We start from the raw sequence: 118,249 nt of genomic DNA, 5'->3' as shown, positions 1-118,249 counted from the left end.
ATTCACCAGCGAGGCCACAGCCTCCTGGGTAACTCGGTAGCTCTAACCTGAGTGGTTGCTGCCCTTTGCATCCAGCTTTGTACCCAGAGATTCCCCATTGCAGCCTTGAAAGAGCAAATCTGTGCCTGGACTGAGGAGGGCAGCCCTGCCTCTGGTGTTCCAGCACGTCCAGGCACTTATGCTCTCCTGTAGCATGTGCAGGACCACGTGCCTTAGGGTTAAGGCTGGTGGAGGCACTACTGGCAGTCATCGAGGGAACAGGACCATCTCCACACCCATGTCACTCTGTGCTGGGACACCAGCAGAGCCAGGGCTCCAAGCCCTGCAAGAGAAGGAGATGCTCAGGGCAGAGACAGAGCTGTGGTGCAGGTCTCCATAACCCCTGACACCTCTTCATCCATCTGTCCCCAGCTGTACATCCCTTCCTGAGGAGGAGGAGACAGGATGGGACATGGTGCCCTCACCCAGACCCAGTGCTCTTCCCGCTCATCAGTGTCTGCAGAAGGACCAGGACGAGCTGTGTATGTCCCTGAGCAGTAACAACACTGCACAGAGGTCCAGGATCTTCCCAGAAAAGCACTGATCGTTGTCAGTAGGGGGACAGGACTCCTGGGGGACTTCCTCCACCCAAATAGCCTTAAAGTATGCTCCATCCATGTCTTGACCAGGCAACAGCCCTGAATCCAAGGAGCTTTAAAACCTGAGGTTTAAGAAGTCAGATTCATACTGCCTCCCCCCCTATCCTGAGCCCTCCATTCTGGCTCCACAGCAGAGCCCCAGAGGTCCCAGGACAGAAGGGGGGTGCTGGCCCCATGCAGGTGGGACATCCCCCTCTGCACTTCTGGTGGCTGTAGCATCCCCCAGTAACGTTTACATTTGCTGCCTCAGCCTGAGCCGTCAGCAGGAATTCTCAGGGAGCTCCAGTGTGCCCCATGTTAGGACGCCAGTGGACAGCCCTTTAAACTGGCATCTGCTGCACAAACATGCTGACAAGTTCTCTACGTGCATGTAACAATTCACCTGAAGCAATCTGGGTGCTAAATCACTGTAATTCCTTGTGCTGTGTCAGGGCTGGGACAGATTGCTCAGCTGCAAGGCTGAGGATCACAGGGACCATGTCTCACCTCCTCCCTGCCTCCTGGGCAGACTCAGGCTTTTTTCCCTTTCCAGTGCCTTGGGGTTGTACTTTTCCTAATGTGCCAAGATCCTTTTGCAGCCAGGTGCCTTCCCTGCTTGCCCAGTCCTCCCTGGGGTTCACGGGTATTCCCATCATTGCCTGGCCTCCTACCCGGGGGAGCAGCCATTCAGCCAGGACCTTTCATGAGATCCACGGCTGAAGATCGCCTCCAGTCCTTCAGCACAGCCAGGTGGAGGGTGCTGCTCCCTCCTCATTATCACAAGCAGGTGCCCAAGTTGTTCCATTAATGCCAGCAGAGAGGGCCAGCCCTTGGCATCACTCGTGATGAGGTACGACTGTGGGAACCACTGGCCAGCTGAGCAATCAGCACACAATTAATTCAGGTCAAGGCTGGGGAGGCTGGGCATGCCTCTCCTTGTCATTATCAGAAATACTGTGCATTAATATCCTTTATATTAAAAAAAATAATCTCATCATAATTTTTTCCTCATTGAAAGAGACAGTTTGGAACTGGAATTGAGACAAACACAAGCCAGGAGAACCAGCTGCAGAAGGGGAGAGTTTAAGAAAGGTCTTTTGGTAATATCCATCGTTCCCTTATCAGTGAGGATATTAAATGTATTGAAATGCTAAGCAGCTCTTTAAGGGCTGTCTCTGATTTTCATTAAACAAGCAGAGGATGAGCAGGAGGGAAGGTGATGCAGCACTGTTCTCTCTCTAAGAAATTCTGATTGCTGGATATTAACAGCATTAGTCCTTTTATCCAAGAGCACCAGGGTTGCACTTGCCTTCTTGCCTATTCTGTGTCTGGCTGAAGTGGAGCTAAGTCTCTGCTGTCTAACATGGGCACACAGTGGCTTTGGAGCTGTTAGGGACTGGGGCTGTACAGAGATGCACAGCAAGAGTCTCCCAGGGATCATGCGTTGGGTCCCTGCTTATCCCAGTCCCACCATGTTCCTATTGCCCAAAAGGAGATGTTAGGTCATGCCTTGGCAGGGCAGTCTGGTCCTGAGAGGAGATGGGGATGAGCAGTCAGAAGTTTAAACCAAGTGAAATCGCCCCAACAGCCCCAGGCCCAAGGTGGAAGCATCGCCTGAGGGATGGTGAGGGAATGGGCTGCACCCTTGAAATGTATCTGGCATTGAGTCCTGGTGATCCCCAGACATTCCAAGCATGGAGAAAAATGCTTCTGTGTCGTGCCTGAAGGGAGGCCTGGGGAGCACCTCTGCCCCACTCTGGGGACACACAGTGCTGTAATGACCCCAGAGACCATCCCTCAGCTTCCCAAATGGGGACATTGCCATGGGAATGTTGGAGGGAGCCACGGCAGCACGCAGCGCTACAGCCCGGGTCAGCAGCAGGGCTGGGGCACACAGGGCCACAGCAGAGGGGCTGGGGTGCTCTGCAGAGGGTCTCAAGCCTGTCTGCAATGCTGGCATGGCCAGCTGAGCACTTGCAGGAGCTCCAGCCAAAGCTGCAGCTCTGACACCCAGGCAGGGCTGCGACAGCCTCTGGATTTCTCTGCCAACAGCCCAATGATGCTTTGCTGGCTGAAGGAGCAGAGGGGGAACACAATCAAGTCCAACCACTTCAAAGACACATCACAAAACAAAGGCCATGAATTAGGTGCTAAAATGGCACAAGTGCCACAAGTACACCTCAGCACTCTTAATATCTTTTCTTTGCCTCCAGTTTCTAACCTTGGCATGCCCCTGGCTCTGCTCTGAATGGTCATAGAGGCCAAAGGCTCTGCTGCTATAACCACAGGCCTCCAGGAGCTGGGGCTTGACAGCATCTGAAAATAACAAGGCTGCCCATGGCATTTGTGAGAGACAGCAGCTGTGGAAGAAGGCAGGCAACCCCCATCCAGTGTACATGCATTTGGAAAAGAAAGGGACACAGGGACAGCCCCAGAGCTCTCTAGAGAAGGGCTGGTACAAACAAACAGAAATTAGCTGGAGCTAATAAAACAGGGGCTGCCACAAGCCCAGGCATGTGTTTAACCCCAGTCTCCAGAGCCCAGCAGCTCCGACATTGCCAAAGGGAATGGCTTTGTGGGCTAAGCAGGTGGTTTGAAATGCTCAGGCTTTGGGAAAACACAGGGTCCCTGCAGGACAGCTGGAATCTGCAACCCAGCTCACTACCCCTCCCACACAGGACCCTGGCATCACCCTGCTCTGGGCCATCCCTCTTGCATCTTTGGACCCAGCTTGTGTGTCTTTTCTCCCAATTTACTCCACACTTATCTTCACTCCCTTCTGTCCTTGCTCTTTCTTTTCATGTGCATGGTTTGTTCTGTCCTGTCTCTGAGGCTTTATCCCACATGGACAGATGAACAGCTTTGTGCCTGCCAGATGGCTGTGGCACCTCCGTCCCCATCCCCTGCCACCCATCGCCGCCCCCTCTGTTCACAGAGCCGGCCACTGCTTCCAGAGAATCCCAGAGCAGTTTGGGTTGGGAGGGACCTTAAAGCTCATCTTGTTCCAATCCCCTGCCATGGGCAGGGACACCTTCCCCTAGACTGAGTTGCTCAGAGGTTGCTTTGCTCCCAGCTCAAGCTCACCCTGCCTGCACCATCAGGCTCCTCCAGCAGCAATGAGACAAATGTTCTCCAGGGCACCCAAAACTCCTGATATTTGTGCCATGGGATACAAATCCTCCACAGGATCAAACGGGGCACTCCCAAAGTTGCTTCTTCTTCTGGTTTCTTGACCAAAATTCTTCAGACACTGTCATGAGATGGAAAAGAAAGCAGGACAACAGCACCAGCCACCTCTAGAGTCCTGCAGCCCTGCGTTGGAAGTACAATACAGACAGAGTCACCCTCTGGCATTCCCAGTCTCTGCAATCCCAAGCTAAAGAACTCTGGACCCAAATCACTGGTGCTGAGGGGCAAAGACACAAGACAGGCAGAAAATACCTCCAACCCCATCTCGGGCGACCCTTGCATAGCCAAGAGAATGCTCTGATGCTGTTGAAACTGTCAGCTTCACTTCAAGCACATTGTTTCTGCTGGAAGTGGAAATTTCAAAGAGACTTAATTACAGAGCTGGGTAGACCCAGACATAATCCTTTTGAAAGCTGACAATGAGATGCTGTCCAAAAATAATTTGGATGCTACAAAAATAACCAAACAAAGCTGCATTTAAAATGGGATGAGTAATGGGGAAACAATAGCAAAACATATGGGAACACCCACAGCCACTTCAGAGCCCAGGCAGGGTTTCCCTGTGCAGAGGGAGGTACTGGTCAGGCAGGAGCTGCTCCTACAGAGTGGTACCCAGGTCCTGCTTACCTGGGCTGTGCTTTCCCAGGGCTCTGTCTGTGCTGTCTCCCACTTCAGAGGATTTGGGAAGAGGCCACCAGCATGCAAAGGTGGGGCTGGCAATGGTAAAGGACAGTCCAAAACCACAATTTTCCCCTCTGGTTTTGGTTACACATCCTGGGATCCCCAGCTGCAGCCTTAGGTTTAATATTTGCTCTGTCCAATGACAAAGTTCAGGTGTAGCAGGGACCATGGCACCACCTGGGCCTGTTTATTACCCAGCATAGGTCTCTGTGTATGCAGTGTGAAGCCAGCCTCCTGCCCAGTAGCATTTCCTCTTGTGGGATGTTGGATGCAGGAATACTTAGGAAGAACTGGAGCTATGCACCCAGCCCTGGCTATTGCAGTTATAAATAACCAGGTTACCTTGGGTAACCTTTCAGAATTGCAGCCTAATTTCTTCAAACATCCACCCCTCCACCTCATGTCACTGAGATTTAACTCCCTGTGGGGAGTGAGGGGTCAGTGAAAAGCCCTTCATCAGTTCAAGAAGAAGATGAAAAAACAAATTGAACTTTCAGAAAGAAAGTGTATTCAACTAATACTGTCTCAGGAAATAATTAACAGACTCACTTGGAAATTGACCAGAATATAACCTGTGTTTTAACAGAAGGTGGAAAAGGGTAAGGGAGGACACCTGTATTTCACACTGTGAGGACTCAGGTGTGGGACTCAGATGTGGACAAAGCCCAGCCTTCAGCCTGGAGCTGAGCCCCTGCTGCCCCCCAGAAGCACCGAGTGTGACCAGGGCAGGGCAGAGGCCACAGTCTCCTCTGGACCTCGCTGCTCAGGCCAGCAGGAGGCTGCTTGCTGCTCCCAAGGGTCAGTGCAAGCAGCCCCAGCTGCACAGGGGAGCCAGGAGCAGCTGAGCAGCCACAGGAACCAAGGCTGGCAGCATCTGGCACCACCAGCTGCACCCCACGGCCTCCTCAACCCCAAACCTGCCACCCCACGGCCTCCTCACCCCCAAACCTGCCACCCCACAGCCTCCTGAGCACCAAACCTGCCACCCCACAGCCCCCTCAGCACCAAACCTGCCACCCCACGGCCTCCTCACCCCCAAACCTGCCACCCCACTGCCTCCTCACCCCCAAACCTGCTACCCCACGGCCTCCTCACCCCCAAACCTGCCACCCCACGGCCTCCTGAGCACCAAACCTGCCATCCCACGGCCTCCTGAGCACCAAACCTGACACCCCACGGCCTCCTCACCCCCAAACCTGCCACCACTGCTGGGTCACACCACAGCTCCAGCATCAGAGACCAGCTCTGCCCCTGGACACACTTCAAGGGCTCCACCGAACTGTGTTATATTGCTGCCTGCTCAGCTGAAGGCGTTTGGAGCAGCAGCCAAGTCAGAAGCAAGGGGTCACAATGCCAGATTCTGGCAGCTCTTTTCCCCATGCCATGTTTTCAAACATTGTGAGATTTTCCTAGCCTGCAGCATGGGGGAAGTTTATTTCTCCCCTGGTTTGGGGAATTTGGGCTAAATGGAAGTCAAGTGACTTCAGATGAGAATGTCATCAAACTCCAGATATTGCAAGGCCTGAGATGAAATGCCCAGGAATAAGAAGGACAGACACTCCCCAGTCATCTTCCTCTTGCTCTGACTGACAGCAAGCTGTCTCTAACTTTTAAATATATACATTTTTTCCCATTCTATCTTTGGAAACAGTCGCTCCATAAGGCAAAATGAACAGAGCTCCAGAGTTGATTTAGTCACTCCAGCTTTCCACATGGCTGTTCTCCTCTCCAGTACCCCATCCCAAGCACACTGCAGCAAACCTCCTCACTCACTGCCAGCAACCCTGGCACAGGCCCTGTTGTGCTGTGTGAGGTCCCATGGGGCACCAGGCACTGGCCAGAGCCATCCCAGGCTTTGGTCTGCCCACAAGGCAAGACTGTCTCCTGCTTAGGCACTCAGTGCACCAAGGCAGCACCCCTAGGCCCATGCCTTCTTTCTAAGCTCTCATTGAAAGTGTTTCTCAAGAGCATAGTAATTCTCCTTCCCACCGTGTCCGGGGGTCTTGAGGTGCTCTAATTTAGCAATAGGCTCCCTTTGAAGGCAGCTCTGCTGTCAGTTGCACTTCTGACCGTGTCGTGCCCTGAGGGTCTCTCATCCCAATCCAGCCACTGAGAGCTTTGCAGTAGACTCCATGCCCCGTGTTTCCATCATCTGGCTATGCAGGAGGACAGTCCCTAACACATTCAATTCCTTTGGTCCTCCAGTTACAGCACGCAGATGCTGATGTTAGCAGAAATAGGTTCTTATCTGGTCAGTGGCACACTCAGGTGATGTTCACACACAGCAGAGACGAGTCTCTTCACCACTCTCAGAGTGGCTCCTTTTGTAGAGATACTTTCTGTTTTGCTCTCAAATATCTGTATTCAAAGTAAAGCCAGTTGCCTTGACCTGGATATTTAGAGTCCGTTTGCCTTCTGCAGCAGCTCTTTCCCTCACTGCTTTGAAGAACTCATCTGAGCTAATAGCATGGGCAATTTCATCTTTATCCTCCCCGTGCATCTGCTGGTGCTCACAGGCTCTTGCATTTGCTGCCTCTCCCAGGTGCGGGTGCTTTGCTTTGGGTGCTTATCAGAGCCCATGCAGCCTTCAGGGGCTGTGCTGGCTTCATCCCTGCTCTCAGATCTGCTCTCATCTCCGCCACGGGTCACTCTGGTGGTGTCAAGTGTTTTCAGCGGTTTATGAAGGTTCCACACTGCTCACCCTTCAAAGGTGTCACTCTGGACAGGGTGACTTCTGCCTGGAAAATTCTAATTGCTGTGCCCCAGCTTTAGCTCTGCAACCACACCTTGCTCACTGCCTCTGCCTCCCTCTCAGTTGCCAGTTCTCCAGCCACACATCAGTCACCGGCTCTTCTGAGATTTCCCTCTCTTTCAGTCCTCTTTGATTAAAGCATGTCTTTTATATGTTTCATTTTTTCCCATGGTGTTCCCACATGCCTCGGGTTTCTGTGCCACACTCCTGTAATTAGCTTCCTCAGCCTCAGTCAGGTGAATGCTACCAGAGAAATCAAATGCTTCAGAACCAGCCAGTGTCAAAAATAAGGCCTTGACACCTTTGTTTTCACCACAACCTTCTACTTCCAGTAGCTGTGAGAAAGCTGCTTGAAGCTCTCTTCCCATGCCAGGGAACTGCAGCATCCTCCCACGGAGCCCAGGACACAGCAGCAGGTCAGGAGAACAAACACTGCAGGCATAGTGACCAGCAAACTCACCCGTGCTGGGGGACACAAGAGTCACACCTCCCTCTGCCCAAGAGGATTCAACCCCCACCCTCAGCATCTCCAGACTGTGCTCCAGCCCTTCACAGATGGTGTATGGCTGGACCCCTTGGGCAGATGTGAGCCTTGAACACAGAGCCTCGTGCAGCAGCTCATCCTTCTGCAGGGCTTGGAGAGATAGATTTTGTCCCAACAAGGTCCCTGGAGGGTCAGATGTGGAAATCAAACACAGAAGACCACTCTGGAGTTAGGATCACACCTTAGAAAGAGTAGAATTTGTGGCTTCTCTGCTTTTCCCAAGTTCCAGAAGACACTGGCCCATCTTGGCAGTATTGCAGGTGCCTTGAACTGGGAAGGTGGATTGCACCAATCAAGCTGGGTTTGTGGGGCCAAAATCCCATTCAAAATGTTGCTTCCAGAGCTGAGGCACATGAGAGTGAACTGTACCACACTCTTACCAGCCAAGTAAAAACCTTATCTCCCTGCTTGACTGGGAAGCTCAGTCTTGCACAGCAGACCATCCATAACATGATCAATGTTGAAGATTTCCAGACCATATTTTTCCTCTACCCACAAGAAAAGGCTGTTGTTCCAGAAGTTATTAAATAAAATGACTGAAGAGGAGAGAAGGGTACAGAGAGGACAGAACTGCCTTTGCACAGCAGATAGAGACCTGGGTCCTGTTCTCTCCTTTGCTTGCAGGTTTACTCCCCAAGTCTTGCCTTGCCTTGTCTTAAAGCCCAGCAGATGTCCTGTCTCAAGATTTTCCACATACACATTACATGGAATGCCCTTGTCCTGCCCCATAGGGTTGGAAAATTATTTTATCCGCTCCCAAGACACTGTGAGTACTTCCCATGCAGCAGAAATGAGGAGATGAGGAAAACCTACATCCACGAGTGGCATATATGTCCTAAAGGATGGGCTCCAGCCTGGCACCAGGGTCTCCCACAGAGGGAACAATTTCTTCAGTGGACTTCTGTGAGGAGACAAACCTAAACTTAATCTAGAACACTTCTCCTGCCTAAATAGTTTGGTGAATGTGGATAAGACATACACACCACCAAGGAAAAGTTTCCAAAATCAATGGGTGAAGTTAAGGACCGGGCCAGGTACTCTCTACATGACTCTGCTGGATCCACTAACCACATCTCCTTCCCTGCAGGAGAGCTGATATCCCAGTTATCATCCCAGGGCAGTGTGAGGGCACTGCAGTAGGTACTACTGTTCATGGGAACAGCAACACAGATCAAACAGCTTTAAACTGGAGTCAGAATTGTGATCGGAAATCAAAATTAATATCCCTGTAGCTGTTTTATCTTCAGCCTGTCCCACTCTGGCACAAAGCCGTTGAACTTCCCTCAAGGCATTGCCTGCTCCAGCAGGTGCTGGGCAGCCAGGACAGGCTGCTGGGGCTCTTTGCAGACAACTGCCAGATTCTCCAAGCCTGGGGAGGCCGAGCAGCACCCCCGCAGCTCAGAGCAGCGTTTCCAGAGGGCAGAGGAGGCGATGCTGGGGGAGCTGATGCTGGGGAGCTGATGCTGGGGAGCCCATGCTGGGGGAGCCCATGCTGGGGGAGCTGATGCTGGGGGAGCTGATGCTGGGGGAGCTGATGCTGGGGAGGCGATGCTGGGGGAGCCCACGCTGGGGGAGCCCATGCTGGGGGAGCTGATGCTGGGGGAGCCCATGCTGGGGGAGCTGGTGCTGGGGAGCTGATGCTGGGGGAGCTGATGCTGGGGAGCTGGTGCTGGGGAGCTGGTGCTGGGGAGCTGATGCTGGGGGAGCTGGTGCTGGGGAGCTGGTGCTGGGGGAGCTGGTGCTGGGGGAGCCCATGCTGGGGGAGCCCATGCTGGGGGAGCCCATACTGGGGGAGCCCATGCTGGGGAGCCCATACTGGGGAGCCCATACTGGGGGAGCCCATGCTGGGGGAGCCCATGCTGGGGGAGCCCATGCTGGGGGAGCCCATGCTGGGCGGTCGCCGCCGCTGGGTGTGCTCGGGCTCTCGGGGTGCTGGAGCTCAGCTCTCAGCAGGGCACACACTCAGCCAGGTGGGGCATCTGGCAGGGGTTCCAAGCACCGCAGGGAGACGGCCCCTTGCCCTGGAATGGCTGTCAGACCTTCCCTGGCAGACCTGTCAAAGGCAGAGCCCGAGGGTGGGCTGGCGGACAGACGGACAGAGCCCGCAGTGAGGGCAGCGCTGTCAGCAGCACATCAGGCTGCAGCACGGGCTGGCTGATGCTGGCAGACACGTCCGGATATTCCTGCACTCAGTGAAGTTCCATCTGGCCCTGCAGAGGGATGAGGTGCCTGCCCAAAGGTGCCAGCCCGAACCGAGCCGTGCTGCGATGCCGCCTGCACCCGCTCGCCCTCGTCCTGTCCTTTGCCTCCTCACATGCAGATGCTGAAGTCCAGCTCAGCACTCACCACTGACAGGTTTGCTCTGGGGAACTGCTGTCTGCCCACCCTTGGGGTGGCCCAGGGGCTGGGAGCCTTGGTGGAGTGCTCCCTGCACTATGACAGGTCTCCGGCTTGGCTTAGGGGATGTTCCTTGTGCTCTTTGCTGCTCCACCCAGCAATGAAGAAGTTCAACTTGGTTAAACTAAAGGAGAGGGAAGGGTTATATTAGATAATGGGAAGAAATCATTCCATGTGAGGGTAGTGAGGCCCTGGCACAGGGTGACCAGAGCAGCTGTGGCTGCCCCTGGATCCCTGGAAATGTCCAAGGCCAGGTTGGATGGGGCTTGGAGCAGCCTGGGACAGTGGAAATTGTCCCCACACATGGCAAGGGATGGAACTGGATGGGCTTTTAGGTCCCTTCCATTTCCAACCCAAACCATTCTGGAGTTCTATGATAATTAGAAGTGATAATTTATTGATTGCTGCTTTACCTGTTTACTCTATCTAAGCCTGTTCCCCCTGAGCTAGAAGACAGGGCCAGGGAGCAGAATGACACCCACCATTATAAAAGGGTTAATGGTCAGCAAACCACACCAGAGAGATTCACAGACATGTCTATGGAGTCAGATGGGATGTGAGGGATCTGGTGGAAGTGCTTATCAAGCCACTTTCCATCATTTGTCAGCAGATGGGAGATCCCAGCTGTCCCAAAGTGGTGTTCCCCAGGGCTCAGTAGTGGGTCCAGTCCTGTCTAACATCTTTACCAATGATTTGGATGAGAAGATTGAGTGTACCCTCTATAAGTTTACTCACAACACCAAGGGGAGTGGGATTTGCGGGAGGGCAGGAAGGCTCTGCAGAGGTATCAGGACAGGCTGCAGTGATGGGCCGAGGCCAACTGCACAAGGCCAAGTGCCAGGTCCTGAACTCGGGTCACACCAAACCCAGGCAGCGCTCCAGGCATGCAGGAAAGTCTGGAAAGCTGCTGGGCAGAAAAGGACCTGGGGGTGCCCAACATGAGCCAGTGTGTGCCCAGGTGGGCAAGGGGCCAAGGCAAAGCAGGACCAGGGCAGTGATTGTCCCCTGTGCTGGGCACTGATGAGGCCCCACCTCAAATCCTGGGTCAGTTCTGGGCTCCTCATGACAGGAAAGACCCTGAGGGGCTGGAGTGTGTCCAGAGAAGGGAATGGAGCTGGGGAAGGGCCTGGGATACCAGGAGCAGCTGAGGGAGCTCCTGGAGCAAAGGAGGCTCAGGGGGCCCTTGTGGCTCTGCACAGCTCCTGACAGGAGGGGACAGCCAGGGGGGTCAGGCTGTGCTCCCAGGGAACAGGGACAGAACAGGATGAAGTGGCTCAAGCTGTGCAAGGGGAGGTTTAGATTGGATATTAGGAAAAGTTTCTTCACTGAGAGGGTGTTCAGATATTGGAACAGGCTGCCATGGCAAAGGTGGAGTCACCATCCATGGAATTGTTAAATAACGTATTGATGGGGCATTTGAGGATATGGTTTAATGGTAAACCTGGTGGTGCGGGTTGGACTCAATGACCTTAAAGGTCTTTTCCAACCTAAATGATTCTATGATTCTAAATAGAAAACAGGGAACCAGCTGCCTGCCCTGGGAGGTCTCTCTTTTCCATCAGCAATGCCCACTGCTAAGCAGGGATGGAGCTGCAGGGGCCCTTCCCTCCCAGCCCAGTGGGGCAGGAATGAGGGCCTGGGAAGGAGCGAGGGAGTCTGGCTGGCTCAGGGCAGCCCTCAGCAGGACTGTGCATCACAGAGAGGCATGGGAGGCACCTCATCCATTGGGGAGGGATCAGAGAATCCCAGAATGGTTTGGGTTGGAAAGGACCTTAAATCTCATCTCATTCCACCCCCTGCCATGGGCAGGGACACCTTGCACTATCCCAGGTTGCTCCAAGCCCTGTCCAGCCTGGCCTTGGGCACTGCCAGGAGTGTGGTTACACCCTCTCTGGGCAACCCGTGCCAGGGCCTCACCACCCTCACAGGGAGGAATTTCCTCCTAACACCCAATCAAAACCAGTCCTCAATTAGTTTAAAACTGTGTACACACACACACACACACACACACACACACACACACACACACATGTTCTGTCACTGACTGCCTGTGCAAAAATTCTCATTTCCTCCTTTTTATATGCTCAGCTTATCAAAGCTGCAGCTGCCTTGGATTAGCAAAGAGGAGAGGCTGAGACCCCCCTGATCAGCAGCATGGTCAGTGGCTGGCACAAGGGAGGCCCTGGGCCCCTGGGCCAGAGCAGGAAAGCCAGTATTGATGTAGCTGGCTGTAGCAACCAGAGCCCATCTAGAATGGAAATGAACAGAATAGAAATAGAAATAAAAATAGGAATGGAATGGAATGGAATGGAATGGAATAGAATAGAATAGAATAGAATAGAATAGAATAGAATAGAATAGAATAGAATAGAATAGAATAGAATAGAATAGAATAGAATAGAATAGAATATCCTGAAGTGGGAGGAGTCCACAAGGATCATGGAAATCTCCTGGCCCTGCACAGACAGCCCTACCTCCCTCTCCATAAACAAGGAGCTGTTCCAAAGCAGTGATGCCTGGCATCAATGCCAGAGTCTCTCCTCCTCCTCACGTCCTGTTCTCTCAGCTGCAGGATGGCCCTGCAGGGAGAGGAAGAGGAGGGATGTGTGGTTGCAGCAGAGCATCAGGAGCAGGCTCAGCGCAGCTGCCTGTGCCTGCAGCTCCCTGCCAGGCCACTGCAGTGCAGCCTGGCCTGCAGCAAGCTGCACACAGCTGCCTGCACTGCCAGGCCTCCTGCTGGGCACCAATCTTCATCTCTTTGAAATCCACATTAAAATACATGAGCCACACTCTCTGGCCGGGGCTCCCAGCTCTGGATAATTGCCTTTTAAGTGCTTTCTAAATGCAAACTGCATGTCATTCTTACCACCATTGCCACCTCCCCTGCACCAAGTCTTTGATCTGCTACATGTCATGACAATATTGCAATTACCCTGTCAGCGTGGGGAAGCGCAGGCACTCCCAGATGGAAAGTGCAGGGATGTGCTGGACACTGCCCTCCCAGCTGACCCTGCAGAACAGGGTCTGGCAGGAGTCCTGCACACTGGCTGGGCTTGGTGGATCCAGAGGAGCACGCGGGGGTCACCAGTGAGGAGCACCAGCACAGATCCCCTCGGGTAACCTGCTGTGGGCTGGGGCTGGAAAGGCAGCCCATCCCTGATTGTGCAATGGATCCCTGGTGATGAGATGGATCCCCTTGTGAGCTGTGTGCCACTTCCTGGCTGTGTCCTGCCTCTGCAAGGCATCTGCAAAGTCCATGACTTTTAAAACTCAATCAGATCCCTGCCTATGTTTCCTTTCTCCTCAGGCATATGAGCCCAAGATCTGCTGCATGCTGAAACAGCAAAAATCTCTCAATTCACCCCAAAACCAACTTACAGTCACAGAATAATAGAATCACTGGGGTTGGGAAAGCTCTCTAAGATCATCAAGTCCAGCTGTTAACCCAGCACTGCCAGATCCATCACTAACCCATGTCCCTAAGCACCACATCCACACCTTTTTTAACCCTTACAGATGCTTTTACTGTCTTTCTGCTTTGTGGGAAATGCTGAAGGAGAGAAAGAGGAAAAAAAAAAAAAGAGAGAAAGAAGTCAGTATCATTCTGGACTGGTTCCAGGTGTTGATAAAGGTGCTATTCCCAGACTTGGCAGCAGAGCTGAACTCTGACCCAGCCACCACATCCTGGGAGGACACAGCTCTGAGGGCAGCAGCAGCAGCAGGCTTCTCCACAGCTCACTCCAGACCCTGTGCCAGCATCATTCCCAGCTGCTGGAGGGCTGCTGGTGGGAACCTGCCCCTGCCACCACCTGCAGCTGCCCAGCCTGTCATCCCCACACAGCCAGACCGTGGGGCAGGGCAGATCCTTGGCACAGAGGTGAGACAGGGCAGTGCTGATTGCTGGAGTGTGGCTCTGAAGACCTTCGGGGTGCCATGTGGATGCAGTGAGGAGCCCTGGGGTCTTTTCCTCCTCACCTGCTCCATCTGGCCCAAACAGGGATGGTGAGGCTGGGACACAGGTGGTCTCCAGCAGAGAACACCGACTGGGATGGAAACAGTGTGGAAAGAACCTTGTGGTGGCAGCAGAGCCTTTTGGACTGTCACGTCAGCAGACCCAGGAAAAACACCCCAAATGATCCTAACACAGCTCTGTGGGAGCAACACGCACCATGTCACTGTCCCCAGCATCCCCCTTCTGCTGTCACTGTCAGCTGGCAGGGTCAGGAGCACAGGGCTGTCACTGGCTCCTCCACCAGCTCACAGTGTGCCCAGTGTGCCTGGCAGAGCAGTGCCCAGGGACAGGGCACAGGGAGCAGCAGCTCCCATCTCCACAGGAAAAGGACAGAGCAACTCTTCATCCATGGGAAGCCCCAGAAGGCACATTGCTGTCTGACCCTGGAGAAAGGGGACAAAAGCAACATAGAAAAGACAGTATTAATGCTGCTTTCCTTCCCCATTCATTCTGGCTGGATAACTCCCTTCTGACTGTTCCTAAATACTACAGGGATCCTCTGAATACCAATTTCCACATCACACGCACCTCTGAGACTCTGTGCAATGCAGCTCCCCCACAGCCATCTCCCCCTCTGCCCCCACCTTTACTCTGGAGTGCCCAGCTACATCTCAGGCAGCATTTCCCAGTTTCCAGAGCTCCTTGCCCAGTCATACATGCACTGAGTGGCCAGGACTCAGCAGGGAACTGTCTTGGAGCTTGCCTCAACTTGTATTCCCTGCCTTGGGGTACAGCACCTGGCAATGCTGCATCTGGGACACGGGCACTCCAATCCCCATGGGTGTGCCCACTGTGTCTGCAGTACACAGTCATTTCATAACTCATTTGGTGCCCAGCATGGATTTCATGCCTGGCTGACTCATTTGCAGTGTGCCAGGGCCCTGTGGTCACCGCCACATTCTTTGTGCCTATGAGTGGCCACAGCCACAATCTGCTTGCTGTGACACTAGAGGGAAACACCACACTAGGAGCTGCTGGGCATCTCTGCCATTTGGGGAAGGAGACAGAGCAGAACAGAGATCCTGCCTTGCTCAGTGCTGGTGAGAAGGTAGAAAGACATGGAGACACTGCAGGCAGAAATGAGCTGGTACTTTGTCCTCTGCTTCCTGCTGCCTTGGATCCCACAGGTCACTTGAACCCTGCAGCCCCAGATTGCACAGACAGATCGCTTGAACCTGCAGAAAGCTCCTTCCTGCATCCATTTGCAAGAAGGGCCCTTTCAGCTCCCCAGGCACCTCTTGCCTTGTTGAGAGTGGCTGGTGGATGCATCTCCCCTGTCCCATTCATTATTCTATCCATCTCACCCTTTCATTCGTCCCTTCTCAAACTAAATAGCTCCTTTCTCCTCTCTTCTCATGTGGAAATCGCTCTCCACCCATTATCATTTTCATGATTTCACTTTCTGCTGTATCCACTGTGATGAGACACGAAGACGCCGCAGTTCTCTGTGCATTTCTGAGTGTGTGGAACATCTGCCCTCACGATGGTGTGTCTTGTCTTAATGCATGTGGAAAAACTCATTTCTTCCCTTTTAGTGGCGATACAGTCCCCTGGTGAGAGCTCATTGCTCTCTGTTCCCAGGCCCTGTCTCAGTGCAGGGGCATTGGAAACACATCTGAGGGTCCTGTTCCCAGCTTCAGATGATCTTCCTCTCAGCTGTTGCACTGCTGTCTTTAACTTCCTTCTTTTCATCCTCTCATGGTGTTTTAGGAAGATGCCCCATGTACCTCCCCATGATTCCTCACCAGTTTGCTCCTGGATATCAGGAGCGTGGCACTATGGCCATCCTTCAGAGGGATGCAGTGGCTTGGAGGCATTTCCAGCTGTGGGTCATGTGTGCTGTGGTCCTGTCCCAGCCATCAGAGAGCTGCCAGCCCCGTGCAAACAACAGGCCAGGCTCTCACTGCATGGCTCAGCCTCTCCCTCATAGCCAAGAGAGCAGTGCAGGGACCCAGTGCAGGCAGGGCCTCTGCCAGCTGGGACCCAGCATCCAGCCCATCCAGCCCCTGCAGCCCCTGCCCACTCCCAGAGCCAGCTGCTCAGAGAGCTGAACAACACTTGGGCTGGTACACTCCTGATAAGGCTCTTTTTTATTCTGCAAAACAATGTCACACTTCTTATCTGACACAAATCCTGGTGTTGCCCCAGTAGCTCTCCAAAGCAGCAATTTAACCCCAGACACGTTGGTGTCAACTTGGGTAATTACAGCTGGGGCTGCCCCCAGCTCTGGGAGGGCCATGGGTGTTACAGGTGCTCTGTCTCAGCAAGGTGAGCTGGATTAGAGACATCATCCTCCCAGGAGAGGGGAGCTCAGTCCTGGAATAGAAATCAGCCTCTTCTCCAGGCTGATACATCATTTTCCTGGCCCCTAGGGTGTCATGAAATGCTTTACACCAGTTCCTCTGTGACTAACCAAGGCATTAGCAATGGCAGCTGGGCTTTGCAATCTGCCCATTCGTGGCCAAGTGGTTTTTATGTGTGGTTTCCAGATGATGACCAGGTGTCACACCGAGCCTGACCAGCACCACCAGCAGAGCCTGGAATGGTGTGGCTCAGGGTGGCTTCTCCTTCCACTCCCCTACTCTCAGCAAAATTCAAGACTGAAAGCACAGGTGAAGCCTTTCCACCCAGCCCATTTCCTGTAGAGCCAGGCCAGGCAAGGAAAGGCCACCACCAACTGTCCAACACACAGAGGAACTGCCAGCCTTGAGGACAGCCCAGGGAGGGGCCTCCCTGGCCGAGGGCTTGCTGGGATGAGGGAGCCTTTCCGAAGGGCAGACCTTACAGTGGGCAGCGTCCTGGCACTTCACAGGTGATCAGAGAGCCTGGTGCTCCTCCACAAGGTGGGAACAGCCTTTGTGCTGTTTGTCCCCAGCTGTCCTCGATGTCTGAGGCTGCAATCATCATGGGCAAGTTATCTGGGCTGGGCACAGTGGGGAAGGGGAACAGATTCTCACCATGGCCCTTGGGGTGAGCCTAAGGGACAGTGACATCTGCAGAGGCATCTGCAGCAGCACTGTCCCACTTGGGTACCAGCTTGAGACCCCGGGCAACTGGAGTGGGGCCACACTGGCTCTGCCCAGACCCCCAAGGCCTCCTAGGCACTGGCTGCTGGTGGGGACAGCCGGGGACACGGCCAGGATGGCGGACAGGACAGAATGACCAAGATGCTGCATTTCCAGTGACATTTGCAGCCTGATCCCAGGAACGTTCTCACATCCTGACACATCCCAGAGCCACCGTCTGGTGGCAGACCTTGCTGCTTGAGAGAAAACCCACTCATCCTCCAGGCTGTGGGAGAGAAATTGGGATTTCCAAGGGTCGAGGACAAAAGGATGTGTAAGGCTGGAGCATCAGCATTGTGCATAGGTCTGGGACAAATTTCAGGTCTGATCTCTGCATGTCTAATGGAAGAGAAGCCTCCCCACACAGGCTGTTCCACTGCAGCAGGGACAGGCTCAGATGCACGCCAAGGGAGGCACGCAGATGCCAGCATAATTAGCCACAAAATAGACTTTTCAGCATCACACAATGACAAAGGAAAAAAAAAAGCTCTGCGTGCTGATAATTCCTCAGTGCGCCTCAGTGACAAGGAACTGGGACAGACCTGAGCTTCCACTGAGCCAGAGGAAAAGGTATTTTTAAAAAGCAGATTATCTGGTTAAACAGAGGGCAGGGGGCTGAGCCGGGAGATAATGGGGGTGTCTGTGACAGCTTTATTAGGAAGTGCCTAACGTCGGAGTGATTTCACAGAGGCTTTCAGAGCAGAGGCTAACTCTGAGAGCTGGGTCCCCACCAGGGAGCCTTGGCAGCACTGTCACACGGGCTCAGATGGCAACTGGCCCCAGCTCTGTGCAGCAGGGCACAGTGGGAGCAGCAGGGATGTGCTGTAGGGGTCCCCACCTGCGTGTCCTCCTGGGGTACTGCCGCGGGCGGCAATGGGTGAGCGCTGCATCCATGAGCTATCGTCAGCAGGAGTAGCTCTACTATGCCAAAAGAGGGAATGCTCAGAAACACAGGGGAATGCCATTGCCTCTATCATTGGGACTGGCAGTCCTGGTCCAAACACTCCCAGGTTTGGCAGGGGCAGGATACAGCCCTTTATTGGCCTTGCAGGTGCCATTCAGGACACGCTCACCTCCTTTTTGCAGGGTTTCCTTGTTGCTTCTGTCTCATTCCTTGCTGTGTCATGTTCCCACACGATGCAAAGACCCCTCGAAGTTGGCATGGCACTCGTGCAGCTGACCCTAGTCAAGGGTGGTTGGGCACTGCCCAGGCTCCCCAGGGAATGGTCATGGCCCCAGGGCTGCCAGAGCTCCAGGAGCATTTGGACAATGCTCTCAGGCAAGGGTGGGATTGTTGGGGTTTTCATACAGGACCAGGATTTGGACTCAGTGATCTTTCTGGGTCCGTTCCACCTCAGAATATTCCATGATTCTATGATTCTCATCACATCTCCAGCGCCTTTTGCAACCAGGGTCTGCAGAGAGTTACTATCTCCAGCTTTCAGGGTCCTCCTGCCCACCCTGGCAGCAAACCATGTCTCACACAGACATCTCCCAGCACTGACCCCTGTGGTGCTGGGCTCCCAGAGGTGTGGGAATGCACTGCTCCAGAGTGCATGGGCAATACACTGATGGGATGGGTGCATGGGGATCCTTTCCTTCTCCAGGCTCTTCTGTAGGGCAGGGACCCAGCCTGGCTTCAGGGTGTCACCAGTGACCACTGAGAAACCCAGGCTGTGATCATCCCATTCCCAGGGACCAGCCAACAATGCAGGGCACCAGAGAAAAACAAGGCTTTGCTAGCGTGACTCCTGGCCTAGGTCTCTGGGAGCAGCTGTAACTGGGAACAGGGGCACTTGCAGAGGTCTCTAATCCCAGATTTTACATGAGCTGAGCAGGTCCTGCCGCTTGCCTGGGGCTTACAGTGGGATTGACAGCCACTCCCATGCTGCCCGCATGCCCTGGGCAGCCAGAGCTGCCCCAGGTGGCTCCTGTCATCCAGGCCAGGGCTTCCCTGTGAGAGAAGGGCAAGCTCAAACGCTGGGAGTGGCCCTGAACATGCCCGGCCGCGGCTCTGTGCACAGGCATCACAAGGGGGATGCAAATGCGGGTCCCAGGGAACAAAAGGCTGCGGTGCCTCTGCCCCCAGAGCTGCCAGCTCAGCGTGAGAGGACTCCCCAGGGCCCAGGGCAGCCAGCAATGAAGCTGTCTCTGACAAGGGAAGCTAAAGATGTAAAAGGCAGCATGAAATCACAGGTGACAACCATAACAGGCAGCTCCAGACATGCGAGGGGGAGCGGGAGCTGTGCTGCATCCACCCGGGAGGCACAGCCATGATTTTAGCTGGTGGTGCATGGTGCTGGGGTGCAGGACTGACACAGGAGGAGATGGAGACAGGCCCTGCACAGCCCCCCTTGCCTGGTGATGCTCTGTCCTGTCTCACAGCACAGGGACTGGGTGACACGTTGTCCCAGTCCCGGCCATGATTCCAGCTGCTGTCCAATGCTGCAACCCTGAATGAAATGTATTTAACACAAAAGGGATTGCAGCACCCAGGGTGCTTCACCTTGACTGGGCTGCCAGCCCGAGTGCCCAGCTAGGAGAGAAAACACTTGCTAATTTCCTTGTGAAAGTATTCCTGTTCCATTATCAGTTTTACCCAGAATGCCTGAGCCAGTGCACCCTCTTGTCAAACCCTGGAGCTGCAGACTGCCTGTGCAAGCAGGGTGCTGCCTGCGCTGGGGTGTTACCTGGGCTGGGGTCCTGTCTGTGGTGTCAGTGATGCTGCCCAGCTGCTCCCATCACTTCTCAGCACCAGTTCCACATCTCCCCTTTGTATGCCTCTGCATAAGAGCACCAGAATTTAGCCACCCTCTCTTTCAACTTTTCCCCTCTCTCCTTTCCCCCACTCTGTAACAAATCAGTGAAAAGAGGGAAGAGAAGAGGCTCCAATGACAGATGGAGCTGGCACTATCATCTCTCTTAACTGTCACAGAGAAAATCACATGGCAGCCACTGAAATTCAAATTAGAGTTTTGCTGAAGCTGCTAAAACTCATCAAAAGATATCTTTGAAGTCCACTGTCAGGCTGGTCATTTCTTTTAAATTAGTCCCTGTTGAAAATGAAATTGCAGGGAGTTGGTGTATTAGCATATTGGAGTGAGAGAGCAGCATAATGCTGCCTTTCCAGGGAGCAGAGGCAGTTTGCTCCCACACAAAGCCCGCACTCAGACGGGGCTCTTACTGCATTAGTGCAAATGAGCCAGTCTTTCACAGCTGCCATTCAGGGGCCAGGCTGGTGCTCACAGAAGGCAGGTCAGCTCTGTCCCCGTGTCTGTGCCCTCCCAGCCGCACAGCACAGCACCACGCCAGTGAGAGCTGCCTCGTTAGAGGAGCCAGACTGACACCCAGGGCACAGGGCTCCTCTCCAGCCCCAGGGCAGGGCCTGGCGTTGGCCAGAGCTGATGTGGCGCTCAGGACCTGCAGCTCATCACAGGGGGATGCAGGGCCACGATCAGTCCCACAAAGCAGGGACAGTTCCCTCCCCAGGCTTCTTCTACACTGTGCTTTATTCCAGCACCTTCCAGACAGACTGGAGCCAGCATCCTGCTGTCCCAGAGGTAGCTGAACCCCAAGGAAGGGCTCTGGAGAGGCCATGCTTGGGAAGCTGCAGCAGCACCAGCAGGAGCACCAGGCAGACCTCCTCAGATAACCTGGCCCTGAAAAAGAGGATCCGTCCCAGCAGTGGCTGCTCCTCACCTGAACCCCAGGTGCCTTGCACCCCAAAGGTGCCTGTTGGAGGTGAGTGCAGGCATTCATGGCCCTTGTGAGCCACAGATTGTGGTGGGACTCCCCTGAGACATGGGAAACCAGTGAACTGGATACAGTGAGATGGTGGGCAGTGGCTCCAAGAACAGCTGCCATTAGCAGATTTTTTCCAACACAGACAAAATTGGTCTGTCAACCTGCTCCAACCCAGTCCAAAAAGGATTTGCCCAGAAATACTGATTTTTAGGATGAGTACCAGCCCCCTTCTCATTTCCCGGGCCCTGCACCACACCGCTCTCCCCTCCCACAGCATTCTTTCTCTTCAGGAGGCAGCCAGCCACTGCTCCTTCTTTCCCCAGCTCCACCAGCCCAGAACATATCGTTTCCTTTGCCTGCCCTGAATCTCTGAGCAGAGGTTTCCCCATCACTCTGAATCCTTAGGCAGACAGTTGCTGTTGGATAGAGCAGCTTCTTTCATTCCCAGGCTGATGTGATGGGATTTAGAGTGGCACTAGTCACACTCTGGTGTCTTGACACAGAATGTCTTCGAGCCAAGAGCTATTGGCTGCAGATTTCACAGGGCTCTGAGATGGGTTGGGAGCAGGTCAGAGGTGGAGAGTGTGGCCAATTCCCCCCTGAACTGCCGGAGACAGAACAGAACTTGCCCCAGAGCATGTAACCTGTGACATTTTCCTGAGCCAATGCAAATTGCACCAACCCCCAGGCGGAGGAGCTCCTGCTGTCACCAGCTCACTTGGCACAGGCTGAGCAGGGGCTTTTGCTGAGGGTTTTGTCAGAAAGGTCACACAGTCCATGGCTAAGCCTGTCCTCCAAATTGTTAGCTCCTTACTGTGATTTTCCCTGGATTTCTGACAAAGAGGCACAAGGAGGCACAGATCCAATCTAGCAAATACACCATTAGGGTGCAGAGTGAGAAGGTTTTTCTCCAACCCCTTGGCTAGTTTATGGCATTTAACCGCATTTCCCAGCCTTGACTGGGCTGAGCACTGAAGTGTTGGGTGGGATGGGGACTCTGAAGGTCGTGCAGCCTGTGCTGTGATATAGCCCAGCATTCCAGCATCCCAGGCAAGCAGGGAAGCCAGTGCCAGGGTTCTGAGCGTGTGTTTCTGACATGCAACCCCAAATCCCCTGCATGGCGGGAGGCTTGGAGCAGCAACTGCAGTTTGGCCAAGGTCACCAACCTCCAACTTGGAAGGAACAGCAGTGCCCAGGGATCACTGGGAACATCCACCATGGCTGCTTCTCATAGTGTCATAGAATTATGGAATCATAGAATATCCTGAGCTGGAAGGGACCCACCAGCACCATCAAAGTCAAACCCCTGGCCCTCCACAGACTCCCCAACAAACCCACCCTGTCCCTGAGAGCATTGTCCAATGTTTCTGGAGCTCTGGCAGCCTTGGGGCTGTGACCATTCCTTGGGGAGCCTGGGCAGCGCCTGACCACCATCTGGGGGAAGAGCCTTTTCCTGATATCCAGCCTAAGCCTCCCTAGCTTTGATAAGCAGGTGGCCAGTTGGTCTGCAACTGGTGGGATCACATCCCTGTCACCTCCTGCAGGGTACTGCCTGAGCTGGAAATTCAAACCTCCAATCCTGGTTTTCAGGATCTCATCTCAACCCCTTGCATTTCCCCAGAAATCCTGCCACTCAGCTATCAGGAAGAGTAGTAGGATGGCCAGAAAGCCATGACAGAAACAAAACTTCTTCAGCTCTGGACTGTTAATTGCCCTCTCTAAAATGCCAGAATCTGGATTACTGTAGGCTCCAACTGCTTTGCTTTCACCCCAGCAGCTCTTCATCCCTCCACAGGCACCAGCAAGTCAACCAAGAGTGTGCCTGGGGAAAGGACAGCAGCCTCCTGCCCACCTGGGCCGATACCTCCATTGCTCACCGCAGCACCAAACCCCATCAGGACCTGCTGAGCTCCTCTCTGCTACCCCTGCAGCGCTTGGCTCGGAGCGTGGCTGCAGCGGGAGGGGAGAAGGGAGCACAGGGGATCTGCCCCAGCCACGGGAGGACCGGGGGGATCGGGAGGATGGGGAGGATGAAGAGGATCGGGAGGATGGAGAGGATCAGGAGGATTGGGAGCACTGGGAGGATGGAGAGTACTGGGAGGATCAGGAGGATGGGGAGGATCGGGAGCACTGGGAGTATTACTGCACCTGAGTGGGTCGCTGGTGGTGAGAGAGAGACGGTGAATCTTGTTTCTTGAATCATAAGGCTGAATTTATTATATATTATATAGAATACATTATAACTATGCTAAATAGAATATAGAGAGGTTTGCAGAGCTGCTAGGCCAGCTAAGAATAGCTAGAAAGAATCCACAACAAAGTTGTGCCCAAGGACTGAGTCCCTGGCTTACACTTTGTGATTGCCCCTTAATTATAAACATAGAAAATGAGCCAATCAAGAAAACCCCTGTTACATTCCCCAGCAGCTGAAAATAATTGTTTACATTCTCTTCTGAGGCCTCTGGCCTCCAGAAGACACAGAAATCCGAAAGAAAGGATTTCTGTGAAGAAATGTTTGCGACACTGGGAGGATGGAGAGTACTGGGAGGATGGGGAGGATCGGGAGGACCACGAGGATCAGGAGGATGGGGAGGATCGGGAGGATTGGGAGGACCGGGAGGATGGGGGGATCGTTCCTTCCAGCTGCTCCATGCCCCCAGAGCAGCAGCTGCTGCCCCGCTGCTCCTGAGCAGGCCAACAGCCCCAGCCCAGCCGTGCAGGTGTGGTGTGGATGGGGAGCAGAGAGGATGGCAGGGAAGGGCAGAGCCCAGAGCCTGCAGGGCACGGCCGCCCTCATCAACTTCTCGTTGTGTGCTCCTCTTCCTCTTAGGGAGAAAGGCTTTAAATGTCACCATTTTCTGCTCTAACAAACCAAGAGGTGGTGACACACAGAGCAGTCCTTGAGTCTCAAGCCCTGGTCAGGTTTCCAGCCTGTGGGCATTGCAAGAGCCAACAGGGTCCCACCAGCCTGGGCATCAGCTCCCAAAATATCCCTTTTCTGAGCCCAGAGAGCCTTGTGTGTGGTGGGAGGCTCTTCTTGGGGTATTTCCTGAGGGGTTTTGAAAAGCCCCTAAGATGGACAGGATTGTTTCCCATGGGATCATAGGAGAAGTGAGCTGGAGGAGGGGAGTGGGGAACTCATGTCCCAGACACAGACACATATCAGTCCAGGGACCTGCATGACAACATCCAACAGGGCTCTCATCTGAAGTCATCTTGACACTTCCCCTTTTAAACCTGCTTGTTTTACCTTTTGGTAAGATCAAAAGTGATGTAAAACTTCAGTGGGAGACTGCATTGGGAAAGGGATTTATTTAATGCCATTTCCAGCATGAACCTTTCCACTTGCCCTCGGCACCCAGCAGTGTCCAAGTGGCATGAGCAGAAGCCCTTGTGTGTGACAGAAGGGACATGGGATGTTGGTCAATGTACCATCCCCAGCAGAAGTGACAACAAACTGGCTTTAACACCCTTTGGGAAGCAGTGGGGATTCCAGGGTAATGTCTCACCTCGGGATCTTGCTTCTCCCACCTTACAGACCATGGCCCCAGTCACTGCCTGTTGTGTTGGTCGTTGTGTCCTCATTCTGCATGGCCAAAGCCACTGCCAGAGGTCTTTGCCAACTGGGCCTCTGCTGCTGGCTGTCCCCAGGGGCAGGGCACAAAGGCTGTTGTGCAGGATGGATACAGGGGGAGAACTCCAGGTCGTGAGCTGTTTTCAGGGCAGGGATCTGGTCTTAGTCCTGTGGGGAAGGAAGAACCAATCTGAATTTCTGCAGGCTGGTGGAGATTATCTGCTGCTCCAAGGGGACATTCGCACCAACACACACAAACTGCAGAGCATCCCCTCAATGTCTTGCCCAAAGAAAGATCTGTCAGAGAGGCAAACACAGTTTCAAGTGCTCATGAACAGCTTCATCATCCTTTTGTTTTGTCATCTGCCTTTGTGCCTGGTGGTGAATAATCCAGGGTCCACTGAGGCAGTTGGGGAGACAGAAAATGAGTCACTGCCCATGAATGCAGACAGGTAAGTAGGAAACCAAGATCTTTTCAATGCTGCCCAAGAATCACAGGAACCTTAGAAGGAACCTTAAGGCTCATCAGTCCCATCCCTGCCATGGCAGGGACACCTTCCACTGTCCCAGGTGCTCCAAGCCCTGTCCATCCTGGCCTTGGACATTCCAGGGATCCAGGGCAGCCACAGTTTCTCTGGGCAACCTGAGGCAAGGCCTCACCACCCTCACAGCCAGGAGCTCCTCCCTTGTATTTATTCTAAATCTGCCCTGATTCAATTCAAGGCCCTTATGAGAGAAAGGAGCCACACTCTCTGGAAGGATTAATGGTAGGAGTAGCTCGGTCTGTGATGGGCTGAGGGAACCCCTCTCTCCTCTTTCTGCTGGGCTCTGGCGCTTTGTCTGCATGGGACAGTTGGGTGTGGGTGATGGATGGCCTCGCAGCAAGCTTCCAGAGCTGCATGTTCTTTGGGCTGGGTCCCTGTGAGGAAGGCTGACAGCACTGCAGGGTCTGCTCTCCTGCTCAGCATTATCTTAATGAGGGGGCACATAAAAAAGAAAACTACATATATCTTCTTTTTCCATTCAAGAGATAAACAACACACAAATGTGAGTGAGCAGAGTTTGGAGAGGCTGGAGCAGAGTTTGGAAACACTGGTGCAGACTCTGGTGCTGCACAGACAGGCTGGTGCAGAACACCCCAACTCTTCTCACTGGAACTGGGTCACTGTTCTCCTTCCAGAAACAGAAACAACATCTGCAAAGGGCCCAGCAAACACCACAGTGCCCACAGGCACGTGAATGACTGTGAAGGAGTTTTGCATCTCCAAGCAGGAGCAGAGGAATCAGTTTTACTTTTTGAAGCACAGACCAGGTCTGAACAAAGAGATTCTGATCTTCTCCAATCTTATGGCTTCCAAACGGTTCATGTTAGAAATCTGGAACCTCCTGAATCCCACATTCTTTCTAAAGAAGTATTTTTTCCCAAGATAATTTAAAATGTCTTTGAGACTAGCAAAACAGCATTTTCTGTGGAAAAACCTCCAAACTGTCCAGCTCCAGTCACCCCCCTGCATCCTTGATCCCTCTAAAGACACTATCAAATCCAGCAGACACAAAGCCTGAGGTAGAAGCTTCCACACCAGTACCATGTGCCAATGCCAGATGCGTCATCAAGCATCTCCTCATTTCCTGAAGCCCAGGACACAACAGTACCTTGTACTTCTCCTTCCCACTCCTGCACTGCTGAGGGCGTTGTGTTCTGGAGTTGGCACTGCTGAGTGAGGCCATCAGCCCTGTCCTCAGTGCACCTGCAGGGATGGGGACCACGGTGGCCCTTGAAGCAGCCTGCTAATGCCAGAGGCTGCTCTCACCACACGTCCCTCACATGAGGACAGGGCCAACCAGCACAGCCATCCTGGCAGGCAGCGACAGCTCTGCCAGCCCTCTCTGCCAAGCAGGGAGGCAGCAGGATGGATTAGGGACAGCGTGACTGGCTCCTACCCTGCTGTGCCACCCACACTCACATCCCAGCCGTGCTGTGTGCAGCAGCAGGTGCCCTGTGCATGTGGGATCAGGCCCTGGGGTCACATCCTGCCACACGTGCGCAGCCCAGGGCTGTGGGAAAGGAAATCATGGGCTTGCACAGGGGCCTTCCCAAACCTCCCCACCCATATGATCCCCACTCAGATCATCCCTTCCCAAACCTTCCATTCCCAAATCCTCCCTGCCCATACCCTCCCTACCAAAACATTCCATTCCCAAATGTTCCTTTCCCAAATCCTCCCCACCCAAAACTTCCCTTCCCAAATAATTCCAACCCAAATCATCCTTTTCCCAAACCACCTCACCCAAATCATCCCTTTCCAAACATTCCATTCCCAAGCCTTCTATTCCCAAATACTCCCCCCTGAAAACATCCCTTCCCAAGTCATCCCTTCCAAAATCATTCCCACCCAAGTCATCCCTTTCTCAAACCCTCCCTGCCCCAAAAAATCCCTTCCCAAACCTCCCCCACTGATATGATCTCCACCCAAATAATCCCTTTCCAAACATTCCATTCCCTAACCTTCCTTTCCCAAATCCTCCCCCACGCAAAACTTCCCAAATAATTCCTACCCAAATTATTCCTTTCCCAAACCCTCCATACCAAAACATTCCATTCCCCAAACTTCCATTCACCAACCCACCCCACCCAAAACTTCTCACAAACCTTTCCCAAATCCTCCCCACCCAGATCTTCCTTTTACAAACCACATTCCCTCAAACCACACCTGCCCAAATCAGCCATTCCCAAAGCATCCCCACCCCAACCACAACTGCCCAAATCAGCCCTTCCCAAACCTTCCTTTCCCAAAAGCTCCCTACGCAACCATTCCTTCCCAGATCATCTTCTCCCAAATCATGCCTTCCCACACCCTCTCTACCAAAACCACCCATTCCCAAATCTTCCCTTTTCCAAACCCTCCTGACACAAACATTCCCTTCCCAAACCTCTCCACCCATATTATCCCCACACAAATCATCCCTTTCCAAACATTCCCTTCCCTAACCTCCCATTTCCAAATCCTCCCCACCCAAAACTTCCTTTCCCTAATCATTCCCACCCAAATAATCCCTTTCTGAAATATTCCCTTCCCAAATCATCTCTTTCCCAAGCCTTCCCTACCAAAACCTGGCCACCCAAATCATCCCTTCCCACAGCCTCCCTACAGAAACATTCCATTCCTAAATGTTCCTTTCCCAAATCCTCCCCTCCCAAAACTTCCCCATCCATATCATCCCCGCCCAAATCATCCCTTTCCAAACATTCCATTTGCTAACCTTCCATTCCAAAGTGCTCCCTACCAAACACTTCCCTTCCCAAATAATTTCCACCTAAATCCCAACCCCCCCTGCCAGACATTGCCTTCCCAAATCATCCCCACCCAAATCATCCCTTCCCACACCTTCCCTATGGAAATATTTCATCCCAACCTTTCCCTTCTGAACTCATTCCCACCCAAATCATCCCTATTCAGATCATCCCTACCAAGATCTTCCTTTCCCAAACAATCCCCACCCAAACCACACCTGCCCAAATCAGCCCTTTCCTTCTCACACTCTTCCTACCAAAACCTTCCATTACCAAACCATACCTCTCCCAAATCATTCCCACCCATATCATCCCTTTCCCAAACACTGCCTTCCCAAACCTCCCCACCCATATCATCTCTTCTCAAATCTTCTCTTTCGAAACATTCCATTCCCTAACCTTTTATTCCCAAATCTCCCCACCCAAAACTTCCCTTCCCTGATCATTGCCACCCAAATAATCCCTTTCTGAAATATTCTCTTCCCAAATCATCCCTTCCCACAGCCTCCCTACAGAAACATTCCATTCCCAAATGTTCCTTTCCCAAATCCTCCCCACCCAAAACTTCCCTTCCCAAATTATTCCTTTCTGAAGTAATTTCCACCCAAATCATCCCTTTTTCAAATCCTCCCTGTCCAAACCTTCCCTTTCCAAAACATTTCTTTCAAGATCCTCCCCACCTAAATCATCCCCTGCCAAAGCTTCCCAAACCATCCCCACTTAAATCATCCCTTCCCAAACCTTCCTTTCCCAAATCATCCCAACCATCACCCCCACTCAAATAATTTCTTTCCTAATAATTCCTTCCCAAATCCTCCTAACTCAAACATTCCCTTCCAAGATCATCCCTTCCCAAATCATTCCAAACCAGAAATTCTTTTCACAAACCTTCCTTTCCCGAATCAATCATTCTCAGATCATGCCTCCCATGCCAGTCTGTGCTGGTCCCTTCTCACAGCCCACGGCTGCAAAGTTTCCGTGGGCATCATTTGCTCCTTTTTCCTGAGCTGCCCTTGAAGATAGGAGAAATTGGGATGCTTCAGTTATGGAATCATGGGATGGTTTGGGTGGGAAGGGACCTTAAAGCTCATCCTCTTCCACCCCCGCCTTCCACTATCCCAGGTTGCTTCAAGCCCTGTCTCACCTGACCTTGGACACCTCCTTGAACATCTTCATGACTGTCCAACCTGCCTTGAATCTTCATGGACCACCAGAAGAGCTGGATAAGTGGATAAATTCCATTGTTTCCCCCTAGAATGCCATCCCTGGCTGCAGCTGCAGCCCCTTAGCTCCCTTCCCTGTGGGAACCAGCTGGAAACCCAGTGCTCCTCATCCTCCTTCACAGTTTGGAGCCTTCTCAAAGAACTGGGAGAAAGGGTTCAAAATCTTTCCGAAAATTTCCCAAGCCAGAATTTTTAAGAATCAATACATGAGTTTCAGGAGGAAAAATGTAAATAATTTTAAACTTCATCCTTGTCATTGTTTGAAAAGTTTCTTATTTTTATATTATTAGAAATTAGTAATAAGTTTATTACTAATTTTATTTATTACTATTTAGTAGGACTTGTAAAGCCAATCTGTCTTGGTTTGAAAAGACAGGTGTCTGCTAAGGAAAGCAGGATCCTCCCCTGAAGTTCAAAATGTAAACCCCCTCCGTCCAGACTATTATAATTTTGAAATTAAGGGGCTTTCAGGCAAAGATATGGAAGTAGGAATAAGAGCTCTTTATTAGGGAAGAAAATAAAAATAAAATTAAAAATGCAGTAATATAAAACAACACTGACAGAGTCAGAATAGGACTTGACCCCCTGTGTGTCAGGGGGGTGTCCCAGCCCCATCCCAGGGGGGCTCAGCCCTCCTGCAGTGCCAGCTGTGGCTCTGCTGCAGCACGGATCCTGCACAAGGGGGGAGTTTTCCTCTGCAGCTCCAGGGCTGCTGCAGATGGGCCTGGGCTCCCTCTGGCCATGCAGGGCAGCAGAAAGCTGCTCCTCTGGCAATGCAGGGGGCAAAGGCTGCCCTGGTGTCCCAAAGCTCAGATTGGATCCAGGCAGGAATGCTTGGCTCCTCCCCTGGGCGGAGCAACTCCCCATGGGATGATTGAATTTGTTCAGCCATGCAGGGACACTCACTGGCCATGGACAGCAGAGATCTCCTGGAGGGAGGGTTGGTTGTGGGAGAGATAAAGAAAACTGCCCCATGAACAGCAGAGAACTGCCCCAGCTCTAACAGATGGTGATAGAATGGACACCCTCAGCTACGTCTTCTAACCTAAGACACCTTCCTAGGTGGGAAACTGCTTTTCCAGGGAAGTTCAAGAGCAGGAATAGTAATAACAGACCAGGAAAAGTGAACATTTTTTATAGCAGGAATTCGGCTCAGGGAGAAGCTCTCCATGAATTGACCCAATCCCAACTTTTGAAGGTTCAATTGTCAAAATCCTGGATTTGAAAGTCCACTCAGGAGTGCTGGAAATGGATGGTACCCTCTGCTCTAAATGGCAATTTGTGACTGGGGATGAGCAGCAGGAAATGCAGGAGACTCCCTGGACTGACAATGTCTTCCAGCTGTCACCCTCTTCCATCCTTTTCCAGAGAGAAATTTCCAGTTGCTCCACCTCATCTCCTTCCATGGAAATGCTGTTCATATTCCTTACAAATGTTGAACTTTTGTGTTCCCTGTGCAGAACAAGCCTTCCCAGGATGTTTGGCACCATTTCATCCTCTTATCTCCGGAAGATTCCCTGCCTGGGAATTCAGTAATCACCAAAATCCCTTTTTCCACATAGAAGTCACTCAGACATTCATCCAAATCTGCAAATAATGCAAACAATTCCGTGGCACCAGGAAGAGGTGCTGACTCCAGAGAGCTGGGAATCAGGGCCCAGTGTTGGTTTAAACACTCTGCATCGGATTGTGGAGAGAGGAATGAGCCAGAGCAAAATGGAAGGAAAACATGGGGAACTAAGGACCTTAATATGTTGATGGGCAGAGAAGAACTGTCTGGAAGTAGAGAACAGGGAAAAACAGGTCCTGCACCTGGGGAGAAACAACCACCCCAGGCTGGGGGGGACCTGCTGGAGCAGCTCTGTGGAGAAGGACCCAGGGAGAACAAGGTGTCTCTGCCCAGCAGAGCGACCTGGGTACAAAGAGCCAATGGGATCCTGGGACCATCAGGAAGAGCATTCCCAGCAGGCCAGCCAGTGATCCTGCCACTCTGCCCAGCCCTGAGAGGTACCTCTGGGGTGCTGTGTCCAGCTCTGGCTCCTCAGCACAGCAGGGACAGCAGCTCCTGGAGCAGGGCCAGCTCAGGCTGTGAGGATGAGGAGGGCCTGGAGCACCTCAGTGCCCAGGAAAGGCTGAGGGAGCTGAGGCTGCTCAGGCTGTGAGGATGAGGAGGGCCTGGAGCACCTCAGTGCCCAGGAGAGGCTGAGGGAGCTGGGGCTGCTCAGGCTGGAGAGGAGCCCCAGCTAAGAGGGGCCCTCAGGCCTGGCTGTCCCTGTGTGCAGGGAGGGGCAGAGCAGGGCCCAGGCTCGGCTCCAGGCCCAGCAGTGGCACCAGAGCCACGGGCAGGGCCTGAGCCCAGGAATTCCCCCTGCACAGGAGGCACAACTTCTTCTCTGTGCAGTGCCCAGCCCTGAGTAGAGCCCGGAGAGGCTGTGGAGTCTCCTCCCTGGGGACATTCCAGAGCTGTGTGAACATAATCCTACGCCCTGTGCTCTGGGATGGCCCTGCTGAAGCAGGGAGGGGGCACCAGTGACCCACTGTAGATCCTCCAATCTGACCCATCCTGGAGGATCCCTCTTCCCATTCCGGGAGCGCAGTGGAGCCTGTGCTGACCCTGGAGCCATCGGAGCTGCGCTGCATTCCCATCCCTCCTCTCCTTCCTCACCTCCTGCAAGGAGAGAACAGCTGCGTTTTCCTGCCATCTCTTGGGGCTCTTTCATACCTCACCAAATATCATTGCAGAGAGACAAATCACTGTGTTTACAGTGCTCTGTTTACAGAAGATGCTCTCAATTTAGGGGTTTTATTATGATACTTTATTTTTATGGCTCTCTGCATGATCCATTTGTTTGCATTAATTTGAGTCAAAGGTTTCATAATCTGATTATGGGCAGTAGGGCTTGGGAAGAACTTATAAAAAACTCAGAGTCCAGCAATGCACCTGCATTCCTGGGCACTGGCTGGGTTTGCTCCTTGATTCTCAACTTCTTCCTTTCCCAGGGCTTTTTCTGGAGAAGAAAGGTTCTTATGTATCTGTGGCCAGGAAAAGGGACAGTCAAGGTAACACCAGAAGGACTTTGAAGACTTGTTCCTTAACTTCTAAAAGTGTTCCCTGGCTGTGCCCTGTGCCCCAGGACCTGCCTGTTCACGAGTTTAACAGATCCATAGTTACAAAGCAGAGTGATGCAGACTCCCCAGGCAGGTGCAAGAGAGAACTCTTAATTGCAAAACCAGGACTTTTCAAGCAGTTAGGCCTTTATCAGTTACATTCCATTTAAGCACAACAAATGTTATTCAACTAATCACCATAAACCACAATGTGAACATGTAGTAGTTATATAACTTATTTTTCTACCTGTAATTCATCTGAGTCACTTTCCCATAGTCCTTTTCTACTTAGACAAAGCAATAGGCCTGAGCCATATTTTTCAAAGGGTAACAAGGCCCTTATTTTGTAAAGTTTTGCCAATATCAACATCTCCCCCTTTGTTTTTTGTGCGAAGGGTTCATGTACCCTAATGCCAAAACAGTCTGCACCTGTAATAATCTTATTCAGACTATTACTGGTCATCTGCTGGACACAGGATAAGATACAAGGAACACAGATCACAATCAATAAAAACCCCATCAAATATAACCATGCCACTGACAAAGACACTCACAGCAGAGGAAAACAAAAAGATGGTGTCCAATGTCCCCAGGAAATGGAAAGAAATGGCTCCTCTTCCAAAGTTCATATGGCTGGAGCTCAGAGGCCATGCTGTTTAGGTAGGAGGAAGTCCATTAGATAGAAATGCTGTCTTTGACATTACTGATTGTCCTTCTGGAAGCATGGAACAGGGAATAACTGAAGAAGGTCAGCAAGAACACAATACAGAGGGTGCAGTGCGACACAAGCAGGCTGCCTTCGTGAGCTTCCAGACAAGGCCATGTCCTGGCAGTCCTGCCCCTGCTCCTGCACTGGCACCAGGGCTGGGCTGTGATTAGGTCATTTCTTCTCTCACTGGGCCTCATCTCCTTGGAGGCAATCAATGTTTGTCCAGACAAGCAGGTAACCACTTTAGACCTGTTGGCAATAAAAACACATGCCTACGTTCTCCCTTAGGTTAGTAAATCAGCTCGGCCTTGCCATTGCACATCCATGGTGGATCCTTATGTAAAACTTCTAGAAACTGGTTCTGTCATAGCCAGCATTGTTCAGAGTGTCGCAACCTTCCCGAAGAAGCGTCTTGAAAAAGACACCTTGGGGGCACAGGCACGTCTGTGCTCACACCAGGTGATTTCAGCTTTTCTACAATCCAGTCAATCCAGAAGGAGAGACAGGGTCATGGTGTGGTGTTCCAAGGGAACCCTTTATTGAGCTTCCTCCTCAAAGGAATCCAAGGACAAAAGAGCCAGTCAAGCAGCGAAAGCAAGGGTTTATATAGGGATCTCGAGGGGTGGGACAGAACACCAGGGCCAATGGGATGAGGGCACAGGGGTGGAGCAAAGGGGAAGGGCCAATGGGATACAAGGAATCAACATAAAAACCCAAGGAGCGCGGGGGACGCTCTTTTTGTTCACCATAACCAAAGGGGTTGTGGCTTTGGGGTCAGTCCTCCAGGGGAGTGCAGCAGGCTTTTGCTTGGCCAGATTTCTGGCCTCCACAGGTTCTGTATCTGCAAATCTTCAGAGCCGTATCGCTCTGTCGGGGATCAAAATTGATGATCTGCTTTCAGAAATTCTTGTATAAGTATTGCATTAACTAAATGTTCTTGAGGAGCCGTATTCCCCCTTCTTTGTTTTTTCAACATGCACGTCTCTCACTATGAACACGAAGGCAACATAAAAGTAAAGCAATGTGGCAAAGCAATAAACTCACACCAAGCAAAAATAAGCAAGGTAATACATGTAATAATTAGCACACGAGAAAAAGCATTGTTATTTAGAATGATGCATCATCAATTGCCTAAATACTGTACCATCACCGAGAGTCTGCAATAGCTGGCAAACCCTGATTCACAATGAGGACCCAGAGAACCCTTCCTGGGAAAAGTTTCCAGGTTTACCTCAAAAGGGGGTCCAGCTTTTATAAGCCCAAATTGGCAAGTCAAAGTGACCTGAGTACAGCTTTAATGCAGAAAACACCTGGGTCTGTTGGCATACTTCCAACCAGCTAGGGCTGGGGCTTGGCCTTAACTGGAAGGCTTTCCCTAACATATCCTATGAACAAGCCTTTAGTAATAGCAGTTGGGAAAGTTCCTTAAAATTATACATGTCCTTCAGATAGCTACCAACGGTACGGGAAAGTTTGTAAAGCAGCTGGCATTGTCATTCATCCTTAGCTAGGCAGTCAATGGTACCACAAACATACTCCAAACAACCAAAGCAATGCATGTGCCAACCTCAAATAATATCCTATGGATAATGCCCATTATGAAAAGTCAGTGAATTCACACTGTGCTAAGAAGTTGAGAGTATGTTTTTCCACACATCTATGCATATATGAAAATAAAGCAAAATAAAAGCAAGAAACAAAGTTCTAAACAGCTTACAATTAATAGCAGCCATAATCTGGAATTGTTACTCATTCCTCTGTGTTACCTATGGAAGATAAAACAGCAAAGATTGTTATGAATAATTACGTTAATTGATCAATGTAGAATGTTTAAACCCATAGAATTTTCTTTGAAATTAAGGATCTAATAAACTGCATCCTCACATATTTTTACACAACCTAGTATCTTATATTCTTAAACAGTTTCTTACCAAATTCTTCATCATAACTGTTTCAGTCAGTTCCATCTTGTCTCTATAACAAAATAACTGTATCTTGTCATTTAAATAAGCACATTTCAACAGATCTTAAACTTAATGTCACCCAAACGTAACAAAAAGTACCCCTAACAAAATTTAAAGTTAACATTACTGAAACTGAACAGAAATTAATCTTAATAGAATTTAAACTTAACAGAGCTTAAAATAATGGACTTAAACTGAGTAACACTTCACTTAAACTTGACAGAAACTAAATTTAACAGAACTTAACAGAACTTAAATTTAACAGAACCTAAACTTGGCAGAACTTAAAATTAAAGAACTTCAAATTAACAGAACGTAAACCTAACATCACTTAAATTTAACAGAACTTAGAACTTAACATCACTTGAATTTCACAACACTTAACAGAAATGAACCTCAACATCACTGAAACATAACAGAACTGAAAATTAACATCACTTAAATTTAACAAAACTAAAGTTAGAGTTGAGAGTGTTCCTTTCAAAATTTCAGAAACAAAAGAATTTAACTAAGTTTGACTCCATCATTACAAGAAAGCTGTTGAAAATTTATCATACAACAGTTAAGTATCAATGAACAATATGCAGGCAACCAACTGATTTGTAACTTAAATAGCAGCAACCTGGGTTTACTGGAGAGATTATAAAGGTGTGGCAAATGCATTTATGATGCATTAAATGCATTAAATGATTTTATATTATTTATTTTAGAGAATAGCTCATGGTAAGTGCAAATATTATTGAAAATACTTGCTTACAGTCAGGACTTTTCTGGTGTAAGTTTGCCAGGGTTTATTCAGGTGCAGCTTTACTCAGAAAAATGACAACAGTGTATATCTTGCCAAATTGTACTTCAAACCTGTTCAGTTCCAAGATGGTAAGACAGCTTTTCAAGACTGTCTGTACAATAGATTTTGGATTATTAAAGGTAATGAGATATAAATATTTAGGAATAAAACATCAAATACCTATATAATACTGCCACGAGTTTTGCACATGTAGCTCAGTTAGGTCAGTGAGTGTGTGAGACTGACATGTGGAACTAAACTGCTACAAAGTCATGGTTTCAGATTATCCTAAAGGAATGAGCTACTGTTTACTGTACTTGTGGTCCATCAATTTAAACTGTTTTAATATCAACTCCAATTTCAATTTATAAGTGGCAAGGAAGAATAACTATGTTTGAATCACTAAATAGCTGTACCTAACCAAAATGCTGTCACATGTGTCTACATGGCAAAAGATTCACAATAAAATTAGTTCATCAAAGCTGTGAGGTAAAAAGCAAGCGAACAGGTGAAGCCAGCACAATTCTGCCTGCCTTTACAGTAGAGAGTCATGAACTAATTATATCTAATTCTCTAATAGCTTCTGCAGATAACACTCAGGGTTTGCCTTCAAGTGAGCACAGGAATGCCTAATTTATGAGTGGCAATTGCTGTGGCTTAACATTGTGTTACATTCATATCCACCTGAAATATTTCCAAGGAGGGATCTACTGAATTTTCTAAGGAGCCACAATATCTTACAAATATGAATCTTCCTGTCCACAAACTAAAACATTAGCCACACAGTGATAAATGTGGCTCTTAGTGTATCGACTTGCAAATATTTTTCCAGGTATACAAATTTCTAATTTTCATGGTAACAGCTAACATCATTATAACTTAACAAATGATTGGTATTAATTCAGTCCAATCAGACTTTTAAATCGAAATTCCTGAAAAGGGAGTATTCATCCCACATGGCAAGTTTTACCAATCATGCACTATATCAGCATTTCTGTTGAAGAATTTAGACCTTGCTAAGCAGCTTCAAAGCAAGAAATTTCATAATGCAAACAGCATGTGGAATGGCATTACCTTCACACACCTAGCCTTGCATCTCTCCAGTAAACAATCCTTTCAAAATCCACAGCTCACTGAAAAAACAAGGTTAGTTTTAACAGAGTTCTGGTAATGATGTCTGTGTTATGGGGTTTGAGTGTGCAGCATCACCCGTTAACTGAATGACAGTCTCCTGTCCCACTCTCCACAGGTCTCTGATAACAGAGTAGCCCAACTCCTTGTAAGCAGGTGGGCACACAGTAATAACCAACAGATCTGCATGTTTCAACGTGTCCTCTTGCCATTCTGACAGTGATGTGCTGCAACACCAGCATTCTGGGTAGACTGTAACTCTGCCATGTGCCCCTGGGTTACGGTTCCAGGGCTGGAAGAGTAGGCTGAGACAGGAGCTACATGGGTGCTGTGTTCACCTGCGTGGTGCTCCTGGGACACTCAGAGCTTCAAGAAGGTACAGCCTCTGACCAGGGGAAAGCCTCTTCCCCAAAGGGATGGATGGGGACAGGAGGCGGTAGAGGATGAACCAAAGCAATGGTACCAGTTCTGGAGACTGGGAGAAATAGCTGCAGATGTAGTTGGACTGCATCTCTCAGTGCAAATCCCAAACCAGTGCCAACATGTAACAGAAACACACTCCTGCCATTGCAGCCACATGGTGTGGAGAGAGACCAGCAGCAACACCATCAAGAGCTGCCCAGGAGCTGCTTGGGAAGAGGCTGCAAATAGTGCCTATGGTCTTTGCTGCTAAATGAGCCTTTGCTGCTAAATTCCTGAGGGCCTCCTTCTGTGGCCCTTAGGAATGATAAATTTGGCATTACTCAGCAAAGAGCCCCAGCTTTTCCCCTGCTGCAGGATGGCACATGCCATCCTGGAACTCCTCTAAGGGGTCTGTAGCTGCAGACCTGCATCAGCAGGGGGGTGTTGAGAGAAAATAGAGTTAGATGGGACAGGTAAACTGCACCTACAAGAAAAGTCTGGCATGGGCTCCCCCCAGGACCTATGAGCACCCAGAAGAAAAATGTGTAGATTCTGATTAAACTGTGGAAAATCGTTTAAATGCAACTGAGAACTTTTGCACAATCTAAAACATAAAAGACAGTTTTGGACACCAGGTTTCCAGGTCACATTCTGCTGGAGAAGCAGAGGTATCTTTCAGATCCAGAGGATCCTCAGCTGCAGGGAAATGGCCCTGGGAGCCTGTGATGCTGGATCTCAGTCCCTTTGGGCTGTCTGCAGAAGCAGGGGAGAGGGAGAGCAACACGTAATCAGCAGATTAACTTTGTGTCAGAGCAGAAAAACCCCTGAAGCAGCTTCTGGTCCACAGCTGGAGCAGAGAGCCTGCCCTGAGCAAGGCAAACTTTGCTGTCACGCTGCAGGCATCGTTTGAGGCTCGCTGGCTGGGCACCGTGTCTCCCCACCATCATTTTAAGAGACAGAGAGGAGATGGTTTCTTCCTCCTGAAAGATAAATGCCTCCAGATTGTAGCCACTCGACAGGTCCACTGAAATTCATCAGTTCTGACTTGAAATGAAAGCTGTAATAAATCTCCCTGTTGAATAGGAGATCAAAGGCAGATCATTAGAGTTCTTGGATTACCCAGTGAGAGTGCACTTCCATCAGCCACCGTGCTGCCAGTCCCCCGTGTCCAGAACGACCCCTTTGACAGTGCAGCTTTGACTGTAAAGAAAAGGACAGCTTTCCTATGAGAAGGTCTGGGTTGTGCCCCTCTCCTTTATCCACCTGTTCCTTGACTTCTGTCAGACAGCTCTGTGAGGCTCGTGTCCACATCCTTTGGCAGCCACAAGAATGGAGAGTGGTGTTGCTCCACCCACAGGCACAACAGAAGAATTTGGTGTTGGCCAAGGCCTCAGTGAAAGCTCTTCCCCACATCAAAAACTTCCTGCATTTTCTTTCCAGGGAAGGGAAGTCCTCCCCAAGACTTGGGAACTATCCCAGCTCAGCTGCTCTTCTTTAATTAAAGACAGACCTCAAAACTGCAAAGTAGAGCCCTGGAACCCTTCAGTGGGACCAGGTGTCCATATCACTCCTCTCTCTGGAGGGACGTAGGATGTTGTACTGATTTTACACTCTGTTCTGAGGATTCCCAGCAGGAATCAGGAGAAATCTCTATCTCAGCCTCTCAAAACATATTTGTTTGCAACAGCCTATGATATGGCCACAGTCTCAATAAGCTCCTCAGGGAAAACATCCCCCTTTCCCAAATCTGTGTGAGTTAACCCCTTCTCTCTGCTTGGGCCATGAGATCCCGAACTCAGCCAGCCCCTGGGCTTCCTGCTTTCTCATTTCAATCTCAGCAGCCGTGTTCACACATCCAAGCTGGCATCTGTATATGGGTGCAGGGGAAGGTTGTGCAGGAGGAGCATAAGGTAGGGAGGTTTCAAGCTGCAGGTGGTGGCATCCTATCAGCAATACAGCTGCTGGTCCACCCTTCCTGGCTCCTTGGTGCTGTCAGGGAGGATCTTCTCCCAGCCTAATGCTGATCTGGTGAGACAGTTGTGCCTAAGCCAGCTGGAGGATGCTGGAGAGCAAATTCTCTAAATACTAACAGCATAAGGCAAATAGGTCTTTTCCAATGCCCTGACCTGTGGTTTGCTAGATTTTCACCAGAACAAGCTGGAAACCATCATCTGATGTCCCTGGCTCAGCACAGTTGGGCTTTGCTTCACTGCAGCAGAGCTGGATCTGGGCTGTGGGCTGCATGCCCAGCCATGCCTGGGGACAGCAAGGGGACCAGGCCCTGCAGAAGCCACACGGAGGGAACTTTATCTCCATGCAAAACGCGTTGCACACAACAGAATGAATTTCATCCCTGGAAATATTTTTTCCCCCTGAGACCAGGTTTGCTGAGCTTAGGTCTGAAATGAGGGACCATAATAAGTCCATTAGCTTCAGAGGAGTTATCCTGAGCACATATTCGGCCTGTGATCCTTCATTTTACAAAGGGCTAAACATGGAGAGGATATAGCAGCGGAAGAGAGAACCTCTGCCATTTTGCACGGCTGTGATGTGAAAATCAGTGCTGGGGTGAAAGTGGGGTTATGTAGGACTTATTTCACTGACTGAAATACGTGATCCTGGTAATCAAGCTTCTCATGCTGTAGCTGCTCTTTGTTCTGCAGGATGGGGCATGGGGTGTCTTACACCAAAGGGTGCCTGGGGACATGGAGTATGTGTGTTGGGGGTGTCCCATGACACTGAAAGTCCTGCAGCTGGGTATCCTGTGATACACCCTACCACACAAGTTATCCTCAGTTGCAGGGTATCCCAGAGAATGGAAAGTCCTGACAACACAGATATTGATACAAGACACTGAGCACCCTGAGAAGAGACACTTTGGGTGGACTTGTACTGGATACCAGCTTGGCCGGCTGCAGGGAAATATCTGCAGCTGGGCAGAAAGCCTCATAAAAGGTCCCAGCACTGGGGCTCTGATAATGAAGAAACAGCCCAGAGTTTTGGAAGCCCATGGCCTGACTTCTGAAGTGCAAACCAGCACAACACCCCCCATTACTCAGCTCACCCTGGGAGCAGCCCCAGCCCTTTATGTCACCTCCAGCACAGAAGGTTTCCTGGACCCCCAAGCACAGCTCCCGCCGGACACTCGCACAGATGAAACTGCTGAGCAAGATCAAACACAAACCATTCCCCAGGCTGCCCCCCCGCCACCCCCGACTGCTCCAGCTGCCTGATAATCCCTCTGACTGAAAGGGAACCTGAACCCTGAGTGGTTTTGTGCACTGGGAAATGGAGCTGAGCCCCTAAACCCTCTTTGTGCTGGGATAATGGTCCCGGTGCCCTCCATCCCCACACTGTCCCCATCCCCACTGGCACTGACCAGCCAGGAAGATGAGCTGTGGAGCTGTCACCACTCTGAGCTTCAATCCAGCATAAACCAAACTTTTTGTTTGAGGTAGTAGTTTGAAAAAAAAGCAAAAAAAAAAAAAAGCATATGTCTTTGATCTTGAATAAAGCTTTTATCACAGCGCCTTCAGTCCCGGTGAGCGAAGGGGATTATCTTTCTTTCGCACAAAAGTTCACCTCCCAGTGCAGGTCACGGGAGGAAGATTTCACTGGAGTGGGAGGCGTTTTCTCCAGGGCATTCACCTCAAGTCCAGCAGGCAGCTGCTCCCAGGGAAACCTTTTTATGAGCTAACCTACTGCCTCAAATCCTTTCACATGCAAAGGGAACAAAAATAAGAACCCTCCAGAAGAAAGAAGTAGACGCAAACTCCCTGACAATCACTGCCAGCCTCATTTAGCAGCAAAGACCTCAGCTCAGCATCCTGCCAGCTCTGCTAACTCCCAGTGAGCAGCTAGGACTCAGGGAAGTCACTTGAGACATTATCCTGGCCCAAATCCAGCCTGCATGCAGAGTAGGGACTGGATTTAGCCTTGGACAGGGTCTGCTCTGGATCTGGCCAAGGGTGTCCCCATGATGCTGCTCCCCATGTCAGGCAGGCTGATCCATGAGGATCATCCCTTTACCCACAACAGGTTAATGCCAGAGGTGTTTGCTGCCTGGAATGGGGCTCATTACCTGAGCTCTGGGCAGCCTCCCTGCCCTCACCTGCCCTGCCTATGCATCAGACAGGCAGTGCTGGATAATGGGATTTGCTGAAAGCGCCTCAAAACTGCTGCCTGTTCCCAGGGTCTGGCAAGAACTGGGGGCAGGAGGCAGCATCACCAGCACACTGTAACCTGCCCGTGGGGGCACACAGGTAGGCAGGGCTGCCTGAGGTGCAGCACCCACCTCCACTCTCCTCCAGCCTTCAGGAGCCTTGGGGAGCAGGGTGCTGCCTGGTCAAGGAAGGGTGCTGTGGTGGTAGAGGCCCAAGTTCTCCTACTCCCATGGACAGGGACATTAATGAAAGTGACAAATATGCTTTGACAATATGCTTTCTTGTTCATCCAAGAAGTAATTAACTTAAGTGAAGCAATTAGGTAAACTTATCAAGTGAAGTTTGCAGCACCTTAAACAAGAGGCTAATTGGGATAGGAAGGAGTGGAGATAAAAAGGAGATAGGATGAAACTCCCAAAAGGGGCCTGGAGGTCCCCAGGGGCTGAGGGTGCTGAAGGCAAGGGGGAAATTCTGTAACGGGGATGTCTGGAATGAAGCATCCCTCCTCCCATCGGTACCTCTGAAATTGTCCCTCCTGCTCTTCTCAGGACACAGGCAAGAGGAAAAGACACGGCCCCAGGAGTCTGCTAAGAGCAGTGGTAAGAGATGAAGGGATCGATGGGGACCCCCACTGTGTACAAGAGACTGTACAAGCAGGTCTCAAAGCATTTGCTGCTAATAACAGGTAAGGCAGAAGATGGACATGGACACTCAGTGATGGACTCCCTGCAGGGACAGCAAAGACACAAGTGGCTGTGTCTCATTCTCAGCCTTCTTCACTAGAGGAGCAAGAAGGGCTGGGGTGTTCTGCTGGGACAGATGGTCACAGGGCTCTGTCCCATGGAAAGGTGGGACAGAGGCATGGAGAGAAGTGTCATGGCCCAGAAATACTCCTGGAAGCCTGTGTGCTCCCAGGACCCCATCACTTTATAAAAGACATAAAATTCTGAAAAAGGTCCCTCAAGAATGACAGAGAATCAGCACAGCCACGCCAGGCACCAGCCCCCTGTCATGTTTGGAAATGGATGGTGTCCCCTGGCCAGTGGCACTCCCTCAGGCAGTTGGTGCCACCATACCCCTCTGCTGTGTCCAGCTCACTGCCCTACCTTTCAAGTCAATGAGCTGCTAAGTTTTAAGATTTAATTTCCAGATTTCAGAAGAATCCATGGCACAATCCACTTTTAAAGGTTGCTAAGGTGTCAAATCAACATGCAATACTATAAATCATTAATGCACCCCTGTGTTGCAATGAAGCTGGAATATTTTAATCACTGAATAATGAAGTCAATACTCACAAATCTCAGCTGTCATTAGAAATTCACATGCCTCTGTGCACCCTGCTGGAGAGGAAATTTTGCAAGTGGACTGGATTTACCCAGAGAAGTGCAGGCAGAAGCACCGCAGCAGCAGTGGGACACAAGTGGGTGGGTTTTGCAGCTCAGTTTTGCGACCAGCAGTGAGTCAGCAGGCTGCTCTGAGCAGCATGATGGACTCATTGCAAGGGCATGTAGTGATAGGACAAAAGGGAATAGCTTTAAACTGACACAGAAAATTTATATTATTAGGAAGAAATTCTTCCCTGGCAGGCTGGTGATGCCCTGGCACAGGTTGCCAGAGCAGCTGTGGCTGCCCCATCCCTGGAAGTGTCCAAGGCCAGGCTGGACAGGGCCTAGAACAACATGGGAGAGTGGAAGGTGAACACAGGGGGTAGAATGGGATAAGCTTCAAAGTCTTTCCAACCCAAATCTCTTTGAGATTCTGTGATTGCTAAAAGAAAGAAACTCGAGCTAACCCCTGATGTGGTTCCTGGTAGAAATAACAGTGGCTAGAGCATTTACAGCTTGGATGAGCATTGGGGTTTTGAAGTGAACACTACTGACTGCTCACCTTGGTACCAGGAGAGTTTTGCCACTCCCACTGAGAACAGTCCAGAGTGGGAATGTCCTGCATCCAGGACCAGACACCATCCTAGAGCTAGAAAAGTCCTGGAGACAACAGTGTGGAGAGAACCAGAAAGGGCAGATCTGGAAGGTGGTGAACAGAAGGCAGAAGGGCAAAGTTAGCACAGTTCTGTGAATGCTGGGACATGCCTGCAGGCAGCAAGAACCACTGTGTCCCTGGCACAGATGGAGCATGTGGCTTGGAGCTGCAGCAACTGTGCGGGGGGCAGGAGGGATGGCCCTGCCAGGGAGAAGAGGAACAGGCATTAGGCACTACTGAGTAACACCAGCTTCCCCAAAGAAAGGAAACCTCTGCAAGTACAGCATCAGGATGGCAAACAGCCATAGCCAGCACAGAGGCTGAACACAGACAGAAGTGCTGATGTTTCTGCCTGCCCCAGCTAGGATGTTCACAGTGATTGCTCAGGTGTGTGGTGTGATAACAAGCCTGAGGCCCCAGCATTGCAACAGGGCTGCTATCCACCTGGATGTCTGAATACTAATGGAGCCTGCATGGTCAGATGTTGAAGTGGGGGGAGAACGACCAATCCTTTGATGCATCGAACTCAGGTTTATTGATCGATCAGCCAGTTTAAATAATAGTGTTAACGAACTTAATGCATATTCCAAAATCCAGGTTCATGATAGGCTAACAGAGAAAACTCTAACCACTCCTTTTGTTTTACAATACCGATAATTGTTTACACAAAACAAAACCAGTGTTCCCACTGTGATATGAGAGGTTCCCAAAACTTCCATATCTGTTCCCAGGTGCCATCTTTTCCCAGAGAGGGTGTTACACTTGTTATGGGAAGACTGCCTGAGAACCTTATTGTTTATAAAGTGATGCCTGAGAGAGTCTAATTGTTTATAGTAATCAGCCTGGGAACTGCTTTTGGAACTGCTTCACAACTACCTTTTACTTTTCTCTCAATTGCATGGCTTCATGGCCTTTTTCTTTAAGCCATGCCTGAACTAAACTCTCCACAGTCAGATGAACATCACCAGGACAAGAGGGACAGAGGGACAGAGGGACCTATCGCTTGATACTTCCAGAGCTGGGTCCAAATCACATTAAGACAGAGCTGGTAGGACCTGTGGGAAGTGGAATAGGTGAGAAACTGCCTCTTTGTTTCATCATAAAAGGAGGAACAGTCATAACAGTGCTCTCACAGGGTTGTTGCAGTGGGTACAGAGCTGTCAAATGGTCACCTGAACCGCAGGAAACCTCCCTGTGGCTCAGGCTGAGGTACCACACACCCTGGATAAGTGGCATAACTTTTGAGTCAGATATTCCTTCCTCAAGAACGCGGTGAGACAAACAGTCCACCTTGAGCTGTCCTGCTCCAACCTGTCTTGGCACGAGGATTGCACTGAAGCCCACACTTAAAAGTCTTTTGGGTTTGCTCCATATCTTCTCTAGCTGAAGAATGGAAGCAGCACTCTTGAGTTCATGATTTGCTTAGACTGGAGAGGGACATTTTCAGAGGCATTGTAGTGACAGGACAAGAGGAAATGGCCTTAAGGTGAATGAGGGTAGATTTAGAATGGAAATTAGGAAGGAATTCTTCCCTGTGAGGGTGGGGAGGCCTTGGCACAGGTTACCCTGAGAAGCTGTGGCTGCCCCTGGATCCCTGGCAGTGCCCAAGCCTGGGTTGGATGGGGATTGGAGCAACCTGGGATAATGAAAGGTGTCCCTGCCCATGGCAGGGGGTGGAACTGCCACTGTGGAACTGGGTGGGCTTTTAGGTCCTGTCCAATCCAAAACATTGTAAGCTTCTCTGATAGTTCTCTGTTCCAGTTAGAGAAAAACAGTTAAAGCCATGGATTCAATCCTCAGGGGAAAAATTGAAGAGATATGCCAAAAATTTGCAATCACAGAGTAAATGGAGGTTGAACAGAAGCTCTGAAAATCACCTACTTCACCACAACACCTTGCTCAAATCATTGCTGTACCTTTTTCTCCCAACTGCACTAAGCCCTCAGAGATGGCACACTGGTGGTGCTGGTCACATCTCAGGGTGTAACAGCAGAGAGGCACAGCAGGACACACAGCTGGCATCCTTCTATGGGTGACATCAACATCAACAGTGCCCATCAGATTTCCCTTGTTTTGCTCTTTTTGAGGTAATGATTTAACTGTTGGAGTTTCCTAGAACTGCCTCCCTAGATAAGGGGGGCCTGGAGCAAGTCCTGCCAACCAATCCCTAAATTAATTCCAACCTGGACAACACGAAAGGCTTTGCAGCAGTGTAACAGGGTTTGGCCCTCCAACAGTGATAGCCAAAATATTTACTTAAAATATAAGGGGATACAGTGCTCCAAAGGGATTTCTTTCCCTCTCAGGCTGCTGCAGAAATGTTCATGTGGCTGGCAGAGGATTTCCACCTTTAGGGCATGAGTCCAGTCACCTCTGAAGAGGGGACCCTGAGTGAGCTGGACCAACATGGCAAATCCCATTTCCTCATCGATTTTCTTGAAGGATGCTTTGGAGGTAGCTGGGTGTATCTATTTGTGTGAACAAGGGATATTAGAGACTCATGCCGTGAGATTATAATCAACACCAAATGTTGTTCTCTCCTAAACCCCTCTTTTAAGGCGTTAACAACTTTAAAAAAACCCAGCTCTTTGTGCTGGAGATGTCTCAAGCTTCATCACAGATTAAAGGAGTTTTTTTGGGAAATCTGAGCCAAAATCTCTGTGGCTGTGTTCTGCATTATCTGACCTTGCATTTAAAAAAAAGTGAGGTGGGGAAGCACACCCTGTTAATACTGTTTTTTGTCATAATCCTCTTCTTCCATCATCCTGCCCAGCAACAGCTGCCTGGGTCTGTCCCTGCCCCTCCTCTGAGATAAGGCTTGTGTGTGCACCTTCCTGCTCCCCCCTTTCCCACTGCAGCCATCCAGTGCCCTGATCCACCTGTGCAGGCATATAAGATGCCCTCCTAGACCATCCCTTGGACAGGCAGCTGGGAATCTCTGGGCCCCCCATCACCTCCCTGCTGCCTCCAGGGCAGGGCGGCCACGCTGAGTGCCCGTTCTCAGTGCCAACAGGGCCATCAGCAATGCCAGGACAAGGCTGGAGGCAAAGAGGTTCAGCAGACAGGGGGATCATGCGGGCCATGATTCCACAGGGCTGTGAGGGGAAACCTCATCCAGCCTGTCCAGGACATGCAGGAAAGAGCATGGAGGAAGACTCAGCAGGAGAGCTCACTGCAGTCAGGGAGTGACATGGCACAGTCAGCAGGGCCAGAAAAGGGCATTTTCTTAAATAGAGTAACCCCTCAATGAGCAGAGACCTGCCCCAAACACACAAGACCAGAGGGTGGAGATAGCTCCCCTCAGAGCAGGGAGGAAGACTGCGCCAGCCCTCATCACTGCCCCAGATTAAACAGCTTGTTCAGGATCCTCAGAGCTCCAGCAGTGTGGTTTCATCCAGGGCACTGCCATCAGTGCTGGGGCTCAGTGGGGCACAGGGCCAAGCCAGCAGAGGTGCTCTGAGGATCAGAGATCACTGGAGATGCCAATGTCTGAACCCTCAGAGCCCAGACAGTGTCCCTAAGGGATGAGAAGATCCTACAACTCCTGCTGAAGCCTATCACCAGCTTAGGGCTCCATTCATCTCCCTCATCTGCAGCCATTGATTCCAGCTGCTTTTGGATTCTTTTTGCTTCCCATCATGGCAGACATCAGTTTCCATATTTAAACCAACACCAGTTAGTCCCCACTCAAAATACAGCCTGGGGAATCCTTCCAGCCCAGGGGAAGGGATTGTTCCCAACAGGAGACCTCTCTCTGCAAGCACCTGGCCTGAGCACAACCCCAGGAATGAGCCTGTGACACAGAAAAAGGAAATTGTGTTCGATTGCTCTGGCAAGATGAGCTGCCTGCTCCCTGAGGGGAAGGGGAGTGCAGGATCCCTGCTGGTGTTGCAGGGTTTTGGAAGGGGCAGAGGAGCCAGGCAGGCTCAGGGACAGGAACACAGCAACAGCAGTGCGTGGGGCTGTCCCAGGGCTGTGTCCCACATCCCTGTGTGGGCTGTGGCTGACACATGGAGAAGTGCAGGGACCTGAGCACCCCATCACTTCCCAGAGCTGCTCCAAATGCTCAAAATAATCTCTGGAGCACCTGCAATTCTTTGCTAAGTGCTGAATCATCTTCCTGCAATGTTTGCATTAGGAATGCAGGAGTGGTAGAGCCCTTTGCAGAGAGCCAGGGAGGCGGGGACAGGTACTGGCACCCAGCAAAGAGAGTATCAGCAGGAATGTGCTCTCTGTGCTACCTGCTCTGCTGGCCCTGCTAAGTGCCAACACTTGGCAAACAGCTGGGCACATCCCAGAGGGACACAGGCTGAGTCTTGACGCATGGCAAGCCTGAGGGTTTAGTTTCATCACCATTAAATGAGTCACTGCCAACCCCCAAAGCAAGTCCCCTCTGTCCTCATCCTCCACTAGAGCTGCAGGGAGACCCAGTCTCACTTGTGCAAAGCTCCTGGAACCCCAAATCCAGTCCCCTACCACGGATTCCCATCAGCTCTTGGCCTGCTGTACCACCAATGATGTGAACCAGCTCATTGTGGGAACAGCAATGCCTTGCCTTTAAAACAGAAAAACCCTCAGAGCCACAGAGAAATGGATGAGTAAAAGGGGTGTATTTATTTAGACTTTGACAGAAACTTTGATAAGAATCCTACACTGGGGGATTTGAAATCTTTGAGCATATCCTGGTTACACACAAGGACACAAGAACTCGTGTGTATTTAATAGATCTACTGAGATGTGGCAGATAGCAAAGGATTATCTGGGTTAGTCTGTGTGAGAGGCTGGAGGGAGCTGGGGAGGGAATTCACTGTTCACAGAGACCGGTCATGGGGCAAGGGGAACGCACGGTGATAAACAGGAGTTCACACTCACCATGGGGATCATCTGGCTTGCTCCTGAGTGCCACCAAACTCACCATCAACTATAATCCCGCTGGAGAAAGCCCCATGTCTACCAGACAGCTCAAGAGTAACAGCTTTACATGCTCAGAGACAAAAGAAACAACTTCAGGTCTGAAGTGCAATGTACTAAACCAAGGTGAGGTTAGCACAGCATTAAGGATCAACAGATGGGGCAGCTCCACTCTAAGCAATATCTCACTGGACCCTCTGAGCTGGAAAAAATGAAAAGAACACAAGTTGGATAAAGGGAACAACCCCCTCACTTGTAATTGCCGAGGTTATTTTACCAGTCATCCCACCCATCTTCTACCCAGCACAGAGCCCTCCTTGTGACTCCTGCAGAAGGCCAGAATGGGAACTATTTACCTGCAGCTGTATTTACCTGCAGCTGTAGGCCGTCCAGATGTGCCTCTACACGTCTCTACAGAGAGCAGAGCATGGGCAGACACATGTTGAGAGGTGCCACCTCTGCAGCATGAGCTTTGTGAAGAAGGTCTGGGTGATGGCAGAACAGGGGAATGTGGATGGAGGGCTGGGGTGAGTGGCTGGGGACCTAGTCCAGGTGAAGGACAGCAAAGTGGAGGGACAAGGGTGGCTGGCAAGGGCTGGAGTTTAACTTTTCCCTTTCAAAGTGGTGACCAGAAGGCCGAGTCCATCAAGTAGGTGACTTATGGCCTTGGCCTCCTTGGGCAGAGAGAGGCAGCTTCACATCATACCCGTCAGCAGGCTCAGCACAGCTGGAGGGGCACAGATTATCTCCCCAGGCAGCTTGAAACCCAAGGCAGGGCTCTACTTACCTTATTTCAGCCAGGAGGAGAAGGGCAAACTCCATCTCCAGCAGGACGCCTCCAGTGGATGGAAAACCTATGAGCGGAGACAATTTTGCACAGTCCCAAGCTAGATCTAATCTACACAGACAGACCCATTTGTTGGCAGCTCCTTTGTGCTGCTAGCGAGGATGTGCACACCAGACCCATCCTGGCCAACCCTCCCCATCAGCAGGAGGTTCTGGGGCCAGCAGGAAAGAGGCACAGAGAAGAGCTTTCCATATGCTACAGGCCTCTAAGCATCCCAACAGACTTGACCCTGAGCTCCCTGGGAGCAAGACACGGACTGACTACTCCCATCAGAGGTGGAAAGGTCACTGTCTGGACTGCTTGCAATGCTGGGCATCTCCAGGGTGTCCAAGACAAAGGAAGTAAGGCCAATCTAAGCATCTGTGCTCTGCACAGATCAACCCTGACTAGTGTTGATGCTCTTCAGCACTTGCCAGAGAGCAGAGATGGCAGTGAGCACCAGCACAGGGGCAAAGGCTGCCACCAGTTCACTCCCCAGACATGCCAAGCAGCTTGAGCTCCTTCACTCTTGTACTCTTTGGCAGATTTCCCACCTCTTGACTCGTGCTGGCAGTCGTTTCCTGCACAGTCTCCAGTTTGTCATTTACATGTCACGTGCTGCTATGGGTGAGCAGCTGTAGGCAATGCCATGTCATTGCAGCAAGGCTCAGAGCAGGGGCAGCACAGAATGCCTTGTGACATGCCAAAAGCAGCTCCTAAAGCCAAAAAACATCGCTCAGGACTCTGCATGCCTCTAGTTCTGACCAGCAGCCCTCAGGATGAGGTTACATGTCTGACCAGCTCCCTCCCGTCCCCATGCAGCCAGCATTGCTTCTTCCCAGGCACAGAGGTGCTCAACTGTGCCCATGTGCTGGGCAATTCAGATCCTACTGCTCCTTACTGCTCCTTCAGCCTCTGTCTCAGCAAGGGCTTTCTGTTTCCTTGCAGGTCACAGAAACCAGTGCTGTGGCCCAGTCCATGGGTGTCTCCCATTGGAGATGAGAGCTCTGTGCCACAACTTACCGAGCATCCATGTGTCTGCTATTACATGGACTAAGAACTACACTTTATCAAATTGGCTTAACGTGATTAGAAGTCTGGGTAGATTTCCTACCTTGAGTGATCATAAACAGTGAAGGGAAAGAAGAGCAAGAGCTTCTGCTCCCAATAAAAGGAATTATTGTGTTAACACAGGAAATCAGCACTTGTGGTGACTTACTGAAGGGGGCCCCGTACAGCTGACAGTACTGGGGGTTCAGGCACATAAATTGGAGAGGCAGCTGAACCCACCAGCCAGCCTGCTCCTCCCCAGGACAGAAGGTCACCGAGCCAATCTCCTGGGGACATGCTTCAGATCTCACTGTCTGCAGCAAACCACCAGAATTTGGGAAAGCGCCTCTGGCTGCTGAAGCAGCTCATGTCTGTGTTGTGAAAGGGCACTCAGGTTTGCTGAGCTGGATGGAGGCCACTGGAGACATCACTTCCCTTTTCCAGTGCTCAGATTAACTGGGGACATGCTGGCAGTCTGCCAGATCAATAATAGAATATGCCAAGACATCAGCATCAGCTGGGACTGCCAGGGCTTGTCCAAATCACAAGGAGGGTTTTCAGACCACTGGTATCAATTCTTCTCCTGCTCTCCTCACAAGAGGCTTCAAGAAACATCCAAACTGCCTCTGTGCTCCCACCACTGCCATCCCTCACTTCTGAGCAAGCAGATCTTTGCACCTGATTACAGGACAGGTTGGATTTCAAAATAACAAAACCTTAACCCCAAAACAAAGCCTAGAGCACCAAATTTGCATTTACTGTGTTAAAATAGCACCTGGGGGCTGTGAAATGACACTTTACATGGGAAATGTCAAGTGAGGGTTGCTCAGGGCCACTAGTGCACCCCACACAAAGGATCCCACAGCAACAGGACAGACACCCAGTCACAAATGGGAGTTGTGTAGAAAACAGACATTTACTAATGGTCACAGGCTCAGTCCTGCACCCTTAATGCAAGGAAATTGTGCTGGTTTTGGCTGGGGTGGAGTTAACTCATAGCGGCTGATGTGGGGCTGTGTTTTGAATTTGTGCTGAACACAAGGTTGATAATATAGAGGTGCTTTTGTTATTGCTCACTGGGGTTTACACAGGGCCAGGGCCTTTTCTGCTTTTCCTAAGGCCATGCTGGGGAAGAAGTTGGGGATGCAGGGGAGGCTGGGAGGAGGCACAGCCAGGACAGGTGACTCAAACTGACCAAAGGGGTATTTCAGACCACACGACATCATGCTCAGTATGTAAAGCTGGAGGGAAGAAGGAGGAAGGAGGGGACATTTGGAGTTACGGCGCTTGCCTTCCCAAGCTGCTGTTCCATGGGATGGGGCCTTGCTCTCCTGGAGGTGTTGAATACCTGCCTGCCCATGGGAAGCAGGGAATTAATTCTGTTTTTCTTTGCTTGTGTGTGTAGCTTTTGGTTTCCCTGTTGAGCTGTCTTTATCTCAACCCACAAGTTCTCCAGCTTTTGCCCTTCAAATTCTCTCTCCGATACCACTGGTGGGGAGTGAGCGAGTGGCTGCAAGGGGTTTGGCTGCTGGCTGGGGTTAAACCAGGACAGAGATGCATAAATCATAGAATGGTTTGGGTTGGAAAGGACCTTAAAGCTCATTCAGTGTCCCCCCTTGCCATGGCAGGGACACCTTCCACTGCCCCAGGCTGCTCCCAGCCCCATCCAGCCTGGCCTTGGGCTGCCAGGGATCCAGGGGCAGCCACAGCTGTGTCAGGGCCTGCCCACCCTCACAGGGAAGAAGTCCTTCCTAATTTCCATTCTAAATCTACCTTCTTTCAGCTTAAAGTCATTCCCCTTTGTCCTGTCACTCCACCATTACCTGATCTCACATCCTCCATGGGATGTCACTTCCCAGTTCGTTACAGGCACTCTGCCATTTCCCCAAATGCATCGGCAGCTGCAACAGGACACAGGGAAGGGCAGGATGGTCTCATGATCTAGCCTGACCTTAAAACAGATTCTCTGCTTCCCTGGAGGATGGCACCAGGGTCAAGAGGGGCACAGGACCCCCCCAAAACTCAACAGGTCACCCAGCACCCAGGACAAGTCTTGACAAAATCATGTTTTGAAAAATGAAGGATTTTTCCTTCCAGAGAATTGCTTCACATGAAACTCCACAGTCACATCTCTCCTTCTCCATATTTTATTTTTACAGAGGAAAAAAAAAATCATAGTGTAACAAGAAATCACCAGCAATCAGTATCTCCAGTGTGGTACACACCAGACCAGGACATGTCCTGGGAAATTCATCTCCCTCCCAGGTAAAACATAGGTGTTGCTAACACTGCAATTTGCTCTGCTGTGCATATCTCATCCATCAAGAAGGAACAGGAGTGGGGGGATGTGAGTTATTATCTCCTCATAATAATATGGGAGATGCTCAATGGACTCTGTAAAACTGCAGAGCTCTTGCTGGGTGTGTGCTGCTGTCAGGACTCTGCTGAGGATACATCCACAGAGGATCCTGCTGGGCAGGAAGGCAGGAGAGATGGCCCCAAACAGGGCAGGTGAGCCTGAACCACTCCTGATGTAACACCTACATTGTCCTCTTTTGGCTGTGGTAACACTCCAGCAACAAGGCCCAAAGGGCACAGCCAACAGGCCCCATGCTCATGCTCTGCCCTGTCTGAGCTGCCTCTGCCCTAGGACAGGACTAGAAATAAAACAACTTCTCCTCAAGCCCTGCTGAACCTTTTTCCTCCCTTCACAGTTTTCCAGGAACGAAGAGAGATCAGATTGACTGCAGTGCTCCCTGCTCACACATAGAAGCCAGGACACCTGTAAAGCACTGTTTAACCCATTTCCCATGCCAGAGCACTCCCACAGCTTGTGCACGCTTTCCACAACTCCCAGCCCCCACAAATTCAGAAAATGGGGAACAGCTTCCAGCTTCACCAGCCTGTGGGACAAAATCCACTGCTTTCCTCCCAACACATCTGTTCTGAAACCACCAAGCCATAGTTGCTTGTTCTGTCATTATCCCCGTTGCTCATCCAAAGTGCTGTGCACAGTGCCCAGGCAAGCAAGAGATGGGCTCCAGCAGTTCACCCTCTGGCCCCTCTCCTCCTGGCCAAGGGGCATCCCAGGTTTTTCACCTCTTCACCTCAGTAACAGGTGCATTTCACTCTCTCCAGAGGTGGCCAAGGCCTAGTTTCAGGCTCTTTAAGCAGTGATATATTCAGGGTTTCGAGGTGACCTGTCCAGGGCTTGGAGTTTTCCTTCATCCTGACAGTAGCTCAAGCTTTCTGCACAGGTGGCAGCCCAGGAGCTGGGGAAGGCCTGGGAAGGCTCAGAGGGGCTTCCACAAAGGTGCACCTGGGCACTAGCACTAATCCTCAAGGCCTTGAGCACCATCTCCTGGTCATTCATGGATTTAGTGGCAACTTAACCTCATTGCTTCCTCCATGTCACCATCCCCACAAAGCTTGGGGGGACCATACATGGGAGCCCTTCAAGACGCTTCAGCAGGATTACTTATAAGCTTGCTGCCACACACACAAAATGCCATGAGCTCCCCCAGCCCCTCTCCTGAGAGCTCTGCTGCTCTCTTCTTCCTTCAAGTTTTAACAGGAACAAACTCTCACACGGGCACAGCCACATTGGCACGCTCCTGTGCCACTGTCCGTTTCTCGGCTGTTTAGGTGGCCTGGAAAGGCCCGGGGTGGCCTTGGACAGCCCGCGCTTCAAAGGACGAGAAGAGGCTTCAGATCTTTTCTCGGTCTCGGTGTTTATTAATTGTTTATCTAAAAGATTTTCTCTCGGCCCAACAGAGTCTGCACAGCAGCCAGCCATGAGCACACTGAGAGCCCCCGGGGCAGTCACCTATCTTTATACTCAAAATTACGTATACAATATTTATCATTTTTCCCCAATACCTTTTACCCTTATTAACCAGTGCACTTTTAGTAATAACCAATCCCAAAGTGCCAACATCACCACAGAAGATGGAGGCCAAGAAGAAGAAGAAGAAGGACAGGACACGCCCCAATTCCTCCATCTTACTTCTTTAGACCCCCCCTGTACAGAAATCCTAAACCCTGTGTGTGGAGAGTTTAGTTCAGGCATGGCTTGAAGAAAAAGGCCATGAAGCCATGCAATTGAGGAGAGAAAAGTAACAGGTAGCTGTGAAGCAGTTCCCAGCCTGACTTCTATAAACAATTAGACTCTTTCAGGCACCATTGTATAAACAATAAAGTTCTCAGGCAGTCTTCCCATAACAAGTGTAACACCCTCTCTGGGAAAAGATGGCACCCTGAGAACAGATGTGGAAGTTTTGGGAACCATTCATATCACAGTGAGAACACTGGTTTTGTTTTGTGTAAACAATCAACGGCGTAGTAAAACAAAAGGTGTGGTTAGAGTTTTCTCTGTTAGCCTATCATAAACCTGTATTTCAGAATATGCATGAAGTTCGTTAACACTATTATTTAAGCTGACTGATCGATCAATAAATCGAGTTTGATGCATCAAAGGATTGGTCGTTCTCCCCTCACTTCAACACCTGTGTTTCACTCTAACTAACTTATCCCTTCACCATTCACCCAGTGAAATCCTCCCATCCTCATACAGGTGTCGTCTCCTGTGCAGGATCAAAGTGCAGCCACCAGACACTTCTGGCAACATTCCAGGACTCCCGAGCCCCCCAAGGGTGGTCTCGGTCACTCTGCACACCAGTCCTGAGGTGCTGAGATCCCACATGCCACCATCTCTGCGTGGTGACCCTGAGCAGCTGGTTCAAGATGCTTCTGGAAAGCTCCAATGTGTCCCCCTCTGGTGCTGCTGTGGCTCTGGGCAGCAGGATACAACAGGCACTGCTCACAGTGTGCTCCCAGGCTCCAGGATCCAGCAGGATCACCCCTCTGTGTGTAAATATCACAGTGGCAGGCTCAACCTTTTGGCATGAGGAAAAGGAAGATAAATGCTACCAGTCCCCTCGGAGCCACAGGAACCCTGCATCTAATTGCACTTCATAATGGATTCAGCAAGCCATTAATTATCAGATTTTAGGAAGCTGCAGATAAAAAAGCTTTATGAAATTTAGTCTCAAAGGAACTGGTGTGCACAATGAAGCTGTTGCATTATGCCAGCACCAGAGAAGCAAACTTTACAGCAGGTACTGAGTGCATTTTACAAGGCAGTGCCCCATGTGCCAGGGGAAGGTTCATGTGCAGTCACAGCAGCTATCCCACACTCCAACACCTTCATTAGTGCCATGCCACAAGGGACACTGGCACACAGGCACAGCTCCTTCCCTTTTTTCAGAATGTCCCTGGTGAATTAGAGGCAGATCTTAGGGCTGTTTGCTCACAGAAAGGATGGATATGCCCAGCCATGCCTGGGAGCCTCCTTCCTAATAGACCACAGCAAAAACATGGATGGGATTAGACCTGTGTGGCACAAGGTGCCATCCAAACAGTGCTGAAGTAATTTAGCACACTCCCAGGAAGTGTCTACTGGAGAAGAGAGGCTCAAAGGTCAGCTCTCCAGCTCTGTTTTCTCTGGAGAAGTTCTCCAGCTGCACAGCAACACAGGTGAGAGAAGAAGGAACAAAGCAGCCCTTACACCTTGCAGAAGATACCTGTGAGCACATCACTGATTCAGCCATAAAAATCTCCAACCTAAATTCTCAGGACAGTTTTTTTTGGTTTCCCTTATCCATAAGCCCCAGCTTTGTCCTGTACCAGTCCTCTGCTCTCTGTTCACAGCAGTGGAGCATTGCACTTGATTCCCATCTTTTCCTCTGCTGCCTTATTTCTCATGTGTTGGAGGAGACGAGTGTTCCACCAGTGGCTGACTGCAGGGACACTTCTCAGGCAGTAAATGTCCATGAACCTCCCCTGTCCGTGGTTATGCTGTGCTTGCTGCATGCCTGGGATTGTTTTCCCAAAGAAGCCCCGAATCTCCCAGGTGAAGCAGCACACTGAGGTCCTGAACAAGCCTAGTGGATACCAGGTGCCAGGCACAGGCAACCTCCCGTGTCCCTCACTTGATTTCTTCACACATCAGAGTGACTGTTATCAAACAAATTCTCCACAGTCACCACCTCAGAGCCAGTTTGTCTCACTTGGGCAACATCACAAGTTTGGCATCATCGAAAGAGTTTATGTGCTCTGCTGCTCCTTGCTCTGATGTCTGAGTCACCTGTGTGGAAGGAAGATGACCCAAGAGTCAGACATGTACAGCACCACTTTCCCCTGGACCCCTTTGCTGCTCACACCTTTCCCAGCCTCAGCTCAGGTAATAACATTTAGCTTCACACTACAGCCTCTGCAATTACAACAGGCATGAGACTAATAGGGAACATCAAAATACACACACCAAAGATGCAAAAGAAGAAGACAGGAGAGTCATTTAAATATTTCTCTCCACAAATTGCTATAATTTAGCTCCACAAGCAGTCGTAGACAGTAAACATTCTGTGATTATCCACTGGAGGAATGCCATCCCACGGATTCTTGCACACTGGACTCCCTCATCCAAGGAACTCTTCTTGACTGATGGATGAGATATTGAAGAGGATGAGGATGGGTTCAAACCTAGCACTGGGCCTCCAACAAAACAGCTGCAGTGTCACAGGGTATCATCAAGGTGTTAATAACCTCTGAGTAACCAGGCACTTCCACACACACTGCCAATCCTCCTCCTCAGCTCCTTAAAGTCATGACTGAGCAGCTTTCCCTCCAGCAAACCTGCTTCATGCCAGCACAGAAATCTCAGAGTACTGTGGGCTCTGGGGTTTGCATCATAGACCACTCCAAGAATGGGAAATCATGGAGCAGAAGGGGCAACAGGGCCCACAGAGTGGATTTGGGAAGAATAAAAGCATAGGAGAGAAGGATGGGTGAACAAGGTGACACAGAACACTTCTTATATGCCCAATCTGGGCAGTGGTGGCTTGGGAGGAGGTCACCTTGGGATGCTCAGTGCTGAGGTACCCTCCAGCTTGCCCTGGGAGGGGAAGAGCTCACCCATGAAGGTGCTATCTTCTGTGTGAAGTGCTGGCTGGTGACGTGGCTCTGCAGGGCCCTCATGAAGCAGCACAAGCAGCACAACGGTTGGGAAGCTGTGGGAGAAGCACTGTCCGAGTCTGGCCTGCGACAACCAGGGCCAGCCTGAGAGCACAGGGAGCTGCAATGGGCAGGGCACATGGCTGACACCCAGGAGGAACTGCGTTTCAGTGTCCCTCCTCCTGCCTGCACCACTGGCCGTCAGTTTGCGGCTGCTTGGGTTCATTTTGGCTCCCTGCAGCACCTGCATTAAGAAGCCCAGCTGGTTTACCTGCAACTGTAGCTGACCCTGCTCACAGGAATCCCTTCTTCCTGTTCCCTCATACCATCCAGCACTGTTCCTTGCTGGCCTAGCTTGCATCTCCTGATCCAGCTATTCCAAAATCATTACCCAACTCAGCGGTTCTCCACTTTCAGGGAGAGCTTTTTCTAGGTCTTCTTCCTCATTCTCTAGGCTGCTGTTGGCTGTCTCCTGTTGAAAGCGAAGGGAGACGACCCATCTTTGTTGATCAGCATCGACTCCGATTTATTGATCAAATCAGTCACCTTTTATAACAGTGTTAATTAACTTCATGCATATTGCAAAACCCGAGCTCACGATAGGCTACAGAGAAAACTCTAACCCCTCCTTTTGTTTACAATACCCGTGGTTGTTTATTGAAACCAAAATTAGTGTTCTCACTGTGATATGAAAAGTTCTCCAAACCTTCATATCTCTTCCCAGAGCAGCCAAGGACTGTTATGAGAAGACTGTCTGAGAATTCTGCTGTTTATAGAAAAGGTGTCTGAGAGCCTAGTTATTTACAAAATCAAGCCTGGAAACTGCTGCTTTACAGCTGCCTTTTACTTTCCCATCACCTGTATACCTTCATGGCCTCTTTCTTTAAGCCATGCTTGAACCAGGCTCTCCACAGTCTCCTCCAATGTTTCCTGATTTATATTCTCTCCTGCTATCCCCATGCTCTGTGGGGACCCACCATTTGTCATAGCCTGGTCTACCAGTTCACTCTGCCCTTACAGCTTGCAAACTTGCCAAAGCATGGAACTGGATGATTTTTGAAGTCCCTTCACACCCAAACCATTCTACAATTCCATGATTCAAAGGGTCCTTGACATGGTGTCCCCAAGCCCAGGTTTGTCGCTCATCTTTCTAGTGCTACACTCACTTTTTCTTGAGTCTCCCACTAGCTGTGTAGACAAACCCAGAGCTTGGGGTTCCATCCATCATCTCCTCATGCTGTTGTGTCCTCACCTACACTTAGCTCTCTTCTCTACTGTAACAATCAAATCCATAACTTTCCATGATTCCAGTAGGTCCAAAAGCTTAACATGTCCCAGCCTCACCCAGTGTTTTTCCATTTCATCCTTACTTTCTGTTTCTTCACACTTTTTCCTTACCATGTCCCTCTTCACCCTCCTGTTTACATTTCAGACATCACCAAGAGGAACCATCACTGTTCAACAGGTAACCTGAACAGCAGCAAAGGTGACAGACCTGAGTGCCTGCACTTCACTGAACCTGCATGTGACCGTGGTCACAAGGGTTTGCAGGTGAAGAAAGAGGCGAGAATGTTGATTCCATTATCAGAAGGCTTGATTTGTTATTTTAGGATATATATATATAACATTATAACTATACTAAAAAGAAATAGAAAAGAAATGGCTTCTTCAGAAGCTGGCTAAGCTAAGAATAGAATAGAAAAGAATGATAACAAAGGTCTGTGTCCCAGCAGAGAGTGAGACCCAGCTCTGCCATGAGTGGTCAGTAAATCCAAACATCCACAGGAGACCAATCACGGATCCACCTGCTGCATTCCACAGCAGCAGATAACCATTGTTTACACTTTGTTGCTGAAACTTCTCAGCTCCAGCAGGATTTTAATGAAAGATATCTGCAACACCTACAGGAGAGCCAGCATGGGTAACAGCTCCATGCATGACTCACACTCATGGAACTTCACATCTGCAAACAAAGCCAAGAATACAAAAACATGCTCTCAGGGTCTTTTAAAGGAGACCTTCAAGACCACAGCTCTCTAGTGTTTCATCACCACCACACCTGCACACAGGCATGAGGAGCATCCTCAGAGGAGCAGCGGGGAGCAAGTGAGCTGCAAGATGCTGAGATGCTGAGATGCTGAGATGAGATGCTGAGCAAGATGCAAGAGCCAGAAGAGACTACTACAGTTCACAAGAATCTACTGTGACTTTCAGGAAAGCAGGATGTGCAGCCTTGTGCTATCGGAGTTATAACTGCATCAGTCTCTTCTTGTCGCAGACATTTCTCCACAGAAATCCTTTCTTTCGGATTTCTGCGTCTTCTGGAGGCCAGAGGCCTCAGAAGACAAGGTAAACAATTATTATCAGATGCTGTGGAATGCAACAGGGGCACCTTGATTGGCTCATTTTCTATGTTTATAATTAAGGGCCAATCACCAGTGCAAGCTAGGGGACTGAGTCATTGAACACAACTTTGTTATAGATTCTTTCTATCTATTCTTAGCCTAGCCTAGCTGCTCTGCAAACCTCTCTCTATATTCTATTAGTATAGTAATAATGCATTATATATAATATCTTAATAAATCAGCCTTCTGATCAAGATACAAGATTCACCGTCTGTCTCTCACCAGCAGCGACCCACTCAGGAGCAGTAATATCTTCTCCCACATAACAAGTGATGGGACAAGAGGAAATAGTCACAAATAGCACCAGGGGAGAATTAGACTCTGTGCTCTTCCACATTTTCATAAATGACTTGGACACAGGACTGGAAGGAATATGAGGCAAGTTCACAGAGGATACGAAACCAGGAAGAGCTGTTGCCTCCCTCAAAGGCAGGGAGGCCCTGCAGAGAGACCTCAACAAAACAGAGGATGGGCCATCACCAACCGTGTGAAGTTCAACAAGAGAAAGTGCCAGATTCTTTACTGGGCATGGGGCAGCCCTGGGTGTGTGGGTGGAGCAGGCAACAAGAGGCTGGAGAGCAGCTGCAGGAAGGGACCTGGGGTCCTGGTCAGTGGATCTGAGTCAGCAGTGCCCTGGCAGCCAGGAGGGCCACCCGTGTCCTGGGGGACAGCAGGGATGGAGAGCATGGCCAGCCAGGCAAGGGAGGGGATTGTCCTGCTGTGCCCTGCACTGGGGCAGCCTCATCTCGAGTGCTGGAGCAGATTTGGGCACCACAAAGTAAGAAAGATAACTATTAGAGTGTGTCCAAAGGAGGGCCATGGCAATGGTGGAGGGCCTTGAGCAGAAGCTGTGTAAGGAGCTGCTGAGGGCACTTGGTCTGTTCAGCCTGGAGGAGACTGAGGTCAGACCTCATCACATCTACCACTTCCTCATGAATGGAAGAGGAGGGGCAGATATTGATCTCTTCTCTGTGGTGACCAGTGACAGGACTTGAGGGAATGGCCTGAAGCTGTGTCAGGGGAGATTTAGGTTGGATATCAGGAAATAGTCTTTTCACCCAGAAAGTAGTCGGGCCCTGGAACAGGCTCCCCAAAGAAGTGGTTCCAGCACCAAACCTGGCAGTGATCAAGAAGCATTTGGAAAATACCCTTGGACACTCTTGGAGATGGTGCTGGGCAGGGCCAGGAAACTGGACCCAATGATCCTTGTGGGTCCCTTCCAACTCAGCATATTCTGTGATCAGGGAAAATTTCTTCATGAAAAGTATGGTCTGTCATTGGAACAAACTGCCCAGGGCAATGGTGGAGTCATCATCCCTGGAAGCATTCAAAAATGTGTGGATGTGGCACTTAGGGACAGGGTTTGCTAGTGAACATGGCAGTGTTGGGTTAATGGTTGGACTAGATCCTGGAGAGTTTTTCAACCTAAATGATTCTGTGATTCTCTCTCTCCAAGCAGTCACTACATCACTTACAATGGGTTCTTACCTGTGTGCTCTGCCTTGATGTGCTTTTGGTGAGCAGCAGTGCTGGTGAAGGTTTTGTCACAGCAGCTGCACTGCAGGGAGGAGAACTTGGAGGAGCAGTGATTCTGAGCTGCAAAGACATCAGAGTGGTGGGTCCTGTTGTGATAGTCCTGACAACTGCTGCAACGACCATGGTTACCATCCAAAGCTGTTGGCTTTAAACCGAAAGAAAGCAGGTTTAGATGGAATATTGGGAAGGAATTCTTCCCTGGGATGGTGGTGAGGCCCTGGCACAGGGTGCCCAGAGAACCTGTGACTGCCCCACCCCTGGAAGGGTCCAATACCAGGCGGGATGGGGCTTGGAGCAACCTGGGCTGTGTCCCTGTCCATGGCAGGGAGTGGAACAAGATGAGCTTTAAGGTCCTTTCCAACCCAACCCCTCTGACATTCTATGATTCTGTTGCAGGGACAGAATGACAGTCAGAAGCCATGTAGAAAACAACAGACCAGGGGAGTTGTGCTCAGCAGGTACAAGACCAGCTTGTCCTTCCACTGGATAAGCACTAACACCTCATTCTGTTTCTCCATTGTCCCTGATGAGCTGAACACAGCTGAATCCCTGATCCTTGTCTCATTCACTGCAGATCTCCTTTTGGTGTGAATTCTTGTTCCCTTGCAGCAATGTGGAGGTCTGCCACAACACTGTGAGCTGCCCCAGGAAGGGCAAAGAGATTTGGTTCCTCACATGCATCCTGCTAAAGCAGCCAGGAACTAGAACAGCTTGGTTATTTTTGGAGACTTTCAGATTTGCCAGTAGCCCTACTTTTCCTTGATGAGCTACGTGGAAAACCAATTAGGGAAGAACTACTCAGAAAGTGGTTGTGCTCAGTGGGGCAGGAAAACTGAGCTGAGCTGTGTTTCTCACATATGGAGCACATGTTTCTCACACGTTTCTCTCACTAAGAGCTGAAGGGAAGAAGAGGACAACATTTCAGACTATTACTTTACTATATTGTCCAAACTTGCATCTAAACACCCATGCTCCCAGCAACCCTACCTGAGGAATGAGCAAACTCTCTTCCAGATGTCACATGCCATGGGGAACCTCTTCCTCTTCTTTTTCTTCTTGGCCATCCCCACCATCCTGTAGACCTCCAACTGATGCTTCTCCAGCTCATTCTTTGTCGACCTGACCTCGCCACACTCTTTATGCTGGATCTGCTTTTCTCTGGCGACCTGACAGCCTTTCATGTGCACCTTCAGGTGGCAGTAGAAGTGAAAGACCTCATGACAATCTTTGCAACAGGCTTTGCAGACAAAACTCTTGGAAGAAGCTTTTTCTTGGGATTCCTTTGCTTCTTTGGCACTGGCACCTCCTGGCTTGTCCTTATCTTTGTCCAGAACTTCAAATTGGGATTCACTGCTCACTTTCTACCTCCTGATCCCAGGTTTCTGCCCTCTTCCCTCAGTCAGGAGACCTATGCAATTATGGTTTTGGTGGTGACCAGTAGGACTGAGTATCTGCCCCTCAGTCTCCCATCTCCCAAATGCTCCTACATAGTTTTCCTCGCTCAGATGCAGCAGACACACATCAGATATGTTGTCCCATCACAATGGTGACACACAGCTCTGCCCAGAAGTGGTTCTGGCCATGCATGGTTAGAAACATAAAGACTGATCCTTGAATTTCTCCACCACACATGCAAGGGTCTGCATGAGATGCCAAGAACCAGGGCCAGATTCTCCTAAAAGCTTGTTTCTCAAACTCTTGCTTCCAAGCATTTGCCTCCTGCTCAGACACATGAAGTTACAGCCATGTTTGCAGACCTGAGCCTCAGGTATGATACTATCAAAATCTGCCACTAAGAGTAGATATCCAGCCCTTAATTACAAGAAATCTCAGAAACACTTCACAAACACAGTCCCCTTGAAAAGGAACAGATAATCTTGCTACGACCCTTTTGAGTCCTCTGCTCAGGGCCCTGAGGTATTTTAAACCACTCATTATGTTAATTTCTTAGAAAGCACAAATGCCTTCCCGAGTCCCTGTAACACCATCACCTCAAAAACCACAAGCTGGAAAATTCACCCAGGATCTCAATCTACCGAAAAGACCCACAGGAAATCTATGTATGGGAGAAATCAAAATACAAACAGAAACATTTGTCTTCTTTACTATAATGAGAATCCTGAACTGTGTCACCGTGGAAACTGGCACAGACTTCTCCTTTTGCCACTGTACAGGAAAACTCATCCTGTGCTTGAAAAACTTCATCTTTGCCTTCCTCACTGTGGGAAGAGCTCAGCACAGTGTCCCCTCGCACAGCACCACTGCCCCAGATTTCCAACCAAATAAAGACCAGACGACATATATCAATGGCCCTGGAAATCTTAAGACACAAGTGGTGATCCATAATCTGCAAACACATCAAGGGAGAACAGCAGCCTGGAAAACTGGTTTCCAGTCTGTCCTGCTCTATCAAAGTCACTTTGACTCATGACCTCTAAGACTTCTTTCCACATCCTTTCAACCAATCCTGTCAGTTTTTCTGACCTAAGTGAAGAATGATTTTTCAATCTACCAGTGAGATGGCAAATGTCTTTTTATTTAAACAAAACCATGTAGAGCAAAAGCCTTTTATATAGAGCTCTTGACACATTTCTGATATTTGAGAGTAAGACCAATCTTGACAAATATGATCTCCTAAATGACTGTAGAGAGCCCTGGAAAGCAGAAGGCTAGGGAGGAGGTTATGGAGCTGGCTGAAAGAGCCAAACCCTGCCCTTGCACGCACCAGCTGCCAAGAATGACAGTGCTCTGACTACAGCAGGGTTCAAAGGAGAAGCCAAGAGATTCCACGTTGTACCTCCACCAAAGAAAGCAATCCATTACTCGCAGTGCTGAGCATGGTTGGATGATGGATGCAGTTTCTTCCACAGGGATGCTCTGTGCCTTCCAAGTGCTTTGGCTCACCTAACTTAATTACCAGAATTTTTGGGGTTTTTTTTGCAGTAGAGATGCAAAAACTGTTGTTTTCCTGTGGATGTGCAAACAGAATGGATCTCCCATGCAGCACAAACATTCCCAGAAATGTAAGGTCTCCTCAGTTTTATAATAGGAAACTCACACCTCCCTGACATGAGGCCTGCAGTTATCACTCATATCTCATGCCAAAAGCTACAAGGTCCATAAAGTCACTTGCAATATGTGGGCCTGGTAAGCAGTGATGTCAGAGCTGAGTAGACTGGCCTGGCCTCAAAATTAAGATATGGAAATTCAGTGCAAAGATCTGTAGGATGCCAGCAAGAAGCTGGTATCTGACAATCCTCCTCTGGACACTTCATCTAGAATAGATGTTTTTGCCAAGTAAATAACATTTTCCATGGCTTTTGTTTTTGATGATGCTTCTTGCTTGATTTCATCTCAACCTTGGCTTGAAGCCCTGAGAAGCCACTCAGTGGCAGCAGTCTGCTCTCTTTGATATTGCTGCCAGAGAGGCAGCAGCTGCCAGAGCAGCCACACTGACTCCCCAGGCCCCTCTGCTACACACGCCGAGGTGCCCAGGAGTTCACTCAGGCTGCACATTCACAGACACAGGAATTGTTGGCTCATCTGCTCCAGAGTCATCAGGGCATCAGCCCTGGCCCATCCCACGGACACAAGAGTCAGGGGGAGTGGGACAAGTGCCTGCAGCATCCGAAGGTGACAGAATCAATGGCAGATAAGAAAGAATCACCCTTTGTCTAGAAATCAAAGCCATGACCAGGTGAAAATGCCAGCTGGATTGGTGGCAGCTCTTGCTACAGCTATAAGAGATAATGTAGATCTGAACTGGGAATGAATATTGGATTTGCAGCATAGGACCTCTCTCAGGAGACCACTGAGGCAAGGAATGGGAGTGGAGCATGTGCTGTCATCCTCCAGGCCCTACAACTACATCAGTCATCATGTGCTGAATATAGGTAAAACCTTATAAAATAAGGGCTTTTTTACCCTTGCAGAATCATGGCTCAGGTCTGCTACTTTGGCTATGCAGAAGGGGGCTGTGGGAAAGTGACTCAGCTGAATTGGAGGTAGAAAAACAAGCATATAACCATTATGTGCTCACATTGTGGTTTATGGTCGTTGGTTGAATTGTATTTGTTATACTTCAATGGAATGTAACTGATAATGTCCTAACTGCTTAAAAAGGCCTGATTTTTGCAATGAAGCAGCTCTCCTTTGCACCTGCCTGGGGACTCTGCATCATGTTGCTTGTATAATCAAGATCCTTGGTTTCTTCTACCTGTGCTCTGCTCCCAGTCACCCACTCCCTCTTTCCACCCCAGCAGCATTTCCTCACTGCTCAAGACCATAGGCAGGCCAACAAGCCCAGGGTTCAGAGGCTGACCTGCCCCCAGCACACGGGGGACAAGCTTTGCCTGTCATGAAACGATGAAACGATGGCCAGTGTCAAAGCCATGAGGCTTGTGTTCATTCATAAAAACCAACAGCCTTGACCCAAACTTGCATATGAAGTAATCAAACCTTCTATCCCTAAAAAACCCTGACATATTAACAGCAAACTGCTTTTCCTGTAACTCCCCAGCAATCTGATGGTATTTCCACACTGCTTGTCAGCTAAGCAGCTCTGGCACCGTAAGAAAATAGGAATGGATTGGGCCTGTACTTGGCTAAAAACCACACTCAGCACATCCCAGAGGACTCTGCAGTCCAAATAATCTCAATATGCTGGGAAACAGATGAAAATATATGTAAGCAAACAGAATAAGCAAGTCACATTTGCATCCTTTCCAGGAGAATACACACCTGCAATTACCTTCATGACCCTCTGGTATCCTTGTCATTAAAGCACCAAATTCAGTTAAGCATTTTCTTTCAAACGATAGATGCAAAGTTACAATTGGGCTCAGCTGGAAAGCCTCAAACAGCTCAGGGCAGGACTCACATGTGGTTATTGCTCTGCATTTGTTCTGGAGTTAACAAATTGCTATCTGCATGTGCATTGTCCACAACTTTGCCAAACTAGTATAGCAGGTAACATTGTCCTACTGCTGTCAGACCCTCACAGGGAGGTATTTATCTGTAAAGTGCATACAGAGCAAGACTAAATTGAAACGTTCTAAGAAAATTAACTCAGAAAGTAGTCTGAGGCTACAAACTGCATTGTTATGGTCATCTTTGCACTAGGTGAGTGTGCTCTGTCATGACCTTTCCTCCACACATCTAATCTGAATCTGCCTTCCGTCAGCTTAAGGCCATTTGGCCTGGTTTTGTCACTGCTTGCCCCTACAAAAAGTCCCTCTCCAGCCTTCCTGTAGGCCCTCATTTTTATAAAACACCCAATAAAATATCCGGCACACTCTCACTTCAGCAAAGGGGCACTTCCAGCTTTGGATGGCTTCCCTGCTTAGGCAGTGACCCTTGATCTCAGGGCACATTGGGACCTGCCCACCCTTTGAGCCTCAGATCATGCCTGCTATGACAACATCCCATCATACCTCCTTCACTGCTTCCTTGAGCCCTGCCTACCCCAAAGCCAAGCCCTTCAGGTCTTCTCTTTGCTGGATGGCTTGGAGATCAGCTTGCCATGCTGCAGGATCTCAAGGCTGTGTTCTCACTGATAGCCACTGAAGGTGAAAATAAAAAACAAAGGTATTAAGAATACAAACAAGAAGAACCTGAAGCTGAGCTGTTAACAGAAGTGACTTCTTCATGGCACAGAAAACACCAAACTACCACATTCAAGCTCTGGTTGTACTAATTGCAGCACTGACATCCAGCATGAGGTCCTTGCAGACCTCCCTTCTCACTGCTTGTCCAACTTCGGGCAATTCCAACTTCTGCAAAGAACAGGCATTCCTAGGCACAATTTGCCTATCTGAGGACAGCCACATGAAAATTGGCTGCATGCACCAGGGATCAGAGGCACTGGTTTTGCCAGTCAGAACACAGAGGGGATGGGGGAGATCAGATGGAGGCACCTGGCTGCAGGTGAACCCCAGCTCTGTGCCCACAGGGCCAGCACACAAAGTCAAGCACCACAAAGCTGACTACTCCTCCCACTTGTGTAAGAGTTTGACAACAATTTAGAGGTACAAGTACGGTTTAGGTTTTAAAGCAGGAAAACTGAAAGACAAGGCTATGGAGAGGAGAGGATGGGGGCTGCACAGAGACCTCTGATGAGCCCTGGGCTCTCAGACTGATGTGCCTCCATCTGACTGCTACCACAGAATGGTGGCCAGCTCTCAAAGGTTTGCTTATTATAAAACCTGCATGCACAGAGCCACAAGCAAAGCAGCTGTGTTTTCCAAAGTGCTTTTCCAGCTATAACTGTTTTACCAGGGACATGAGTGTTGAGAGCCACTGGAAGGAAAGAGGTTACTGGCCAGGGAGGGATGAGGAGTTAGAAAGCAGCTGCTGCCAGCAGCAGGAGAAACTCAGGGAAAGAGTAGGAGGACACTTGTGAGGAAGAAAAATTCTGAGCTGGGTTGTTTCTAGATATCCTTGGTGAACAGTTTTGGGGATGCAGATTCCTGCACAGTCATCAGCAGCTGCCAAACAGCAGAGACAGACAAGGACTGCTGCTCCAGCACTGCCAACACAAGGCAGATGAAACCACTGCCTCCTACTCACAACCTGCTCCATCACCTTGGAGAGACCCTCAGGGAGGCACTAACAGGGACCCCTTCCACCTGCCTCCTGCATCACACTCAGACACAGAACCCCCTAGAAGTATAGAATATTCTGACTTGAAAGGAACAAGGGCATGACTGAGGCTCACCCAGACCCAGCCTGTCCTTGGTCCTACCTGCTGCAGACTTGGCTCACAGTGCAGCTGAAGTGGGGACCACTTACCTAAACACATCAGCCATTCCCTCAGCTTGCTGTGAACAAACATCTCTCCTCAGAGCTCAAATCAGCCACTCTTAGTTGCTAATCTTCAGCTTCATATACATCAGCCTGCCCCACTCCCACTACAGAATACTAAGGAATCATTAAACCAAGTCCTGCTGGAAGACTGCCCGAAACCCAGAATGGCAGGTAGTAAATCAAGTCCTTAGGAATTCCAGTATTTCCCCCCAGATGGGGATGAAAACTCTGTATCTGCTTGCACAGGTGTAGGAGCCTGTTCATATCTCTCTCTGCAGGAGCCAGGCTCCATGCAGCAGAGATGTCCTGCAGCAGCACCTGGGTGTCTGTCAGGAGCTCCACAAAGTTCTCCCGGTATTGTCACAACAGTTTGGCCCTATAATCCTCTGGGCTTCATTTGCCTGAATTCAATGAATGGAAAAACAAACAGCTCAGCTTGCAGCATCATCCCAAAGGGCTTCAAAGGCAGGGGAGACAGGAAAGGCCCAGGCACTCAGTCCTCCCCAGGTCACTAATGCTCAAGGCCTTATGCTCAGCACACTCAGATTCACATTCCAGCAGAGGATGAACATGACAAATCAGAACTTCTCCAATGCAGAGACAATACAGACTATCTTCTACACTCATGTGCAAACAGAAATTTGGGTGCAAAGAAACGCATCTTTGGCACCCAAATGTCTCCTGAGTATCAGTCCCAGTCTGAGCCCAGAGGAAGAAAATCTCAGTGTTTAGCAGATGAACATGGGGCCTTGTCTGTGAAGGCAATGCTGTCAACACCTCAAGATGTTTTCAAGCCTCTTCTGATACCCTGGAATCACAAAGACCCCATTACTGACTCTTAACTAGAGCTTCATTGTGAGCGGTCTGTAAGTCAGTGTTTGATCCACTCCACCAAGAAGGAGCTTGGAAATGCCCTGGTTCATGTCCCTCTCATGCCCTTGTTTGACTATCAAACACACCAACATTTCTCACTCAGGTGGTCCAAGGTAATCAAGAACTCAGTGGACTGAGTTGCACTTGGTGAAAATGTTAAAGGCACACAAACCAGACTTGCAATTGCAGAGCAGCTGTAGCACCTTCTTCTCCTTCTGACATAAAAAAAAATGTAACTTTACCCTCATTCCTTTCTCCTGTCTAATTCTAAGCTGGATCTGCTGAGTTTGCCTTGATGAATCAGAAAAATGATGACTCCAGAGTAAAACCCCAACCCTTTAAAGACACCCCAGCATCAGGACATGATAGACTAAGTCAGGAAGAGGAACAGTGTTTATTCAGGATAATGAAGAGACTTGGGCAAAATCTACTGTGTCCCAAAAGTAATCTAGGATTGTACTTGCCACTTGATAAATAAAACTGGAAATTGGCAAATATATTAATCTGAAAAGGATTTTTTCACCCCCATTGCAGTTACTATGTTGAAGAAGAGGCACAGTTATACTTCAGTGGGAGAAATCAAACCCAAAACCTGCAGTTCATCCCAGACATCCATGCATGATTTTTGTGCTTGTGTCTTTTAATCATTCTGGTTCAGTATCAATAAGAACAATCCATCATTCCCACATCACTACCTGGTAGAAAAGCAGGAAGCACAGCTTGGGAAAAAAAGGTAAAGTCTCTGGGACCCAGAAAATACACAGTGCTGTGTAAGAAGAGAAAACTCTCTGGAACAGGAAGGAAGCAACAGTAACAGCTGGGGGGATATGCAGTGGAAGATTCTGAGCTACTGTGAACAGCTCCCTGAAAAGACTTCTTGGAGACATCAATCTGATCCCCAGGAAAGCAAAGGGAAATTCACAGATGCAATATTTTCCTTCTGCTCCCATCAGAATGTTTCTGATTTTATGACATAAAATTGAGTTGTTATGAATGCACTCACTGCTCTGCCACCATGCCAGGGTGATCTTGAGAACCAGCACCTGCCATGTGCCACAGTGCAGGACCTCCTGCTCCCTATTAGCTGTACAGCTTGGGACACAAAAGGTACCACCAGTTAATTCATCAGTTGCCAGCAGACTCAAATCATCCCCTCCCTCTTCATTTTCATCATAAGAAATATCTGTGCTTCTGTTTGTTCAAGCTGCAATTTGAGGAAATTCAGTTCTGTGTAATTAAGTAATGCCCCTCCTTGGAATGGGTATTACCATGAGATAATTAACCATGCTGGGAATCTGGTGTTTTGAGAAAGCAGTCGTGCTTAACAAATGACAAAGCCAAGCGCCTGTTGGGAATGTTTGCTACAGAGGAAATTATCAGCACTATGAGTGCAGTTTTGCTTTCTATTAATTCTTCATTTACATTTCACTGCATGTTAATTTAGTTTTAAATTTTATATGACTTCAGAGTCTCTCGATTTGAATTGTTCAGAGTGTGCCTAAACCCACCTAAACTTGGAAGGTTGTCCCACCAGGCAAAGGATCGGGAATCCTGAATCCCTGAACCATCACAGGCAGGCAGCAAATGATAAATTCCCACCAAAATGAGTAAGAGGAGTGGCCTGGCCACCCAACAGAATGATGTATGATGGGGACACTAAGTGTAGGATTCCCATCAGCACACTCTGCACCACACAGGAGACCACGAGTCAGTGACCAACATAAGCAGAAATGCTACCTGGATCAAGGAAAGCAGCACAGCCCAAATAAATTTCCCCCCCCCTCATCTTCCCCAATCACATGGAATTCCAAGTAAGACACTGTACTTAATGTCAAGACATCTCCAGCTTAGGGGAAGTTTTAGGTATTTGTTTTCAAAGGCAGTCACTACCATAGAGTAAAGTCACCAATGGAAGTTTAGTTTGCTCATACCTTTACCATCAGAGATGTTTGCTCTTGCCACCAAGTTGTCCGAAGTTGTCCGAAGTTGTCCAAGTTGTCCTGGACTCAGAAGCTGGAGTCCAGGGAAGGATGCTTTCACAGCCTCTAGAAATTTCCACTTTCAGGTTTTTCTCTTCATCCACCTTCCTGATCAGATTGTCCACGGCTTCCCTCTGAGAGCTGCCTTCACAACAATCCAAAGCTACCTGTAACAAAAGAAACAGCCACAAAACTGTGACAACTTCCTACAACCTCCTGGATCTGGACAGAGATCAGAAAAACAGCAACAGTACCACAAAACTGCACTAGATCCCTACCCACTGCTTACACAATTTAACTGAAATGGGTTCTAGGGGGGCAGTTACAGGAACACCCAAACATGGCCGAGGTGTAACAGGTATGTCACCTTGAAAACAAACCTGGTGGGATCTTCCACCAAGTCCAGCTCTTGGAAGTGGCTGACGAGCAAAAAAACTACTTCTTAAAAAAAAACAAAAGTAGACCTAAAGAGGGTGTTAAAGCAACATTTCATGTAATATTTTTAGTCTCGTTTTGCTTGTCTCTGCAATTTTTCTGCTTGCCATCAAAAAATTGATGGCCAGAAGAAAATACTCTGATTATTTAAATAAGCAGCTAGCTATTAACTGAATTATTATTTCTGTGACAAGGCCACGTGAAACATCTCTTACGTGAGATGCAACCGCGGTAGTTTGGAAAAGCTCTAGGATGCCAGCAAAATACCTCTAAGGCTCCTATGAGGGAGAGGCACTTGGCAAATACAAGTGACCTCCTTTCCACCAGCACTGTGCTCCTGAGCAGAACCTTTGCAGGGCACCAGCCCAGCTCCCTGATGTCAATAAGCACTACAGAGTCCTATCAATTAAATTATAAAATTATTAATATCTGTCCTAAAACATTTTTGCTCCCTTTTCCCTGGTTGGTAAGATCTTCCACAGCCTCACTCCCCCACTGATTTTTCTAATTTTCAGCTGAAATTTATTCATGGCCAGTGTTTGTCTGTTTGTTCATGTGCCAATACTATCTTTTAGTTTTAAAAGCCTTTTAAACTCTCTGAGGTGTTTACCCTACCCTTCCTCTTTGATTTCATTATAAGAGCATGATCATATTCCCTCTCAGTCTTCATTCCCCTTATCTAAATTAGGCAAGTCCTCTTATAAAACAGCTTCTACACTCCCCTAGCCTTCCCACTGCATATCTGTCAAGTTCCAGTATGAATTCACCTTTTTTGAACCAGACTGGAAGAGAAATTCTGGATGAGGTCTTTACTCTTAGCTCTCGTTACCGCACCCAACGCCCACCCTTCCCTTCATACTGCCACATCAGTCAGTTCCCAGTACTCAGTTCTCCCACCACAGAACTGGAGAACTGAATTCATGGAATATAGAACCATAGAATCATTTAGGCTGGAAAAGCCCTCTAGGGTCATCAAGATCACCCATCAACTAGCACCACCGTCGGTTTCTCGGCTGTTTTAATGTTCTGGAAAGGCCCGGGGTGGCCTTGGACAGCCCGCGCTTCAAAGGACGAGAAGAGGCTTCAGGTCTTTTCTCGGTCTTGGTGTTTATTAATTGTTTATCTAAAAGATTTTCTCTTGGCCCGACAGAGGTCTGCACAGCAGCCAGCCATGAGCACACTGAGAGCCCCCGGGGCGGTCACCTATCTTTATACTCAAAATTACGTATACAATATTTATCATTTTTCCCCAATACCTTTCACCCTTATTAACCAGTGCACTTTTAGTAATAACCAATCCCAAAGTGCCAACATCACCACAGAAGATGGAGGCCAAGAAGAAGAAGAAGAAGGACAGGACACGCCCCAATTCCTCCATCTTACTTCTTTAGACCCCCCCTGTACAGAAATCTTAAACCCTGTGTTTCACACTCTAATTAACTTATCCCTTCACCATTCACCCCAGTGAAATCCTCCCATCCTCATACAGGTGTCGTCTCCTGTGTAGGATCAAAGTCCAGCCACCAGACACTTCTGGCAACATTCCAGGACTCCCGAGCCCCCCAAGGGTGGTCTCGGTCACTCTGCACATCAGTCCTGAGGCGCTGAGATCCCACACACCACCATGTTCACCACTAACCCATGTCCTCAAGTACCACATCCACATATCTTTTAAACCTCTCCAGGGATGATGACTCCACCATCCCTGCCTTGGGCAGCCTATGCCAGCGCTTAATAACCTTCACAATGAAGAAATTTTTCCTAATATCCAATGTAAACCTCTCCTGGCACAACTTGAGGCTGTTTCATCTTATCCTGTTACTTTTTACATAGGAGAAAAAACCAACTCACACCTGGCTTGGACCTCCTTTCAGGGAGCTATAGAGAGTGAGAAGGTCCCTCCTGAGCCTCCTTTTCTCCAGGCTGAGTTGCCCCAGCTCCCTCAGCCACTCCTTGTGCTCCTTCTCTGGACACTTCAGCTCTTCAGTGATTTTTTTGTCATAAGGTGCTCAAAACTGAACACAGTTCATTCTTCTCTCTCTTGCAGATCCTCCTCTGTGTAGACAAAAGATTTTGATTGTGCTCATCATCAAGATTTGCTAAACATGCCTTGGTGTTTTTGTGTCCATAACATCATAATGTTAATATGAAGTAAGTAATAATATTAATTAATATTAAGTAAGTACCAAGAATCCCACTTGTGACCTTGCTACAACTTGTGAGTCCTGCCTTCAACACAATCTGTGGTTGTCTCCCAAAGAAATGCATCCTTTTTAGTATCCTGTTTCTCCTAGTTTAACAACTTCCTTACATGAAATTCAAATGCTTTGCTCTAGATCTAGACCAAGGCAGGAAAAAAACCCCATTTTTATCTCATGAAATAAAGAACCCAGGTCAAGCAGAAGCAATTTAGTTAACACCTGATAGGGACCAATCTGATTTTTACTTATGCCGCAACATATATTATGTTCTTATAGGGGCTGTACATGTGCTAGCAACCCTGACCCCAGGAAGGCTTCGCCTGGCAGCCAATCAAGGCAGAGAAAGCCTCCACGGCAGGGCTGTGAATCACACACACACACACACACACACACACAGACACACCCACAACCACACACACCCACACACACAAACACAAACACATAAACATCCACACACACACCCCCACCCACCCCATACACACACAGACACACCCACAACCACACAGACACACACATGCACATACACACACACAGACCCACACACCCACACACAGACACACACACTCACACCCACACACATGCACAGATACACACCCACACACACCCATACACAGGCCCACAGAAACACGCGCACCCACACACGCGCACACACACACACACACCCCCACACGCACACATACACACACCCACAGACCCAGCCACACACAGACCCACACACACCCTCCGCCATTTTGCCCGTGAGGCAAATGCCCGGGTGCCAGCGACGAATGCCCAGGAAATGAGACCGTGGGAGGAACGTTAGCACACGAAAGCAGCTAAATGCAGCACAACAGGCCCTCCCCCAGACACAACTGGAGATGCTCTCCAGTTATTCAGCCCCCATTTGCTTTGGGTACCTTGGAGGGAGGGGGGTTTGCCTGTACGGTCTGCTCAGCCCTTCTCCCTCCTTCTGGCCTTTTCCTCCCTGCGGTCCTGATTCCCTGCTTCACCGTTCCCGAAAAACCAGCTCGCCATCGCGACGACCTGGTGCTCTGCTGCCTACCCAGTGAAGCAGGCGCTGCTGCAGCCAGCCGGCCTTCATGCTTCCCAGGCACGGCCGCCGCCAGCCTGACCAGCCGCGCCCGCAGCCCCAGATTGCTTGCCGCTGTGTTTGGGGCGCTGCCGCCGCACAGACCTGTCCTGCAGCGCCAGCCCGGCTGTGCTTGTGCCCGGTGCCCGGCCTGGCGCCGCCGCACAGACCTGTCCTGCAGCGCCGGCCCGGCTGTGCTTGTGCCCGGTGCCCGGCCTGGCGCCGCCGCACGGACCTGCCCTGCAGCGCCAGCCCGGCTGTGCTAGTGCCCGGTGTTATGAACAAAAATTCGGTTAATATTTTTTTTGTGAGAAAAAGTTACAAAGAAGCAGCCATATCACTAGCCCTGCCCAAGTTCTGTGTGTTTTGTTATTGTAATCACGGGTCGTTGTCGTTAATAGTTGTTTTTGTATAAGTAAAAGCCCTGGCTGGGGCGAGTTAATGGCCCTTCTCCTGAGACTGTAACGGGTGGGGACCTTGCCCGAGGCTAAGTTTTACCTTTCTCAGAATAGGGAAGACACCTGAGAAGGTGGGGGGGGGGGGGGGTTATGCAAAGTGACTCCCAAGACCAAAATGCTTTGTGGGACCCCCAACTCCAAACTCATGGAGAAACCCCAAAAACAACGAGCCACCTAAGAGTTGAGAGACTAGAGTGATGTCTGGATGTGAGGAGCCGAGTGCTGAGCCTGCAGAGACGCGGAACACCTTCGGAGCCTCTCGCCCTGACATAGAGTTGACCCCGGCGGTGAGACCAAGCTGACTGAGTGGAGGGGAACCGTCTGAAGGGATCAGCAGGCCCGAAAGGATCCCAGGAGTATCGGATCCCCAGCTCTGCCCCTTGTGGACAAAGCTGTGCATTTCCTCCTCCTCTGAGTCGTCTTGGGAGAGACGACGGGACGCTGCAGACCCGCCGAGCTACCCAATCCGGAGCTGATCACTTTTAATAAAGGCATTAAAAAGGAGAAGAAGTCTCCTAGCCCTGTTTATTTCACCCGGTGCCCGGCCTGGCGCCTGCATTCGGCCGCAACCATCGCCCACAGCCGCCGCGCCCCGACCCCCAGCACCCGCGGCTGCTCCAGGGCCGCGCCCGTGGCCGCGGCAGCCCGCTCTCCCCGAGGGAAGGAACGCGCAGTCTGCTGCTGTTTGGAAATCGTGCCTGGCCCACCAGAGGAGCTGCGGAGACGCAACGCGGTTCACAGCACACACGCTCTGCCTGCTAAGCTGATGCCGACAGACCCCCTGGGTTCTTGTGGTAATGCTGTCCCTGTCTTCTGTTTCTTTCTCCTTCTCTCTTTTCCTGTCTCTGCTCCTTTTCCTATCCCCCTCAGTAGGAACACTTAACCTTTTTTATCAATAAACAGTTCTCAGATATACTGTTGCATTTGTACTTTATTTTAGTCCAAGAAATCTATCAGAAGAATCCTCCCGCTTTTATAGCAGAACAGGACGATATCCTTTACTGCATTTTCTCCCCTTTTTTTTTTTTTTTTTTTTTTTTTTTTTTTCCTTACAAGTTTCACCTACATGTGCTCTCCTGCCTGTCCCCAAAGAGCTCAGATCACTGCCTTTCTCTCCAAAATGTCTGGTCCTGCTCATCAACTGTTGGGACCACTCTGAGCTTGGAGAACAATAAGAAGCCTTCTGTCACTTGCATAGCACAGGTGTCAGTTCTTCCCATCTGTTCACAGAATCACAGAATAGTTATTGTTGGAAGTGACCTCTGGAGATAATTTAGTTCAATGCCCCTGTCATGGCAGGATCACCCACAGTAGGTGACACAGGAACTCGTCCAGGGGGATTTGGACTGTCTCCAGGGAGAGGGAGACTCCACACCCTCCCTGGGCAGCCAGTTCCAGTTGTCTGCCACCCTCAATGAAAAGAAGTTCTTCCTCATGTTGAGGTGGAGCTTCTTATGTTTTATTTTCTGGCCATTGCTACTTGCTGTGTCACTGGGCAGCACTGAACAGTCTGGCACCATCCTCTTGGCATCTTCCTTTGAGATATTTGTATGCATTAATGATCCATTCTCAGTCTTCTCCAGACTATCCAGGTCCAGCTCCTACAGTCTCTCCTCAAAAGAGAAATGCTGCAGGCCATTCATCACCTTTGTAGCTTCTGCTGGACCCTCTCCAGTAGCCCTTGTCCTTCTTGGGCAGAACCAGACACAGCATTCCAGGTGCTCCTCACCAGGGACAAGTGGAAGGGCAGGATGACCTCCCTTGACCTGGTCACAGTCTTCCCAGTGCCCCCCAGGATCCAACTGACCCTCCTGGCTGAGAGGACACACTGCCAGCTCATGGAGAGCTTGTCATGCATCAAGATCCCAGGGCCTTTTCAGCAGAGATGCTCTCCAGTTACTCAGCTCCCAAGCTGTTCTGGTACTTGGGATTATCCCTCCCCAGGTGCCGGACGCTACACTGCCCTTACTGAACCTCGTTCAGTTTCTCTCCACCCAGTTCTCCAGCCTATTGAGGTCCTGCCAAATGGCAGCTCAGCCTTCAGGTATATCAGTCACTCCCTCCAGTTCTGTATCATCACCACACCTCAGGCTATCCCTTCATCCAGGGCATTGATAAATAAGTTGAATAAGTATTGATCCCTGGGGAATGCCACTTGAAATAAACAGGGCCAGAAGACTTCTTCTCCTGTGTAATGCCTTTATTAAAAGTGATCAGCTCAGGATTGGGCGGCTCGACGGGTCTGCAGCGTCCGTCGTCTCCCAGGGCGACTCAGAGGAGGAGGATATGCGCAGCTTTGTCCACCAGGGGCAGAGCTGGGGATCAGATCCTCTTGGGAGCCTTCAGGGCTTGATCCCATAAGATGTCCCCGTCAGATGTTGCCTCGGTCCGGGTCTCCAGACCCCCCCAGTCCTGGCCCGGGGGATCTCGAGGACAGGGTGAGGAACGATGAAGGTTTCCCGCATCTCTGCAGGCCCAGCGCTCTGCTCCTCACATCCAGACATCACTCCAGTCTCTCAACTCTTATTTGGCTCGTTGTTTTTGGGGTCTTCTCAGTACAGTAGAGGACCATGCTGCATTGGTCTTGGAGTCACTTTGCATAACCCCCCCACCTTCTCAGGTGTCTTCACTATGAGAAAGGTACAACTTAGCCTCGGGCAAGGCTCTGCTGATACAAAAGGAGCGATTAGCCTCAACGACCCGTGACTACAATAACAAAACACACAGAACTTGGGCAGGGCCAGTGGTCTGGCTGCCTTTTTGAAACTTTTTCTCATAAAAAAAACATTAACCGAATTTTTGTTCATAACATCACTCACTACAGACCCCCAGTTGGATTCTATTCCACTGTTCACAACTCTCTGCCATTCAGCCAGTTCTTGATCCATCTCACAGTCCATTTACCTAACCCACATTGCCTGAGCATACCTATGAGGATGTTGAAGTATCAAAAGCCTTGATGAAGCTGAGGTAGACACCATCCACTGCTCTCCCCTCATCAACCCATTCCACCTTGCCATCATAGAAGGCTTTCAGATTGGTCCTAATGGATTGTTGAGGGATGTCATTTGATTTGTGATTTTCCTTTACCTGCAGGAAATTTGTATTTCTGTGTTTCTCCTAGATCAGGCTCCAAGCTAAACCATGAATTTCCAAGGTCATCTCCTCTCTTTATTTTTTTTCTTGGTCAGACAATATCTGCTGTGATGTCCAGCAGCCTGATGTGCCACAAGCTTCTCTATAGCTCCACAGTACATTTGTTTGCCTGTCAGACATTTCAGCCATTCCCTGAACTTCCTAAAGCTCTTCCTCAAGTTATTCACTCACTCAGGTATATAACCTCTCATATAAGATCTTCTCTCTCATTCAGGATGCAAACTTCAGACAGTTCCCCTACCTTAAACATAAAAGAAACTAATCCAACAGCTCCTCCTGCGCTCTAATGAGCACCTGAACTCCTTAATTAGTTTCTCTCATTTCTAAAGATCTGTCCTTTTATAGACCAAACTCTGCTAGTGAACCTGCTGATGTATTTTCCTCTTTAATTCACACTGACCTGCCTCTAGATCCCTTAGTCTGAAGTCCTCTTCTGAGAAAACACAAGAACAGGTACAAGAGCAGCATCCTTCAGGGAGCTCCTGCAGTAACCTACCACTGCTCCCAAGCAGAAGAAATGTCCCTGGCAGTGGGCGATGCAGCAGTGACATTTTAAGACTTATTTTGACACCACCAGGTGAGACAATTAGAAAACAGCCCCCAATTCTGCTTGCAGTAGGATTTTTCCATTCCCAGTGTAACTAGTTAAAATTCCTGCAGTGGCCAACAACCTGCTTGCACTATCCCTAATACCTGTCTGAGCTCTGAAGCAGCTTGGTTTGAGCATCAAGGTCTGCAGGCACTGGAGTCAAAAGGGAGAGAAACCACATAGCTCAGAATACCCAGGTGCCTTCTAGAAGACAGCCTAAACAGAAGGAAAAGCCTGATGTTTCTACTACCTACTTTGATTTTCTGGGTTCAGTGCTGTATTGTGGAATGATCACTGAATTCTGAAACAAACTAAGTGGTGGGGTGCACCATGCAGGAGAAGTTACCCACTCTGTATCCGCTTCATTTCTCTTAAGTGATAACCTGTATCCAAATCCTCTGTCCCTCCCCAATTACAGAAACACCAAAAAAGCCAAAGAAGTTAAGCACTCAAAAAAGAGAAAGGCTAAATTCAAAAGTTATCCAGAAAAAACCAGAGATTTACATACAAAGATGCTTCACAAAATATCATGTAGTGGTTTTCCAGCAAAGAAAATCAAACTTGCTCCATTGCACAGCTCGGACCAGGTACAGAAAGAACCCTGTTGCTATGAAAAAGGCTGTTCCATGAGAAACTCTACTTGTCTTGCTGAATAAGTGTGTAGCTAATGACACAGTGATAGTGAGAAGAAAAAGGAAAGCCTCATCTTTATGAACCTCTGGAGAACTAGACCCCATCCCTGCCAGCCCAGAGCTCCAGTGCAACACTGGATGAACCAGATAAGACAAAACCTTCAGAGGTGGCTGCTAATTCCATGTTTGCTTTCCCACTCCTACATCTGAGACACTGGGGATTCCACTTGCATACATGCCATGGGCCCATTATTTTTATCAGTTTAACTTCTGGAATAATTAAACACTTTCCCACTTGTCTGGGGAAGAAGGGGTGGAATTAAACAAATAAACCCCCCAAGGTCAGTCTACGCTTGGCAATTTCTGCCTTGTTTTCTTGTGCTGCAGCAGGACGGAGCTCTGCCCACAGCCTCACTGGAGTGCTTCCCAAACAGATCTGTCATTTCATGGAAACTGTGGGCTGAAACAAGAGCATGAAGGGATCCCATAGAGAGGAGCAGGATTTCATATTCGGAGCAGGGTTTGGGCGCTCTGTAGCAAACGGAGCAGACAGTGACTGGTGAGAAGGAAAAGAAACACTGCTGCTCCACCAAACGAAGCAGGAGCTCAGCAGTACATGATGATGCAGTTACAGGCTGTATCCTGTTCCCAAGAAGCAGAATTATGATTGCAGAATCGTTTTGGTTTACTATTGGGGTGTTGTGTTTGGTTTTTTCAATGTGAAGGGAGAAAAAGAATTGCTGAATTTTAACCACCTAATTCTATGAAGACAAAGAGAAGTGAGCAGGGAAAAAGTGAAGCCTTTAAAAGAAAGGCTGCACCAGGAACAGGCATATATGAAGATCCTAATCTCCCCACTGCCGATGAAGCTTCAGCTCCAGGCCCCCAACACGGGTCTCTGCTGACAGCCACAATGCCCCCAGCAGATGCCAACTCCTTTGCCATACTTACACCCTGCTCTCTCTTCTAACATCTCCATTCCAGACTCAGCTGTGTGCTTTCAGAGGCAAAAGTTCATCAGACACCGGTCACATCCCAGTCACACCAGTCATACCCCAGCCCACAAAGATAGGACAGGTGCCTCTGTTGGCAATACCTTTTTAGGTACCCTATTCCAATCTGTGCCTGTTCTCAGGGATTCTCCATGCTGGATGTAGTGAGGGACCATGAGACCTTAATTAAGGGGCTTATGAGCTGGGCCGAAGTTCTCAGCCCACCTGTTGTGGCTCTGGTCAGGCTTACTCAGACAGAAAGCAGAGATCATTCATGCCACTGAGCACAAGTTTCCACTTACTATAATCCTGTGTCAGGGGAGCTGAATGATGTGACAAACTAGGACAGGAGGTCAAGCTGCATCCTGATCACAGCTTGTGAGGGCAACCTGTAATTTCCAGCTGCACAGGGTACAGCTAGCTCCCCTCAAATACAAAGGAGAACAGGTTATAAACAGCATTTTGTCCTTTATGACTTCTGGAAATCAGCATACAGAGTGCAGTTGCTTATAGAAAAGGAAAGCAACAGTCCTCCCCACCAACTGCTGCCTGCAACACATAAGAAATAAAACCAAATTATTTACTAGATGCTCTAGTAGACGTTACAGGCAACTGTGTGGTAAGAGTTGCAAAAATGACAGAAAGCTGGGAGACAGCTGAAAGGGAAGCTGATGACCAGGAACTGACAAGCAGGTAGCAGAGAGGTGGTTAGTGGTTCTGGTCAAACTCCCCTATAGACCCTTGTCCTTGCTCCCAAAAAGGCTTTTTCAGGGTATGAGGAGTACTAGGTACCTCCTCTGGCCCTGGCTCCCCTTGCAGGGATAGTCTGACACTCATCCTGCTCTCCAGGTTGCCTTCACCGCTCAGTTGTCACTATTCCCACAGTGCAGCACAGAAGGACCTGAGAACACACACATGCAGTCCATGCTGTGCAGAAGGCAGGGGGAAGTGCCAGGTGAGGCTTGCCCATCATCTGGTAAACTATGTGTATGATGCTACCTTGAAGACACACACAGCCCACCCTGTCCACACAGTTTGCCTATTTCAGATTTTTTTACCTGCTTCTCTGAGGCAGTCAGGAATCCTCTTCTACTGTCTCCAAAACTCTCTGATGGGGCTCAGCTGTGCCACGCTCCAGATCAGCTCCTCCCTGCAGCACAGCAAGCGAGCGGTCAGCGTCTCTTCATCAGCTATGCTCTCTGGGGGGGAAAAGATTCAGAAACACAAGAGAAGAAATAAGTCTGTCTGAAGAAACTGACAGGTTCCTGAAGCAAGGGAGACTTTCTGAAAGATCTAAGTGAATAGCAAAGCTCATCCCAAGCACAAGCAGCAGAGGAAAATCACTTTACTATTCTCTTTAAACTCTGTGAAAGGAAAATGTCTCATTTATCTAACAGAGCACAAAGCCATAAAGCAAGCTGGAAGTTAACACCAGGTTTGCAAGGCCACTGTTTTGTGTCAAACTCGAGTAAAAAAGAAGTTTTCAACCCCAAGCCTCAGCTGTACTCACACTGGCTGCCAGCCATTGATCCAGCCCTCCAGGCAGCAGAGGGGAGAGCCCTGCGCAGCTACACCTCCTGCTACAGGCAGAAATGCTCCAGGATCTTGGCCAGCACATAATAAACCTCCCACATCCAGATACAGGGTTTCTCTGTAATGTTACCTCCTCACTTTCACAATTTCCTACCTGCTTGGGTGTTACCTGCACCCAGTTTCCTACCTGCTTACTGTGGGGCTTCTGCACTGCCCTGTTCCCTCTCCAGCAAAGCCACTCTCAGCTCAGGATTTGTATCTTGAAGCAGCTTCAGAAAAGACAAAAGGGTCTGAGTGTCCAGGGGCTGAGCATCCCAAGTGTCACTATCCTGGGTGTAAGCATCCTTAACTTTGCCCAGCAGCTTCCTGAACACTGAATGATCCTCTGCCTTGGCCAGAGCAGCCAGAGCCTACAGCAGAACAGAAATGCAGGAAGATTTAGAAAGCAGAGTCAACTGCCCTATACAGACAGACACAACAGGCAGAACCCTGGAGTTTAGGCCAGGGGACAAAAAATTAAACAGAACAAAAAATAACTACACACACATACCACTGAATGCAAACTCTGGCCTGTGGCCACTCACCCTGGGAAGCAGGGCAACAAGCCCTGCTGCCAGCCCTTATCCATATAGCAAATCCCATAAACCGGAGCTGGTTCCAGCACCAAACGTTTTTTCATGTCCAACTAGCCAAAGAGCACTAAGTGTAAAAGACATGATAAAGCATGAATTTAACACTGCTACTTTGGAAGGCAAAGCTAGGACAGAAAGCAGAGGCCATTTAAAGCAGAACTTTCAGGAATCTCCATTCTCAAGCACAATGGAATTCTGTCTCCTAGAGAAAACTCTGGAGAGGAGGCACATAAACTCTGAGTGCTGTGGGCTCTCAGCACACCTGGCAATCAAACCCAGAGCTCCAAAATCTACTTCAGTGACCTGAAACAGCAATCAGAGGCAGACATGCTTGTACAGCTACAGAAATAAAAGGCAAAGAAATAAGCTGGAACTCTTACTCCCATTTCCCCAGAGTCCTTTAATGCTGTAAATATTGCCCCTGAAGACTCATGCTGCCCAGCTCTCCAGGAGAGATGCCAGCCTTTCGGAGCAGGCAGCCTTTATTGGAGACTCCAGGGATTCGATAAAGGTACCTTTGAAGTGGGAAGTTCAGCTCCGCCGCAGGGAGAATGGCCATTTTCTGCTGTCATTGTCATTTTTATTCTGATGATAAAAAGCATGTATGCAACTGCTTGTGGCCACACCAGGGCCGGTGGGCTGGCTTTTCCTAGCAGGTGTAAATGGTCACACATTAGGGCAGTGTGGCAGTGCAATGACCTATTGCAATGATTCCACAGAGGGGAAACTGCAGCAGTCCCAGCTCTTCCCACACACAGCAGCTTGCCTGCCTGCCAAACAGAGTGTGGACGTGAAGGGCTCTGGTGTAAAGAAAACAGATGTGCTGAAGAACAAAGGTAAAGTTATTTTTTAAATGCAACATTAATTTGTAATGAGACTTGATAACCAGATCATGTTTGTTCTCAACGTTTGCGTGCCTGGCCCCTTCCAGATCAAAATGAGCATGTAAAACACAAAGTATCTCTGTTCTCACCACCTTAAAAGGTGTTCATATCCTGCCAAATCCATTTTTGCACTAATATGGATGAAAAGTAACTTGCATTGTTGCAATATATTTTTCAATTTTAGGGATTTTTAATTAAAATCAGCACAGCATTGCTACCCCGAGCCCCAGGTAACATCCCTTCCTCAGCGCATGGATTTGGTTAATAGAAATGAGTTTTCAGTAACTGAAATATTCTGCTGTTTTTAGGGTCTTGCCAGAAGACATTTCCTTAGACAAGTTGCTCAGTGGGAACAACAGCCTTTTAGCATTGTTGTGAAAGAGCACACAGTTTACTTCAGAATTACATCGAAGCACAAACAATTCCCAAAGATCCTGGGAAAAAATGGAGAAATACTGATACCAGCAGGAATCCACTTAGTCATGATGTGCCTCCACATTACAGCCTGATCCACCAGGCTTTCACTGCCTGGGACACTGCAAAACTCTTCAGGGCCAAGTTGGCACAAATTAACAAACATCCAGCTTCCACTTGGGAGGAAGAGACTGCCTTCTGCACCAGGAAAATGCATCACCAAGACCTGGCTTAAGCATGGTCAGAGCTGTGCCACCAGACAGCTTCCATGGCACTCCAGAGGTTTGGTCCCCATTGAGGATATCAGTTCTGGTGGCCAAAACACTCCCACCTCAGCACCATGGAACACATCACACACCATGCAACAGCCTTCCCAGCTTATCTCAAACATGCCCATGACCCCAGCAGCCCCATGGCAAGCTCTGAACAGGTTAACCTCTGCAGGTTAAGGATCCAGGAGATAGGTCTCCTACTCTTCCATGTTTTTCCAGAGATCTCAACCACATGTGCAAATAATGTACACCCCCCCTGAGCAATGTGCAGTGGCCCATAACTGAGACTAAAGAGGGATGTGAGGAGAGAGGGAGGACATGCAGCAGTCATTAGCCCAGCTGGCCATTAACTCTTCTCTGCAGGTGGGTGAGCTGTTATGGCTTTCCATGTCTTATCCATGCTCCTGCTCCCACCATGAGAGCACATCCTAGCAAAAAGCCACTTTATTGACTATTTCTGAGTGATCTCCTTCAAACATCAGCTTTAGAGTGAATGCAAGCATCCAGAGGATGGTGGGTAGGGATCTGCAAGAGACAGATTGGGAAGCACCAGCTCAGGGTGGCAGAAAAAGCTGACTCCCTTCAGACCTGAGGGACACTCAGGTACACTGCAGGAGGTCAGGCACTGTGGGGAAACTTCCATAGCCGTAATCATCACTCCTCTGTAAATGCACACTGCTTTGGGTTTGGGTACAGGTGGTGATGAAAATATAAAAAAGTGATTGGAAATCTGCAGGGTTAGGGACTGTTTCACTGCTGGCTCTTCTGTGGCTCCATGGTTATCCAACCTTTGGAAGTTGAGCAGCCCTGTTCCATGGGCTGCTGCTGCTCACAGGGTCAGTAGCATGGACAACTTCAGGACTGGCTCCACACACCTCACCCTCAGAGAAGCCCCCTGGCTGTGACCCCACCATTAAGTCAGTCAACCATCAATCAACTATTGTATTGTGCATACAATAATCAGAGAAAAACTATGTTCATGTTTTTCCTTTAGAAACCTAAAGGGATTTTTTTCAGGCCCGCATCTGTACATGACTCATGAGGGAGATCCCAGGAAGGCTCTGTGGAAAACACTGACCCCCTGCTTGATCCACACAACAAGAACAAAAGCTCAGCCCAAACTTCTACAAAAATATACCAGAAAACAGGAAAAAAAAGTTCTCCAGCTCTGCCACCATGAAAAAAAACACCAAATCATCACAAGCTCTCTCCCCTAATCAGGATGCAGAAGGTAACAGGAAACTTCTTTCTTCTGCCTCATCCAGAAATCTCTGCAGCTGCAAATGAAGGGCGACAATGACTGGACAGTCCCTCAGGCAATGGAAATGATCCACAAACACAGTGACATTTATTCTACCTGGGAGAATCAACGCTCCCCCTCTTCACCTAAACCTGGTAGTAGAGGGAACAAATGAGCTGTGGAATAATTTGAATTGAGTTTCTCTAAGAGAGCACAGGAAGATAAGACTTGACATCAGCAAAGCTCTTCTACGCTTCCCTAAATTACTGCAATTTCAGTCTTGTTCTCGTTTCCAAGCAGGTTTCATCCAAGCCAAAACCAAATTAGATAGGAATAGTTTATGTGAAATATACAGAGAAAGTATAAAACAGAAACAACCCCAAAAATCACATCTCCCTAAACTGAAAAGCAATTCATCTGCATTTTTCAGTCTGGGGAGCAGAACAGAATATCAAACTCAGAGAGAAGCAATAGTTCTCACAAAAGCCAGCCCCGCACCACAAACTTTGTTGGGGAAAAACCTCACAACCAAATGAGTCTCCACTGGAGGTAGGAGGAAATAGGCAGGAACAGTAGAGGGGAGCAGACCAGAGTGCTGCACAGAACAAGATACCATGCAGGGATGAGTTCACCAGCAAAGGACAATAAATAAAGAGGCATCCAAGGCCAAATTCCACTAAAACCACAGGAGCCTGAACACCAGGACAGCCTTGGTGCCAACAGGCAGTCTGACAAAACTCCCCTAAAATTCGGTGCTGCCCAGGCTTTACTGCCCAAAATAACTGGTGCTTTCATAGAGATCAGCTGCTTCCAAAAGGCTCCCGAGAGAATACTGCCGCGGAATGGGAGATCTCCCCTGCAGGAGGGCAAGCACACCCAGCAAGAATGCCTTCTACACAGAAACAGCGTCTCACCGGCTTCCAGACACACTTTTACTTGCCCCAAGGCACTCACACTTCAAACAAATGACTAGCAAAAGAATACAAAGAAAGGGAGGGGGGGAAAAAATGAGAGAAGAAAAATCTACCCCGGCACAACCTCAGCCTGAGTTACACATCCCAGTTCAGCTCTTTGGAGCTGAACTTGCACTTCAAGCATGACTTTAAAAATACACTGCTGTGGTTTCCCCCAAAGGAAACACCAGGCACTTGTGGGGAAAAGCTGCTCTGTGCGCTGGAAGCAGACTCAGTGCTAAGGTCCATAGGTCCTGCTGGTCCCAGAGGGAAGCTCAGACAGGGACAGGTCTGGCTGAGCCCTTGCTTATAACAGGCTGCAGCCTGTTCTCCCACTGCCCTGGGGCTGACACTTCATGCTTGTCACAGTTGAAAAGTGATTTTTCAGGAAGCCTTAAAGAAAATCCATTTTTCATTTATTCAGCACTTATTTATAGCTGCAGAAAAATTGTCCAACTACCACTCTGCAGTCAGACATCCAAACTGGCTCTGAGCTCCACAACCTCTCCCTTGGCTTCTGCTGTAACAGCTCATTTGGGAGCACAAAAGGCCAGGAATGGATCTGTAAACCTTCCCTAATGGATCTGAAGTGGTGAAGGAACACGAAACGGCAGCAACGGCGAAGCAACAGCAAACAGGACTGTTGTGCAGTGCAGAAGCTGCAGCACACCTGCCTGGGCACTCTGCCAGCACAGCTCTGCCCTGGCACCAGCAGAAAGGGGAGGCAGGAACAGGGCCAGGGCCAGCTGGCATGGGGGCATGGAGCTGCCAGATCCTTTCTGGCAGCACTGATCCACAGCACCCACCCCAGTTGGGTCCATTCGTAAAAGTGCGCAACAGGTAAAACTCTAAACCTGACACACTTATCTGATCATGGTGAAAAACAAACATACCAAAATCTAATCCTTCTCTGTGAAGGCACTCGGAGGTGCTTGTCTGCCCAGCTGGGCTTGTGCTTGCTACTACAAACATGGATTAGGACCCACACCTCTCTCCTAAAGCCCCTAATATGTAATCAGGAGAACCAGCTGCTTAGGGAACACAAGATTCCCTTCATGAACATTTAAGGGCTCAGCAGAAAACAATCCTGCACTCCCCAACTCAAGGGAATTTTCCTCCCTGCTGTCACAAGTTTGGGGTTTTTTTCTAATAAAGATGTGGTCTTGGGCTTTTATAAACAGAATGCACAATGGTAAAAACATATCATGTCCTGTGATCACACACTGCTGCTGGAGGGACTTGAATCCAGACAGCTTCCAGCCAGCAACCACATGGGAACCCAGAGAGCATGGCAAGCCCCAGCCTACAGAACAGCACTGTTCCAAAGGTTGAATAACCAGGGAACCATGGTAAAGTGAAACAGGAATACTTTTTCCCTTTCAGAAAGGTGTGCAGGACAGTTGATGCAGCTTGGTAGAAAAACGCACTACCAGAAATGGCTGGGTTGAGAACAGCAAGCACAGTCCCATCCTCGCCCTACACTGGCCACAGCTTTTCTGCAGCCCCTGCCACTGCACAGCAGTGTGCAGCCAGCACAAGTGCCCCCCTACACTCACCACAATCATTCACAAGCTCTGTGTCCTCCTGCTCCACTGTCACACCAATACAGACATCACATTCTGCTTCTGTGCTGCCCTGCAGCTGGGACAATGAGTGGCACCTGGCTACCATAGCTCGGAGCCCAGAGAACCCCTCAGCATACGCCCAGCTCATTTAACCCCTCCAACAGGAATCAAGCAGGGTTTACCAACTCTGACTGCTCTTCAATCAGCACACTGGCAGGAGAAGCACCACGGGGCAGCTCCCGGCTCCCCCTGTCACACCCTGTCCCACTCCTCCCTCAGCAGCTCTGCCGTGCAGAGAGCAGCAGATGCTTTGCAGCAAGACAGTGCCGAGGGCTCAGGAAATCTATTTTAGGATCTCATATGTCAGCCACTTACAAGTCGATACAATTCCTGAAGCATATGCCAAAAACAGGAGAAGAGAAATCTGTGCTGGAGCTCTCCTACAAGACAAGGATGTCTTCAGGGCAGGACATACTTCTTTACCTGCATGCCTGAGCAACTTGCATTTACAGATGCTTCTCTCAGGTGAGCACATGTTGCCCTTCAAACAACCAGGCAGCAGTTTCCCATGAAACAATTTCCTAAACAAGGCACAAAATATTACAGCCCTTCACAGGGTGAAGAAAAAACTTGCATGATTTTTGGAGTAAACACACCTACCTCCTTTTGAGAGGCATCAATTTCTCTGCACTCTTGGAGTCTTTTCAGCACAGCCTGGGCATCAGAAGGAGCCTCAGAGAAAACATTTTCAGATCAAACAAAGAAATCCATTTTACAGCTTTTGCTTTCTGCTGCTGTGCGAGAGAAACAAGATTAGTTATTTGCTAATTGAATGGATTCACAGAAAGCATGATGTGATTGAAAGGCATCAGTTTGTAACCAGCACATTGGCTATAAAAGGAAAACTGTGACTTATAAATCCCTTCTGAAGACATGACACAGCCTGGAGGGAAAACCAACAGTTTATTTAACACCAGTTATAAATGGAACATTTATTTTAAACCCAGTACAGCCTCTGTTTTCCTCCCATCCTGAATAGGAGTTTAAAGGATAAGGTAGCATTAGCAAGCAACTCTGTTCACTTGCTGTTAGACAGATTGTCTAATCAGCCCTATGTCCTGCAGTAACACAGATCCCACTGGGTGGCAATCACATGTCTGGCCAATAAAAGTTTTTCTCACTACAGCTCTGGCAAAACAATGAGCATGAAGCAACTACAAAAGCCAAAGGAAGAAAATCTCTGCAGAACAGGATATGTTGCTGTAGCTCCCAACCCAGGACAAACTAAAAATATTAAACAGAGAGTAAAAATTACCCCAAAACAGGCAAATGTGAGCCAGCATGTTGCAAATAAGAGGCGATGGTGTGTCCAGACCCCTGACATCTCACCTAAATCCCTCGATCGCCCTTTCCCCTCTGGCAGCTCAGCAAGCTCCTGTTCCGTGCAGCCACTGCACTCAGCGTGGGCAGGCTGGTCAGGGCCAGAGCCTGAATCCTCCGGAGGGACCTGGACTCACTTGACATTGTGTCCTGATGAACCCAGGTGTGATTCATGGTAAGTTCCTAGCCAGGAGGAGAAACACCTGCTTCCATTTCTGCTTCTACAGGGTAAAGGAGAAACTCTCTGAATGAGGATGATAAATGTTCTTTCTTCATCAGGTCTTCCAGACTGGGGCAGGTAATTAGCTTCAGCTTGGTTTCCAGATGAATCTGCTTCCTGGCTGGTCCTGAGCAGAACTTATGAGATCCCTAAGGAGGTTTTTGCGACTGACAGCCACATCAAATATCTGCAGACTATCTGCCACAGAGATTACTTTGGTGAAATTGTGTTTCCTCAGTGGGAGTTTGCCATTGTACATAATCTCAAGTAAGAGTGGAAACTCCTAAGGTGTTACCACAGAAGCATCAATTGGAGATGGTGTCTGTGCTGTCCAACACGGATTTAAACAGCAGGCTGGCAGGAGCCAAAACCACCTTGTGCATTCTAAAATGCACATTACCAATGAAGATGGTGCAGTCACAGAAGGACTGCTCCTTGCAGAGAGTGTACAACCAGGGCAGCAACTCCAGCCATAACTGGGAAGCTCCTACTGGCCTCCTCTTGCCTTGGTCTCCACACTGCTTTTACAAAGCTCAAATAATGAAAAGGAAATGGATCCTGGTAGCATTTCTCTCTACAAGAGAGACAGAGTAAGGAAATTACTTTTCAGTTTACACATTTTAGTAGTTTACAATGCTTCAATTCTTTGGTTATGGCAAGATCCTCATTCTGAACTCACACTCCTCAAATTCAGCAACTTACTCTGACACATGAAGAGTCTAGATAGTGTTCAAACCTAAATGAGCAGATATGGACTGAGTACTGAGTCCCAGGAGCTATAAAAAAGGAGTAGAGACTCCCTGATGTGCCATACATCTCATGGAGGTGTGAGTGCCCATCAGAGCAGGCACTGCAGTGCCAAGCTGTGCCTACAGCCAGGGGCTGGAGCTGATGTTGAATTCAACAGCTGGTTTCTGAAAGGGCAGGCAGGGAAGCTGTTGTGGTGCGTGTCAGACTGCCAGTGTTCCCTGACCCAGCTAGCAGAGGAGCGGCTGGAGACGGGCTGGCAACAACTCCCCCAGGGATCTGTGGGGCATGTGGGGAAACCCTCTGGTCCCAGGAGCTCGACGATGGTGTGGTCAAGTGGCACAGCAACAAGGAAGGAACGGGTACAGCTGAAATGCCAAAACTGAAGATATTTATTAAATAAATAAAAGGGCGGAAACACGGGTGCAAAACAAAACATAAAGGGGCTACTTCAGAAGACATCGAAGTGAGGTCAACATGCATATCTATAGTCTCTCATAGAATGTAGTCTCTCAGAATGTTCTAGAAGCCTTCTGGCCAGTCATGGGCTGTTGATCTGCATGGCCACTCCCAACTGGTCCCAGAGTCCTTTGCAAGTCCTTTTCTCCTCACCATAAGCTGCTTGGATGTCATCAGTTGTGGTTTCTTCTTTCTTGAGGCCCGATGTTGGGTTGAGGCTGTGTGGCCAGTCCCTAGCCCATCCCTTCCAGGACAAACTTACACAACTCCCCCCTCTTCTTTCATTTAAAATAAAAAGTATAACAGTCTTATTTGAACTAAAATGACAGTCTACTTAATGGACTTTATAATCAATTTAACTAAATCGAGAACAAAAATACATAGAATACTGTAAATAAAGTTTACAACTAAACAGGTGGGTTCATGCTGCAAAGTTAAATAAATAAACAAATGGGTCAACTGGCCTAACTCCAAGGGTCACCCACATAACTAAACAGGAAATAACAGCAATCTGCAAATGAATTATAACAAAAATCAGGAACTGCCAATTAAATATAATAGGAAAATGGGGGTAGGGTTGAGGGCTGATGGAAAGTGGTTAGGGTAGAATGGCCAATCTCCCCTCCTTTTCTGTCCCCTACCCAAGACAGCATGGCCAGTGCTGTCCTGGGTAGGCAACAAAAAGGAGGGGAGATGGCAGATTCCACCTCCCATTCTGTTCTCAGGGTCAGTGGGTTCAGGGACATGGGGGGTGTAATGCAAAAACCAGGAAAGGAAGTCTGTTAAATATTGCACAATCAAAACTAAAATTTAAATGATTACCTTATTGAAATGAAAAATAATCTCTTAGCATCCTGACCGCGTAACAAAACAACAACACAATAAATGCATCTCAAAAGAAATCAATTAAATTTAAGAAAAATTCTAGAGGGGAGTGGGGGTTGATTATTTTTATCTTAAAGTGTTTATGTAATGGTTTTAGGGTCTTCTTTGGCAGCTTTTAAATGAAAGCAAGACTTAAATAGGAAAGCTTAGATCCCCTCTCTTCTCTGCTGCTCCTCGCGAAACCTCGCCCCGAGTACCGAAGCCCGCGGTGTTCTAGGGCCTCCCATGGGTCGTCTCTCTGAGCTGTCCTCAGTACCCCACGTTCGCTGGGGGGCTGGCACTCCTCAGTGCCCCACACTGGGTGCCTGCATCCTCCAGCACGTGCTGCAGCCCGTCTCCAGCCACTCTGCTGCCAGCCGGGTCACAGAGATCACTGGTGGTCGGACACGTGCCGCAATAGGAGCAGGGCATGAACACCTGTTCAGACCACAGAGGAGAATCTGAGGTGTTAGCTTGAACCTGCAAAGCACTAAGTGATTTGGGACCCAGTTCATTTTCTCCCCCAAATCACAGGTAAGAATGATAGTGGAACCCTGGAAAAAGTTAAAGATAGAATCTAAAATGTTAGGCTTTGTGCTTTCCCAGATCAACTGCACCTGTGTAAGCAGTATGATAAATTATATAATTGTTAGATGTGATGATTGTTTAGTAATTAAATGTAATTATTATATAACCATAAGAAGAATAGTGAGAAACTATGTTGGAAATTCAGAGAGGGGCTAAATTTATGTATACAATAGAACAATATAAGTTTAATAATTAACATGAAAGTTATGTAATGATAGAGTATAAAACATGATCCTTTTGGATGTATGGTCAGAGTCAGATTTGGGTTGAATATACCCCGATTCCCAGAGCTCTTAATAAAAAGCACCGCATATAATTGCTCCGTGATTATGTGTTTTTGAACGCTAACAAGATGAGCAGGGCCATGTGAACATTAGAGACAGGACTCTGCTCACAGCCCAGGGCCTTCAGCATCCCCTTCTCAGCACACCATGGTCTCAGCTCATTGATTTATGAGTCTCTTCCCCTAAAATGTAATTTTTGGTAGAAGTCCATAAACCTAATCCCATCTACCAAAAGCCCCTCTTTAACCTCTATGCCTCCCCACCCCACTGCAGGAGGGAGGGCAGATAGGACATCTGCTAACAGAATTTTTTTCATTGGGTCATCTGGAATTTTTATCTAAGATAGACAAGATAAAGATATTACTGCCTTGTCCACACACTAGGATGCCTAACAGTGGCATGTTAGGCAAAAGGGAACAGTATGAGCATTAGAGAAAGAGCACTTGGATGGACACGAATTACATGATCTTCAACGTTTAACATCTTTGCACTCAGCTTCCTGCTTTCTTGCAGATAACAGGACTAGTATAGCCATTCACCAGGGTACGAGCTTTAACAGCCAATGGACATACACCAATCTCAAAGCTCTGCCTCGCATGAAATCAGGCTCAGATTGTACCAAATCACATCATAAGCAGATGCTGGGTGCAGGCTGAGCTGACATCTCACTTCTTGAAGGCACCAGTTCCTCTGGAGCTCAGCTTTTGAGCTGTCCACAGGCAGGCAGGACCCCGCCTGTCCTTCTGCACGGCACTGCCTTTGGTGGCTGTGGAAAGACAGAGAATAGGAGAATAGAAGAGAGTAGACATCACCTCATCCCAGAGCTACAGAAGGCTGAACAACAATGTTGGTAGATACCAGAAATGCAGGAGAGCTCTCCTGTGCAGCCAAGAGCTCCCTCAGGCTTTAAAGATGAAGTGCTACGAAACTTGTTTTACAAGCACCGGGAGAAGATCACAGATGGTTTTGACATCACCTCAATGCAGAGGTGTTATGCTCCTCAGTACTTCTGAAGCAAGAGCACAGGGCTGGTGAGTCCTTCTCTGTAAGGCAGAAAAAACTGTGGGGGCTGATAGCCCACCCTCCTGCCCCACCCCGCCCCAACAAGCCACAGCTTCTTCAGGCACATCACTGCCAAAGGCTGGCTGATCTGCAGCTCATCTTTCCAAGCACCAGACCCACGCCCTCCCCCATGCACAGGGCCAACCACCTGTACTTCCAGTCGATCCAACATGCAGGCTCTGCTCTCCTCCCACACCATTTTAAACCACAAGGAACCAAGCTGCCATCAGCAGCGTTGCTGCTGGTTGTGGGAGAAGAGACAAACCCGATTCTTTTGCCAGACTCCATGTAATAGCAGTTTTAGTCCACCCACTCCTTCCTCGGAGGATTTCAACTGGAAGTCCTTCAGCTGAGTTGAAATTGAGTCTGCTGGTTAAATAATAATAGCTGTGGCTCTTCCTACAAAATTATAAGCAGGAGAAATCGATGTCCTGGAAGAGACGTCTGCTCACTTTGCCATGAACAGCCTCCTGCATGAAACTTACTGCTTGCACTGTGGCAAGCTGGAGGAAGCAGCAGCACCGTCTGCTCCCTCTATTCCTGGCAGGAATATAGAAGACATATTTGCTCATGAGAGCTCAAAACAGTGAAGCTCTAAGCAGCCTACCAGCATGTCCCCTTCTTCATTACAGCAACTCAGAGTACTGGAAAATGTGTCCTGAGTAATTAGCACAGACATATTTGTTTAAATACATTTTATTTCTTTATTTATAGGAACCCAAATCATCCAGTACCATCAAAAAGAACAGGCATTATAACATGGGGTGTTGGCCAAGACCAGCCCCAAGGCATTTGCACCCTATTCAGAGGACCCAAGAGCCAGAGGGGACCACCATCAGCAATCTGATTGCTCATCCATCACTGCCTCACAGATTTCCAGGCTCAGTAACTTGGGTTTGACTAATGTCTCTCTTCCAGTAAAAAGCCCAGTCATGACAACTGGTTTTTAAGTGGAGTATCCTCCACCATCATACAGTTAAATTTTGTGTGACTATGTCTCCCAGCCATCCTCTAGATTACTTTTGGGAGATTTGGCTGGGGAACTGGGCAGAACTGGGAATCTCTCTCTGAGAGCAGGTAACTGGTACCTCAGCAGCGATGAGTGCTGACAGAGCCTGCATTGTCTTCCTCTGCCTTCCTTCCACTGGTAGGAAAAAGCTAATTGTCACTTCTTCAGCTTAAAGCTGCTTCTCTGACTCCTCTTGAGAGTCAGCCCCACTGGGGACTTCAAACTTAAGGTAAAACATGGCTTAGGCAGACTGTTCCTGGGTTGTCTCACACATTAGCCACACGATAACTGCCCTCTTCCAAAATACCACTCACTGGAGTCAGATGGGGGACAAAGGAGACAGGGCATTTGCCCAATCGAGCTGCACAACAGGCCTTGCAAAGTTAATCCTTTGAGGGGACATCTTAAGCCTCATTCCTGTCAGCTTTCCAGGGGAAGCACCAAGGTGGCTTAGGAGTTTTCCTTCCACTGACTTCCAATGAAACTGCAACATCAATCCATTTAAGCCAAATTTTCAACAGTGCCTACAATTTCTAAGGCTTTACTTGACAACATGTTGATAAATATCCCCTTGACACCCTTAAGCAACAGTTGTCATCTGCGACTGCTCTCAGGACACTCACTTCAGCAAAGATGACCCTTTTCCTTCTGAACCACAGAAGTACTGGAGGTCCAGAACGTGTCTGCAGAAAACATCACCCTCTACTGTCCAGTTTCAGCTCTTTATGCCTTTTTTCCACTTATTTCTGTCCTCCACACCTCCACAGTTTGAGGCTATCATGTTGTTTTCTTTAAACTATATTAGAATAGGAAAAAGATCTCTCAATAGCAATGACCTTTCTTTCTTGGGGGAAGTTGAAGGAAGAATGAAAGAGGAAATTCTATCCACAACTGAAAAGTGTGCCCAAATTAAATCACTTCTCTTCACTATTCATATAATTACTTGCATCTAGATCCAACAGACTCAAAAGCCATGCACATCACCAGGTTCATCAAAAGATAATTGAAATTTAGGACCAAGCACTTTAGCAATCAGACTCTACAGAGACAGGTGCTCCAAAGGTGCACAGATGAGACCATCCCTCCCTCACAGTTTCTGCTGCCACTTTACCCACTCCTTCAGAACATCCATCACAAGGCACAGAAAGAATTGTAATGCCTCTAAAGTTTAAGCAAAAGGATTCTGTATATCCCTTGCTATATAATTAAGGACTTTTACAAGGTGTGGTCAACACAGCTGCTGTCATTAGTAACATAACAAAAGCTCTTCCTGTATCCATCTCAGTGACTAGCTTGAGGATGTATTCTATGCCTGAAATTCTCACCAGAGATGCACATGGAGTAGGCTTTTTGTAGCTTAAAAAAAAAAAAAAAAAAAAAAAAAAAAGAAAGAAAAAAAAAAGAAGGTTAAAAACCCAACACCTATTGCCTCACTGCCAAATGGTGAAGCTGTCCAAGCATACTAGTTCTGTGTGGCACAGACCCACAGCTTACTGCTCTGCTGCAGCCATGCAGAGACAGGGAACTGCAGTGCTCACACGGATAATGAAGCTATATAAAATCATCCTGCACACCCAGTGAAAAACTATAAGACAGGCAGTCCTATGCAAGATCTAGAAAGCTACAACTAAGAAGGCAGGGGAAAAAAAGTGGATAGAAAGAGATAAGCAAAATGAAGTATCCAGCTTTTCTGTCAGAGCTGATCAGAGGGGCTTACAGGAGCACTCTCACAACCCTCCTGTTCCCACACTCAGCTCTCTGCTTGGGGAGCTCCAATCCGAAGTGGTCGTTGCAGGAGAGTGGTTGGCAGCCCAGGAAGGCTCCCTGCCCCGCGAGAAGAGCTCACCACATCCCAGCCCATTTGCACTCAATCAAAGGCTCATTTCACAGTCCTCACGGAAATCAGTGAACGAAGTAGGATAGAAAGCTGGGACACATCTCTTGTGTTGCTCAGGCCTGCAGTCCCTTGGGAATGACCGTGGCCTCTGAGTGAGGGGGCAATGTTCTATTTTTAGCTCTGGGGAGCTAAGAGCAGAGACAGCCTTAAATCACGATCTGAATACTTTCTGCGGCTGTTTACCAGTTTCCTGTTTTCTTGTTACCAAGATGATGATCTTGCACTGAGGGTTATTGGAAAGCCAGAAAATCAAGGACTGCAATTCAATTTTCTTACCTCTCCCACAAAAAGTAATTCAGCCTTTGAAGTGCTGGAAGAGGCTGAGGGGTCATTACTTGTCTCTGGGGTGCTCCAAAGGGGCAGCGCAGGCAGCTCACCCAGAGGATGATGTGAAATCCAGCACAAGGAACCAGAGCACACCAATTTGTTTTTCAATCTATTTTGATGCAGTTCAGAGCATCAGTGCAGACTAGTAACAGAGGAAAATAAGCAACATTTTGACTAAATTCAGCCCTCCACAGTCTCTAAAGGCAGCAGAATATATCACTCAAACCCCACACATTTTGGTTGTCTGTCTGCACTGATGCTCTGAATAGAAATACAATAGATCAAAAAACAAACAGCTCTGCTACAACTCTTAAAGGCAAGTTTTCTTCAAACCAAGAGCTGCCCCAAAAAGCAAGCAAAATCATGCAGTGGGAAATCTGCACAAACCCAAAGAAACCACCAGTTTGCTCCAGTCACTGCTCAGCCATGGATCATTGTGCCCAAGAACACCAAAAGTGCTAATTATATTTTGCAGGTTCTCTTAAGATCCCCAAAAAACAAAAGCTGGACATCTGAACTGCTTTTTGTAAGGTAGGTTTACATCACAGATGATGGTGTGCTGCAATTGCTTTGTGACTTATTAAGAAAAACAAAGTTTTTGACCAGTTTTTTGTGACCCATTTTGCATCAGCAGAAGTACAGGAGCCATTTGCTCCCACAGCCAAGGGCAGACATGGCTCTCCGTCACCCCTAAGGTGCCTTGATGCAAAGACCTTTAAAATTATACTTCTCAGGCATGGTTACCCCAAAATGGATCTGATTCCCTCAGACTTCTCTGTAAGTACACAGAATTACTGGGAGCTGAGTCTATCAAGATACCTGGACTTCCACCACTGCCACCTCCTGCATCAGGCTGTCAGAGAGGCACCTCCTCAGCCCCAAAACTCCACTAAGACAAAAGGACTTTCAACAACTCTTCAAACATGAGTGCAGCTGCTCCAAAACAGCAGAGGAAGATGTAGCATTGTGAAAGCCAAGCAGGGTTTGCCCACAAAGCCAACATGCCTCCTCCATCTCCTGGAATAATTTTATAACTGCTGAGCTGATTTTTGAGGGATAACATGGATATTTTGGGCACCTTCTTTAAGTGGTATGTCCAGGCAGTTACAATGTAATGGAAAGAGAGAAAACAAGAGTGAATAAGTAGGGCAGGGAGGCTGGGGAAGGACCTCTCTGTTCTGGTCCATATTTCAACAGGTTGTTCCTGCACCATCCTGTCTTTGAACCAGAGTGTAAACTCAAATTCCTCTTCCAACACAAGACACTTGGCATATCTTAACCAGAACCCTGCAGAAACCTTCTGCCTTATGCTATGTATAGCCCATAAATCAGGTGTGTCAGCCTTCCTGACCAGCACAGTAGAGGAAACTGCCCCCAAGCCTCACCTCACTGCAGCTTCTCCCTCTGCATGGAGGAGATGGCTCCTGGTCAGGACCCCCCAAGCACCTCTGGAACATATCTCACCTGGCCTGGGGACAGGGACAGCCCTGAGGCTCTCTTCTCCCTGCTCCCCTGCAGCAGCTCAATCGAGCTGGAGATCACAGAGGAAACCAAATGAGACTCCTCATTTTTTTGGTGTAGTGAAGAACTGCTCCTTTGTCTCTTGATGGGTCAGTCTTGATGGATCATCTCAAAGAACAGATGTGATTAGTGCTCCAAAGCAACGAGAGGAATCTACTGTGACCAAAGAACAAGATAAACTCCTTCCATGCATACCTTTAAAAAAATTCCTGGAGGGTCACAGCTGCCTAAGCAGGAGCACAACCCTAATGCACAGGTAATATAACACCTTTGGAGGGTAATGAAACCCAGCAGACAGGCTTTGGCTCACTGGTAGAGACAAAATTTCAGAGGCAACAACTTTCATGTGTAGGTCGCAAAAGGAAAGGCCCCTGCCACAAGGCAACCATGGCAGACGGGACATGGGGAGTGTTTAAAATGAGAAGGACGGCGTTTTATGGGCACTCGAGGAGCTCCTACAAGGCCGACTTCGGTTTAACATGGCTGGAGTGTGGGGGTCCCCGCACCCGGCCAGGCTGAAGGCAGAGGCATCCTTCGGCCCCCCTCAACCTCCTCATCCGCCTGAGAGGCTCCGTAGGGGCTGATCCCTCTGCCGGGTGGGGGAGCCACCCACCCGTCCCGTCCCGTCCCGTCCCCCGGCTCCCCGGTGTTATGAACAAAAACTCGGTTAATATTTTTTTTATGAGAAAAAGTTTCAAAAAGGCAGCCAGACCACTGGCTCTGCCCAAGTTCTGTGTGTTTTGTTATTGTAATCACGGGTCGTTGTCGTTAATGGTTGTTTTTGTATTAGTAAAAGCCCTGGCTGGGGCGAGGTAATGGCCCTTCTCCTGGGTGGGGACCTTGCCCGAGGCTAAGTTGTACCTTTCCCAGAATAGTGAAGACACCTGAGAAGGTGGGGGGGGTTATGCAAAGTGACTCGCAAGACCAGAATGCTTTGTGAGACCCCCATCTCCAAACTCATGGAGAAACCCCAAAAACAACGAGCCACCTAAGAGTTGAGAGGCTAGAGTGATGTCTGGACGTGAGGAACCGAGTGCTGAGCCTGCAGAGACGCGGAACACCTTTGGACCCTCTCGCCCTGACCATGGGAGTTGACCCCGGAGCTGAGACCAGGCCGACTGAGTGGGAAAAACGAACATCTGACACCATCTTATGGGATCAGGAGACCCAAGAAGGCTCCCAGAGAGGATCTGATCCCCAGTTCTGCCCCTGGTGGACAGAGCTGCGCATATCCTCCTCCTCTGAGTCGCCCTGGGAGACGACGGACGCTGCAGACCCGTCGAGCCGCCCAATCCTGAGCTGGTCACTTTTTAATAAAGGCATTACACAGGAGAAGAAGTCTCCTGGCCCTGTTTATTTCAGCTGGGGGCTCTCGTCCGGGATAGCCACGCCGCAAGAGGACTCAGGACTGGCCATCTTGGATCTTCAGAGGACAGCTGGCTACCAGGACCAGAGGGACCGGCTCAGGACAGCGACGCAGAGGAGCACCGGAGCACCGGACTGGTGAGAAACTCGGTGGCGGGAGCGGGAGACGTGCGCTTGTGTGTGTGAGTGAGACGAGGGCCGGCAGCCGGACCTTCGAAGCGAGAGTGGACCCCTTAGTACTGCGGTTCCGTTTTTTCGCGAGAAAAGCGGCCAGGAACAGGGGGACGCGAGTGGAATTAGTGTGAGTGAGTCGTCTCCCAAGGGGGAATAAAGGGGCCCCCCACTCCGGGCGTGCGGAGTGAATTACTGTGTATGAGTGGCACGCACCCCAAAGTCCTGACAAAGCGAGGTCAGGCACTTTTGTAAGTCTCGAGAAGGATTCGAGTAAGATTTGTCAGTCCCGAGAAGGATTCGGGTGGTTCACAAGCCCTGCAGGCAAAGTAAGTCCTGACGAAGGGAGGTCAGGCACTTTTGTAAAGTCTCGAGAAGGATTCGAGTAAGATTTGTCAGTCCCGAGAAGGATTCGGGTGGTTCACAAGCCCTGCAGGCAAAGTAAGTCCTGACGAAGGGAGGTCAGGCACTTTTGTAAGTCTCGAGAAGGATTCGAGTAAGATTTGTCAGTCCCGAGAAGGATTCGGGTGGTTCACAAGCCCTGCAGGCAAAGTAAGTCCTGACAAAGGAGTCAGGCACAAACCCCAGCGAAGGAGGCTGCGGTTTGCTTTTAAGTCCTGATACGGTGAAGCCTAAAAATTGGCGGGTTAGGCAAACTAAAAATCAGGCAGTTGTTTTTCCTGACTGAGGGTGTCAGGCACGACCCGGATTCTTGGCCGTGGCTTCGTGTGTTTAAGTCCCGATAGATGTAAGACCTGACGCTGGGAAGTTAGGCAATCAAGAGATTGGGCAGTTGTTTCAGTATAAAGTCCTGAGCATCAGGCAGTAAATTTGAAGTTCAGTGGAGGAGGCTGGAGCTCCTCAAGGAAGGTTTTTTTTGAAATTCCCGGTCAGTAGAGGCACCTTCGGGGTATTTTTTATTGAGACTTGAAAAACGGGATGTTGTAGTAGTAAAAAGACCGGCAAGAGACTGAGGTATATACATCCCAATAGTCCCTTAGGAGAACTGTTAGTAAAATGGGATTCTATAGAGGCCACGGAGGGATTAGATAAAGTGAAAATGATCCATTATTGTATGGAAGTCTGGCCAGAATTAGAGGTGCAAGGAGGATGGCCTTGGTGTGGGACAAAGGATAAGTGGATGTGCCAACAATTAAATAATTATCTGACAGCTCGAGGGGATACTGATCCTGAGCAATTATTGTATGTAGCTTGCTGGTTAAAGAGTGCTGTTGGGGATGAAGGGGTGCAAATTTGTAAGGTACAGAGGAAGAAAGAGGGGAATGAAGGAGGGGATGATAGGACTAGTAAAAGATGGGACCCCCTGGATTATTTGCCTCCTTCTGCCCCTCCACCTTATAATCCTCTTCTTCAAGCACCTCAAATGGCAGGTCCGGTTCCTCCCCCGGCTGCCATCTCCTTACCACCTGCTCAAACTCCTCCTTCTACCTCTTCAGCTTCTGCTATGATGAACCCAGTATCTCCTCCAGTTCCTTCTGCACCACCACAAGTGCCTACTCCACCTGCTGCATTCTCCACCCCTTCTCCAGCTCCGCTTAATATACCAAATCTTGGCCTGATATACGGAGAAAATTGGAAAAGATGGAAGATTGGCAAGAGAAGGACATTAATGAGTTATTAAAAGAGGCACTGAAGGTGTATTTAAGGAGGGAAGAAGATAAAGCAAAGGCCAAGGCTAAGATCATGGTTGCTGTAGCTAGAGAAAGTGCAGGGTGGGCGGGTCCACCACCAGGAGGAGGCAAGGATAGGTCAGTACTGTCAGGTGCAAGAGGGATGGAGACACCTCAAAGCCCTTTGAGAGAGCGACATTGCTCTTACTGTGGAAAGGCAGGACACGTGAGGAGGTTTTGTAGAAAACTCAGTCTTGATGAGGCAATAGCCAGGGAACAAGATAATTTAGGGAAGATCCTTAAAGGTGACGATTAGAGGGTCAGGGGCTTTACACTATAGGGGACCTGATGTAACATCTAGAAGAGCCCTTGGTAAACTTTGAAGTGGGACCCTTAAATGAAGAATTAGAATTTTTGAGTAGATACAGGAGCAGATAAGTCCTGTCTCAACAAAGTACTAAGAAGTATAGTATAGTATAGTATAGTATAGTATAGTATAGTATAGTATAGTATAGTATAGTATAGTATAGTATGGTATGGTATAGTATAGTATAGTGAAAAACATCTGAAGTTAGAAAAAAACAGCTAGGTAGAAAGGATATCCAATAGCACCAAAACTGGCCAGTAATACTTAACTTGTAATAAGTGATGTGAAAGTAAAACGTACCTTATTGTTGTCTTGTTGTGTGCGTGAGAGCGAGTCACAAAGTCAGCCTCAACTTCCCGGGCACGTGGGAAGGGGGCAGTGAAAGTGTGTGTATGTGTGACCTGCAAACCAGGCTTGTGTCCCCCAGGCGGGTGGGGGCTGTGGCCAAAGAGTGTGTGTGACCTGCAAACCAGACTAGTGCTCCCCAGATGTGTGAGGGAGCCATAGCTGTAAGAGCGTGAGTGACACGCAGACAGCCTCACAGGTGAATATGCACCAGAGGCAACCAGAGCCAGGGCCCTTCCAGGAGGCCCAGAGATGCTGAGACCTGTGGGCCAACCCCAAGGTGAGGGGAGCCACAGTGATTTTCTAGCAATAATGATCCAGTTTGTGTCTTGAGGGTGTGAAGGAATGTGTGAGAATAAATATAGACAAATTAGAATAGAGGTAATGTAGATTGTGCATTATAAGTTTTACCACATCTCCTTAGAGGGAAGTGTATTGTGTAGAAGAATGGCGTAAGAAAAGAAAAAGAGAAAAAAATTCAAGTGTAAGGGGTTGAAAGAAGTATTTAAGCTGTAAGTGAAAGTGAGAAACAGAAGCAAGAGATAAATAGATAACATCTTGAAAAATAGAACAGAAAAACTAGTGAATTAAATACACAGAAAAATAGGGGAATAAAAATACTTTGGGAGTTAAGTTAGCTGAGAAATACAACTCCTTGCAAAATACAGAGTATGTAGAAGTTGATGAGAGAAACATGCAAGCTATGGAAAATGAGAAATTAACCAATAACATTAAACAGAGAAACTGAGTTTTGATAAAATCATTAAATTGCATACCATTAATGCCTGTGTTTGAAAGCCCGTTTCAGGTACTCTTCATTACTAATTCGACTGTGCAGACCAAAAGAAAAAGGTTGGACTCACATCACTCTCACCTCCTGGCATTGGACCAGGATTCAACACCAGTTTTTTTTTTTTTTTTTTCCCTCTGGCATTCTAGCATTGGATCGGACTCCACCCCTTTGTCCTTCTGGCATTGGGCCAGAGTCCCAGTTTTTCCCTCTGGCATTGGACCAGAGTCCACATCACTCTCACCCCCCGGCGCTGGACAAGATTCATCTGCTTCACAAGTTAATTCACCTGAGTATACTGTGATTTAAAGATGACTCTCAGAAGGAAGAGTCAAAAAGACTGAACTGTGTGGAAAAAAAAATTGGTATCAGAGTTCTAATATTGCTTAAAATGTTTTAAGACTGTTCTGTGTAAACTATGTTGGTAAAAAGTTTAAGACTGTAAATAAGTAATTCTAGTTAATTCTCCAATTTATTTCTAAAGAGTCCAGGTTAATCCTCTACAGAACACTCCCCTGGGAGGGGAAACCAAAATTGGTAGGGAACAGACCAAGAGAGGTTTAACCAGAGAAACGGGTAGAAGGGACTCTAAAGAGCTTGGAAGCTTTTCCTCAGTAAAGTTCCCCAAGAGGCAAGGCCGGGTGGGCAGGCTGTGTGAGATGACCTATACCGGACTCTTGGGAAGGGTAGTACTGATGGCTCTGATGGCTGGTGGTGCTCAGGGGAGCCCAGCTGAGCCGTGCAATGAATGCTACCAACCCCTCTATGAGGAGGAAGTGAGCTCCTTGTCGAGAGTCCACATAAGTTCTAACCCTGATTGTGTTAACCTCTCCCAATTGGTCTTTTATCAAAAAAATAAGAGAGTGTATTGGATAATATACAATACTGCCACTTTTAGGCAGCCACTCCTAGGAGAGTGCCCTATAGGGGAAGCCTGGTTGTGCTTTGAATGGGATGCTGCTGAAACAAGCTCAGCAGATCTAGTAAAAAGCAAAGAAATAGTGAAAATGGTAAGAAAAATTGTTTGTTACAAGTATTTATATGGGTATACTGGAAAAGAGATAAACTCCTTTAAGAACACATTCCAGGGGAGCCTTAAACCCCTAGATTTGATCTTGTCTGGCAGCTGCACCGCTGGAGTGATAAAACCAATTTTCTTATTACCCAAAGAAACTGGATCAAGTTTGGGAGTTCCTATATATAATTTGGGAGAAATTAAACAGAACAGGCACAGTGAAATAGAAATTGAGAAAATCCAAAATTGTAAAAGCCAAATTCGGATCCCACTATCTATGTTAAACAAAGTTATCCGGCTCCAGGCAGTATTAAAAATTAAGAATTCAATTATTAGGAACATTTCAAACGAAATAAAAAGGTTAGCATGTGTAAATAATGAAGATCAAACTCCTACACTTGATCCCAGTGGGTGGGAGAACCTGGAGATTTTCAAAAAGGATGTGTGGGAAAAGGTAGTTTTTCTCGCTGTGTGTGCACTTGGAGGATTGCTATTTTTACTATGCTTATTTATCTGTTTCAGTAAAATAGTGTTTGCCGTGAAGATAAACCTGAAGAAACCAAGGAAAGTAACAAGGTTAAGTAACCGTGATTACCAAAGTGCACAAGAGATTTATAGTAGATTCAAAACAAAAATCGGGAGTTGATGCGAGCTTAGAGTTTAAGCTCGATCAAAGAAAAAGAGGGGGGACTGTTATGAACAAAAACTCGGTTAATATTTTTTTTATGAGAAAAAGTTTCAAAAAGGCAGCCAGACCACTGGCTCTGCCCAAGTTCTGTGTGTTTTGTTATTGTAATCACGGGTCGTTGTCGTTAATGGTTGTTTTTGTATTAGTAAAAGCCCTGGCTGGGGCGAGGTAATGGCCCTTCTCCTGGGTGGGGACCTTGCCCGAGGCTAAGTTGTACCTTTCCCAGAATAGTGAAGACACCTGAGAAGGTGGGGGGGGTTATGCAAAGTGACTCGCAAGACCAGAATGCTTTGTGAGACCCCCATCTCCAAACTCATGGAGAAACCCCAAAAACAACGAGCCACCTAAGAGTTGAGAGGCTAGAGTGATGTCTGGACGTGAGGAACCGAGTGCTGAGCCTGCAGAGACGCGGAACACCTTTGGACCCTCTCGCCCTGACCATGGGAGTTGACCCCGGAGCTGAGACCAGGCCGACTGAGTGGGAAAAACGAACATCTGACACCATCTTATGGGATCAGGAGACCCAAGAAGGCTCCCAGAGAGGATCTGATCCCCAGTTCTGCCCCTGGTGGACAGAGCTGCGCATATCCTCCTCCTCTGAGTCGCCCTGGGAGACGACGGACGCTGCAGACCCGTCGAGCCGCCCAATCCTGAGCTGGTCACTTTTTAATAAAGGCATTACACAGGAGAAGAAGTCTCCTGGCCCTGTTTATTTCACCCGGCACCAGGCGAAACGCCCCATCCCCGCCGCGGCTCTGGCACCGAGGCGGGGCAGCGAGCGGTGGCTGCAGCCGGGCCAGTCAGGCGGCGTCAGGGGGAAGCCGAGCCGCCCCGACCCCCCGGTGCCGAGCGGGCCCGGCCGGCTCCGCCATGGTTTTACCTTTACTGGGCACGGCGCGGCGGACACGGCGGTCGGGGGCGGCAGCGGGAACAATAAAGCTTTAACAACAGCGGTCCCTGTCCAGCCCGCTCCCCCCTCACGGCGCCGCCATCTTAGGGCCGCGGCAGCGCCTCTCGCCGCCTCCGTCCTGCTGTCTTCCAGTCGAATTTTATGTCCCCTGGCTGAATTTTCTCATCTTTTGTAACGTGACTGATGTAGTCAGATAGCTTCTACAACAGAGGTTGCTTAATGAAGAATGTAACACTTTGCTTCGAGCATTGCGCAAGGTCACATCACCGAAATTAAATATGCATTAGGTAGGCGGAGAATATGTGTTAGATAGGCAGGTTCGTGTGAATGTTACTGCATAAAAGATACAGCTTTTCACCCCTTGGTGTACGTGATTTGTGGAAACCTCCACTTTACACCATGTGCAAATTAAACGACGTCTCCTTTCTGAACTAGACGGTGTGTCTGTGTTTCGGGAGCTCCTTAAACCGGTAACACTGGCACCCCGTCCCCGGGCAGCCCTGAGGGACCCACTGGCTAAGGTGACTGCTGTCGCACCCCCACCTCGTGCCCGCACGACTCTGCCGCCGGACTCTGGAAGGGGCTGCCCAAGGAGGCGGTGGAGTCACTGTTTCTGGAGCTATTTAAGGGAACACTGGACATCGTGCTTAGTGTCATGGTCTAGTTGACAAGGTGGTGTTAGATCATAGGTTGGACTCGGTCTCTGAAGCATGTGATTCTGTAATAAAACATCACCTTCCTGTGTTAGAGCGGAGGTTCATTCCCTGAGGGAGGTGGTAGTCGTGGCCGGGTGCAGGCTGTGTGCAAGCAGCCAGCAGTGAGGGGCGTGTGGGGCTGAGGTGGCAGGAGACATGTCTACCTCAGGGTCACCTGCCCTTGGCCTGGGCCAAGGGAATGCTTGGGCAGTGCTGGACCTTCCAGCACACACTCTGAATGTACTTTGGGGTGCTGGCTGTAGGACATGGGGAAGGTGGACACAGCCCTGGCTGTTGGTCCTGATCTGCTTTATTACCTGCTTGCCCAGTTTCCAGCCTTTGGCTCCCTCTGCATGCTGCAGGCACAGCTCCCTGTGCCTTCCTGGCAGTATCTCACCATGGTGTGCTGGGGAGGACACCTGAGGCACCAGGGTCACCTGGGGCAGCAGGTCTAGAATTGGGGTGCTGAAGGGTGTGTGTGTCACAGGCAGGGACCCTGGGGTGTGTAGCTGCCCCTAGGATACGCTGTTGAATGCTTACCCATGTTTTGTGCATGTCAGCCGTGTGTCAGTCTGTGTGCAACAGGATGCAGGGTAGCACCAGGCTGTTCTCATAGCCCATGTGCCGGCATCCTGCTCTTGGAGCAGGGGTGAAAAGACCCTGATCCATATTTCTGTCAAAGCAGGGATGCTCCTTGTTCCTTCCCAAGACCCTAGTCTATATTTCTGCCATAACAGGGGTGCTCCTTGTTCCTTCCCAAGACCCCAGCCTGTATTTCTGCCATGGCAGAGGTACTCCTTGTTCCTCTCTGAGACCCCTATCTGTATTTCTACCATTGCAGGAGAGCTTCTTGCTCCTCCCGGGGACTTGCTGTGTTTCTGTTCCCCGTCCCTCTGTCGGTAACCTGACCCAGCCCGTGACTCACAAAGGGCCTCCGACGACATTTTTTTCAGCAGCTCTGAGAGCTTCCAGATGGCCCCAGTGAGTGGGACTGGCTCTGCTACCAGCAGCCAGTGCAGCGAAGGTCACCGAGTGTTCCCGGTGGCCTTACTAGGCCACAATTGCATGGGGACCGTGCCCTGGCCGGCTCAGAGAGACTCCCTCTCCCACATGCTAAAGCTGAGCAGGCATTCTCTGCTCTCTCACCTGAAAGCTGCTGGTCCCTCTCTGCTTGGCTCTAACAGAGCTCTGGGGAAGTTTTATCTGACTCGTGTCATTGGAGAAGCAGAAAGATTTTGGCTGAAATTTATATGAAAAAATAAAAAAAAAAACCCAACCCATGCTATCTCACCAGGCAGTCCATGGAGTAGCAAGGTAGTTTCTATTCACATTCCCAGGCCTGAAAGGGATCTGCTCTATCTATTGATAGATTGCAGAGGAGAGCAAATGAACGGACTCATTTGCATAAATAAGGGTTAATTACAAGATAAGTGTGCAGACGTGTGAAGAGTGATATCCTGGTCTGTGTGTGACCTTGTGACCAGCAGCAGGCAGGCAGTAGGGCGTAGGACTGCGGCTCCTGGCAATTGCCAAGCCCTGTCCTCAGGGAAGAAGATGAAATCCTGAGGCTGGCATGTAGTCAAGCAGGTCAGCTTGCAGACAAATGGGTATTAATTAGAAACCCACAATTTAATGGTGAGACCTGTTCTGCTCTGGGCCCTCTATGCTCTTCCAGGAAAATGCCTCTTGGTGACCCTGTCAGCCGAGAGTGGCATGGCAGCTATTCTGCTGTTACAATAGAAATGGCATCACAGCAGCAGGTTTCAAGGTCACTTTTGGTGAATGCAAAAAAAGCAGGGCATGCTGTTTTCTTGTGGAGGTGTGGAGAGAGGTTCATGGGGACCTGCTCAGATTATGGTCCTTTGCCAGTCTCCTGCACTGAGTTGTCTTTACTACAGCTGTCAATTGCTGCTCCACGAGTTTTCTCCTGAGTGCTCCTATTCTATGTATTGAAGAGATCCCTGTGAGAGATCTGGACCCAGATCTGTTTTTTTTTTATCCCCAGGCTGGTGATCAAAGCAAGATGATACCTTGAAGTCACCAGTGATATCACCAGCAAGGTGATAGCTTGAGAAGTCACCAGTGGCTCTTGCTCTATGGCTGCTGAAAGCAGCTGACCTGGAGATGACAGCCCAGCTGTGACAATGACTTGCTCCAGGCTGCAGGGGGAGAGGCTGGCATTTGCCAAAGAGTATTGATGAGATTCAGAGCAGTTGCTGCTACAATAGAAGCGGCATTGGCATCACTGTCAGATCTACACTTGCTGCAGGGCCTCTCATGCTGTGTGAGGCACACTGAGCCACAGCAGATCAGGAACTCTGTGTGGCAGTAGATGCTTTCTCTGCAGAAGCAAGACTTTTCCTGCAAGGCCATCCTTGATGTGAGTCCTGATGTCTCTGATGCCTTGAGAATTGTTTCTTATGCAAGCAACTTGCGGCTCTGGCACTGAAATGGGTGAAGTATTCACTACAAGTTTGTGAGCCTGCCTGTCTGGCATTGTGACACTACTTCCTACAAGCACCTAGAGCAGGCATGTGTGGGAACAGCTTGTTGCCCAAATTAGAGAAAAGATGAGAGTCCCTGCTCAGATCAAGGCAATGCAGTGAAAGGTCATAAAAAGATGGCTCTTTGCTCAAACCAGCTCTGGAACTGAAATTGGTGTTTGTTGGTTGGTGTCTGTGATTCACAGGGGCCTAATGGGATGACAGCAGCCTGCTGGAAGAGCACCTGTGGTCTTCTACCTTGGAGGGGATGGATGATGATGTGTGAAGGTGACAGGACAGTGACATGATGAGCAGGAATGGAAGAGAGCACACATGCCTTCACAGAAGCCACACAGACTTTTCTCCAAAGGCTGGAGTAAGGTGGTCAGAGGCACCATGACACTCTGGCTACAGGGACAAAAACAGACTCCAAAGTTCCTGTCCACGTCTCCCTGTTTCTGTGCCCTCTGCTGCTTAACTCAATGGGATTTGTGTCCATGCCATGTAAATCAAACTTATGCCATGATCCAGAAGTCTCCCCAAATATGAAAAAGGGTGAGGAAGCAGGGGACCTGAAGAGGTTCCCAGTGTAGCTTTGTCAATTCCTGGCACAGTAACATTCAGTTGTCCCTTGAAAACATCTTAGTTGTTGTGCAGCAAGTCCTGGTGAGTGGACCTGTACCATTGAGTGCTTCCTTTCCACAAAGTGTAGGACTGCAGGATAAAGCTCTACCAGGTGACTCTCCAAGGAACACACAGGGAAAGACCTGAGCAAGGTTTTGAGTTCAGCATCCTGCCAGCAATCACGTGTGTGTCCCCCACAAAGGAGTGCAGGTGACCATGTACCATGTCTCCACCTACCATTCTCACAGACAGAAGTCTCACAGATCCAAACAGACCTTATTTCCTGTTCCTTGAAAGAGCCCCTCTTGCTGAGACACCCAGCTCACTGAAGAAGTGAGAACAGCCCTGCATAGCTCTGCCAAAACAGCCTCCACACAGCTTGGAAAGCTCATGGCAGGGAGTCAGATGGGGTGAAACCCAACCTCCCCTCTGGAGCTGGGACATTGAGATGCCTTCCTCTCCTCTCTAGAGGTCATGTCTTCTGAAGGAATGGATCCAGGAGGTCTGGCTGGGTGGGATCACTCCAGTGGCCAAATTCAAACTCTGCTGTTTCCACAAGCTTGTGACATGTGCATCTTTTCCAGGCAACACAGACATTAAATCTGTTTCTCATGCTCTTGGAGCATCTCTTGGTGACAGATGGGCTATCAGCACAGATCTGCCCATTCGAGGAAAAGAAGTAGGAAAAGACACAGACATTTCACCGTAGCTCAGGCAGGGACAGCAGTCAGCCACGCTTGAGGTCATGCAACCACATCTCTCCCCTCCACATTCATTAGTCTCCTGTGTGCCGCAGCCTGGGTGGTAGCAAGCTCCATCTCTGGCTTGCGGCTTCTCCTTTGAGCACTTGAGGGCACTGTTGGAGTTTGGAAAGAGGCAGATTCCTGGGGTGAGAGATTTGTTTCGTGATGTACCATGCAGAGGCACATCAGTTTTGTGACTTCTGTTCTCAGGGGTTTGTAGCTTTGCCCTGAATGCTCCATCTTGGGGAAAACCTTTCACAGAAAATATCAAGTCCTGTGGACTTCTTTTATCTTCTTTTTTTTTTTTTTTTTCTGTACATATTTCTCCCATCTTTTTAACCCTAAGCTTTCTCTCATGAGGGTCAGATCTCAGGGAAAAGGCTGGGCTGCACAATGAGTTCTTGAGGGGAAGCAGAGAATTTGATCACATGGAATTATACTTCACCTGCACAGAAGGTTTGATTTTCAAAAGCACTGTTGATACAAGGACATGCTGCCTGTCCATGTGTGAACACAAATCTCCTCTCTCCTGGTGCCGGTCTCCATGAAAGGCAGCAGCACAGGCTGTGCTGGGGGTCAGGGCTGCACTGGCTCTGAAGGGTTTCATACAGCTCTCTGCTGGGAGCCTGTGCCAGAATAATTATTTACATGTGCTGGCATAAAGGAATTGCTAATGGAGCGGAACACCATGCTCGACCCCTTCGAGTTGTCCCAGAGGACACACTCGGAGTTACCAAGCAAAGCACACTCTCCAAGTACCAAGCCAGATTTCCTTCCACCACAGTCCTCCTCCTTCCTGCCACTGGAGCAGCTGGTTCATGGCAGAGGAGTTTCTGCCCCCCTTTGCACCATCCTCTTGCCTTTGCCAGCACATTCCAGGCTTGCACTCAGAGACTGTGTTGCCCTGTTATTCTATCTAAATTGCCCTCAAAACTGGGTTGGATGGTGTCTTAGGGAAGGGAAGCCCCTGCTCCCATTAAGAAGCAGAGTCTGTATATGGGTTTGAAATTTTTCACTTCAGTGTTTCTCCAGCCAAAGTGAAGTTTCCCTGAAGAGATGGACTGCTGGCACCCAGACTGACTTTGTAATGCCTTCTTGTAGTTCCTGGTCCATCAACTACCTTGGATTTTGATTTGATTACTTTTTATTGCAGTGCTTCCGAGGAGAGAGCATCTCCATGGCATTTGCCATTCCTGCTTCTTTCTGTGGGGAAAGAAGTCTTATGTCCAGCTTCCCACAGGATGCTGAACTGTGTTCACTCTGTTGCTGAGTGTGGTGGTCCAGTTTAAGCAGAACATCAGGCTTTGAGTTGAGATCAGGCTTTCTAAAGGACATCATCTGCTTCTCCACCAGATTCTGACTTCTGTGGCCTCTAGAAAGTCTAGTTCCCAGGCTCTGTGGTTGCTATTGCAGCTATCACATATCAGTGGTCCATTACTAAATGCGATCAGGTTTCTTCCAGTCTTTCCACAGACAGGTTGGAGTTTCAGGAGGTTGCAGAGATTTCTTTCAGGATGGGGCACAGCACTTGTCTTCAGCTAAGCATCAATATCCAGTCCTGGCACCACTCCAGGCATGCCTTCATCCTCCACTCAGCATGCTTAGGCATCCGTCCATGATGTCAGCTCTCTAGTCCCCTGCTATTAGTGCCTGGCCCCTTCTAAGCAAGATCCCACCTTAAATGTGGCACTGAGTTCACCTCTTACCTGCTACTGGCAGCTGTTGATACCTGACACATTGATTTTTTTGTGATCTTCCCAACCTTGCTGTACAAGTTATTGTCCTGCCTCAGTACCCGTGTCTGTTGGGATCTTTGAAATATCCCTTGGGCCTCTCCTGCCAACCACACCATTATTATCCCAAGCTAACAGACTGAAGATCCGTCTGTGTATGGTGAAAGGGATGTCCAGCTCAACTTGAACTCTTTCCTCTTTCCAAGACTCCTCACAAGGGGCTTCATGGTGAGCAGGGATGGCTCAGCATCTGTGCTGCAATGAGCTGGGCAGTTCTCCCCTGCCAGAGGCTGCAGTCAACAGCTCCTGTTCTATGTGAGCACAACCTCCCTCCTCTCTGTCGCTGCTGTTTTAGTAGAGCAGCAAACTCCTAGCTTGGCAGGATCCCTGCTCCAAGGTCTGCAAGCTGCAGACTTAGACTGCCCTGGGCATTGAGCATGTGCACTTCTTCCACTGCTTTATTCCCTTTGCAGGCCCTTGCTGCTGCAGAACTCCCTGCTTCAGAACCAAGTATCTATTTCTTCTCCCGTGCCTTGGCTTTAGGTAAAAAACAGTATCTCCGTACACTCATTTTTTCTGGTGACAGCCCCCATCAACACCTCTCTCAGCTGTTCTAGTGCTTCAAACATCATTCCTGGACTGAAGAGTCTGTTCTTCCAGAAATCATATCCCCATTTAGATAATAAAGTGTTTTCATTTTCCTGCCTTTGCTCTGGGTGGCCAGCTCTTCTCACAGCCGGTGTTTCCTTCCATGCATGTGCCTGGGTTTGTCTGTGATCCAGCATCCCTGGTGGTCTGGGTCCCTATGTGTTGTTCATTTGCTTTGTTTCTAGGTGCTGATTTGTTTTCCTATTAATCTCCCTCCCTCCCTTGCTTAGCTCTCCCTAGACTGACTGCTGCCAACATATTTCATGTATCCTGTGCCTGCGTAATAACCCAAGGGAAGGGGACTTCATGCCTGCACCCTGGGACTCTGTAAGAGCTATTTCCAGAGGTGGCAGGTGCTGGCAGGGCTCCAGCCATGCATTCCCTTGCTGATTTAGTTGCTCTCCCTCCAAACTACCCCCCATGGCACATGTCCTTCTGCACGTCCCAACTTAGTTGTTGCATGGACCATGTTCCTACTGGGACAGAGCACTGCCAACCCCTTTTTGGCCCTCAGCACAGGGAGGCAGCTACACACCAGTGCCGGCTGCTGGCTGGGAGTGGAGAGCATGCTCAGCTTGCCTGTGACCATGCTTTGCTTTTTCTGCTGGAGGAGCAGAGGATGGAATCATCTGCAGTCCCCTGATGGTTCCAAGATAGTGCTATGATTGAGATCAGAAGCTCCTCTTGGAAGCAGTGTTGAGCTGCAGAACACAGAAGGGCTTGATCATGGAATCACAGAATGGTTTGGTTTGGAAGGGACCTTAAATCTCATTCTGCTCCACCCGTCTTCCAAGGGTAGGAGCTATCCCACATTGCTTCAGGCTCTGTCTAGCCTTGCCTTGAACACTTCCAGGGATGGGACAGCCACAGCTTCTGTGGGCACCCAGTGCCAGGGCCTCACCACTCTTACAGTTAAGAATCTCTTCCTATCATCCAACCTAAATCTAGGCTCCTTCAGCTTAAAGCCATTCCCTCTTGTTCTGTCGAGGCGGATGTTCTCCGTCACTCAGCCATGCAGGTCAATCTGTGCCCTGTGCACCTGCTTGGGGAGATTAAGCCTCCAGGCCTCCATCACAGAGGAGAGTAGTGCCTCAAACACTTCGCAAGGGTCCTTTCTTGTGGACCAGGAACTGTCCTGTTATAGGATGAATGGAGGCCAAGTGGGAGAGGCCCTGATGGGTGGCATCTGGCAAAGTGAGATCCATCCCTAACTGACGCAGGCAGAGCAACATGCACCCCATATATTGTCCCTTGCCTATCCCAGTCCCAATGCCAGGCTGGACATTTTGGGAAGTGGTGTTGCAGAGGAAGCTTTATTTAAAAATCAGTTTATGGGGTTGCTGATGATCATCTCTCCATCCTCAACCACAGTGTGCTGTCCCTGCCATCTAATGACTCCTTTGTTTGAGCTAAAGATTGAGTCCTAGAGATGACTTAAGGGCAGGGAAGGAGTAAATATAACCCCTGGCTGCTTTCTACAGCAGTCACAGTCAGCTAGATTGGAGCAGTGCCAGGGATGGCAAGGCATGAGAGAGAGGAGAGAAATTAGTAAAATCATCTTCGTCCCCCAAGACAACATGCTCCTGTTTAGGGGAAAGCTGACCTGAAATCTGGACGTGGGAGGATGAAGTCAGTCTCTTGTGTCCACGGTTACCACCCACTCCTTCTGTTATCACAGAGGAGCCCCCAGCTCCTTCTGATGTGGGAAACCAGCCAGTCTCACAGGGCAACTTTATCCTGACTGGGTTGGCACTGAATTCCTTCAAAAGTTCATTATGTTTTCATATGGGAAATTCTGTGAGCTGCTGCTGCCCAGCAGTCTCCCTGAACAGTCCAAACCTCCTCCTCAGGCTGCCCCAGTGCATCCTGCTCCCCTGGGAACAGCCAAAATGATGGACACTGTCCCTGCCCACAGGCCCAGTTGGGGCTGCAGCAACCCTGCCCAAGCTGGGTCTGAGATAGATCACCAGGGCATGGAAGTCACCACATTTATAAATATTGATCCTGTCTTTGGGGAAGTTCACCATTTTGGAGTGGAGGTTTTTCTAAATAGCATTAAATAGAGATGCTGGAATTATTCTTGGCTCTGTCAACAGCACAGATTTGTATGGCTGCCCTGTGTGTGGGGCTGAGTCCGCTCTGGTCTGGGCCCACTCCCTACTCCTGCTTGTCTCCCTTGGGCCTTCAGGCCTCGGAGTTATTTATTTTGGGATCTCTCCCAGCAGGGCAGACGTGGAAAAGGTCTGTCTGTCACAGAGCTCTTTGCAAGGGAAGTTTTATAGGCCTCTGGCTGTTTTAGCTCTGTCCCCATGCATTGGGGACAGGTTGTGCATGACCACCCACCCCTGCACAGCTGGCCCAGGGCAGTGCTAACAATGTGCCAGCTGTATGCTGTGCTGTCTTCTAATATGCGAGACCCAGCAACAGTCATCCTCTGGGAAAAATTCCATTGACACCTCCTCTGTACTTCACAGGCACCTGCACCAGGAAAAATGGACGGGAGACTCAGGATGGTGAAAGGTTTACAGCAAGCTTGCAAGGCTTCAGGTTATGTGGATTAAGCATTTCTTATCAAGCCTGTGGATCAACCTCTGCAGGTCTTTTACTCCAGAATGAAGAATGGCACATGTTTTGGTAGGCTGGAATACTGCTCTTGGATGTGACAGGTGAAAAGCAGAGACCTAGATTTAGCTTGATCTCCTGGGATGGGAACCTCCAGAAAGAGAAAGTGGTTCAGTCATGGTAAAATGGTTTCAAATTCAACTCAATTTCAAAATTTCAAATTAATGTAATCCCTCAGCAAGCAGTGGTGGACATCTCTCTAGCATCAATTGCTTAAATATGTGGGTAAGACTGCCCTGTCTGGGTGTACAGTAGAGATTAGAGAGATAACCATAATGGTTCAGAAGAAGAAACCAAACCTGTGCTCATTTATCTTGCCAGCTTGGGAGTGTGCTATGAACCAGAGGTCATCCTCTCTACAGATGTTCAGAGATGTTTTGCTGTTTGCCCTGACCTAGCAGCTGAGGATATTTCTTCCTGGGACTGACCTATAGGAGAGGACAGGCATAGGGACAACAGACCAGATGGATGGTGAGCATTTGATCATCCTCCCAGGAGAGCCTCCAGCCTAGCCAGTCCCCAGGAGCAGTGCCAAGCTTCTCAATGTTACTGCAGTCTGGTGAGGATTTTGAGCAGTAAAGTGTCAGGCAGTGTCTTGGTTTGGAAAGACAGGTGTCTGCTGAGGAAGGCAGGAGCCTCCCCTGAAATGGAAAAATGTAAATCCCCTCCCTCTGAATTGTTATAAATTTGAAATTAAGAGGTTCTCAGGCAAAAATATGGGAGCAGGAGTAACAATTCTTTATTAGGAAAGAAAATAAAAAGATAAAATAAACAATGCAGTAAACCAAAACAACACTGACAGTCAGAACTCAACCTGACACCCTGTGGGTCACGGTGTTGGTGGCAGTCCCATTGGAATTGTGGCTGCAGCCCTCCTGGGCTCCCTCTGCGCCCCTCTCAGGGGTGGTTCTGCTGGAGCAGGGATCTGTAGAGAAGGGTGTAGTCTTCCTCTGAAGAACCAGTGGAAGATGCAGCTGCTGTTCCTCTGGGAAATCCAGTGGAGAAAGCCCTGTTGGTGTTCCAGAACCTCAAGATTATATCTGGGTAGGAATGCTTGGCTCCTCCTTCTGGTTGAAGCATCCAATGGGATACTGTAGTTCTTATCAGCCATGCAGTGACATTCAGTAGCTGTTATCAGCAGATGTCTCCCCTGAGAGAGGAGCAGTTGCGGAAGAGATAAGGAAAACTGCCCACTGAACAGAAGACAACTGCTATACAGATGGCAAATAGAATACAATTTGCTTGGCAATCCAGGCCAGGCAGTATGGGCTGGCTGGTGCCAGGACAGCACAAGGGGCTCAGGGGACTACATGCATCCCAGAGATTCCTCTGCTGAACTCAAATCAGCTCGGTATGAGCCAGCCCGTCCTCCCTCCTCAGCATAGTGGGTTTGCCGCTCCAACAATGCTGAGAACACAGATAGGCTGAAGAGACCCCATTCCTGAGACCAGTAGGGACAAATGAAAGGCCAGTCCTGCATTCTCTTGGCTTGGAGTTGATCCTTTTCTTTCATCCCAAGGGAAGAACTGTTTCTCACAACAAGCACAGGAACCTGTTGGAAGGACACCTTCCTGGATAACTGTGCATCTCTTAAGTGGTGAGAGATCTCTCGAGAGATGCACTTTGGAGCACAGGGTGCACTGGAAATCCTAAGGCAAGGTGAGCCACACTTACCAGGCAGCCAGAGCAAGTTCCGGGCTGGCACACACCTATCCTGGTCACTCCTTTATTCCTGAGCTCTGCCCCTTTCGCCACCTGGGCAAGGCTCTGAGGAGGAAGGCAAGTTGCTCTGTGTCCCCACATGCCCCATTCCAGAGGGGAGAGCAGAAAGGCCAGTCTGCAGCACCAGGCAGAACCAGCCAGGTGCTCCACTGCTGATGTGTGTGGCCAGCCTGGAGCAGAGCACACCTCAGACTGGAGCCCTGGGCTGAGGCTGTGCAGCTGCAAGTGGGAACAGTCAGACAGCACCTGTCCCAGGCAGCTTCCTCCTGGAAGCTATCACTGGAGGCTGAAGTGGGGCTCTTGAGCTCCCCTGCCCTGCCCAGGGAACAGGTAGTCAGTAGAGGCTATACCTGTGTGCAGAGCACACAGCAGCCAAACCATGAACACTTTTGTAATCCTTTGTGCACCTGCTGATCACCTGTGCAGGGCTGAGCGTCCTTGCCCCAGGGAGAGGATCCCCATGGGTGGGGGTCTTTTGAGTTGGCAGAACAGACTAACTCGTGGCAATGGAAATTCAGCCTTGGAGTGAGTCAGATACATGACTCAGCAGGTCCCAGAGCACAGGCTGCGCCCAGCCTTGTGCAAAGAGAGGCCAGAATACTGCTCGTGCTGCACAGGGTCTGCATGGGGACAGCAAGGGCAGGCCTGGCTCTGTCCACAGGGGACACACAAGTCTCCAAGGAGGGGAACAGGCCAGGTGGGTACCTCTTCAGCTGCCGTGCTCCATGGGGTCAGTGGCCGTGGCAAAAGGGCTTTGCAGGAGTGACCCTGGTGAGCAAGACATACTGGAATCATCTACCAAGGGAGGTGGTGGAGTCACCATCCCTCGAAGAGTTTAAAGACTGGATGTGGCACTTGGTGCCATGATCTAGTGGAGGTGTTAGAACATGGGTTGGACTCGATGATCTTAAAGGTCTCTTCCAACCTAGAATTTCTGTGATTCTGCCCTGGAAGGGGAGAGCCCCAGGTCTGTGCTTACCTGCCATAGCAGAGCCTGCAGGACAGAGCACTTGATTGGAAGAGTTCCTTCATGGCAGTCCCTGTGCCATGGTCCCTGAACTCTGCAGTGGTTCCTCTCTGCTGCTTGCACACCTGTTTTTTTCCAAAGAGCAGGCCAGATGATCTGCCTCCTCCTGCCCCATGGTGTCCTGCATGCATCCTGGTGGGTGCAATGGACAGGTGCCTGATGGTCATCTGTGTCCAGCCACAGAACCTGCACTGGAGAGCTGCCACTGTGCACACCAGGCTCAGGAGCCAAGTGCAAGTCCTACTTGGTTTTGACAGGGAAGGGATCATACTGGCATGAGACCAGGACAGAGCAGGGGCTGTGGGATGAACATAAAGCCAGTGAGATGCTTAGCTTGATGTCATTCTCAAGATGACCGTACCCCATCATCTGTGCTTTTGCAGAAGCTGAAGCAGATGTAACATGGCAGAGAATTGGTTTTCATTCATTCTCTTGGCACTGAGCATTTCAGGAGAAGAGAAACTTTACAAATAAATGCCCACCCTCTCTGTCCCAAAGCCCTTCTTATGGACCATCACAACCAAACTTACAGTGTGCTGGTGAACCAGAGCTCTGTCC

The 118,249-nt window shown here is 49.2% G+C and overlaps 1 protein-coding gene and 2 long non-coding RNA genes across 3 annotated transcripts; all 3 read right to left on the bottom strand.

Moving 5' to 3' along the window:
- Positions 1 to 31,927: 31,927 nt before the first annotated feature.
- Positions 31,928 to 43,593, bottom strand: LOC131092674 (uncharacterized). Its single transcript, XR_009115511.1, has 3 exons — positions 43,242 to 43,593; positions 34,625 to 34,673; positions 31,928 to 33,895 (listed from the first exon to the last, which is right to left on the bottom strand). It is a non-coding gene; the product is annotated as an uncharacterized LOC131092674 (long non-coding RNA).
- A 12,514-nt stretch (positions 43,594 to 56,107) lies between these two features.
- Positions 56,108 to 90,066, bottom strand: ZBTB40 (zinc finger and BTB domain containing 40). The gene is given in 27 exon segments (XM_058039143.1): positions 56,108 to 56,138; positions 56,140 to 56,200; positions 56,203 to 56,268; positions 56,999 to 57,058; positions 57,061 to 57,111; positions 57,114 to 57,217; positions 59,038 to 59,095; positions 61,026 to 61,133; positions 62,061 to 62,086; positions 62,088 to 62,260; positions 66,506 to 66,579; positions 66,582 to 66,608; positions 66,611 to 66,634; positions 67,468 to 67,632; positions 68,105 to 68,278; positions 70,682 to 70,806; positions 70,808 to 70,896; positions 81,320 to 81,356; positions 81,358 to 81,460; positions 82,006 to 82,204; positions 88,415 to 88,548; positions 89,144 to 89,254; positions 89,257 to 89,363; positions 89,365 to 89,475; positions 89,477 to 89,664; positions 89,666 to 89,872; positions 90,034 to 90,066. Coding segments are annotated over 27 exon segments (2,646 nt in total).
- Positions 90,067 to 90,480: 414 nt separating this feature from the next.
- LOC131092675 (uncharacterized) lies at positions 90,481 to 105,650 on the bottom strand. The gene is made up of 2 exons (XR_009115512.1): positions 105,365 to 105,650; positions 90,481 to 93,062 (listed from the first exon to the last, which is right to left on the bottom strand). It is a non-coding gene; the product is annotated as an uncharacterized LOC131092675 (long non-coding RNA).
- Positions 105,651 to 118,249: the final 12,599 nt, after the last annotated feature.

Source organism: Melospiza georgiana, chromosome 22, assembly GCF_028018845.1.
Source record: "Melospiza georgiana isolate bMelGeo1 chromosome 22, bMelGeo1.pri, whole genome shotgun sequence".
NCBI classification, from domain to species: domain Eukaryota; kingdom Metazoa; phylum Chordata; class Aves; order Passeriformes; family Passerellidae; genus Melospiza; species Melospiza georgiana.
The sequence above is the reverse complement of the archived record's forward strand: the minus strand, read 5'-3'. Positions and strand labels throughout refer to the sequence as shown.